The sequence below is a fragment of the Mus musculus genome, chromosome 13 (assembly GCF_000001635.26).
Source record: "Mus musculus strain C57BL/6J chromosome 13, GRCm38.p6 C57BL/6J".
Lineage (NCBI taxonomy): Eukaryota > Metazoa > Chordata > Mammalia > Rodentia > Muridae > Mus > Mus musculus.
In genome coordinates this window covers 31300061-31444239 of record NC_000079.6, presented here as the reverse complement: position 1 = coordinate 31444239, position 144179 = coordinate 31300061, and the positions used below count along the sequence as shown (strand labels likewise).

The 144179-nt window shown below is 44.2% G+C and overlaps 1 long non-coding RNA gene, 1 other non-coding gene and 1 pseudogene across 5 annotated transcripts; 1 reads left to right on the top strand and 2 right to left on the bottom strand.

The window, feature by feature from the left end:
- Positions 1 to 16860: 16860 nt before the first annotated feature.
- On the bottom strand, positions 16861 to 16979 carry Gm23351. Its single transcript, XR_003950765.1, has one exon. It is a non-coding gene; the product is annotated as a small nucleolar RNA SNORA40 (small nucleolar RNA).
- An 18157-nt stretch (positions 16980 to 35136) lies between these two features.
- G630018N14Rik lies at positions 35137 to 120420 on the top strand. Of its 4 annotated transcripts, XR_003950524.1 has the most exons (13): positions 35137 to 35462; positions 36653 to 36885; positions 37265 to 37322; positions 44925 to 45051; positions 72584 to 76770; positions 77105 to 77202; positions 77927 to 78020; positions 83014 to 83086; positions 83342 to 87431; positions 107396 to 107546; positions 115094 to 115658; positions 116848 to 117599; positions 118092 to 119508. It is a non-coding gene; the product is annotated as an RIKEN cDNA G630018N14 gene (long non-coding RNA). The 4 variants fall into 4 exon arrangements; XR_003950526.1 differs by lacking the exons at positions 77105 to 77202; positions 115094 to 115658; positions 116848 to 117599; positions 118092 to 119508 and adding an exon at positions 120221 to 120420; XR_003950525.1 differs by lacking the exons at positions 77105 to 77202; positions 107396 to 107546; positions 115094 to 115658; positions 116848 to 117599; positions 118092 to 119508 and adding an exon at positions 94092 to 94575.
- On the bottom strand, positions 91146 to 91260 carry Gm22330 (annotated as a pseudogene).
- Positions 120421 to 144179: the final 23759 nt, after the last annotated feature.

Below are 144179 nucleotides of genomic sequence, written 5' to 3'. Positions count from 1 at the left end.
CTCCTTCAGAGGAGTCAGGTCGACTCACTGCCCAAGGGCTGGATGTGCACAGCCCCTGAATTGCATTCTTTGATAGGTGGAGCATATTATTTGTTTTTTTCCTTTATTTATTTATTTATTTATTTATTTTTTTGAGATGGGTTTTGATATGTAGCCTCAAACTCCTGGCAATTCTTCTGTACCAGCCTTCTGTATGGTGGAATTACAGGTATGCAGTACCACCATGCTCAGACTGAAAAAAAAAAAGAAAAAAAAACCAACAATGATTTTACCCTAAGCGTTTACCCATCCGTTCCCACTTTACATCTGCCTTTGCTACCTGTGTCCAGGAGTAATATTTCTGAAGGTTTTTTCTAATTTCCTTTGGGCTTCAAAAACTTTTTGGTCTGTGGCAAGGGTGCTTTCCTATTAGGCATTGTCATTTGGAACACTCTGTTCAGGATGTGGCTAGGCAAAAAACCAAAATCCAAAACCAAACCAAAGCAAAACAAAAACCAACTAACTTAGGAAATTACGTTTGGCAAAGACTTGGCAAGAATAACCCCTTTGTTGCCAGAACCCTTGTTCACTGTGTGGGTGGCTCAGATGGTACTCAATTAAATGCATTTTCCTATAAATTCTCGGCATTATGCTTATTTTTTTTTAATATGGAACACTAACACCTACCTCATTTCTAAGGCAACTGAACTTCACAGCTCATAGAATAGGGAAGACAGCATATGTACATACGTGTTACTTCTGTTAGTTATCCTCAGAGCATCAATGGGTTTCCCTGATAGTGTTTGTTGCCCAAGCCACAGGTTATACATTGACATTCATTATCTTCCTCCTAACTGATGTGTCTATGCAAGACAAAAAAGGGCCACTCCTGTCAGTGCTGACTTAGAGTCAGTCTCTACACATTCATGATCTCCTTACATCTTCACCGTTCTTAGAAATGGGTACCAGACTAGCATTAGTATTTAAAAGATGGAGCACTCTTAGTTCCAGCATTTGGAGGCAGAGACAGATGGATCTCTAGGAGTTTGAGGTGAGCTTTATCTGCTTTATCTACATAGTAAGACCCTGTCTCAATAGATAAGTCAGCTAATTAATTCAGGACAAGTCCTTGTCAGGGTTGGACAGTTACATGTGATAGCTGTGTAAGGTGGTCTGGAGGGTGTGTCTAGTGCCAAAGCCACTCTTGTCCTAAGCACAGTGGCAACTTCTGTAAGACCAGGTGCTTATGTTTCCAGACACTCCAGGCTTTAGTTGCTGTATGCTCAGAAAAATCCTTCCATATCTGCTTGCCTCTCTGTGTGCATCTTCTGCCCAGCATTGGAACATTAGAAATACAGCACCAAGACAGAAGGCATCTCCTTCTCTGTCCCAGTTTTGGGCGATGCTATGTCAAATTAAAGAAGTTAATTTTTGTATGTTTCAAATTGAACAGTTTACTTACATACAGCATTTTGTAGATTTGAAGACAAAGGTTCCTTCCAAATATGAATAGGGATGAGAAACATGTAATGCCTTTCAAAACCATGTGGCATTGGCACACACTCTCATCTGAAAGTTCACACGTTGAGAGTCATGCAGTCCCATTACCAATTGCAGAAGAATCTCAAAATATTTAAAGTAAGTTTGTGAATTTTCACTGGACCACATTCATGGCTACTCTTGAACATATGCAGCCTATGGACTTGCACGTTGGTTACCCCTGTATGATTGCTCTTCAGAATAACGTCTTATTTCTAACTTTGATTACTCTTATATATCCTTCGGGAAGGGGTATACACACAAGGATAGAGATATGTAATATAAATCATTTGTTTTTTATATAAATAACCTTATCATCTCTGCTATTTCTCAGTAGAGGTAACTACAATGATTTGACTGGTCTACATTTTATAATATATTTTTTTATAAATCTAGGGTTTTTTAATATTTTATTTTTAGATGTGTGTGTGTGTGTGTGTGTGTTCACATGAATTTAAGTGACTGTAGTGGTTTGAATATGCTTGACCCAGGGAGTGTGGCACTATTAGGAGGTGTGGCTTTGTTGCAGGAGGTGTGGCCATATTGGAGTAAGTGTGTCATTGTGGGCATGGATTTAAGACACTTATCCTAGCTGCCTGGAAGTGAGTATTATGCTACCAGCCTTCAGGTGAAGATGTAGAATTCTCAGCTCTTCCTGCACCATGCCTGCCTAGATGCTGACATGCTCCCTTCTTGATGGTAATGGACTGAACCCCTAAACCTGTAAGTCAGCCCCAAGTAAATGTTGTCCTTATAAGACTTACCTTGATCATGGTGTCTCTTCACAGCAACAGCAAAACCCAAACTAAGACAGTGACCACAGAGACCAGAGAAGGGCATCAGATCCGTAGTTGCAAGTGGCTGTGAGTTACCCTGTGTGGCGCTGGAAACCAAACTCATGTCTTCTGCAAGAGCAGCAAGTACTTTCAGCTGCTGAGTCATCTCCCCAGCCTTACATCTAGAATTTTGCAGCAATTTTATTTCAGCTTTTTCAAGGTGTTACTTGTCAGGTTGGAGTGGTGTCTCGGTTGGTAAAATGCTCACCTTGCAAGCACGAAGGCCTGAATCTGATCTCTAGAACTTAGGAAAACACTCTGGGCTTGCTGTTCCATGCTGTGTGCTGTGTCTTGGAATCCCAGTGCTGGGGAGATGGAGACAGGAAGATTCCCAGTGCTTACCTGCCAGCCACCCTAACCTACTGGTAATCTTCAGGCCGAAGAGAGATGCTGTCTCAAGAAGCAAGGAGGATAAAGTAAGAAAGCCATCTCAGGTTTTCCTGTGACACCCTCCACATGCACACATCATCTTCTTGATTCAACTGTTTCTTCCAGGAAGTCCGCAGTCAGCTTTCTGGGTAATTGTTGCTTCTTTGAATCTGATCAGTTCCTGTCTCCACCTTCAGATCTCATCTTTGATAATTTTTAACATTTCTCTCCGTATTTTGATGTTCAGAATATCAAACCTCTGATGATATAATTCTAACGAATCTACTGTGTTTTTGGCTTGTTATAGTCATGCCGTTCCAGTTTTGTGTAGTTCCATGGGCTGGGTGTATCAGTGATTTGTTTTGGAAAACTCTGGGTCAGTTCTTCAAATACAGCCCTGACTTGCGCACGCACGCACGCACGCACGTGTGTGTGTGTGTGTGTGTGTGTGTGTGTTTGCACATGCACATGTGCAAAATAGCAAATGCTTAAAGGAGAAAGGCAAAGACGAGTGATGACCTTGGAAGTCTTCATTTATGTTGGGGTTTTGCTCTGGAATACTGATCCTGAAGTACTGACTGGTTTGATCATAGTCTGGAGCAGAGTGGTTGGACTGAGCCAGCAATGAAAGTTCCTTATCAGTAACCTATACCAGAGTTGCAACTGCTTGTTTTTCTTTGGCTTCATTTAATTGATTCAGATAATGAAATAGATATGACTGGAGTCACAGTACTGGCATTAAAATGAGAAAAATTGGACTTTCATTCCAGGATCAATATGAAATTGTCTGTGAGGATGGCCTGCCTGAGTTCAACTCACATCTGTTAAGTGGGCTCATTGCTGTCTACTTAGTTGTCGGAGCTACTGAAGATACTTAGAGCAAGGAGGAGGGAGTTTTCCAATAAAATTAGCCTATTCCTTATTCTTCAATTTCCCCCCATAGATTAGCCCCATGTGGGAATTGAGAAACAACGACCTCTTAATTAAAATCTTACTCTGGCACCCAGCAGCGCTGTCGCTCTTACACTGTGTCATCTTGTCTGCGTTTGTCATCTTCCACTGTCAGAGAGAGCTGAAGGAGGGAAGCAGATGCCCGCTCAGTGGGAAGCCCACTCTGAGAGTGTGGAGTGTACCGAGCCTGGGCCTGGCTCCGGGCAGCAGTCAGAAGCAACTTCAAGATGTTTTCTACAAGGGAAGAAAAGCTTCTTGCTTGCAGAGGTGACTCTTAGGTACTGTGGTCACATGTGCCCATTTTGAAATGCCACAGTTAGAGTAGACTCACACACGTTAAGCTGAGCCCTGATAACCTGCCAAACACACAAACAGGTGAGCTGTTAATAGACATATCTTGGTCATCTCAGCAAGCCAAAAATGAGTCAAGTTTTTTTTTTCTAGGTTAACCTAATCTAAAAATAACACTTTCATCTCTCATTAATAGGCTGGTTGTTATCTAATGTTTTGCTGTGGGTTCAGGGACCCAGAATAAATCATTCTTTGATTATAGGGTGGGCCCAGCTGTGCTGACTCACACAGAATGGGCCTGGACACAGAGGCTGATCTGTCCCAGGTCTTAGGGGAAGCAGTACACTGGGTTCTAAGCCCTTTTTCTTTCCTACAGGGAAGTACAATAAGCCCTAAGTTGTTCCAGCAAGAGGCAGGGTGTAATCGAGAGCAAAGGGGAAAGTCCAGCATCTTCAGAATAATTCTTCTTTGCTTTTAGGCCTACCAAGAACTTTTGGCCTCATTATGAACAAAGTTCTGAACTAGAGGAGGGAGTGAAGGTGCCTGGGGGATTTGTACCTGTAAGAAATCTACATTCCTGCTCCCCAACCTCACAGGGCTTCCACCTGTCTTCAGCTCTCACCACGTTCAGGATCTTCCCACTTTGATGAGCTGTCGTGGGCTTTTGGAGGGTCTCAGGAGACACATCAGAATGTCCATATCACTTTACTTTGGAATTATACAGGTAAGAATGAAAGGTCAAGAGGTAGCCTTTACAGTGACCCAACTCAGCCTTGGGAAAACAGGGGAAGTTGATGTTACTAGGATACAGGCCTTTTATGGACCAAGTGGTCTTGTTGTCCTTCAGCAGCAGGGACACTGCTTCTGACATTGTGCCTCAAAAAATGATGGCTGAAAGTTCCTAGGGATTGTTGTGGCTGCTGCTATTGTTTTGTTTTTAGCTATACTGGGGGTTGAGGTTAGGGCCCAGTACATGCTTGGTAAATACTCTACCACTGAAATATATCCTCAGCCACTTGTTGGTTGGTTTGTTTTTTTAAGTTTTGACAAAGGGTCTTACTGACTTGATCAGGTTTCTCTGTAGCTCAGGCTGGCCTTGACATTGCTCTGTGGCTCAGGTTGGCCTTGCATTTCTGATCTTTCTGCTTTAGCCTCTGAAGTATTTGGGATTATAGGACTGCACTATTATGCCCAGTTGGCCATATTTGTAAGTCATTCCTTAAACATCTACATGTAAGACAGTGATTGTTCTCAGTATGAAGGATTCACAAGCTTATGGAATAGATTCTCCCTCTGTCTACCTTACCCTTCTGCTTGCTGATATCCTGTGCCATGTAGATTCTCCTCGCTGTTTTCTTTCAACTGTACATCCTTGTCAATGTACATAACACATATACTCCAACTGTTGGGTTGTGGCCAGGTCACCAAAGCCTTGATGTGCTCATGGTAACCTTTACCTGAAGACATTCATTAGAAGGATCTGAAGGTGACAGGTAACTGTTGTTCTTCATAAAGGGACATGTAATTCCTTTATTATATACAGCAATGTAATGTGTATCACATTAATATATCACATGTAATGTGTCCAGTGTGGTTAACTCTTCAACCCAGGCAGTCAGTCTACTTATTGATCTGAACTAAGCAAATAAAAATAAAAAATTCCCACCCAACTCTGGCTTAGGTGCCTTCTGACAACTTCAAGGGCTTAGACTGTTCTGATGTTTGAGGGATCTGCCTGCCATCTCCTCTCTCTTTTTGCCATGCCGAGATATGTTTCCCATAGAATAGAAAACTGGCCAGCGTCTGGTCATGGTTTAGAGCACCAGCATGGTCTTTGGACAGATAATTCCATATCGAATACTGAACAGCCTCATCAAGGTACCTGGAGGAGATGAGGTCATGGGCAAACTTGGACAAGGGTGAGGGCAACGTGCTGCTGTACACGCCCAGGGATTCTTCAGAACTGGCTGGTTGTTGTGGTCAAGTCGGCAGGATCTGGATCTGGAGAAACTTGCCAGCCTAACCTCTGGGTACACCTGCAAGGTAGTTTTGAGATTTGGTTGATGTGTGAAGCCCCTCCCCCTTAAAGGATCGGCACCCCAAACTGAATGAAAAGTAAGAAGAGTGCCAACATTGATTGCTCTTTGAAGATTCAATGTGAGCTACTTCACATTCCTGCCATTGTGCCTATGCTACCATGATGGACTGCACCATCTTTAATCTGTGAGCCAAAATAATTCCTGCCTCCCAACCTCGCTCCCTCCCTCCCTCCCTCCCTCCATTTCTTCATTTTCTTCTCTCTCTCTCCCTCCCTCCCTTCCTCCCTCCTCCCTCCTTCCGTCCCCTAACTTCTTTAAGTTGCTCTTGTCAGGTATTTTGCTCTAGTGATGATAAACATTCCCAGCAGAGTCATGCATCTTTGGCACTGTAGATTCTGTCATCTGGGTAAAATTTGTTGAGGTTATCTGCCTTGGACCTGGTAGAATGTTGAGATGGCCTCTCTGACCTCCCTAGATGCCAGTAACATCCTTCCCCAACCTCAGATCCATCAACCAAAGTGCATTCAGTCAGGCATTTGAGGACCACTGTTTTAGATGGAAATAATTCGTGAATGAAGAGTAGAATCTTTATAAATATTTACATTAATGCATCAGGCTGTTGCAAGTTATCTTCCAGCTCATCAATAACAAACAGTAAGAACACCAGGCAGGAATGAATGGTCCAAATTCCCCCTTAGGAGCAAGGACTTTACTTTTTAATCTGTGTTTGGTCTGCTGTCAGTGCAGAGGCAATTATGTGTCTTGAGTAGGGTGTCTGTTTCGGTGGCGCTGGGGTTGTGCTACTCTCTCTGGATTCCTCAGTCACTGTTTAAATTTATTTGACTTCACCCACTCCCAACTGTGTACTTAAAAGTAAACGGTTGCTGTTTAATTAATTCAGGTATTTTGCTGGCATCAAACTGTAAGACTTTGGCTTAATATTATCTAATGTGTGTTGGAGGTCAAGCTGTGGGCTCAAACCTCTGACTAGGGTGATATTGGAAATCAGATAATTTTGTTGTCTAGATTGGAACACAATGAGTTGAAGAAAATCTCTTTAGCTTCATTAAGGAAGCTGCCCAAGTCTGGTTCTGCAGAAATGCCTTATTCAACCGGGAGTCACACCCTGGGAAGACAGATCTTGTTTTCTCAGGGAATGGGACAGAAGCAGGACGAAGACTTCTACCAACTCCAGAGAGAAGTACAAGCTTGCCGAACTGTGCTCTGTGCTGGGCTGTGGTTGGCTGTGGGCGCTTGAAGCTAGGGATAAAGAGCCCCGTAAAGATCTGGTTGGGAGGCCTGGGTTGATTTTCTCTGAACTTCTTTCAACTCTTATATCCATGTAGCTGTTAGATTCATCTAGACTAAAGTTCCCGGAGATCGGCATGGGGGTAGAGGTGCATGTGTGTGTGGTGGTGGTGGTGGTATATGGTGGTGTGTGTCCTGGCTGTTTTATCCACTGAATCAAGTACAGTGTCTAACATGGAGGAGCTTCACCCGAGGCTAAACCCAAGGGACCCTGACTAGGTCCCAGCAGAAGGCAAAGTGACTTGGTTCAAAGATACCTGGACCGGTGCCTCCTGAGCCCTTCCTCTGGAGCTCCTCCCCAGGCACAAAGTCTTTTATTTATTGCCTCGCTCTGATCACTCAGCTAATGCAATCACAGGACTGAGTGCTTCTGCATTAGAGGGTAATTTATTGCCATCAGCGTTGCCCTTGATCTTACTAAGATACAAGAGGAGAGGAGCGGAACAAGATGGACAGTGTAGACGTGAGTTGGAGCAGCTGCCTAGGACTCGGGCTTTCAAGATGCTGAGAGCAAGCGATGGGCAGGGAAACAGGAAGAGGGAGGCAGAAGTGGGAGCCTTCTGCAGGTTGCAGTTTGTACTCTACAGCTCCGGGCTAGTAAGCACATGCCAGCAGGAGACCCTGTCTTGTAGTCCAGTCCATGGTTTATTATTGTCTGCTTCATCTGTTGAGGACACAGAACTTCCCATTGGCTCTTTGAGGAATGTGTTTGAACTCTTCTAAATCTAGGTGCTTTGGAGTCCCAAGTCCTACTCAAGCCTGGACATTTCTCCAGCTTACCTTTAGATGGTGTCCAATGAGGGCCTACACTTAGTGGGTCTGCTTTTCTGCCCATGTGCTCCGAGGGCCTACACTTAGTGGGTCTGCTTTTCTGCCCATGTGCCCCAAGTGATGACTGTTCTGTTCAGAATTTGTTTTGTTTGATGAATGAAGATTTGGACCGTGTTGTTCTTCCCTGTCACTACCTCAAAGACTTTAATCAAAGGCTATTTGGAAATAATGCCAGCTAATTAGTGTTTATGATGCAACACGAGTGACTCTCCCTTAGTGCTTTAAACCTTTCCCCTGAAACCCAAACACGCCACACTCAGGCATTAATTGTTAAGAAAGATGAAAAGTCTACCAGCCGTTTGCTGGGTGGAGGCCTCTTGTAGATAGAGCAGCAGGACCCCACAGGCTGGTGCAAGGCAGGCTTGTAGCTGCAGATCTATTGCTCCCAAGCATGCTGTGCATTGAGGGTTGGCGGGTGACGTGTCTGATCTCCAGCAAGCTCATTAGACAGAACACTAAACCCTCTGCTGAGTTGCATGATCTCTTTGTCATAGTCATAGAAACCACTAACTACAATCTGGCAAAATCAAAGTTCCTTTTATGAACCACAGTTTTGAAGACAAAGGATATTTCCAAGTCATGTTTTTTTTTTTTTTTCCTACTTTTTTGGATTTGTTCATGTTTTTAGAAAGGACCCTTTCTCTTTTATCCAGACCACATATTTATTCAGTATCTACTGTGGCTAAAGATAATAGATACAAAGATATGAAGAATATGTTCCTCCTATCAAGAGGGGATGAACAGTCCAGAGTTAGAAATACAGACGACAATGACAATAGCATTAACTGTTTTGAGAGTTGTTTATATCAGTATCATAGAGAGAGACAAGGAGGAGGAATCAGGGAGGACTCTGTACAAATAACTTCAGGGAAGACCAGGAGGTACATGGGCACTGGGAAACATTCCAGTGTAGACAGGTCAAAACCTGGCTTGTACCCATATCAAAATTAGTGGGTAACGTGGCATTCTTGCTAGCCACAAAGAATATGTGGCCACCCTGTTCAGTGGATCTCTATGGTGCAAATAGATGGTATTAAACCCTGCATTTGTTATGTTTTTGCTTCATACACACAACTATGACAAAGTTTACTTTATAATTAGACACATAAAGGTTAGCAAGGATCTAAAATAATCAAAATAATATGCTAGAATACAAGTTCTTTTTTAAAAAAACCTCATAATTCTTTTTTTAGAGTTTTATATTTCATATTTTGGACTGCATATAGTAGCAAGTAATTAGAACCTCTGAATTGAAGCCATAGCCTGGGGAAGACCCCTGTACAAGACAATCTACATATATGTAGCTGTGGTGAGCCTGCCTCTCCTTGGTTCCTGGCTAACAAACACCATCTGCCCGGTTTTCGGTATGATGTCTTTCACTTATCGTTTCTCCTAACATGAGTCCATCTAGTGCTGACATGAACTTGTCTCAACAGGACCTGTTTTCTACTTGATGCATAAGAATATTGTCGCCTGTCCTGAGTGCAACATAAATCAAGTGATTTTGATGTTGTCATGTGTGGTAATTTAGATGGAAGTCAAACTGATTTTCCCTTAATTATCAGCAAAAGCCAGGATTTGTATGCAAATTAATAATAAATAATTTAAAATAAAATAACCTAAAACCTTTAAAGAGAACAAATTGTTTTAAGGTCCCATTAAGCTTGAAAGTACTTACTTTCAATTGAACACCATGTTATTTATTTTTTTTCCTCAAGACATACATACAGTATATAAACATCAATGTCCGGTTCTAATATTTGAACTTCTTGAATATGTTAAACTAGTCTCTATTTACTAAACAAGTATATGGTCAAAATGTTTTAAGCCATGTTGGAGAGTTGTACAGTGGTTTAGAGCACACGCTGCTCTCGCAGCGGACCCAGGTTTGATTCCCAGTGTCCACATGACTGCTTATATTTAATTCCAGATGCAGGGAATCTGATGAGCTCTTTTGGCCTCTTTGAGCACCAGTCGTGCATGTGGTACATATACATACATTCAGGCAGAACACTGTATATATAAAATAATAAGATAAATAAATCTTTAAAAGAAAAGATGTTTTAAGCCAGGTGTGGTGGCACATGCCTGATCATCCAAACAGCCAGGAGGCAGATACAGGAGGTTCATAAGTTTAATGCTATAACTGGACTACATAACCAATTCCAGGAAAGTCTCAGATGTACAATACATTTAAGAACAGCCTGTGATACGTAGAAAGATTCTGTTTTGGGAAAATAAATTGTACCCAATTATATCAAGCAGCACAAGGTGAGCGCATGTTAGACTTTGTACTGAGAGGTGCTTCATGAATAACAATAGAAGGGATCAAGGGAAGGGTTTTGGTTGATAGAATCACTCATAGAGTTTTCTAAGACCTCAAGCCCTCTGTGACTCTAATGGCAGGTATGTATGGATGTGCGATCTGCTGTGTGAACACAGGACTCACATTGCTGCATTAAAGAGTTTTGGAAATCCCAGGAGCCCAACACAGTGCTGGAGTCAGTTCTTGGACCTAAGTTCTCGCTTCTTTCAGGCAGAGCCATGAAGCTGGAAGAACTCTCCACATGTCACTCAAGTGAGGGGCCAGATCATGGCAAACCAGTGCACCTGAAAACTTCATAAAATATGTTAAGTAGATTCAATTAGTGATCTCAAAAGAAGTTTTAATGGCCAGCCATTACACACACACACACACACACACACACAGGGGACACATCTAAGTAAGATATATATGAGATACATATGTGGAATATAGGAAAATACATAAAATTATATATGCACATTTTTTCCAAAGTGCTTTTTAGGTTTCCCCTGTGCTCTCATAATCAAAATCAAAAGTATTTTTGAAAAGCTACATGCTTTATCCCATATACACAGAGCAGTCCGCAGTACATGTCTTTGTCATATCATAAAACCTAACCACTTGGGTTTGGATGAGCCGGTCTTCTAGGCATTTTCCAGTTCATCTCTGAGTAGTTTCTGTGCACAGGAAAGACCTTAATTCTCACTTGGAGGTTTGACATTTGTAAAGTTCAAATACACATGGGGAAAGACCAAAGGATATGCCAAAGTATGACGGGTTACTTGGCAGGGTGAAGGATGGGACCTTTCCTTCTGGGAGAGTTCTGTTATCCGGTGATCTGGAATTTGTGCTTGTCTTCCCTTGGAGAGCCATGGTGATTGGGACTGGGCTGTGAGTCCAGAATGTTGCCTCTTTATCTTCCAGTCACTGCACCCTGGTCTTATCTACACTTTAGGTATAACTATCAGAGAAGAGGGGAATAGTCAGTGAAAAAAAAAGAGAGAGAGAGAAAACTTCCTAGAAAGAGTGTTGGAAATGTCATCCCTTCCATGGAGCTGGGGGTGCTGTTACCATCCCATTGTGAGCCATCTTGACATGCCTGAAGAGACATGTAGACTACCTGGCCCGTGGTAGTGCTGCTTCATGAGAATCCATGCCGTCTTGCTTCTTCTGGTACTCCTGGCGCCTATGTCATTGAACACAATGAAAGTGATGGGTCTGGGGTCGTACTTGGTTGAATACTCATCCTGATGCAGATGTATCATTGTCATTTATTATTAAGGCTAAGATACAACCAAATATGAGGAGGGATTTTTCTAGACAGACAGACAGATGTATATTACAGCGAGAAAGAAAGCAACCTCACCTACACAAGAAGTTCTTCCTTTTTCCTTCCTGTCCACATTCCCTCCTTGTTCTCTGTCATTTTGTTCCCAAGACTTTAGAATACTTGCATTGTCATTGGGAGATGTGAAGGGATGGTCTTATCTGATTACTGAGTTTGACAAATAAGACCTGGTAGAGGCAACTGACTGTTCTTGAGAACTCTGGTCCTTTGGTAATGTCTAAACTTGGGAGAAAATTGGACAGGACTGAAGGTTGTTGCTTAGCCAGTAGCAGTAAACTTTCCCTCTCCTTATACCTCAGAAGACATCCAAGGATGTTAGAGGCCATCAGGTCATTGGCTCAGTTCCATATTCAGACCACACTTAGAACTGACCCACCCTACCTATCCACACTGCATCTGCAGTTGTGAGGACATAGGCTTGCTGTGCAGGGAGAGTCAGGCCCCCAGGTGTTGTTTGCTTCAGGAAGGGCTTGGACAGGCCAAGATAGAGTGGTTGAAAACTGCAGGTTACAAAGTGACCTTATGGATTAGGTTCCATCTTCTTGCTAGTATCTGAGTGGCCCTTGTTCCCTGCATCCAGTTGCACATCTAGGCTTCTAGGTCAGACAACCCTCCCCTGCTGATTCATTCCTAGGGCTCTCTGTGCAGCAGGTCTGGGTAGGAAACTGCGTCTGCTTCCCTGCAAGGTGACCTGGGGCTAATTTCCTCATCTGTGGTATTCACCCATCCATGAAGTGAGGTAGTACTACAGCCATCCCTCGGTATGCATGAGTGACCAGTCCCAGAATCACGCAGATACCAAACTTCAAGGACACAAAAATGACATTGTTTTCATAGACTTCCTTCTGCATGCATTTTAAATAATCTCTGGATAACTTATAATGACTAATACAACATAAATACTGCATAAGTTATGTTATTAAACAGATAATTACAAGAAAAAAGTCTGAACATGTTCTTACAGATGCTATAGGTTTCAAAAATATTTTAATGATATTTTTATGTTGTTGAGGAAAAGAAAATGTAATTTCAAAGATTGTTTTGTTTTTGTTTTTGTTTTTGTTTTTACTTAGTAGATTGATTGGAGTGTAATAAAATTCTGCTTCATTTCATGCCTTAGTGTGCAAACAGCACTTACCCCTTAGTCAATGCTGTGAGGTGGATGAGACCCCGAGGCCACAGAGTTCTTTGCAGTATCTCTGGAAACCCAAGAAACAGGGGAAACTTTAGGCTTGAGAGAAAACCCAGACCCTTCAGACCCTAAAGGGTGAAATATCAGTGTGTGTTCCTTCCTAGTCTTCAGCCCCAGAGGCCGGCTTCCTTAGCCCCTCCCTCTAGCCACAGGCTAGACTCTTAGTTGCCTGGGGCCTCTCTCTTAGTCTCTTCCTACTCTTCAATGCTACACTGCAGCGGCACAGTTGTGTGCACAGCCCAGCCTGTCAGCCTGGGCCATGTGTGTCTTTCCCACTAGAATTGGCACAGTCCTCTAACACTACATCAGGAAGAATGCCCTGATCTGCCGACGTGGAGTTGGAATTGTGCACAGTCGTCCAGACAAGTGAAAGGTTTTGTTGCTGTTGTTGTTATTGCTTTTTTCTTTCTTTTTCCTTTCTTTTCCTTTGCTTTCCTTTCCTTTGCTTTCCTTTCCTTTGCTTTCCTTTCCTTTCCTTTCCTTTCCTTTCCTTTCCTTTCCTTTCCTTTCCTTTCCTTTCCTTTCCTTTCCTTTGCTCTCCTCTCCTCTCCTCTCCTCTCCTCTCCTCTCCTCTCCTCTCCTCTCCTCTCCTCTCCTCTCCTCTCCTCTCCTCTCCTCCTCTCCTTCTCCTCTGCTCTCCCCTCCCCTCCTCTCCCCTCCCCCTCCCTCTTTCTTTCTTTCTTTCTTTCTTTCTTTCTTTCTTTCTTTCTTTCTTTCTTTCTTTCTCTCTCTCTCTCTTTTTCCCTCCCTCCCTCCCTTTCCTCCTCCTCCTCCTCCTCCTCCTCCTCCTTCTCTCTCTCTCTCTCTCTCTCTCTCTCTCTCTCTCTCTCTCTCTCTCAATAAATGTTTCTTGTCAGCAAGGCCTGTTTTAAGTCTTGGGAAAAGTGGCCCTTTCTCAAGAAGAGTCTATTCAAATCAGAGACATATGGTAGACCACATCATGGCTTTGGTTTTCAAGGGAAAAGGAGGGAAGTATGTGGAGTGATGTCTAGGATTGCAGAAACTGAGAATTAACATACCCAGCGTGGGATTGTACATCCTTAAGCACCATATGCTACAGCTAGACTCTAAGTGAGACCCCTCTCAGAAATGTTAGAGCCAGAGCAAGAGGCAGTGTCTCTAAGGGTTACACCAAAGCCTTCCTCCTTGCACACTCCCTGACTAGGAATGACAGTCTTGATTCCCCTCCTGCTGCCAGACATGTGCAGTTCTCCTGGTGAATAGAAAGCAGTAGTCCATCTGGTGAGTTGAAGGAGACAGTCTAGTTCTTCCTGACCCCCTTGGAATGCTTTGTTTGGGGGCCTCTGCCTGAGAACTCAGCTGCTCACAGGTGCAAACTGACTGGTCCACAGCTCTGGCTGAGCAGCCAGTCCCAACCAGCATCAACCTCCAACCATGTAAAGGGGCCACCTTGGCTGTCTGGTGCAGCTGAAACGCTAAGTGACTAGAGCCCAGCTGACATTGAATTACCTCAGTGGAGTCATGTCTTACTGACCTCAGTCTGCCTACCCCCAGAGGCCTCAGCACCCCACCCTGGTTTGCTATACAGTAGAAGAATACCAAGGTAGTCCGGTATGGTGTCTGGCAGATTTTCTATAAGTTTACAGAACTGACCACAGTTCTGCTGTGTCAGTGGTTCCATTTCCAGACATGACACAGTCAGGAGGAGGGGTGACCAGGCTCTCAGTGGTCTCAAACAACTTCAGAAACCTCCGGTTGTATGAAACCACAAGGTCAAATGCCTGAGGGCTGACATGGCCTCTTACCTCAGCCTTGTTGGCTCTCCTGATCTTTGAGGCTTTTTTTGAGCCTCTTGTCAGACCACTGAATAGTGTTTGACTCAGGAAGATTGGCCATCCTATGACCAGAGTTGCTGAGAGACTTAACTTCCTACTGTGTGCACTAGCATCACAGTTGCATACAACCTTAGAGGAAGGAGGTAGCATCTAAGAAAGGGCCTGTATTGACCCCAGTCTCAGAGGGCACGTGTAGAAGGTAGAAGGAGAGACATGGCCAAGAACATTCATAATTCAGAGAAATGGGATGTAAAAGGGCTGCCAGCACAAGATGAGCCAAGGGTCATGGCAGTGTTAAGTAAGTATGCCACCAAAGGTTTTAAAAAAGTAGTTTTAAGTAAGCCCCACAGGGTATATGCAGTGTTTGTGCCAAGGCAAGCCTGTAATGTTAAGAGAGGATAAGGTCAATGCAGAACTACTCTGTACTGATGTACACCTGTCTCTCCCTTGATAGAAACCGACATTGAACCAAGTGTCGCCACCATGCATACACATATAACTGTGGGTGATATTAGCATGTTCATTCATTGTGCTGTGTTAAAAATTTCATAATGAGTATGGTTCTAAAACCATCATTTTTACACATCCCATGTACAGAATCTTTGCTATTTGCACTACAGAAAAGCTGTGGAGGAAACAGCTCAAACAAATTAAACAGATCACCAAGGGTACATCCAAATCCTCAGATAATTGGAGAGCAGGTTGATTAACCACATTAAATGAAATTTGGTGTTAGAGGGACCTGTGAGCTTCATTATAGAACACAGAGTGGGGTTTATGTTTGATGAAATAATAAGTTTTGGTCAGCTTTCTGTTGCTATCACTGAATAACTGAGGCTAGTGGTGTGTAAAGAATGGAAGTTTATATTTGCTCAGAGTTCTAGAAGAGGGAGTTGGAAAGTATGTCCCTGGTAAGGGCGTTGAGTTCCCTGAACTCATAATGGGAGGCAGAAGGGCAAAGGACATGTGTTGAAAGACAAAATAGAGAGCTATTCTAAGACCAAGACAGTGAGAACTCCCAGGAAAAAGGCAGCAATATCTTTTAATGACCTAGTTGTCTCTTAAAGACTTCACTTCCCAACACCACAATGGAATAAACTGAATTAACAAAGATATATGAAGCTGAAGGAGGTCCCTACTGACATACTGGGGTTCCAGATGCTGGAGGTGGCAGAAACTAGAGGACTCCAACATCTAGATGTCCTTGTTGAAGGGACTCATGTCTGTGGGGTGCTCTCCTCTGGACCCCATATTAAACACAGACCACACAAAAACACCAATTTCTAAGCACAAGCCAAATCCAAAGAGATTCTTCCTTAAGCAAGGCAAAGAGACAAACAAGGTGGCTGAATCTGAACTGGGCAGGAACAGCCACAAACAGCTTTGCAAGTATTAATTTTAAGGGGGAAAAAGACAGAAGGTCTTTGTTAGAATGTGTTAGAGCTAGGATGTGTTGGTAAGTTATGATTGTATATTTTAGTTAAAATAATGAATTTTGAATGCTAGGTTTGATATTTTGATAGTTGGACCTTGGTGATCAGTCTCAGGAATGAGTTAGGCATAATGAAGTAGACAAATAAGGGAATAGACCTTGGTGGTTTTTAGGAATATAATCTAATGGTTTAGGAAGAGAAAGAGAAGGGTAAAAGCCAAAATATGCCAGCACAATGTTTGCCAAGCTCGGGCCTTCTAGAGCCTTCTACTTACTCTGCAGCAGCCAGGCTCTCAATAGTTTTGGACTTCTGTAGTTACACTAGACAACCGGAGACAGTGATGGAGACCTTGTATGAAGTTTCCAGGACCTGGGTGAATGTTGGTGTTGGATTTTCTCCTTTTTCTACTGCTGGCTAAGACGTTTGCTGTCCTGGGTTTGTTCATTGTATGTGTTCACTTCACTGTGTGTACCTCAGCTTCTAATAGTCAGTGCAACTTCCAAAAAAAAAAAAAATCAAATACCTTTATTGGCTTGGAATCTAGCATTTATTTTTTTGGATATAATATAGAAATATTGTATGCATGGCCAGGGTTTCAGAGTGTGGGGGATACTGTGGTGTGTGTGTGTGTGTGTGTGTGTGTCGTAGTCCTTACATATATATCAAAACTCATATTGAACAATGAGTTTTGGGTTATAGAAGAGGATTAATTTTGCATCTCTGTTTCCTGCCTTTTTCTATCACTTGGACAGAAAACACATGTGCCATCCTGCCTGGTCTTTGTGGATGGAAACTCTTATACTCTTAGCTGCACTGAAGATTTTCTGGAGAAAGCTAAGGCCTGCAGACCATCTCCAACCAGAAGTGTTGGTGATACGCTTGTGAACGTTCAGGAGTTGCACAGGACTGCTTAACTTAACACTACTGTGTCGAACACTTGTGGCGCATCAACTTAAGAAGGATCCCAGCAGTAATCTCAGCAGTAGAGATTTCTATCCTTGACTGACTATTTTGGGTAGATGGCAGCACAGAACAGCACGCTGGGAGCATATGGAGAGGATCTCTCTTTACCTTGTGGTCAAGTGGTAAAGAGAAAGAGACCCGTGTCCACATTCTCCTTTGAAGTCACACCCTTAGTAACCTGAGGCGCCATCTCTTAAAAGTCCTAACATCTCCCATTAGCACCAAGCTGAGACCAAGTCTTGACTTGGAGGACATTCCCAGTCTAAACTAGAGTAGATGCTAAAGATCTCATGACTAACAACTTCCCAAAAAGCCCCTGGAAAATGGAGCAGCAGTGTGATGCCAGGTGTTCAGTCATGTGACCACGGCTCTCCACCCATTACTGTTTTATCTTAGATGGTACTATGTGCTCTAAGGCCGACTCCCCACCCCAAGAGCTTTACGTATTAATAAACATTTCATAAACATCCCTTGTGGTAATTAAATAATTATGAGAATCCAAGCATTATAATGATAGCCTTTGTACACATATTTGTGTACACTATTATGACATTTTAAGGGGAGAAAATGAATCTGTTAGGTATAAGCATTTAACAAATTACACGATGTATAGGTTTGAAGACACGGCAGCTTGAGTTGGAGGAAGAACAGAGAATAAAATAATGATAGGGCTATCTGAGTGTTCTTGCTTGCTGTGAGCCAACTTGTGCTGTACTTCTGCCTTGTCTGTCATGTCTGTCATGCTGATTCCTCTCCGTAGGAGACTAGTCGTAACTGTACTCAGACAGCTACTTCCTGCTAGGTTTTGGGACTCTGTGGTCCGTGCTAAAGGGATCTCCTTGCTCATGGGAGCCACTTCAGACTTTAAGATCTGGCTCCTCTTTCTGCTGTGCTTTGTCTGGGGGCAGAATGTGAACTCTTGTGAACAAAGCATTGTGCTTTGTTCAGCGATAATACCCATGTGAGAGTCATTGTCACAGGCTAGCAAAGGGGCCAAGAGCCAATACCCACCCCTCTGGCAGACTCTGGTCTGCGTGGGAAGTTGGGGTCCTACACAATGGCTGCTAATTGAATCTAGACACATTCCCCCCTTACATGTGGGAGTGAGAAATGACTAGGTGTCAGTGGCTAGTGATACAGGCCATAGTCACTCATTCTCCAGGCTGGATCATCAGTCAGTTCAAAATTCCAGTTTATTGGTGGTGATTCCAACACATTAGTGATTCAGGACTTTACAAGAGGGAAGAATGTGTGTCCCCTCTGCACTCAGCCTCTGAGATTTCCTTGTATTAAAAAAAAAAACCTTATTATTTTATATGTATGGGTATTTTACCTACATGTATGTCTGCATGCCAAGTGCCTGAAACGTTTAAATAAGGGCACCAAACTTCCTGGGACTTGAGTTAGAGAAGGCTGTAAGCTACCATGTGGGTCTGGGAACAGAGCATGGATCCTCTGTAAGAGCAGCCAGTCCTCTTAACATCTTAACCCTCCCCTACCTCCCTCCCTCCCTCTCCTCAGAATCAGTTCCTGCACGCACTCCTCCACCCTTTGGAGCATCTCAGAGTCTGAGGTTTTTTTCCTTGGCTCTGACACCATTCCAATTCCATGATTTTAGTACAATCTTAAGAACTCAGTCTGCTACAGTGTAACATGTACGAACTCACAGTTTATAGTTCTGTGTGTCCATGTATACTAGAAATACTTTCCTATTTGTTTCGCCACAAGTTTAGTTTCACCAAAACGTGTCCTTATCTGAGGAAGAACTTTCAGCCTCTCCTCAACAGATCAGGGGAAACAATTGCAGATGCAGAAATGACCCTTGCAGCGCCCCCTTCTTAAACGTTCACTGTGTTTAGTTCTCACTCCGAGGCTCAGCATTTCATGGCAGCAGGCAGTGTCAGGGGAGCACACCTGTGACATCAGCGCTTAGGGAGACGAAGGCAGGAGAATCATGAGTTAACTTGTCTTTATTATCATCTGTTCCTTGTTAATGAACATGAACCTGTGATAGCAAGAGCCCTCCCAAGAACTAAACTAGCCTTGGTGCCTGGGGAATAAGGTTGTCCTTAGTGACTTTACAAGAGTTACTGTTCAAGTTCCCTTCTCCATCAGTTTTGATGATGGTGTGTGATGAATATCTATTCTGTGACTGATGTTTTCTTGAACTCTGTCACTGTCACTGTCTGCCTAGGGCCCCCAATTCTGACAGCATGTTCACACATGTGTACACACAGACACACACAGACACACACACACAGACACACACAGACACACACACAGACATACACAGACACACACACACACACAGACACACACACACACACAGACACACACACAGACACACACACAGATACACACACAGACACACACAGACAGACACACACACACCTAGCTTCCATTATGACTAGGACAGACATGGGACACAGTGACAAGCATTCCATGGTTCAAGCGGATCAGAGAAAAGCATAAGCCCGTCTATAGATCCCTGGTGATACTTCTTTTCCTGAAGAAAGAGCAGACAAGGCTGGTGGAGCCTTTCCTTCCTTAGCCTGCTTGAATTTTTGGTGGAGTGTTTGGAGGTATGTTAATGTCTTACAACCAGAAGAGGAAAGCTGAAGGGAATTCAGAGATGTCAGCATAGCCTGTGAATTACTAAGCCATTGCAACACTAGCAACTATTACATTAAACCTACCTTGCCACAAATAAACCTCCCCTTTTGTTTGGAGATAGGGCCCTGCTATGTAGCCCAGGCTGGCCTGGAAACTTCTGCCCTTCCTGCATTACCCCCCAAGCACTGAGACTTCAGGTCCACCTAAGCTTTTGAGGCCACATAGGTAGCTTTTGCTGTTCTTTGTAGCTAACTGCCTCGCTAAGAGATGCACTCTCTCAGATTATTAAAAGTGAGCCAATCACTACCATCAACGTATGTGAGGCCTGTTGCTGACTTTGACACGTGCTCCTCTTTTTGTGCTAGGAATACGTGTTCTGCAAACATGCGTGTCTGCCCAGAGCCTGCCCAGGTACACACACAAGTTAGTCAGAAGGTCTAAGGAGTCCCTTCCAGGAAAACCTCCTGCTCAAGAGCAGGCTGGAGACCAGGTTAATTCTCTGTGCAGGAAAGTGCTCTGCTCCCACTGTGAGCTTCGCCTTTCCTCCTTACTGCTTGACACTGGGAAATATTTAGGCTGGCCCACTTACCAGCCTTAGCTTGGCAAGGTAGGACATGAAAATCATGACTTGTTCCCTGTTCCAGACATGCACCAACCATCCAGGCCCTTCATCTGCCGCTCCCTCTGATAAACCCGTGGCTTTCATAACCCTGCCTGGTGATTTATGCTGGGTCATTAAGCACTCAGGTACTTCTGTTTCTTGGCATTTGGACACATATTTCCAGGTGGAATTTTCCTTCTGTTGGTTAGTATATGAAAGCAGAAAAAAATGTGAAGTTCTTTCCTGTATGGCATTAAAAAATAGAAGATGTTAGTAAAAGTTGCTTCGACATATGCCTAATAGAAACTGGCGCTGGAGGTGCTTGTTCTGCAAGCACTGTGTGAAGCACCTGAAAGCTGGATCATGAGTTGTGTCAGCGTTCCTCAACACAGACACCATTGCTCCCCACTTGACATAGGGAAAAGGGTCATAATGTCCTGGGCCTAGGGGCCCCATATGGATCTAGGGGTCTTTGCTATGTCTTTGTCTGCGGGGCAAATTGTCCAGAGAGCTGTGGTGTGGGTTCATGTTAAGCTTTCTTCAATTTCTCTGAGTTCTTATGTTTAAAATAACCAAGCAGGACAGCAACACACAACCAAGTTAAGTGGCTCTTCCATCATTAAATGGTGAATTCTCAACATGAAGCTTAGAGGTCCTCAATCTGTGAGATCAGTTTGTTTCAAGGTCCTTATTCCCTAAAGCTGTATGAGTCTTGCTCCCACATATAAAGGAGGGTGTATCTAGGTTAAATTAGCAGCCACTGTGGAGGACCCTGACTTCTCATGCAGCCTGGGTCTGCCAGAGGGGCCACCACTGCTAGCCTGAAACAGTAAGACTTGAGTGTATTCTGCAAGAGATGGGAATCTAGATGTCCTTTCCTGTCCACTGTGCACTGAGGTGACAGAATGGCAGACAGTCAGCAGCAGGCAGGCCATCCCAAGACACCTGTCTCTGTGCCCTTGTAATGAGAAGCAGACCAGAAGACACACATCAGTTTCACTTAAAGTTGCATTAGTCCAGCCACCGCATTGCTCAGCATACACTTAGAGGAAGTAGAATCGGTGTATTGAGTAGACACCAACTGCCTTGGGCTGCTTTCTATTGCTGTGTTAAAGACAATGACCACAAGCAACCTAGGAGGAAAGAGCTTATTGAACCTTATAACTTGCAGTTATTCATGGAGGGATGTTGGGGTAAGAACTTGGGTCAGGAACCTGGGGGCCAGAACTAAACTAGAGACCATGGAGGAATGTTGTTTACTGGCTTGCTCCCCATGATTTACTCAATCTGTTTTCTTACACCATCTAAGACCACCTGCCCAGGGGTAGTACCGTCCCTGTGATCTGGGCCCTCCCACATCACCACAGAAAAAGAAAATGCCCCCTTAGACTTGCCCGCTGCCAATCTGATAGAAGCATTCTCTCACCTGAGGTTCTATTTTCATATATATATATATATATATATATATATATATATATATATATATATATATATATATATATATATATACACACACACACACACACACATATATATACACACACACACACACATACACACACACACACACATATATCTTGTATTAAGTTGACAAAAAATTAATGAGACCCAGCTCTCTTGTGTTCACGTGGCATTATTCACAGTTGTCAGCATGTTGATTCTTTACTAGGTGATCTGAGAGAATGACATTCCTATAGATTGGAACATTACTCAGCAATAAAAAGTATAAATTATTACTGCTTATCACAACATGAATGGATTTCGGGACAGTATGTTAGTCAAATGAGTTAGACACAGGACAAGCATACAGTGTCTCCCATCCTGGATATTGAGAGCAGAATAGTGTTTAGACTCAGTCAGAAACACTGGGAGAGCAAGTGAGTGTGAGTCCCCACATTGTTTGACAGGAAAAATTCTGTGGTACAGAGAATGAATACAATGAGCAATGCCTCTTTACGCATCTCAGAAGTCTGAATGTTCGGGGTAAAGATAGAAACAACTGTTATGGTGACAGGTGTGCCCACCTCATCCCCTGAGGGCCATGGTGATACCCAGGGAAAGCATCTCTGGGGCATTTCTCAAGATGCTGGGTGATTTTTTTTTGTGGCACAGCGTGGTCATTTGTGTATGAGTATATGCGATATTTTCTCAATAATGACGAGAAATCTGTTTTTAAAGAAATATTATTTGCATGTGTTGACAGTGGTCAACTTTGAGTTTGGGAAGAAAATGAGACCTTCTAATCTAACTCCTCTGCCCTAGCCCAGGTCATTGGAGCCTCTGAGATGATCGGTTGGAATGAAAGTGTGGTTCTCAGTCTACCTGAAGGATCCTCAAGGTAGAGGGCAGTACAGTCCTGAAACAGAGATAATGAATTATCTCCTGTCTGCTCTTGCTGTTTGAAAGTTATGTTCCAATGTTATTCTTTTACACTGGAATACAGAGCAATGGCTTTTACATCCTTACATGCTCTCTGCTGTGGTCAATCTTCTTCCTCCTCTTTCTCCCCATCTGCGCCCCACTGGTCCCTTACCCCAATATCCATCTTCAAGATTTCATGTCTTATGTATTCTATTATTCGAGTTTTGCAAAGCTTTTCATCCCTAACTAAGCTTTACAGCTTCCGAACATGCAAGGTTTTTCTGAAGAAAGCATTGAATGCAATGAGAAAAGCTAGTGTTTATGCCTCTAATGGAACTGTTTCATCACTGCCTAGATCAGTGGAGATCTCTCTCTCTCTCTCTCTCTCTCTCTCTCTCTCTCTCTCTCTCTCTCTCTCTCTCTCTTTCCCTTTCCCTCTCTCCTCAACCCTTCCCCTGGAGCATTGTACATTCCATACAGGAGAATCCATGTTTGGCAGATGACTAGTGTTACAAAAACAGTAGCAGACGGTGGGAAGCTCTGAGATATTCTCAGAAAGCTCCTTGGAGCTGATCTTAAAGGAGCTACTGGAATAGTGTAATATGGTATCATGAAGTCTCACAGTCACCTGGTCATGTGAAAGAGATTTCAAAATAATTACCTTTCGCCAACCACATATTTATCTGTGTGTATGCTCAAGAGTTTTTGATTAAGCTTGAACGAAAATAACATTGCAAAAAATTGGATGCAAAGCTTAAGTGGGCATTCCATCATTTTCCACTAAGTCAGGCATGGAACAGTCTTGCAGCTGTGTAAAGCAAGGCAACTTTTATCATGAATTTTCTCCTTTGTAAATGTATATTTTATTTGTATATAGACAAACAAGAAAAAATTCTTGGCGGTGCTTAATCCGAAGTCCAATAGGCTTGAGAATGCCTAGGGAATTGAGGGCCCCCAAGAATGCATTCAGTTTCCTTTCCACATCCAGTGGCAGAGGCCTACTGGTACAGTTTCATTGTATCACTCACGTGAAGTGCTGGTATTCGACCCCTCCTACCCCAGTGTTCATTTCATCCTAATCTCATAGCCTACTTCTAGCCAGCAGAGAACCCTGACTTACACCAGTAGATTTGTTCTCCATGTCCTATGGTTGAACATTGGGAGCATTGAGGAGTCTTTAGGTTAAGAAATGTCAGACCCCACCCACTAATTGAGTCATCTCATGCCTAGCTTTTTCTACTAGTGAACTCTGACTAACAAGCTCTAGAATTTTTTTAGAGCCTCTGTTTCTTCATTGCAAAAGGGCTAAGAGAGCCAGCAGTGGGCATGCCCTCCGTCTACTTCATCAGGGCTATCACACTGGTCTTTCAAGATCTGCCATGGTGAACATTCATACACAGACATAGGCAGAAACTCAGAATTGGACATGTGTTTGTTGAGAGTCGATCACTAAGCATTTCCCAGCACCCTAGTTCTTAGCTCTCCTTATATTATAGAGGAATGAAACCCATTTGCTTCAAACCGTGTCTGGCAGTAGACTGACTACATGTACACTAAAACTTAGCATTTGTTGCTTTTATTACAATTTCACATATACATAAGTAGTTTTGTTGCTCAACAAAGTTTGAGAAGCACTGATTTTGTAGAAAATGACCTATTAGATTTTATCCAAAACATTTACTACACAGAAGACATCATCAGCTGCCCTCTTCTTGGCTCTGGATCTTAGAAGGTAGGAATCACATGTCCAAAGTATTGGGCTCTGGATTCTAGAAGCCAGGAATCATGTGTTCATAGTATTGGTACATTTAAACTTAATGCACTTTCCTATGGACAGAGGGTCGCTTGTCCCATCCAGACAAGGTCACAGCCTGTAGACACTCTGATGTCACAGATCTTGTCAGAGTGCAAGGTCCAGAGTAGTTCTACTTCTATGTTATATACACATGGTCAAATGAATATTTTTCGGCTAGGGGGCAGGTTTGATCAACCAGAGCCACTTTTGGGCACAGCTGAGTGGACAAGGATTGTTGAAAGAAAAGAAAAGATTTGAAGTGAGAGAGGAAACTTCTTCCAAAAGAGACATGTGATCCTGAATGTGAATCAGGAAGCAAACCCACTGGCTGAGTTCCCCATTCATCCTTTTCCTTTACTGAATTAGAAGGAAAAAAAATCTAAAATTCCAACGAACACTGTCAAAGCTGTCTTATCACTGGGAGTATATCCCTGCCCAAAGGGGCATTTAAACTGTGTTCTGCCTCTGGGTTGCTCCAACCATAAGCTCATAAGGAAGACCTAGGAGCCTTCACGTTGGTCCTCAACTATGAGCCAAGACCGATTTCCCGACTATGACTCAATTGTGTCTGCAGCGTTTCACTTTGGATGCTAACATCCTCAGAGCTTTAAGCTTTAGGGATCATGGCTTGACATCAGCTTAGACTGTTTTCTTTCCCTTTTGATTCTTGAGTTAAAAGAATTGTTTTTGGTTTTCAAATACTTAAATAGCTGAATTTTGTGACCACTAATAGGATTCTGGGTTGTGTTGACACTAAACTTCCTGTGGATAGCTCAAAAACCTGATGATATTCTTGGTGTAGAGTCTAGGAGTCGTGGTACCCCCAGGAAGATATCACGTTCATTTGGGTCAGCCCTTTTCCAAGCACAGTCAGCTTCTGAGACAAATGACTGTCTCCTGTAGCAGTCCTTTTTGGGACCAGGGCCAACATCCTCTGGCATGTTTAAGGCATCTCTTGACAAGCCTTAAAGGGTTGAGATTTACTCATGATTGGTTTTAAGTCGATTTGATTGAAATCTATGCAGTCCAATCAGTGATAATTCAGGATGGAGGGAAAGAGTGGAAAGGAGGAGGAAAGGGGAAAAGGCCATGGGGAGGAAGCAAAAGGTAGGGGAGGAAGAGGAAGGATAGAGGAAGATGGAAAGAATGGCAGAAGAGTAGAGGGGAAGAAGAGGATGAGGAAGAGAAGGATAAGGCACATTTTGTCACCTTCAGATAAGCTTTGCAGCTAAATGAGTGAACAGGATCTTAATTGGGTCTGTGTGGGTGTGGAGACTAATTGTGGCACATACTTGGTGAGTCGGTATGAGGTGAAATTCTCTAATTAAATATATTGATCATGGATTTGGGAGGATGCTTCTGCATGCTGCACGATGGTCGCGTAAAGACACCAGTGTGGAAGTTAAACAGCACATGTTTAAATTACTTCAGCACAAAATAGTAGGCTTACTCGATCTGTTTATATCACCTGGGTTTATTGGCTTTTGTAAAGAGAGGACATGGACTTTTAATCTGTTTCATATTTCTAAAAGTTAAACGTGATCTTTTAAAATAAAACCCAAGTGGGTTTTCTTCCAGGCCATTATAAAAACCATATAACAATGAGCTATGAATCAAATTTTATCTTTTCCTTTTCCTTCTTTCTTGGCATTGAACCAGACAAGAAATACAATTGTGCCTATTTTCAGATAATTAAATGTTTATCTTTTTTTCCTAGACAATTTTACCTAGATTAATTCAAAAGTAGAGGATCCCTCTACTGCCATAGGAGATTCTGACGTCAAAATTCTCTTCATGAATTCAATGAAGAGAGGAGTGTATGCGTTTTTAGCAATTTGCTTGGTTTTTTTGTTTGTTTGTTTATTTGGTTGGTTGGATTTTTTTTTGTTGTTGTTTTGTTTTTTTTCTTGTTTTGTAAGGAATAATTTTCTCTTGGCTCTGACCCTTTTTAAACCAGAACACCAACTATGTGAGCTAATGAAGCAGTTGAGGAAACTGACAGTGAAACTAAATATCTGAATGATGCGTAAAGTCTGCGCAGTCTATAAAGAAGATGCACAGGCCCATGTTAGTTCAGTGGGAAATGTGCTTTAAACAACCTCCCCATTGTGCCACGTTTATTACAAAATGGAAGTCCCTGAGTCACAAAGACCAATGTCAGTCTTTAACACATCCTGAGCAAAACATGGTTTTGAACACACTTGGTCAAACAAAACTTCCAAGTCTTGTTTTACAAATTATTTTGAAGAGTGGGATGCAGATCATTATCAGCAATTGTCCAGTGTGTGTGTGCCCTAAGTTTCATCACCAGCCCCTTGAAACAGACTAGTTTTGTATGTCTCCTTTGACACTGTAAGATTCAGCTCATTTAGTCCTGCAGTGCCACAACAGGAAGTCCCTACTGGGCCATATTCAGGCCAACAGGAAGTACTGTTCAGGTTTTGCCTGATAGAAAGTCTTCCCAGAGTCTCTTTGAGTGAGTATCTTCCCTCAGTGAAATATCAGCATGCATTTCTTCTGTTCAAAAGCGGTCAGTGGGCCATCCTCCTCTCACAAGGCATGTGACATCCTTAGGCTTCCACAAAGCCTAAATTCTTGTTTTGGGGGTCCTCCACTGGCTCTGCCACTTCCGGACAATCACCCACACTGAGGCCAGCCACTCTCCTTGCTTTCTCTGGCGTGTTTGATTTTCCTTCTTTGCCAATGGCTGCAGCTCCAGGATTGCTTCTCTGATGCATAGGCCTGCCCTCCCTCCTCATCTATGCTTAGAGCATGGGCAGATTTTTGGGATTTGTGCATGTACTTATGTGAATAGAGGGATAAACATGCATGTGGGAAACTAATGGATATTGGACAATGTGGGCTCAAGTGCCAAGGCAAATATATTCAAATGCTGAGCACTCATACACTCCAACCTTAACACAGTACAGGAAGTGCAGTTGAATATTTATCCATTAGGACCCTATGGAATGCTAAAGCAGATCATTCTGGGCTGCTAAAGACATGACTTTTAGGTTCCAAAGAACACAGCTCCAGATGAAGACTGAGACCCACATCTGTGCCCTGCCCTGTAGCTTCAGTGGGAGGAAGAAGTGGTTTGAATCCTCTGTACACCATTCACCACGACACGCTGCTTGGTGTGGCTTCCTGTTCCATCAAGACTAGGGAACAATGATAGAAGGACAGCTCATGGTACAAGAGAAAACACAGAATACAGAAGGGGCCATAGGGGGAAAGGAAGAGAATAAAGGAGAGGATGAAGCAGGCAGGGAGAGCAGAGTGATGGATGAGCAGGAGATGGGATACAGGAGAAAGAGAGGACACATAGTGCCATGCTAAACAGGTTCCATTCAGCCTTATAGTCTAGCATTACATCAAGGTCCAAACGATACCTGCTTATATCTCACTTTCCTACTCAGTCATGGACTGAAACTACCCTCATTACTTGTTTCTAATAATTATCTCCTTTTGCGAATCACAATGATCTCATTTTTGCTAGCATGTTCAAAAGAGACTCTTCCTTCAAAAAGTTATCTGATAAATTTTCAAAGGTCAGAGGATGAAAAAATACCTTGACATTTGATGAATATTTGCATGTGCATTTAATTTACTTGGGGAAGATAAATATGGCTATTACCAAGGCAGATGCAGTAATCACCCTAATTAGGCCACAGCCGTGGAAGGGGGTGCTTCAAGAGCTAGCATCAGCTGAGTGATAAATGCTTGCTGTAGGGTCTCTATCATCTTGGCTTTAGTTATGTCCGTGTCTGCTTTCCTTCTGAGTGTGCTATACTGGAAGGTACACACGGACAGTGGCCTCTTTAGTAAACATCTGGAGGGAGAGAAGACCAATAGCTATCTTCTAGAACACTGACCCTCGAGGTCTGCTACCAAGGATAGCATCTAAGGCAGGAGTTGGCAAATCTTTTTGCTGAAAGGCAAAAAGCAAATATCTCTAGCTTTATTCTGGTCATTCAACTCTACCTTTGCCAAGCGGTCACATTCAATACACCAACACAAGGCCATAGCTATGTCCCAAGAGATGTTTATTTACAAAACCAGGCAGACTAACAAGAAACTTACCTGTAACATTTAAAAATACAAGGCTAGGGGTACCAGCTGTTACATATACTCTGTCTATATAGAGAGTATAAACTTTGGGATTCAAAAATTGGTTGCCTCTCTCTTGATGGCTTAGGGCTTCTTACCTCCCTTACTCTTGTTTCCACATCGAAGGATGCACAGTGAGGGTGGTTGACAATATGATGTTTCCTCAGATCAGCAGTCTGAAAAACCTCATTGACTGGGTCCATCTGCTTCTTTGTGTGAAAAGCTTTTCATGACTGCCCATTGGCTCTATGGGCAGCATCTAGTGGTCATAACTAAGACTCTATGGCCCAAAAGTCTAAAATATTTACTTTTTTGTGGGAAATGTCTCATGACTTGGATATACAGTGACTGATCTCAGTCTTAATCTGCAGCTAAAATAAACTAAGGGAGAAGTTTACATGTTCTACACACACACACACACACACACACACACGAGCATCAGAGTACTGAATGTGGTAAGCATGTTCATCTAATCACTCTACAATATCCACCTGTGTGGGAACCCCACCCTGTTGATAGCTATAATTATGTGTCAATTTGAAAAAATGTAAAAATTCAACAAGGGAGTCAGCTGAATGGACAGATAGTACTCAAATGCTCATCTCCCGAGTTTCTTCTTTGCAGTCAAGCCCGGTAGGCATGTGAACACTAGTAATTATGTGTTCCACACCAGTTGGTGCCACCTTTCTAGGCTGTGCTGTCTCAGTTCTGCCTCCTGTCAGTGGAGTGAGTTGTGTTAGGTTTGCCCAGGACAATATCAGAACTGGTCAGGAGAAGGTGAAGATCAGACAAGGGGGGGAGGGGTCCATGCAGCTACAGATTCTGCGCATGCTTTATAACATTAACTAGTTTTACAAGTTGAAGAAACTTTTTTGTTCAGCTTGTGAATGTTTTCAAAGTGAACTCCAATTGCTTTTTTGCCGGGGAGGTGTGGCTTACTCTGTCTCTATAGCAGCCACACTAAGGCCCAGATTCCCATTGTTGATGTCTTCTGTCCTTTCCCCTGGCCTTTTAGGTTTCACTGAGTCGAGAGTTTTCTAATGGCTCCTGTGTTGGAAGTTCAGTCTCCAATGTGCAGATCAGGTTGAGGTTGGGGGAGAGGAGCATGGTCCTTTAAGAGTTGGAGCTTAGAATGACTTCAGTAGGTCATTGAGGAAAATATTTCTTCAAGACATGAAGGTAACTGTCATGGGACCTCTAAAAATTCACGAGGCTAAGTGTTCAAAGGTCTAAGGCTGACCTCTGATCCTGATGTAGCTTCCTATCTTACCATGCAAGTGCCTCACGCAAATATCCACCACCATGATACCTTAGTCACTATGAAATCCTTACAAGAGTGGGTTCATGCACTTGAACCTTCAAAACTGTGAACGGAACAAACCTCTTTCAAAAGCTAGTCTGCCTCATATGTTTTGTTACAGTAATGGAAAACTGGATCATGTAGCTGATCCATTATTATATTAATGCTAAATCTTCTGCCCGAGGGAAAGCTTCATGGACTTAGCAGAGACAAGAAACATAGGGTAAGTGTTTTAGAGGGGCTGCTGATTGTTGTTCCTTCAAATGAAGGAACAAATTTGTTCTCAAAAGAGCAGGTTCTCAAAATAGCAAGATTGGTCTCTAAGCTTTCTGTCTTCCTGGTTTGCCATATGAATGAGACCCTCTGCACAGCTGAGCAGAAGCTAAGATCATGCTTTTGGACCTCCAGAACTGGTAGCCAAATAAACCTTTTTCTAAAAGCAAGTTATTTAGCCTCTGGTATTTTGTTAGCAACAGAAACAAAGGCTATAGAAAGGCCATCCACCAACCCCCCCTGTCTTGAACCTGAGGCTTTAAAGCAAATATGCAGTGAGAGATAGGTAAGAACAGTGGCTAATGTCTACTTGTTCTTCATCTCACCTTTAAAAAGAACATTTTTTGTGTGATTTTTTATTGTAGTTTATTGGTATACTAGAACAAATGCACATATGTCACTTACGAATAAACCAACAATCTCTTTGATGTATATTGTTACAACTTTTCCTGGAATGACATGCAATTAAAAATTTTGGACACCCATGTGCTAATGGCTATAGCTTGAACAACACTATTCTAATGTATTTCTGGTCTAATATAGCCATTGTCTTTCTTCAGAAAGCGAGATGAGTGAGCGTAAAAGGGCGTAAGTACAGGCGGGCAGCTACCGTCGAAGGCCAGACAGGAGCCCAGGTAACTAACTCACACACTAGGGGTCTTGATATCTTCATGGCCTTAGGTTCTGCAAACAGGAAGATAAAATGACCAGGGCCCTTGGATAGGGAAGATCTCCTCTGGATTAACCCTCCCTCCCCAAGCCTCTCCAATGTAGGATTCTACTTTCTTTCCTCAGAGAATTGAAATACCTCCTACAAGCAGGGTTTTGTTTTGTTTTGTTTTTTCCCTTCTCCACTTTACAGTGTCACAGAAAGTAAAATTTTGGAAGGAGTGATCACCCACATGCCCATGAAGGAAGACGGAGTGCAGGAGCAGGTGTCCACATCTGTGGGTATCCCAGCTGTGCTGCTGGCAATGTTGACAGAGGCCCGCACACTTGCAGGGTGTATGTATGTCGGCGGCTGAGTTCTCTCCACTGATTTGATCTTGTAGCTTTACAACACATCTTAGAAACAGGAGCTTTAGCCCAATTTTGTTCTCTTTCAGAACTGTTTGGGCAGTTGTAGGCTTTTCACATTTCAATATGATGTTCAGGATCCAAGGAGCTTATTCCTACGTAAAAGTGCCTGCTGTGCTATAACTGGAATTGCTGTGTGTGGGGATCAGATGTGTGAAATACAGATGCCTAGCTCGTGAGCAGTGTGTCTGCAGCAGCTTTGGGCTCCTCACTTTCTCTCAGCCCAGTGTTACAGGCCCTTCACACCTCGTGTCAGACTGAGCCACGTGGATGCCTATAAATGATGTGGACTGCATTTCAACTGTCATGTTCCTGTCCAGTTATATATTTGGTTATTTTTACATTCCTCCTGTGCTCTTGATAACTTTACTTATTCGTTGTAGTATATATATTTTAAATCTTATACTTCAGTAGATTTTCTGCAATAGGCGAATATTGGTTACTCTTGTATTGTTTTGATAAAACGCTATGGTCAGGCCCTGTGGTGGGTTTTGTTATCTTACCCTTGGAATTGCTTTTCCTCAGAGCCCATATTTGTTGGTCTGTGTCACATATATTTTGAAGCCACCTCCTACATGTCACATTCAATTGTCAGATGAGGTGATCACTTAAGCTCTGCAGTAGGGTTGGTCAGAACGCCTGGTGATGGTTCCTGGTGATGGTCTTCCTATGTGCCCGGCCCAACCCAAAAGGCAGTATGGTGAACTCAAAGACAGGAACTAAAATCAGCCATTGTCTGGAGAGTGAAAACAGTGGGTGTTTACTTTCGGGATTTTCATTTCAGGAACTCCCCAATGAAGGCTAGGGACTCTCTCTTATATCATTTTCTTTGGAGGGCTACTCTGGTTAGTCTTGTCATATACAAGCTACAGTCATTTGGAACTCCTATCACAATGACCTGTAAGCAAGCCCAGGGGGCATTTTCTTGGTTAATGACTGGTGTAAAAATGACTGGGCCAGCTGACTGTGGGTGGTGCCACTCCTGGGCAGGTTATCCTTAGTCCTAAAAGGAAGTAGACTGAGCAAGCCACAGGGAAAGCAGAGTTCCCCTTCAATTCCCACCTCCAGGTTCTTGTCCTGCCTGAATGCTTGCCTCGGCTTCCCTTGGTGATAACTGTGTAAGCCAAATAAACCGTTTCCTACCAAGCTGTTTTTTGGTCAGTGTTTTCACAGTAACAGAAAGAAAACCAAGCCAAAGGCAGCAGTCATAGATATTCTGACATTTGTCCACTCATCTTTTCAGTTATGAGTGCTGCCTGTAAAACTGTAGTCAAGATGCTCTCTTAGCTTTTAACTTGTGCAATTCTGACTTCTTGGATTTGAATTCCTTCCCATTTCAGAGTCTGGTGCTTTCTTTGCATTGAGTCGGATCTCAGGAGAAAGCCAAGAAGACAGCTAAGATCCTAAGAGGCTACAGTGCATGCTTAGCTTTGCTGAGTAGCCTTTGCCTAGGGGTGCCAGGAGGGATCCATTCTCAGCATGCCCTCTGGGAGGGGCAAGGGCAACCCGACAAGGCTCTAGATGGCTGTAGTTTTCAGCTATGCATCAAACTGTGACAAAATACCAGATACATATTACTCATGAAAACAAGCTTTATTTAGCTCCCAGCTTTAAAGACTCAAGTTCCAAACAGTGTAGTATAGGTTCTGGCTCAAGATAGGAGTCCATCAGGAATAGTAAATGGTGACACTCATGGTGGAATAAGTGGCCGCAGTTTGGGTCATGGAGCAAGAAGATCATTCGGAGGATGGCATAACTCCTGTGATCATAGTAACTCCCAATAAACCTCACCCATTGGTGCTACACTAAAGACTAAATCTAGTGGCTCCTGAGGAAAACTTGAACTGCACTCAAATCATAGCTCATGGTAGGGCGTCCCTGGGTAAGGAGGCTCCCCAAAGAAGCACAGCTGGGAGACTTGTGACTGCAAAGATATATATATTTTTTAGTGGCTTAAACATTGTCAGAATGAGGTTGTGTATGGCATGCAAGCAGGCAGACTCTGACTGGTGAAAAAATATGCTTGCTTTGGGCTAATTTAAAAATAATCAGATATGTAAAAATTTGAATTTGGCACTATCAAATTTTGAGCTAATGAGTGAAGAGATACAGCCTCTGGGCCACGACAGAGTCCATCTTTGGTATGTTGATAGACAGCTATGTGAGCCTGTCAAGGAAGTGAAACTATCCTCTGTGCAGAAACCTTAAGCTTAGGAAAATGTATAAGGATTCAATGTTGATTATCTTAAATGTCAAAAAGGAATTTAGTTTATCTATGTCACAAAGATTTCATTCCTGGTAGAAATCATGTAATTATACAATAGGATGGAATTTGGGTAGGAAAACAAGAAACTCAGGAACTGCAAATAGGATCTCTCTACAATCTTCATGATTTGAACTGAACCATCAGCTATAGACCTTTTTCAGCATAAGTAACAGGCAGCTAGGTTTGGGCAGTCACTGTGCATTGGTGTTCTGTCTCTCTAAGGCAAATTCTTTCACGAATTTTTTAGGGTACTGGATAGGATGTGGGATAAATAAAATCACTGCGGCTCCAGGGTTGCTGGGCTTGGATCATCACATTGAAACAGTGGATGCTGAGAAGAAAGATGATGGAAACAGAAGCCAAGAGGACACTGCCCAGGAGGGCATTCAGTTTAGGGACAAAGGCAGGGAGATACCTTCCCTGTAGAAAAGACTCAATCCTATCTTTATTTGGGGGCCACCATGATAATAGGTATGGGGCAACAGATTTTAACAATGTAGGTGTAAGAGAAATACACCAGCTATGTTGTGTTCTCAAAGATGTCTCTATTGATGGCAGATATGTTCTTTTGAATTGAGTCATTCTTAGCTCTTTCAAACAATAATATGCATCATATTTCTGCAGAACCAGCACCTATGAAGTCCATGACGATCTGTATCCTATCATCTTCTTTTGTTAGGAATGCTCACTGTGGAGCAGAGCTGTGCTGCAGCACATTTGACTAGTAGAGCTGAAGTTTCTCCTTAGTTCTGTGGTTCATACCACAAGTTTCTAGGACTGTAATCTCTCACTATGAATGACACTTCTGTCTTACAAACTCCAAACTTTCAAATATCTGACTATCCTGAGAGTGAATACTGCTCGAATTGAAGATATGAAATTTGCGGTGGAGCATTAAAATGAAAGATGCTATGACTGGTTAACTCCACTCTGAGGGAATTTTGCGTTTTGCCTGATTGGACATACCAGAAAACTATTTAAAAGTTTGATTTACTCCCTGTAAAGAAGGCTGTGTTGTTTAAGATGGTTATAGCATATTACACTGCACTTATGGACAGAAGCTGTATATAGCTGCCAGGCTTCAAGCTCCTTCATGTTTATCAGGATGCTTTCAAATTGTCCGCATGTCCTTATGGAAGCATCTCTCTGTCCCAGTCCACACCCTATCTCGGGGTTCATTTGTGTGCTCTTTAAGAGTTCCCCTTGGCTTCTCTAAGTATATGCATATGGCTTGAAATATATTAATCACTTTTCAAAGTCTTCAAGTGCTTGCAATAATTTCCATAAACCAAATTTAATTCAGGTGGGCCTGCTGCCAACAGACGGACCAACCCCAGGGTGGGTCTCTGGCATTTCTTCTTGAATGCTTCATGCCATTAAGGAGAAGTGTTTCAAGCAAAAAGGGAGAGTCCAATTATGCCAAGTTGTGAAGGTTTTTTTTTTTTTTAATGTCCTGTTTTTACAGTAATCTAAGGTTTTGTGCCAAGCCATAAGTATGCCTAATTTTAGCTCAGCTCCTCAGTCAGAAGCAAGCATGTCTGTCTGTCTGTTCTCTTTCAGTTCTTTACATTAGCTCCCTTAAGGCTCTATCTGCCTTTGAGCTTGCTTACCGGCAGTGCTTCTGACCACTCATGGGTTAATTTGAGGCAGCACAGCCAGGCGCCTGTCAGCTCTAATGGATTCATCACTATTAATAAGTTTGGCGCCTAATTTACTACGAGCTGGCACTGGCAATGACGCTGAGAGATCACATGTCCCAGCTGATGCGCAGATTCTTCCCCACTGAAATGGACGTTTCTGCCAAAGTCAATGAGTAAAACTGACAGTGCGGATGACTAACCTCCAGCCCAGAGCCTTTGGCAGCTCACACCTTTGTGCAAAGCACGGTACGTTGTTTAAATTCTTTCAGATTATGATGATGGCAATAGTAGAGATATTTAGTAAATGAGGGAAGTGTGGCCTCCCTACTATCTGCAATGAAGCCTGCAAAAAGGGGATCATTGTTGGCAGGGGGACCTAGTATCATTTGTGAGAGGAGAGAAATGATCAGACCCTTTGCCACACCCTGCTGCCTGTGCTATAGGCCAAACAAATGCCTATCATTGGCCTCAGTTGAAAAGCTAATTTGCAGCTTGTTGAAAAGATGAGGCTCTTTGATACAGAGAAATATCTGGAAAGCAACAGAGTGCACAATACCCACATTTGCTCAGGAGCTGGATATGCCAAAGTGATGATAGTCGAAGAACTTTGGTGATTTTGCAATTTTACAGTCTCCAGATGCCCTGAACATCTAATGTTGATTCACAGCTCTCTGTAAAGCAAGAAGAGTCATGCTAAGATCAGAGAGGTCATTCCTGGTATCCAAGACCAGGCAGTTGGCATAGATAAACAGGAGACAAATGTCCAATGGCACAGCCTCGCCTGATACAAACTTAAGATCTCCATTTGGAAGAGGGAAGCTACTGAGTTTCAGAGGGTCTCTACTTACTATATTAAACTTGGTTTCTCTTTGAGGCCATCTTAAATTCATGACTTACAACCTCAGCCCATGGTCTGGGGTATAAGGACAGTTCAATATCAGTGCTTGCTTTGTAGTTCAAAATTATCTTAAAATTCTTATACGTGGAATTAAAACATTTTAGGAGTTGTGATGTCCTAAAACAAAATGTTCTGATCATGCCCAGTGAGGACAAAAAGGATGGACCTGTGTTTTCTAACCTCAGCCGTATCAAAGCAATGCAGTTGAGAGCATTGGAAGGAGGGTGTTCTATGCACTCACGGTCTGGATTCTTTGACTCTACATCTTCAAGAAGATGTAAAGTACAAGTCTTTACCTTACTGGAGGAACTAATAGCATTCATTACTCAGATGTTGTTCTGGTTTTTGGTTGTTTTGTTTGTTTTCCTACACAGCATCTACCGGACCAGTTTTGATTTTGTCATAGCTTCTTAGCTTGCTTATTCTCCATGTTGCTCCCTCTGGTTTTCAGCTTTGTGAAACCCTATTGTACACTCAAGTTTACCAGCATCTTTTGTCCTCTCCATTATAAGATTAATTTTGGTTTTATATTTTTCAGATCCAGTAGTTCCCTTTGGTTCTTTATCAGCATCTATTTCTCTGATGAGCTTGAGGAACTGTTATTATTAGCTATAGGTACACGCCTTTATATCCTAGAACAACACCAAAATATCATTTTAAGTTGATTCTTCTCAAACAATGACCATCTGTATAAAATACGAATGTCTGACCAAGGAAATATGTGTGTTTTTTGGATAATACATGCATGTTTTGGAGACACAATTTTAAAAGGTAAGGTTTAATTGGACAATCTTAAAATCCTGACAGAGTATAACCTGTTGTTATATATCAGTGATCCACCTAGAAGAAACTGTTAGTTATATGACCCAATTTTAATATCATCTATTCTTTGTCTGATTATAGGAAGTGCCTTCTTAATTGAGTGAAAATATGCATCTTAAATGGGGCTTGAGTTTTGCAAAGATTTATTTTTTTCCTTCTTGTTAAAACAAACCATTTTGTCTGCTAATTATGAATCTTAGTCATTGTGGGTCAGACTACATTGAGGCGCCTCTTGAGTTTCTTGTGGATGTTATAAATGGTTTGATGTAGAAACTCTGAATTATGGTATGCTCTTCTGGGAAACATTGTGTTTTTTGTTTAATCTCAGTTACACAGATTGGTCCCGAGGATTCACAGACTGGTCTAAGGCTCTGGACTCCACCTTGGTAGGTATTCCTACCCTTCAGCCCACTTTGGGGTTCTCTTCTGTGTTTCCCTTGTTCTCCATGTTGAATCCAGTTGTTGCAGCAGTGTTAAGTAAAAGAAGATCTTCTTCCTCTCTTAGAACTTGAAAAGCCATTGTATTTCCATGTGCTGTCTAATGGTAGGGATTTTTATAGCCTCAGGAAATTATTTCTAAGCATCACTGTTTACAAATTATATTTTTTCAGTATGCTTTGATCAAGGTAAGAACTTTTGTGATAGGTTTAACTCTTGTACTAGAACCTTTGATACTAAGCATCACTCATAATTTATATTTTATTCTCATTCAAAAACAAATGTTTTCTGAAGGCTCAACATGTGGTGGGATGAAATACAGAGTAAGACATCCTGACAGCCCATTATAGCACTCCCAGTTGGTAATTGTTTCAGCTTAAATGTACAAGAGGGAAGGAGAGGTGGGAACAAAGGTTTTCCATGTCAGTTCTGTTGGGATAAAAGTTTGTGGCTTTAAAGCAACATCTTCTCATAGGCCTGATGGGTCTCATTCTGTTTTCCTTACAAGATGGCTATGATCCTGTTTAGTACAGTACTTGATATGTTCCTTTCTAACATGCAAAGCTATTGGTGTGGGAAGATTTTTGTCTGTGTCTTAAACACCATTGTATGTAGACCATGTCTCTTTGAATCCATTTGTTGTATCTTGCTTTTCTGAAGTATTTTCAGAAATTTCTAGAACCTAAAAATGAGGCTGGCAGGGCTGATGGAATTTGACACTGTATTCAGGAAGCTAGATGGATTTCTAAAGCTCTAGGTATGATACGCAAGGACAGAGAAGACCCGCTGGCCACGGGCTGATCATCTCTCCCTGACAGAACTCAGCACCCAACCTGTGAAGTGTATATGCTGGACAGTTGATATCCTTGGTTTCAAAAAGCAATTTCAGGAAAGATCAGTGGACAGTTTGATTTGATGAGAGAACTCTGTGATTTATTTTAGGCCCCCTTTTCTCCCAATGCTTATTTCTTTAACCCCGAGTAACTATAGGTACAGATGGGTGTTTTCAGAGGAGGTGAGCATATTTTAGGGGCCAGGTAGATCTCCAAGTCCCTTGAGTATCAAATGCAAAGTGGTGTGCACTCACACAGATTCCCCTTGGAAGTCTGAGTTAAATATCACAGTTGAAAGCTGACCTTCTTAAATCAAGAAGTTAGTCTGCTCTAAATTTTGAATGTAAACTAGACTAAAAGTCAGTGTGCAATTATCCTGGCCTGGAGGCTGCAATGCCATTCACTCAGGCTTTGGTGAACACTTCCCTAGTTTATTTAGTGCTGAGCGCTGTGTTTTGCATGTCAGAGCTGGGAGTAATCTTGTCTGTGGTCTCCATTCCTCTGGGGCATTCTTGGTGTTTTGTGACTAACATACAGGACCTGTCATGTGAGCCCCACAAAGGACTGTTGAATCATGTTGATCTGAGAGGCTCGCAAACTGATTAGCTAGAATCATGAAGGAGGAACAGGTTGGGGGAGGGAGGAGGCATGATGGGGAGGGGAGAGGAAGAGGGAGACAGAGAGACAGAGATAGAGAATGTACATCCAAAGAAGAAAAGATCAGAGGAGAGAAGGAATTATGCAGAAGGACAGAGAGACAGGGCAGGTATAGGGACAAAAGAATCAGAAGACAATGGGGAAGAGACATAGTGGCATAGGAGAGACTCCCAGAGTCAGAAGAAAGGACCGTTGAAGGTGGGAGTTAAGTCAAGGTCAGACTAAAGGTTGGTTGTCATCTAGAAGGTTAATATACTTTTCCTTCCAGGAAGCAAAGAGCTCACGTGTGGGGAGCTGGGGTGCACCTATTTGTTTCCCCAGATTCAAATTAAAATTTCTCAAGCTGTGATACACTTATTTGTCTCTAAATTCCTCTTAGATTTCACACTGTCCTTACAAAGTCTGTGCCAATGACATCAGTCAGGCCAACTGCTTCTTGTAAGGATCCAAGGCAAGATGTCTAAGTCAGGGTCATGTGCTGCCTCCAGAAGCTCCTGAGGGAAGGACATGACTTCCCAGTAAATTGTAGCAAGTGCTTTACTGCTTATCTATCACTGTACCTGATGTTTTCTACAAATTTTCCTGTGGTCAATTCCCTCCAATTGTCTTGACTTCTATTTGGTGATATGTTATCCAGGTTTTCTGAATTTCAAATGTTAAGTGTAAACACACCAGCCTAACCTACAATTGTGTCTTCAGTCCCAGCCTCACAGTCCTTACCTGGACCCTGCTTTGCTAAAGAGACTTTTTATTTAGTCTCTGGGCTTGTGGGAAGCTCCACCTAGAGCCACTCAGAGCAGAATGCAAGAATTTCCTTGGGTGGGCCTGTGGAATTCAAATATGGCTGCTAATGATGGGGAAGGACATATTCCCACATTTTGACTTCTTAATACAGCCTTGCCTAACAGAAACTCCTTCCCGAATAAAAATAACAATCCTGTCAGCCTGATTAATCCAGGATGACTTGAGAAGGCACATGAAGAGTAAAGGTTAGCCTTGTTTCAAATAGCAGGATAGGCAGCATCTCCTTCTGGAAGAAGATTGAATTTGCGAAAGAAAAGAGTTCTGAATGGAATGTCATCAAACATGGCTGCCTCCTGGCTGAAGTACAAGAGTAGATCTCTATACTGAATTTCTCTAGGTCTGCAGGGAGACAGCTCCAAGATGCTTGTTTCTGTAAAAGCTGATGCGGTGATTCGGTGATTCCCATCCTGCAACAGGAAACCTCACCCCACAGTCCGTTTCACACAAGTCAAAGGTGGCTCGTTCCAGCTTGGATATCAGCTGAGTAATGTTGGCCATGAGACTTGCTGCCACAAAACAGCCCAGGAGGCCATCGGCCTCAGCAATGGCTTGGTTTTCTGGAGAGTAGAAAATGACCATGCCACAAAGAGGAGGTGTCCAACTTTACTAAAGACTCACAGAGCCAAGCTGACATCTCTGTGGTTCATGTTGCTGGATTCATTGGAGGGGTGGGCATGCCAAACCCCTGGCTCATTCATTCTTCCACACTCACAATGTGGTGACTTCCTGTAGACTAGCTGTTAGTCCTAGAGGCAGGCTCCATGTGCTATTCTCTTAGCTTCTTGAAGCATCAGAGAAATAGAGGCCATGGTACACATTGTCAGGAAAAGTTAGTGAGAATAGATGGTCTTTGGCATTTGGGAGTGGGGGAGTCATGAGTTTTAGTGGTGAATTATATTTGGAAATTAAGAACTAGAAAACAAGGATTCCTTGGCACCTTGTTCTGAGTGGCAAAGTCCATTGGAGCCCCTCCAAGTCTTCCCCCAAGGTCTGAGCTCCAGGACTTCAAGGTGTCATTCTAAGATTTCTATAACACTTCAGTTATCTCCTGTCCCCATCTGGAATCCAACTGCAAATGTTCGGTGCTATGTCAGTGACACATTCAGTGCCACTAGTAGGCACTGCCCAAGCACTGCCCTAGCTGTCTGTGGACATTGATGACAGTTTCTGCTTTGAAGCCTCAGTTGTAGCTCTTCTACCACCCAGCGACATGGCTGTGTGATGTTGCTCATTAGACTTTCCAGCCAGCCCCTTTAATGGAAGGACATGGTGTCCAGCAAGCTGTGACATTGGCATAGACATACACATTGTCTGAAACTCCCAGAAGGTATCAAAGAACTCCAAAAGATTGCCTACCTCACGTGTTCCCTCAGCTCCCATGGTCTGTGGTACCTGAATGGCAGGGCTGCATTCTTAGCTGTGAGAATATCACGTGACAGTGTCATTATATCACTCTGCAGTTAATTCTTAATACTATAGTATTTCATTTGATTGCAGTGCCACAGGTCCACTTGGAGAATACACTTTCCTGATATGTGTAGGAGTCTAAGAAGGATGCAGTTGAGGCAAGTGCCTATGGAATGAAGGGTAACCCTGGGCTACTTAAACCAGGTCCCTAAGGACCAAGGCTATGGAGAAGGTGTTAGTAGCTGTTATCTCGAATTTGTCACCCAGTTCCCAAGTGTTGGGCATTTGGAATACCTGGATGAATATTTATAAAATGTCTTTGCACTTGGATCTCCTCGTCTGAATTCTAAAACCTAAAGATTCAACCAGCTGTAGGTTGAAAATATTTGAAAAAAGAGTTGTGTCCCTGCAGAAAGTACACAGACTTTTCTGTGTTACTTTTCCCACACTACAGTGCAGCTCTAGTTACGTGACACTGACCCAGTGCTAGGTGCCATGCGCCATCCAAGTTGATGTGCAAGACACAGGAGCACATGCAAGGATCATGGGGAAACAGCTCATTGTTTTCCAAGACGGATGTGAGAAACCTGGAATTTGCTGTCAGACCATGTTTCTGGACCCAGCTTCTTCTAGGGACCCAGGGACAACTGTAGCTGTGTGATGGTGGAGACCATACAATGACTGTTGTTGTGAGAGCTGCCATAGCATCACCTGAACACAGCTCCCAGTCCATCCTGCTTGTCTTTCCGGTGAAGTTTAGCAAACTACAGAATGATCCAAACTTTAGTTTTCCTTAAATTGTTATTAAGGACCATGTAACATGTCCTTAATTTCTGATTCACACACTTGGAAGAGAACCTAGGATTAATTATGCATCTTGATTCTTGTTTAGTTCTAACTGTTTGACACAAATTGGGCAAAATTTCTTCAGAAAATGGATCATTACTGGATAGCTTTCAAAAATACATGTCGTAAAAAGATGTGTAAAAGCCAAACGAGATTAAAGAGCTTTGAGGCTGTAACAAATGAAATATGTTAGGGCAACCTCTGACTCCATCGATGAAACTTTCTATTGCAATGGCCTTTAAAGTGGAGAAGATGTGACAAACTTTAATGACATCCAGGTGACACGGTGTGCATGCTGACTTTAATAATATTCACAGTCATTCCCTGACACTTGTGCATGGTCTACAACAGATACAATGACAGGGTCCAAATCTGTAAGGATCCTGGTCCTTCGTATTTTAAACATTAAGAGCATCATGGGGTAATAGACATTTGGGGGCACTGCCATTGTCCTGGCAAGGAGCAGGAGCAGTACTACAGTTACTACTACAGTCACAGCTGTCACCAGCATCCCAGCACATCCCTTACTTTGTAGAGGGTCTTCTCTTACCAGGCTTTCCCTGCTGACCCTAGTGCACTGAACTCTTCAGTACAGGCTTAGGCTTTGAAAAACCAGCAGCATCACACTGCCATTATTCATGTAGTCACAGGCGAGACCTATGGGTTTATCTGGGAAGTGGCTCAGGTTTTTCCCCTCCTTCCTGTATGACAGTGATTTCCATTTCAGGCTCAGATGACAAGCTCTAGAATCTGGTAAAATCCCTCCTACCAGAAGGTGCAGGGTGTGTGCTGCCTGAGTCTGTTGGGCCCCAGCACTTCACTTGAACGGCTACTTCACTTGCCCCGCTGGACCTGCACGCTCCACAAGGACCCGACAGCCACCAGAAGTGCTGCTGGCTAATCCACAGAGCCAGAGGAGGAAAATCTGTTTGCTTTTCTGTCTGGGAATTTGCCTCTAAGATCGATCTGAGAGTAGAATGGGGGTTGTTTGCAAAAAAAAAAAAAAAAAAAAAACGATCAGTCTGCTTAAGTCTATGCAAAACAGGAACAATAAATAGGGTAAATTCCTTTCAACAAATTTCTGAAGTATTCGCTCCTAAAAACTTTATAACACTGAATATTTTTAAAGGGAGAGATTACAAAATTCCATCAGTGTCAAATTATACCCCAAATTGATCCATTTTGAACTAAGGGAGTTAGTCCCCCTGGCTACCATTCTTTAACAGGTCTCTCTGTATCAGCCACAACCCTCCCTTAGCCTGGCCTGTGGCTTTCCGCAGAAAAGAAATCCCAGAATGCCACTTCCTGGACAAGCAGAAGCTAGCCAGCCTTTTCCATTCAGTAGGCTGGGAAAGAAGGAAAGGAAATGGAAGGCTTTAGTTCTTGTTACAAGTCGCAAGCCCCTTGCTCCAGAAAGGATAATGGGCCAGGAGGTGAGTCTAGGAGTCACATACTTCTGAGTCATGTAGTACTAAGAACATGAAACAGGATGGTTTAAAAATCATCCTTGAAAAACACCATCCAAGGCTCACCCAAGACATGGAACACAAGACACAATGTGTCCAGCCTTCCAGGTCAATTCCGATAGATTCTGGACAAGGTAGAAAACTCTTGGAAGGAGTTGTTCTAGGGATAGAGGAGGGTATTTTAAGAGTCAAGGTCCAACCTGAGGAGTGAAACCAGCCTCTCATTATGGTTTTCCTAGAAATCCATGCCTGGTGTCCCAGGTAATTATTAATAGTACCTGAGTGTGCCCATCCCGATGGCAAATTCCTGGTGACTTCTCATACCATACCAATAGACTACAAAAGTTTTTGCTTTAACTTTTTTTTTTTAAACATGATTCAATACTGGTTAAAGTTCAGAGTCCCCTCTGCCAATGTGTTTTTCTTGACTATACCAGGTCACCAGCTGCATTGGCTTGAAAGTGGGATGAAACTCATCTCCTGCCAGAGCTGGAAGGAAGAGACGATGCAATGACTTTGCCCTCTACATGTGACCTTCTCAATGATGGCACTGAGGGACATCCTAACCTACCAAAGGGGCCAATAGAGAATCCAAAAGAGGCTTTATTCTCTGAGAGATGGATGGCCTTTCACATTTCACTCCTGGGCATGATCTGGGGCCTGTAACTTAGTTACATAGTCAATATCTACTCTCAAAGGAGGTTGACAAATATATGTGCCTGTGTGTGTGTGTGTGTGTGTGTGTGTGTGTGTATGTGTGTGTCCAGTGTTATATGAAAAATTTTCAATAGGCCAGTGCCAGGCTAAAATCAAAATGAGAATCTCACACCAATGTCCTGCTCACTAAGCTGACATTCTGTATCTGAACATTCCAGAAATTAGAATTAGAGAGACAACCACTAGATTCCCAATAGGTCATTTGGACTCTTAATATTAATCCTTACCCAAAAGGATAATCTGAACGTTCGATGCTGATTCTGAAGTAGCTTGTTAATTAGTCACTTTCCCATTGCCCCACCTCCCTGTCCTGACAAAGTTCTTAGAAATGATCGGTCTGGTTTGGTAAGTTTTGTTGATTTCTGCTTACTTCATTACTTCTCAATGAAGCCACTGTCTTCTGTACAGAGCCTTGACTAAGTTGTTGTATTTTTGTTCTTTCTTACGAGTGAAATCTCAGGAAATTCTGCAGGTGAGAGAAATGCAGGGAAAATCTTTTATTTTTCATAGAAAGGTATTTTCACGTATAGGTTGTGCTTCATAAAATGTCCCATCTATGGATAGTGCTTCTAATGTATTTTCACATCTAAAACAAGAACAGACACTTCATTTGCACTTGAACTTGAGATAATGCTGTTAAATGATTGCTCCATCAAGGTCTCTAATACAGTGCACTAGGATCTGAGTGTAAGCCCAGAACCTGTTTTGGTTTTCTTCCTGCTTAAATATGGGGGATGGCCTTAACCTTGCTTGAAACTCGAATTTGGCGTATTTGTCTTCAACACTGCTGGTCTTTTCCTTTTTGTTCCCTATTTTCCAGATTCACCAATTTGCCTAAAATATGCTACAAAAGAAACTTCTGTGTTGCAGAAGGCTTCAAGGTGCTGTTCATGTTTTCAGAATGATCTGCGACAATATCAGGTTTGATTGTGACCATCCTATATCAGGTATGGCTTACACTGGGGGAGCTTTATCCCCCAGGACACAAAGAGTACAATGTTAGGAGCCTGGCTTTGATGTGATACTCATTTTTATTTGCCTGGGGAGAGTGCAGCATACAGATCAGAGGATGATATTGTATTTAGATCAGACTCAAGGCAGTGATCCATCCATCCATCCGTCCATCCATCCATCCATCCATCCATCCATCCATCCATCCATCCATCCAGAGAATTTGGCAGAACATAGGAGAACAGGAGAAGAGCTAAGTGTCCCTTTGAGCAGTGAGGTGAGCACTTTTAAGAGTGAGTCCATTTTCCTTCATCCAGCTGGCTGTAGGGGTGGAGATTAGCACAAGGACAGAATACATGGAAAAGATGGTACCCCACCACCACCTGCCTTACATCTCTTCATCTAGTAGGTGCCCAGATTTTCACAGTGATGACCTCTCAACTATCTACAGAGTAGTGTTTGGCTAGCTTATTGGGCCAGCAGAAACCTAGAGACCCAGAGGCTTTAGCTATTTTAGGATTAATAGCAATTTAACCTGAGTTGTGTGTTTCCAGTCTGTGTTGGTGTGCATGTATATGTAGTGGGATGTGTGAAGTCCCTGCCTGTGGAGACAGGAGTAGCTTTGGCTTCTCTTTTTCTGGAGATTTCTTGTCTGCCACTAAGGGCAAGCTTCAACATGGAAGCCTGGTCAGGTCTGGGGAACTTCTTTCCATATTCCAGCTTTCTAACCCTTGTGGATTTTGGGGTGTGTGTGTGTGTGTGTGTGTGTGTGTGTGTGTGTGTGTGTGTTGATCAGAGGTTGACTTGGTGACTTGCGGGAAGGTCTTTCACTGAGCCCGACGCTCACTCTTCTGCTAGGCTGCCTGTCTATCCAGCCTCTGTGATCTGCTTGTCTCTGCCCCCGACCCCCATAGTACCAAGGTTTTCAGGCATGTGCCTGACTTTTCCATGGGTTCTGGAGATCTGAACTCAGGTCCTCTTGACTTTACCTCCTGAATCACCTCTTCAGTCTACAGCAGCTAGTAATCCAAAGTACCACTGTCTTCCCTAGAAGCTGATTAAATTCATATCTTACTTTTCGTTCCCCTTGTAAAGATCACGCATCTGACTAAGTTTTCTAGTTATGTACTATTAATACTGTTATGTACTGTTGCCACATAGGGAAGCACTAAGAACAGATCTCCACTTACACTCTACTCAGGAGACTTTGATCACAAGCAAAGAATTGCCTTTGGGAGCCTAAGAGTTCCCGTTCATACAGTAGGGTAACCTAAGGGTCCAATGACCGACTGCTGTCTCACAGTCTGTCAGGACCTAGGACCCCTGTCGTTTGTCTTTTAGTTCCCAGGGTCAAGTTTGGCTGTCTGGCTCATCCTTGGTGGCCTGCGCTTCCACTCCTTTTGCTCACACTTGCTAGCTTTTTCTTTTTTGTTTTTTCTTTTCTTGCCATTCATTCATAATGTTTGTATTTTTGTAAATAATCACCTGCAGCTCCATCCACATAATAGTGGCTTGACCTGCCATGAGTAAGAGCAGGTTGGGTGTACATTTTATCCCCAAGAGGACGCTGTGAGATTTTCGTGGGACAGCGCTTTTCATGTGTGAGGACAGAGTGAGTCCACATCTGTTTCTGATTCCCACAGGTCTTGAGGCCAGGCAGGGCCCATCTGTAAAAATGGATCCCTGTGAAAATGCCTGGAGCACTGGCTTTTAAGGTATCTCTGGGAGGTCTCAGCTGTTGGTGATCCAATCAAAGTCACGGCATCAGCCTGGACATCTGGTTGTCCTCAGGAGGACTTATTCAGGCTGTCCTGACTCCGGTCGCTGGGAAGCCAGCTGACCCCGCTGCAGCCAGGGAAGCTGGAGGGTCTCGGTCAAAGGACAGGGGCTCCTTTAGGACAGTTTGCGTTGTCCTTTCTCATTATGTTCTGACGGGTGGCTTTCTCTACCTCTTATGAATGAGGATGCCAGGAGGAAAAATAACTAGGTTACTGTCCCCATGCTTAAACAAAGGCTTAAAAACAAAACTTTTTACCCACAGTTTAAAAGTATGTAGTACTTTTACCGTAAAAAAAAAAAAAAAAAAAAAAAAAAGAAAAAAATGTAAGGAAGAAAACAGCCAAGTAATGTTAATCTTATCAGCCTAGATAGAATCAGTCTGTGGTAATCTGCATTCAGTCACAGATATCATTTCTTACAATGAAGCTCAGCAGAAAGATAGGCAGTAGATTGAAAGCAGAGGTAAGGAGAAGTGTCAGAGGGCACAAGCTGAGCATGTGGGTAGAAAGACTGCAGCCAGGAGAGCAAGGTTCTAATCTCTTTCCTTGTTGGAGAATTAGGTGATTTCCAGGGTTGTGCTGCCCACCTTGGGCGCTGGAGGAACTGTGCTGTTGTTTACATACAGGATTATATTTTAAGCCTGGGCTCTTAAGAACCAGGTTTCTGAGGTTAAAGGTCAGTTCAGGCTTCACAGTGGTGAAATCTTTCAAAAATAACCTTGCCTGGTGATGGTTTATTTGTTCATTTATCAATGCAGGACTCAAAACATCTTTGTCTGGAGAGGGAAACTCTCAGGGATGCAGTACTGTAGTCATAGCAACACAAGGCAAGCAGGGCAGAGCCAGATACCAGAAGCTGACAGCCTTGGGTGAGTTCACATCAGTGACATGCTGCGACCCTCCATCTTGGTCCTCACTCAGCAGATGACCAGAGGGTAGAGCTTACCCAGGGATTCCAAACAGCTGATCCTCTAAGCAGAGGAAACTATGTTGGGGCAGGCTGTAAGCTTCGTACTTGAAGTACTATTTGATTAATTGATTTGCGAACATATGAGTGTATCCTTAAAGGAGGCTACAGGTGGCAGCGGGGACTGACTTGGGGGTAGAAGTAAATAGGAGACAACAGGAGTACCTGTCAGTAAAGCAGAGAGGGAAATTAAAGTGGTGTAGAAACTCAGGACATGAAGATCTCCAGCTGATTAGGCTGCATGGGATGGGGAAGGCAGGCTGTTCTGGAATGTTTGTTTCAAGAGCTGTGTTTGGGCTGTTGGGTCCCGCATGTACAAACCATGCTCTTCTTTACTGTTTATTTTCTTGTGGCCAGGGGCTTAGCTGATCCAATGGAATGGGAATAGAAATAAGGTCACGTTCGCTGTCTCCTGTTCTTTTCCGGTTAGTCGGACTGCAGTGACAACCGAAACCAACTTGTGGACCATGTGCTATGAGGCTCTCCCAGGGCAGATTGTTTATTACCAGACGGTTTCCGTGTGTCTTCACTGACTGTTCCGTGATGCTACATCAGAATACGGCAAACTAAGTCTTCCATGAAGGACAGAAATTTATTTGGATCGAAATTCTGGTGGCTAGGAAGGGTAGGACAGAGGGGTTCACATCTGGCAGGGACCTTTGTCATCCAGCAAAAGTCAAAAGGGCAAGAGAGGGTAAGAGAAAAGAGTAAAGACCTTTACATAACTCATGTGGCCAACACAGTCCAACAGTCATGACCCATGCCAATCAAAAGGGCATCAATGAGAGTTGCTCCATAAGCCATTCATCTTGTTAGGTCCTACTTCCTAACACAGTCACATTTTAGATCAAAGGCCAACAGATGACAGTGGCCATACACCAAGAGAGAAGCAAACTGTATTTTTTATTAGATATTTTCTTCATTTACATTTAAAATTATATCCCAGAGGTCCCCTATACCCTCCCCCCACCCCGCCCTGCTCCCCTACCCACTCACTCCAACTTCTTGGCCCTATACTGGGGCATATAAAGTTTGCAATACCAAGGTCCCTCTCTTCCTAATGATGGCCAAGTAGGCCATCTTCTGCCTCATATGCAGCTATAGACACGAGCTCTGGGGGTACTGATTATTTCATATTGTTGTTCCACCTATAGGGTTGCAGACCCCTTCAGCTCTTGGGTACTTTCTCTAGCTCCTCCATTGGGAGCCCTGCGTTCCATCCTATAGATGACTGTGAGCATCCACTTCTGTATTTGCCAGGCACTGGCAAAGCCTCACAGGAGATAGCTATATCAGGGTCCTTTTAGCAAAATCTTGCTGGCATATGCAATAGTGTCTACGGTTGGTGGCTGATTATGGGATGGACCCCTGGGTGGAGCAGTCTCTGGATGGTCTATCCTTTCGTCTTAGCTCCAATCTTTGTCTCTGCAACTCCTTTCATGGATATTTTATTCCCTATTCTAGGGAGGAATGAAGTATCCACACATTGGTCTTCCTTCTTGATTTTCTTGTGTTTTGGAAGTTGTATCTTGGGTATTCTAGGTTTCTGGGCTAATATCCACTTATCAGAGGTGAGTGCATATCAAGTGACTTCTTTTGTGATTGGGTTACCTCACTCAGGATGATATCCTTCAGATTCATCCATTTGTCCAAGAATTTCATAAATTCATTCTTTTTAATAGCTGAGTAGTACTCCATTGTGTAAATGTACCACATTTTCTGTATCCATTCCTCTGTTGAGGGACATCTGGGTTCTTTCCAGCTTCTGGAATTATAAGTAGGGCTTTATATGGCTTATAAATAGGGCTGCTAAGAACATAGTGGAACATGTGTTCTTATTACCAGTTGGAATATCTGGGTATATGCCCAGGAGAGGTGTTGCTGGATCTACTGGTAGTACTATGTCCAGTTTTCTGAGGAACCACCAGACTGATTTCCAGAGTGGTTGTACCAACTTGCAATCCCACCAGCAATGAAGGAGTGTTCCTCTTTCTTCACATCCTCTCGCCAGTATCTGGGGACTTGGGTGTAAATTTTAATGAATACGTTAAAGCTCTCAAGACCCTTGACCTCCAGAATAACTACCTCTGGACCACATAATGCCAATTTCATCTCAATAATCGACATGCCGGATCCTCTATTCATACTTACCTGGGCTCCTTGACCACAGTCTTTCTTCTAACCATAACCATGAATCTCTCATGTACTGGGGTTCATTCATACGATGTACTACACAGTTACAAACACTAAAAGTGAATGCTGACGATTCCAACCTCTGAACAGAAAGCCATAAACAGAGGCATATTAGGCACCTTCTTCTGTCTCTGACTCTCCTTTGGACTGCCTCCCCTGCCTCCTTCTCCTGGTCTCTTACTGTTGGAGATGCTGAACTGTGTTGAAAACCTTCCTCCTTTGGCCTTGCTCCAGACTCAGCTTTCCAAGTATGCTCAGCACCAGTCCAGGGTGAACTGTGGTCCAGTCAGAGGAGTTCAGGATAAAATCATCAGGACAAACTCCAAGTCTGGAAAGGACTCACATCTAATGTTGCCTGGTCTACTGCTGTTCCACTGTGATCCTCATCAGCACCTAGTGAGACAGCAACAGTGGCATTTGTGTCTCTGAAATTCTGGGGATAACAGGAGTCTAAGAACAGACAGTTGCCTTCATGGTTGAGTCTGCCTTCCCCCAAGGGCTGGACCAGCAAGACTCACTACCCTGGAATCCAAGAGAAGCTTTTTCTCTATGGCTGAATTCCTCTTAGAACTACACACATAGCATATTTTAACGTCAGATTTTTTTTTTTATCCAATTCATTGTTTCAGACCAGTCATTGGGGGAAAAAAAAGCAAATTTTCTGCCCCAAATGTCTTCATTTACCACATTTTTAATTCGTTTTTCAGAGAAATGACAGACTTGTGCAGACAAAGGAATTCCTCTGAAACTATGTTCTTTCGTGGAAAAAAAAAACACCCACATCTATTTACATTAGTAAAGTAAATAGATAGTCCAGACAGAAACATTTTCCTCTGATGCCCTCCCCTCTCTGTCTAGGAAGGATCTTCCCACAGGAAGCAGTGACGAAGATTGTGACAGCTGCTTAGACAGACACAGGTGGCCATTTCCCACGACACTCATTTGCATAAGCAGATAGCCTGTGCCTTTAGTGAAAGTCCTCCCTCACAGTCTCACAACCTGAATCCATCCTGCCCAGGGAGCTTGAATCGTCCATCCATCCATCTACCTATCTATCCACCCATCTATTTTTGTTTGAGACAAGGTCTTTCTATATCGCCCAAGCTGTCTGTGACCTAAGCTGTCCGAGAACTTGCAGTTTTCTTAGTTCTAAGTTCTAGAGTTATTGATGCATACCACCATGCTCAACTATGATTCCTTATTCTTTCTATAGTTCAACCATATGGCCCTACCTTTGAGTCTCTTAATTCTATGTAGCTCCTATGTCAATACACAAAATATATTTGGCTATTTTTCTACCATTAACATAGATTTTCCACTCATCTCATAGACTAAAATCTTCAGTAAGCAGAGATCATTTACAACTTCCCTGTAACTTAACATATAAAGTAGGAGGTATTGGAAGGTCTCTGACTTAAGGGGTGCCCCCCAAACTATGTCTCTCATTGGTCTATTAGGTTAGGATCAATAAAGAAATTTGACATGCCATTCCATCCCAGATTCCCACAGGAATGTTGATGCTTTGACTCCACACCAGTTCTGGTGGCGGGAAGGAGAACAGGGGAAGAAGCTTAGCTGGGGAGCAGGAAGAGGAGAGATGAAGACACTATTGACTCTGTCCTGACCTGAAACAGTTCCTTCTGCTACTGCTGAGTCAGTGGGTACAAATCTTGATTGACTTGGGTTTTTGTATGAGGTCAGAAAAGCCTTTCTAACAGAGAGGACGTCAGCTACAGAGAGGGGCAGTCAGGGAGCTGGCGGTAACTGCTAGGCAAATACCAACAGTCTTTGCTCAGTACAGGGAAGAAGTTGCCTTTTCAACCAAAAGTAGAGAAATCAATAGGTCAGAGACTGTCTTCAGGATGGTGTGGGGGAAACTCGGCAGCACATGGAGGAGCAAAGCTGTCTTCTTCCTTTGTCTATTGCAGAAACAGAATATGTGCATTAGTGTTTTGGCCATTTAACAAGAATAGAACTTTCTGGACTTACAAATCTGAGTCTGAGGAGAGCACAGTGCTGACACTATCTACATTATAACATAGCAGAGCATAGCACATGGCCAGGAGGCAGAGATGTGCTACCTGGGTCTCTTTCTCTTAAGATAAAGCCACTGACAGCATCATGATGCCCTACCTTCATGATTTTATCAAATTATGTTGATTCCCAAAACCTCACCTCCAATATTGTCACCATGTGACTGTGGGGATAGAGTCTGCAATGTGTGCACTTTGGGAGGGATAACTATGGGATAAATGAACAGGATAGTCTTGTGAAGGCAAATGAGACTTAAAATATAAAGTCAAGCTAAAAAATGCAGCCAATGGTGTAAAAAAGATCCTTTTCTTCAGTCTCTTAGTCATACTCTTCTTTCTTTCTTTCTCTCTTCCTTCCTTCCTTCTTTCCTCCCTCCCTCCTCTCTCTCTCTCTCTCTCTCTCTCTCTCTCTCTCTCTCTCTCTCTCTCTCTCTCTCTCTCTCTCTCCCCCTCTCTCTCTCTTTCTTCTTTTTGCATACTATTCAAAGGGTAAGTCTGGTTAGCTTAGGGCTGTTTTCTTCTGTACTTGAGTCAGATTCTCTTCCAAGAACTATTCCCAGAGACACTGGTGCAGATTCATCAGATGTGGTGATGTTTGTTGGAAGAGAGGTCTCACGTCTCACTTTTCTGTTTAATACACACTCTCTCTCTAATACTTGTCTCCTCTTTTCTCGACCCATACTTGACCTTCTTCAGACCCTTAGGACTTCACGTTTCGCAAGGAATTGTTTTAAGATTCTTCTCTTGACTTGTGGCATCCAGGATTTTCATCACTTCACTGATTATCAGTGGTCAAAGAGCTGCACGTTTTTCGAGATCAATCTATGCACTGAGTTAACAAACCTACTTCATTTCTCCATGTTGGCTTTTCAATGTGAATGTAACCAAACCAGAATTCATCATCTGAACAGGATTTCTCTAGCAGATTTCCCTGTATGATGGGCTGCATGGTTAAGCACAAAATAACATTTCAAACAATCATTGATTGAAACTTTAAAAATAATGAGCCAAAATTTTCTTTTTAGTAAGTTGTTTGCTTCTGGTAGTTTGTCACAGTGCCATCAAGTTGACTGACATTCTAGATTTCCAGTATAAAGTGTGTAGGTGAATCCACTATGTACAAGCCCTAACTTATTTCCTTGACTAATCAGAATCTTCACTGCAAATTAGGAATTCAGTTTTCCCTTAGTTTAGATCTTGTTCTCAACTCAATTGACCACTCCACTTCCCAAGTAAGTCTTCAACCTTTCCATCAGCACCACACTCTTTACTCCTGGAGACAAGGGTACCTGGAAGGCTGAGCATGGCATGATAAAAAAATCCCCATCAGAAACATGAAGATTCCAGGAGCATGTTTGGAGTGATGTAGGTCCTTATAGTAAGAGATATCGATGGCATAGTGTTGAAAGTTAGCAGTACTGTGTTGAGCACTTAACATCTGCAAAGAGGGTAGACTTCATATGAAGTATGTTTGAAAAGAAAACAGTAGAGCAAAGTGAAAGTTCTAGAGTTGATTGATATGGAAATAGCCTTTACTGTGGGGATGATTTTATAATTATAAGCTCCTTTCAGACTTAACAAATGGTACATGTTAAATGTGAGTACCTTGGCATATATCAGCTGTTATCTTCTAAATTTTTTGAAATTTAATTACTTCATTTTCTTTTTCCCTTTCCCCCCCTCACCCACTTCCATGTACCCTCTACCACTCTTGCTAATTTATGGCCTTTCTCTCTCTCTCTCTCTCTCTCTCTCTCTCTCTCTCTCTCTCTCTCTTTTAAAATATCTAGATACAGTCAGCTTGGTCTGTATACTGTTACTGTATACATATGATTTTATGGTTAACCACTTAGTATTGGATAACTAATTGAGGGACCCTTACCCTGGGGAATACTATTTTTCCCACTCTCAGTATTTCTTAGTTGCTTATAGTTCTTTGTCTAGAGTTGACGACTGCAGTAGAATTCCCCCCTCTGTGTTGGTGCCATCCTAAGTCAGGGCTTGTTTACATAGCCATGTTATTGAGATTTCATGGGTGTAACTTCCCTGACATTTTTAAGACATGCATCTCACAGCAAATAACCAGTTCCTCTGGCTCTAATAATCTTTCCACTCCCAATTCTGTTATGGTTCCTGAACTTTATGTGCAAGAGTTATGTTGTAGATGGACCAATTGAAGAGTTCTCAAAAGGAGAAATAAAAACACCCCAGAAATGTCTCCAAAATTATTCTTTGTTCCTATCAATTAGGGAAGTATGGTCAAAACAATTTTGAGATTTCTTCTTGCTCTATCTAGAATGGCAAAGTACCTGACAACATATGCTAGAGAAGAAGTTGGGAAAGGGGTTCCTCACTCACTGTTGGTGTCAGAGTGGTCCAGCCACTCTGGTCATCAGTGTGGCGAACCCTCAAAAAGCTAAAAATAAAACTACCACATAACCTAGCTATACTACTCCTTGGCATTTGCTCAAAGAACTTGACATTTTACTCCGCAGATAATTGCTTGGCAATGTTCATCAATCATCTTTTTTTTTTTTTTTTTTTTTTTTTTTTTTTTTTTTATGCTGAGGTTCACTCTTTTTTTTTTTTTTTTCCATTTTTTATTAGGTATTTAACTCATTTACATTTCCAATGCTATACCAAAAGTCCCCCATATCCACCCACCCCCACTCCCCTGCCCACCCACTCCCCCTTTTTGGCCCTGGTATTCCCCTGTACTGGGGCATATAAAGTTTGCAAGTCCAATGGGCCTCTCTTTCCAGTGATGGCCGACTAGGCCATCTTTTGATATATATGCAGCTAGAGTCAAGAGCTCCGGGGTACTGGTTAGCTCATAATGTTGTTCCACCTATAGGGTTGCAGATCCCTTTAGCTCCTTGGCTACTTTCTCTAGCTCCTCCATTGGGAGCCCTATGATCCATCCATTAGCTGACTGTGAGCATCCACTTCTGTGTTTGCTGGGCCCCGGCATAGTCTCACAAGAGACAGCTACATCTGCGTCCTTTCAATAAAATCTTGCTAGTGTATGCAATGGTGTCAGCGTTTGGATGCTGATTATGGGGTGGATCCCTGGCTATGGCAGTCTCTACATGGTCCATCCTTTCATCTCAGCTCCAAACTCCGTCTCTGTAACTCCTTCCATGGGTGTTTTGTTCCCAAATCTAAGGAGGGGCATAGTGTCCACACTTCAGTCTTCATTCTCCTTGAGTTTCATGTGTTTAGCAAATTATATCTTATATCTTGGGTATCCTAGGTTTGGGGCTAATATCCACTTATCAGTGAATACATATTGTGTGAGTTTCTTTGTGAATGTGTTACCTCACTCAGGATGATGCCCTCCAGGTCCATCCATTTGGCTAGGAATTTCATAAATTCATTCTTTTTAATAGCTGAGTAGTACTCCATTGTGTAGATGTACCACATTTTCTGTATCCATTCCTCTGTTGAGGGGCATCTAGGTTCTTTCCAGCTTCTGGCTATTATAAATAAGGCTGCTATGAACATAGTGGAGCATGTGTCCTTCTTACCTGTTGGGGCATCTTCTGGATATATGCCCAGGAGAGGTATTGCTGGATCCTCCGGTAGTACTATGTCCAGTTTTCTGAGGAACCGCCAGACTGATTTCCAGAGTGGTTGTACAAGCCTGCACTCCCACCAACAATGGAGGAGTGTTCCTCTTTCTCCACATCCTCGCCAGCATCTGCTGTCACCTGAATTTTTGATCTTAGCCATTCTGACTGGTGTGAGGTGGAATCTCAGGGTTGTTTTGATTTGCATTTCCCTGATGATTAAGGATGTTGAACATTTTTTCAAGTGCTTCTCTGCCATTCGGTATTCCTCAGGTGAGAATTCTTTGTTCAGTTCTGAGCCCCATTTTTTAATGGGGTTATTTGATTTTCTGAAGTCCACCTTCTTGAGTTCTTTATATATGTTGGATATTAGTCCCCTATCTGATTTAGGATAGGTAAAGATCCTTTCCCAATCTGTTGGTGGTCTTTTTGTCTTATTGACGGTGTCTTTTGCCTTGCAGAAACTTTGGAGTTTCATTAGGTCCCATTTGTCGATTCTCGATCTTACAGCACAAGCCATTGCTGTTCTGTTCAGGAATTTTTCCCCTGTGCCCATATCTTCAAGGCTTTTCCCCACTTTCTCCTCTATAAGTTTCAGTGTCTCTGGTTTTATGTGAAGTTCCTTGATCCACTTAGATTTGACCTTAGTACAAGGAGATAAGTATGGATCGATTCGCATTCTTCTACACGATAACAACCAGTTGTGCCAGCACCAATTGTTGAAAATGCTGTCTTTCTTCCACTGGATGGTTTTAGCTCCCTTGTCGAAGATCAAGTGACCATAGGTGTGTGGGTTCATTTCTGGATCTTCAATTCTATTCCATTGGTCTACTTGTCTGTCTCTATACCAGTACCATGCAGTTTTTATCACAATTGCTCTGTAGTAAAGCTTTAGGTCTGGCATGGTGATTCCGCCAGAAGTTCTTTTATCCTTGAGAAGACTTTTTGCTATCCTAGGTTTTTTGTTATTCCAGACAAATTTGCAAATTGCTCCTTCCAATTCGTTGAAGAATTGAGTTGGAATTTTGATGGGGATTGCATTGAATCTGTAGATTGCTTTTGGCAAGATAGCCATTTTTACAATGTTGATCCTGCCAATCCATGAGCATGGGAGATCTTTCCATCTTCTGAGATCTTCTTTAATTTCTTTCTTCAGAGATTTGAAGTTTTTATCATACAGATCTTTCACCTCCTTAGTTAGAGTCACGCCAAGATATTTTATATTATTTGTGACTATTGAGAAGGGTGTTGTTTCCCTAATTTCTTTCTCAGCCTGTTTATTCTTTGTATAGAGAAAGGCCATTGACTTGTTTGAGTTTATTTTATATCCAGCTACTTCACCGAAGCTGTTTATCAGGTTTAGGAGTTCTCTGGTAGAATTTTTAGGGTCACTTATATATACTATCATATCATCTGCAAAAAGTGATATTTTGACTTCCTCTTTTCCAATTTGTATCCCCTTGATCTCCTTTTGTTGTCGAATTGCTCTGGCTAATACTTCAAGTACTATGTTGAAAAGGTAGGGAGAAAGTGGGCAGCCTTGTCTAGTCCCTGATTTTAGTGGGATTGCTTCCAGCTTCTCTCCATTTACTTTGATGTTGGCTACTGATTTGCTGTAGATTGCTTTTATCATGTTTAGGTATGGGCCTTGAATTCCTGATCTTTCCAAAACTTTTATCATGAATGGGTGTTGGATCTTGTCAAATGCTTTTTCTGCATCTAACGAGATGATCATGTGGTTTTTGTCTTTGAGTTTGTTTATATAATGGATTACATTGATGGATTTTCGTATATTAAACCATCCCTGCATCCCTGGAATAAAACCTACTTGGTCAGGATGGATGATTGCTTTAATGTGTTCTTGGATTCGGTTAGCGAGAATTTTATTGAGGATTTTTGCATCGATATTCATAAGAGAAATTGGTCTGAAGTTCTCTATCTTTGTTGGGTCTTTCTGTGGTTTAGGTATCAGAGTAATAGTGGCTTCATAAAATGAGTTGGGTAGAGTACCTTCTACTTCTATTTTGTGAAATAGTTTGTGCAGAATTGGAATTAGATCTTCTTTGAAGGTCTGATAGAACTCTGCACTAAACCCATCTGGTCCTGGGCTTTTTTTGGTTGGGAGACTATTAATAACTGCTTCTATTTCTTTAGGTGATATGGGACTGTTTAGATGGTCAACTTGATCCTGATTCAACTTTGGTACCTGGTATCTGTCCAGAAATTTGTCCATTTCGTCCAGGTTTTCCAGTTTTGTTGAGTATAGCCTTTTGTAGAAGGATCTGATGGTGTTTTGGATTTCTTCAGGATCTGTTGTTATGTCTCCCTTTTCATTTCTGATTTTGTTAATTAGGATTTTGTCCCTGTGCCCTTTAGTGACTCTAGCTAAGGGTTTATCTATCTTGTTGATTTTCTCAAAGAACCAACTCCTCGTTTGGTTAATTCTTTGAATAGTTCTTCTTGTTTCCACTTGGTTGATTTCACCCCTGAGTTTGATTATTTCCTGCCGTCTACTCCTCTTGGGTGAATTTGCTTCCTTTTTTTCTAGGGCTTTTAGATGTGTTGTCAAGCTGCTAGTATGTGCTGTCTCCCGTTTCTTCTTGGAGGCACTCAGAGCTATGAGTTTCCCTCTTAGAAATGCTTTCATTGTGTCCCATAGGTTTGGGTACGTTGTGGCTTCATTTTCATTAAACTCTAAAAAGTCTTTAATTTCTTTCTTTATTCCTTCCTTGACCAAGGTATCATTGAGAAGAGTGTTATTCAGTTTCCACGTGAATGTTGGCTTTCCATTATTTATGTTGTTATTGAAGATCAGTCTTAGGCCATGGTGGTCTGATAGGATACATGGGACAATTTCAATATTTTTGTATCTATTGAGGCCTGTTTTGTGACCAATTATATGGTCAATTTTGGAGAAGGTCCCGTGAGGTGCTGAGAAGAAGGTATATCCTTTTGTTTTAGGATAAAATGTTCTGTAGATATCTGTCAGGTCCATTTGTTTCATAACTTCTGTTAGTTTCACTGTGTCCCTGTTTAGTTTCTGTTTCCACGATCTGTCTTTTGAAGAAAGTGGTGTGTTGAAGTCTCCCACTATTATTGTGTGAGGTGCAATGTATGCTTTGAGCTTTACTAAAGTGTCTCTAATGAATGTGGCTGCCCTTGCATTTGGTGCATAGATATTCAGAATTGAGAGTTCCTCTTGGAGGATTTTACCTTTGATGAGTATGAAGTGTCCCTCCTTGTCTTTTTTGATAACTTTGGGTTGGAAGTCGATTTTATCCGATATTAAAATGGCTACTCCAGCTTGTTTCTTCAGTCCATTTGCTTGGAAAATTGTTTTCCAGCCTTTCACTCTGAGGTAGTGTCTGTCTTTTTCCCTGAGATGGGTTTCCTGTAAGCAGCAGAATGTTGGGTCCTGTTTGTGTAGCCAGTCTGTTAGTCTATGTCTTTTTATTGGGGAATTGAGTCCATTGATATTAAGAGATATTAAGGAAAAGTAATTGTTGCTCCCTTTTATTTTTGTTGTTAGAGTTGGCATTCTGTTCTTGTGGCTGTCTTCTTTTTGGTTTGTTGAATGATTACTTTCTTGGTTGTTCTAGGGCGTGATTTCCGTCCTTGTATTGCTTCTTTTCTGTTATTATCCTTTGAAGGGCTGGATTCGTGGAAAGATATTGTGTGAACTTGGTTTTGTCGTGGAATACTTTGGTTTCTCCATCTATGGTAATTGAGAGTTTGGCCGGGTATAGTAGCCTGGGCTGGCATTTGTGTTCTCTTAGTGTCTGTATAACATCTGTCCAGGCTCTTCTGGCTTTCATAGTCTCTGGTGAAAAGTCTGGTGTAATTCTGATAGGCCTTCCTTTATATGTTACTTGACCTTTCTCCCTTACTGCTTTTAATATTCTATCTTTATTTAGTGCATTTGTTGTTCTGATTATTATGTGTCGGGAGGAATTTCTTTTCTGGTCCAGTCTATTTGGAGTTCTGTATGCTTCTTGTATGATCATGGGCATCTCTTTTTTTATGTTTGGGAAGTTTTCTTCTATTATTTTGTTGAAGATATTAGCTGTCCCTTTAAGTTGAAAATCTTCATTCTCATCAATTCCTATTATCCGTAGGTTTGGTCTTCTCATTGTGTCCTGGATTACCTGGATGTTTTGAGTTAGGATCCTTTTGCATTTTGTATTTTCTTTGACTGTTGTGTCGATGTTCTCTATGGAATCTTCTGCACCTGAGATTCTCTCTTCCATTTCTTGTATTCTGTTGCTGATGCTCGCATCTATGGTTCCAGATCTCTTTCCTAGGGTTTCTATCTCCAGCGTTGCCTCGCTTTGGGTTTTCTTTATTGTGTCTACTTCCCCTTTTAGTTCTAGTATGGTTTTGTTCATTTCCATCACCTGTTTGGCTGTGTTTTCCTGCTTTTCTTTAAGAGCCTGTAACTCTTTAGCAGTGCTCTCCTGTAAATCTTTAAGTGACTTATGAAAGTCCTTCTTGATGTCCTCTATCATCATCATGAGAAATGTTTTTAAATCTGGGTCTAGATTTTCGGTTGTGTTGGGGTGCCCAGGACTAGGTGGGGTGGGAGTGCTGCGTTCTGATGATGGTGAGTGGTCTTGATTTCTGTTAGTAGGATTCTTACGTTTGCCTTTCGCCATCTGGTAATCTCTGAAGCTAGCTGTTTTAGTTGTCACTGTTAAGAGCTTGTTCTTCAGGTGACTCTGTTAGCCTCTATGAGCAGACCTGGAGGGTAGCACTCTCCTTAGTTTCAGTGGGCAGAGTATTCTCTGCAGGCAAGCTCTCTTCTTGCAAGGCAGGTACCCAGATATCTGGTGTTCGAACCAGACTCCTGGCAGAAGTTGTGTTCCACTCACTAGAGGTCTTAGGATCACGTGTGGAATCCTGTGTGGGCCCTTGCGGGTGTCAGGCGACTCAGCTGGCAAGGTAGCCGGGGCTCGAGTGGAGTGGAAGGGGTTTGTGCCCCAGATCAAGCCCGGGTAGCCTGCTTCCCTATGTACCGCAGTCTCAAGTTCCACGCGATTGGATTGGGGTAGGCGCTGTGTTCCACTCACCAGAGGTCTTAGGGTCCCGTGGGGAGTCCCGTGTGGGCCCTTGCGGGTGTTGGGCAAGACTCTGCTGGCGAGGTAGCCCGGGGCTCGAGTCTCGAGTCGAGCGGAAGGGACTTGTGCCCCAGATCAGGCCCGGGTAGCCTGCTTCCCTATGTACCGCAGTCTCAAGTTTCGCGCGATTGGATTGGGGCAGGCACTGTGGTCCACTCACCAGAGGTCTTAGGGTCCCGTGGGGAGTCCCGTGTGGACCCTTGCGGGTGTTGGGCAAGACTCTGCTGGCGAGGTAGCCCGGGGCTCGAGTCTCGAGTCGAGCGGAAGGGACTTGTGCCCCAGATCAGGCCCGGGTAGCCTGCTTCCCTATGTACCGCAGTCTCAAGTTTCGCGCGATTGGATTGGGGCAGGCACTGTGGTCCACTCACCAGAGGTCTTAGGGTCCCGTGGGGAGTCCCGTGTGGACCCTTGCGGGTGTTGGGCAAGACTCTGCTGGCAAGGTAGCCCGGGGCTCGAGTCTCGAGTCGAGCGGAAGGGGTTCATCAATCATCTTATTAAAATTTGTTTTTTAAGGGAAAATTTGGGGCTAGAGTGATGACTTGGTGGTTAAAACCACTTTGGCAGAGGACCCAGATTTGGTCCCCACCACTGACATGTCAGCTCACTGTGGACTATAAACTCCAGCTTCCGAGGATCTGATGCCCTCTTCTAGCTTCCACAAGCACTGCATACACATGATGCACATATGCATACATGTAAGCCAAATACTCAAATATATTTAAAACATTTTAAAGCAAACTGCAAAGCTCCATTCTTTATGTGGAAAGCAGTTTAAACTAGCTTGAGAGTTCCTTAAAATATTGCTTATGGAATTAGCAGATGACCTAAGAATTTTACTTTTTGGTGAAATCTACACAAGAAAAAATGAGAATGTGTGCAACATATGCTCACTCAGGGACTGTAATACAAACATTCACAGCAGCATTAGGCAAAAGGGCTAACCTGAGTGCTGGAGCAGGTATCTACCATCCCAGTTATTTATGAGTCTGAGGCAGGAGGACCCCTTAAGTACAAACAATATAGCTCAACTGAGTCTCAGTAATAATAGTAGCATCAGCAATAACAACTAAAGAGTCTGTGTTTATAAGACCACAAAAGTAGAAACAGCACAAATACCTACTTGGGACATGAGTAAAGAAACTGCTGTGTCACTACAAAGGAAGAATACAACTGGCCCTCATGTCTGCAGGATTCATGCTTATGGATTCAACCATTGTGAATCAAAACCATCTTTCCTGAACCCCAACTCCCTTTGCCATTGTTCTCTGATTAGCACAATGTGACAACTATCTCCCCAGCATTCATGCTGTATGGGTACATAGGCATTACAAGCCACCCAAGGTGGAGGAGGAGGTTGGGTTATATGCAGACACTATGCTGTTTTATGTAAGGGTTTTGAACATCTGTACATCTCTCATCCTCTGGCATCTGACAACCAATCTCCATGGATATACGGAATAGCTGTACTTCACCATAAAGAGGAACCAGTTAATTATAAGTGCATATTCAACATGAATAAACCACTAGTGTACTATGCTAAGTGAAAGAAGTCATTTCCCAAAGACTGTCTATTGCATGACTCCACTTTATATAATTTCCAGGAAAAGCAACTTTTCGGAGACAGAAAGCAGATGCGTGGTTACTCGATTCAGGGTTGGAATATGAACTCAGATTGTTGTGATGGGTCGCAGCTCCATAACCCCCTGTTAGCCATCCAACTGCACATTTCAAAGGGATGAGTACTCTGGGACATAAATTACACCTCAACCAAGTTGGGGTTCCTAAAGCCACATGCTTTGCTTCCACCTATACCACCTGTACCTGTGTGCTTCCACCTTTTCTTCTTAGTCAGAGTTTGTCCTACACTTCTGGTTGGTAAGGAACATCCTTTGGTTGTGTTCACTGGACATGTTAAAACATTGCTGACCCCGAAGGAATCCTAAGGCAAGCTTCCCTGTATAACATCCAGACAGCACACTGATAGTCTGGCTCATTTCAAGATACATTTAAGCAACATTAAAACCAAAAGAATGCCCTGCAGAGCAACCTTCAGCACCAGATCCCTTCCACTTGGCTTTTAGGAATTTGCCTTGTTGGGAAATGACAGCATCCATGATGGGGGCAGGGCCAGACTATGAACAATATACCACAGAAGTCATAAAGAATCAGTAAACTGTGGGAGATGGCTCAGCAAGTAGAGGCCCTTGCCATCAAACCCAATGACCCAAGTTCAATCCTGGGGACTCCCCTAGTGGAAGGAGAGAACTCACTCCATAAAGTTGTCCTTTGGCTTCCATACCCAGGCTGTTGCATGCATATACCCCTCTCCTCTCAAAAATAAGTAAGTAAATAGTTTGTATGGTTTTTATGTATAAGAGTTCTGTCTGCACGTATGCCTATATGCCAGAAGAGACCATCAAATCCCATTGTAGGTGGTTGTGAGCCTCCATGTGGTTGTTGAGAATTAAACTCAGGACCTCTGGAAGAGCAGCTAGTGCTCTTAACCACTAAGATTAACTACTAAGGTACCTCTCCAGCCTTGTAAGTATATTTTTAAATTAAATAAAATAAGTTATCTAGTTACTGTTTCTGCTGGAAAAACAGTACCAAAAGAAATCATCTTGCTCAACTGGTCAAATGTCCAGAAATCATGCCTCACAGATGACTGTATAGCTCTCAGTAAGGGTGCAGGATTCTTCATATTGCACACAGTTGAGAGCCTCACCAAGTAAAATAATAAAAGTGTTTGGAAACAGTCAAAATTGACTAACATGACACATGTTTGTATGGACACAGGATGGAGCAGATGGAGCAGGATCCTAGACTGGCTGATGCTGTTGACTTGACATAAGCTAGAGTTACCTAGGAGATAAGCACCTGAGTGTGCCTATAGGGATTGCCTAAATTAAATGAACTGAGCTGGGAAGAGCCGCCTTAACTGTTGGTGGCCACAATCTGTGGACTGGGGTCTTAGACTTTTAAAAAGAAGAAAGTGAGCTGACACCCACATTCATCTCTCTCCACTTCCTAGCTGTAAACAACTGCCTCAAGATCCTGCCATCCTGATTTCTTCTTCATGAGACCCTGCACCCTTGAAAGTTGGGCCAAAATAAGCCCGTCATTGCTTAAGTTGTTTTTTGACAAGAATTGTGTTACAGAAGAATTCACTAGTACAAGTTGTCAATGATGATTTGGGAAGGAGAACAGGCTTATTTTATAAATGTCATAGACACTTTCTGGACTGGATTTTAAATAAATATATATTAATTTCGCATATATTAAAAGTAAAGACAGCCTGAGTAAGATGTGTTGTGACAGTGTCACAATCCTTTGCAGGTTGTGTGTCCCTGGTGAGGACAAAGCCTAATCTGATGTTCCCCAGGGAATCAGTACCCGTGAAACTCTGGCCATGTAGAAATGCCTGCCTGCAGCTGCCATTGGGCACTGAAGATCAATCAGGACCCAGACCTGCTAATGAAACACTTCATTGAGTGTGCTGCTTAGTGGATTATAATGTTTTTCATCATGGCTCATGCTGGACTAATGCACTGTGGAGCAAGGTGGTAGTTTATCCTGGACATGCAATAGAAAAATCTACACAGTGGGCTGAGCCTGCTGATGGCTTTTTAAGGTGGGTTTATTTGCTTAATCCCAAGTGGAGCTGTGCCCACCAGAAGTGAGACTTTCCTGCCAGCTCCTCCATTTAAAAGTTCCCCCTCTTTCCCAGAATGTTACAGTTGCCTCAGGCAGAAGCACTTTAGAAGCAATACTTTCTATTCTCCACAGGAGCCTTCTGCAGTGCATACATCAAGAGAGGGCCACGAAACCATCTTCAGGGTCTCTGTTCCAGACCTGAGGTGGACAGTCACTACTGCTGGTGGAGACAGAATATTTCCATCCTGAGAAAGCCTGTTGATTGGAAGCAGAGGTCAGGAGGCTCTGAACTAATATCCAGCTCCTGGCTGCTGTGTGGCCTCGAAGCGAGGCACGGATCTTTCATTCTTAAAACTGTGAAACAAAAGTAAAACCACTAACAACAAAAAAACAACAAACCCGGAAGCTGAATTATAGCTTATGTCACAGGGACCTATTATGAACAAAGTTCCTATCACTGCACTCTGTGGGATCACAGCCATGAATAGTGTTCACATGTTGGTGTTACTCTGAAAAACTTCTCGTTTGCTGTCAAGTCTTGATGCCATGAGAAGCCTGCCTAAGTACTAACTGGCTGGTCCATAGACATCTTGTCTGCCCTGGCTTGGTGGAGCAGTGCTGGCAAAGGGGGCTTTAACAGCAACAGCTTGGGAACTGAAGATGTCCTTTCAGAGTCTAGTACAGAGTGTGGTCCAATGGCAAAGTGCTTCCTTAGACTCCTGGGGCCTTGAGTTCCATCCTCAGCACCGACAACAAAACCGAAACAACAACAGCAGCAACGGCATGCATTCTCCTTGTACAGGGAGTCATTCTCAACTCCCCCTATGGGTACACATTATTTGTCGAGCAGACAGCCGAGGTGTCCCTTGTGGAATAATCAGAGAAAGGGCTGAAACTAGGCAGGGCCCATTATGTGGCAACCACTGTCCCTGAAGCAGGACAACACACCTCATCTTCTCATTTTACCTTGGTGCCATGGTAAAATAATCACTGATTTAATTACAGCTTGTCTAAGGGGGGAAAAAAGACATATCAGTTTTATAATATGGCATTTATGTTGAAAAAAACTAATGAGAGCACATGTTTTAATTTTTAATATGACCGTTTCACTATCTCTGACCCCAGACCACAAGGTGGCTCCTTGAGAGCTGAGATGGCTCTAAGTTTATTTGGGAAACTCAGTGTTCTCTGTGGAGCATCCCACCAGAAACACTCAGGGCAAGGTCTTTTGGTTCCTGCTGATCATAATGTGAATTTAATGGACACTTCTGGCATTTAAAGAAAAACAGGACAGATTAGGATTAGACATATTAGAATAGAAGGATCAGGTTAGACCAGAGATTTTAGATTCCCCTAGAGAGAACAGAGAGGGCTACAATGCAATACACATGGGGAGAAGTTTTGTCACGTGTCACGAGACTCATTCTTTGCTGCTATTTCAGTTATCCAGGCTTGTGATGGAAATATTTCTCAGTGAGAGTTGTAGTAAGACAAGCTCCTTTGTACTCCACCGTTGCACAAATCAGATGTGTCACAGAAGTTCAGGGCAGGGAGTCCCAGTGTGTGGCTTTTGGTCACTATCCCAGATGTTGGAGATGTCCAGTTCACTGGCTAGCACTTGCTTCTCCAGCATCTAGTTTAATTAAATTGGGAATGAGACTCTGGTCTTTAGGGAGACACTGAGGTAGCTATGGCCAATAAACACCCTGGGTCTTTTGGAAGCTTGAAGTTGAGCAAGGAGCGAGCTGGGCCCCTTAAGTGAAGGAAATGAGACGGAGTATTCTGGTGCAGAGGCTGCAGACTCTCCAGAGGGTGAGCAACCCGGACAGGGTTTAGTGAGGTGCAGCATGCTGGAGATAGGAACAGCATATTGCATCTGGGCCAAGAGGGGACAACTGAATCTATATAGTGATAAGGCAGGATGAAACTTCCTCTGGCTCATCTCAGGTAGAAGCTCTCCCACTGGGGAAGCCTTCTCTTCCCTCTTCTCCCAGGCCACTCCATCTGTAGTTGAGATTATTTATATCTTGCTACTTACTAGCAACCTCCATTCAGGCTGGAACAGGTCTCTCCCAATTACCACCTGCTCAGAGCTTCCACCTGAGCTGCTGGTATAATGTAACAGTCCTGCAAGCAATTTTGGTGACTAAATGAAAGAAACAAGAAATGTTGAAAGTAATGTTTCAGTCAGTCGACTATAACTAGAATGTTCTTGTCTCTACAAAATCTTTTGTCTTGGCTGTGATATTAGAAGATGGGACCTAGAGAAGTAATTGTGACAAGAGGGTGGAATATTCACAAATAAGATTAATGCCTTTACTAAAAGGACTCCAGATAGTCTCCCCATCTGCTCAGGGTTTTGCATTGGATGACATAGGTAGAAACTGTCATAACTGTCCAGGAACTGAGTCATCACCAGACCCTTGCTTGATCTACCTGCACCTAAATTTCGGGCTTCCAGCTTTCAGAATGGCAAGTAATACATTTCTTTTGTTGATAAGTCATGCAATGTGTGCTATTTTGTTACAGTTCTTTCCAGTCAGGCATCTTCCATCCACTGTATGGGTAGTGAGATTTAAGAGTCCATCTGAGGAGAGGAATTGGCATGATCTGAATCTTGAGACTGGGCATGGCTGTTGAGAGAGAGCTTGTTGCTCAGAGTTCTTTAGGAAGTAAAGGGGTTTCCTTCAAGATTTCCACATCTCAATCAATTCCTTACCTGGTCCCACTCCTTCGGCATATGAGAGAGCCCAGGACCCTCTCAGAGACTTGGCTTGTGGCCACAGTTGTTCTAGCTTTGTGAAGTAACAAGCCAGACTGTAAGAATAACAGCAGCAGGCATTGAGTCGGAAGGGAAATCAAGACTGTCTCCCAAGGAGCCGCTGACTATGTGGAGGTCTGCTGTCTAAGCTTCTGCCTGGTGTTTACAAACATACAGGGGACTCCATGTACACTGTGCTTTCTACTCCATTTTCATGTCATTTATATGCACATTCTCTGTTTGTTAGGATGTTTGAGGCTGCTAGTAAAACAAAACCCAGACTGAATGACTCTTAAACAGTCAGGAAGATGTATCATTCTGCATCACACAAACGGGAAGCTGTGTTCATGCCCAAGAAGTGAATTCTTTGTTCTGTAATATTATTTGGGATGCTGATCTCGTCTACATTCCTGTGGCAGTCTTATTCTTGTGTAGGACAGTTTCATGTTTGGCTCGACTATCATAGGCCAGCCTCGTGCAGAGCTAGCCAGAGTCACAGAGCTGATATTTAGTGGAAGTAAAGAGTCAGGACTCCTTTAGTCTGTCTTTTCTTTTCAATGCCACAGACTGGGTAGTTACAAAAGAAGGGGTGCTTGGGTCATAGTTATGACCCCAGATCAAGGGTTTCCCATCCAGTGATGGCTTCTTTTCTTGCTGTCAGGGTCCCAAGTTGGCACTAGATATCATGGGGTGAGAGACAGAGAACTAGTGTGGGACACAGTCAATTGTTCTTATAACAATCCAGAATTAGCCCAGACCCATCTGAAGCTGAACTGAGCCATTCATGAGGGCAGAGCTCCAATCATCACTTAAGGATTCTGTCCAGTTTTACCTTTGGATATCATAATCACAATGGAGATTGAATGCTAATATGTACTTCAGATGGATATCTCATATTCAAATAAATCCTAACCAATTCTTTCTAGTTCTTTAAATCAGAAAGAAAAGCAAAAAACACTTCTTAGGAACTTCCTAGCAGACTTCTCATGTTTCAACGGAGTGAATTTGGTCCCCACTGGGATTTTATTCCAGACACTGATACCACCAATCAGCTGGCCGGAGTCTTTTTGATCCCCGCCACTCAGGAAGTAGCTTAGCAAGTGGCTGTCTTTTCAGCAATGGTGTCCCCTGAGTTTCATCATAGAGACAGCCGCAGCCAGGTAGGAGCGACAGGAGGTGACACCCTCTGGTGCCACAGCTCTCATGCCGGACTCTAGTAGAGGGACCCTCAGCCCTGCATGTGTTACAGCTTGGTGTAGGCCTAGGGAGTTGGGACTCCTTAGTCCTTGGCAGCAGCTCACCAACTTGTAGCTTCTAGGCAGGGCTATCAAGATTCCCCAACCTTTGAGAACAACTAGCATTAGATCCTTCAGGAACTGAACGTTAGAGATTCTTGACTCTGAAGGATAGACATTTAGAGCCTACAACCTCTCTTCTCTAGCTCTTAGAGTCTTCTATCCTACAGCCTCTGCTTTCTGTTTTTTTTCTGCTTCCACTGCCCTTCCTCTTCCCTGCTCTGGCCATTCTATTGAATCGATCATCATCTTCCTCTTCTTCCGCCATCACAGAGCCCAATACTTTTGCCACTTCTGAGTTCTGGCCGATGATTGATCAGCAGTCAGTGCCACTGTGCTGCCTCCACAGCCTCTCTCTTCACGCTGTCAGCTCAGAAGGCTTCAAGAGAAGCCTTTCCTTGAGTTGAATGGTAAAATACCAGAGCAGCCTGCTCCTACAGCTTAAGAAAGGAGATTTCTACCAGTTGCTACAAACTTGCTTGCATCAGCTGAAGTACTGTTGCTTTTGCAACAATCGCTGCAACCTCTCTGTTAGGGCACTAGAGGAGACCACCTCCACTCTAGAGGGTGATGGTTTGCAGAGACCCTTTAAGAGCAAAGGGTCTGGATACAAGGTGAAACAGTTCTAGTTGAGGCTGTACCTTCTGGAGTCAGAACGAGCATGTGTGATCATCGCATGGTTGCCTCAAGGCATTGTAGAGTACTCAAAATAGCTGGTGTTGGCTAAAAGCTCATCTGACTGGTTGTTTGATTGACAGTCCATCTGCTCAAAATCAAGGGAGAGCCCAATAGCTGGGAATCAAATGGAACTATTCACCACCATCTTTGCCCTCCTCTTAACCATTAGGAAATTAACCATCAGGAAATGGACTTCACTAAGGATGCTTTAGCTACTCTGGAACAATGTTTTCCAACTGACTGTGGACCACTGAGGATGGATCCCCTGATTTGTCTCAGTACCAGTGTGGTTGTCATGGTTTAGCTGGGCCTATCCCTGAGCGCATGGGAGTCACAGCACTGAAGAGGGGCTGAGGAGAGAAGTAGCTGCTTGCAATAGATTCAGATTTTTTAAATAAAATGAAAAAGAAACAACAAAAAGATTGCAGACATCACACACATCATCTGCTGCTTCTTTTTTTAAAAAATGCAACCAGGATTTATTTCTTTCATGTCACCACAAATAACCTAAGTTTCCTAGACTATGCAGCTTGGTTCATTTAAGATTTCCTCTAGTGGTGAAGAGCAACACTGCTCTAGTTTTTCTCTGTCAAACTCCTTGACTTTGTGGATCTAAAGTTTCTATTATGAAAAGTGGCTAGATTGAACAAATCTCCATGCCTAGATCTGCAGCCTCTTGACCCTTGGATTTCAAGTTGCTGAAGCTAAGGGGCTCCTGGCCTATCTTGGGTATGGCTGTATTTATTGTCCTCCCTGTGTGTGGCGGTGCAATGGATATTTCTACTAAAGTATATGTGAGTAACTCTGTCCTCCAACTGCAGGGCTCAGCCAGCGTTTGGTTCTAACCACTCAGTTTTAGTTTCCAAAGAACTGAAACTAGTAATCACTTCCGCTTTGATGCTAAGGTGATGCAGATGCTGCTTAGTGTAGAGAGGGATGTGAGGAGGCTCTCCCAGGGAACATCTCCCAGCAAAGCTTCCCATTGGTCAAACTACAAGACCGTGGGAAGCAGAGGAGCATGGGAAATGTAGTCCAGTGGTAATTCTACAAGTCAGCAAAATGTGGGCCTGGCAAGCCGCAAAATTTGGAAGTGTGACAAAAGGATGGGCCATCTAGTGATTGCCATATCCAGAGATCATCCCATGATCAGCTTCCAAACGCTGACACCATTGCATACACTAGCAAGATTTTGCTGAAAGGACCCAGATATAGCTGTCTCTTGTGAGATTATGCCAGGGCCTAGCAAACACAGAAGTGGATGCTCACAGTCAGCTATTGAATGGATCACAGGGCCCCCAATGGAGGAGCTACAGAAAGCACCCAAGGAACTAAAGAGAACTGCAACCCTATAGGTGTAACAACAATATGAACTAACCAGTACCCCGGAGCTCTTGTCTCTAGCTGCATATGTATCAAAAGATTGCCTAATAGGCCATCACTTGAAAGAGAGGCCCATTGGACTTGCAAACTTTATATGCCCCAGTACAGGGGAATGCCAGGGCCAAAAAGGGGGAGTGGGTGGGTAGAGGAATGGTGGGGGTATGGGGGACTTTTGGTATAGCATTGGAAATGTAAATGAGCTAAATACCTAATAAAAAATAGAAAAAAAAAGAAAAGCAAATAAGAAACACAGCTGTGTCACCAGCATCAGACGGACCTTCTGTGACAGAGGCTCTCTTCTCATAAATTGTGTTGAGTTTGTCTATTATTCAAACCTGTCCGCAGCCCCACACTTTCCAGCATTCACTTCATTTTAACTGAATCTGGACGGCCACCTAGTACTGGGATGGCTCTAAGGGACTCTTCAGCAGGGCTTCAGCGCCATCCTTGCAGATCACCACTGCTGCCATGGTTTAACTAGTCCCATGGTTCATAGAGGGATTCTATATCTTTCCTACTACAACTTACCGCTGCATCTGATTATAATTTATTCAGTGTGATGGTTTGAGTGTGTTCCTTCAAAGTTTGTATATTTGAACCCTAATTTCCCAGTGCAACAGAAACTGGGAAGGCATTTGAGTTGGGGGAAGGAGCCTCAGAATAATAAGTTATGAAAATTAGGCTTTTTCTCAATACATATGTATTTGTCCTTATTCATCCAGTCATGAAGCAGCCAACATCCTTGACAGAAGCTCATCGGATGCAAGCTCCATCCTTTTGGACTTTTCAACCTCCTGTGCCTTTGCCAGCATAATATTTTTCCTTTTTTTTTGTTTTTGTTTTTGTTTGTTGTTGTTTTGTTTTTTGTTTTTTGTTGTTTTTCGAGACAGGGTTTCTCTGTATAGCCTTGGCTGGCCTCGAACTCAGAAATCTGCCTGCCTCTGCCTCCCTAGTGCTGGGATTAAAGGCATGTGCCACCACGCCCGGCAATGTTTTTCCTTTATAAACTATTGCATTCTGTCATAGCAGCGTGACAAGTGGAAGAGGACACTTAGTTTGATCACAATGTACCCTTCCTCTATACTCTGGACTGCTCATGGACTGACCTGTATATGGCTTTTCCCTATCATTTTTTGCATCAATCTCATTGTTGGCTACTTACCATCTTTCAGTTCAGGTTCTTGAGAATACATTTGGATATGCCTCATTCAACTACCCAGAATTTGGATATGCCCCATTCTACTACCCAGACAGGCATTCAGCGGCCTTCCCTTCTTTAGTACAGTGAGCCTGTCTTACAGGATGCTGTTACTCCATTAGACAGAGCCGTGATGCCTGGGGCTGGACCCTGTACAGGCATGTATTGTGATCAGGCTTCCTGAGAAAGACTTGGTATGTAGGTCAAGGAAGACACCTCCATTCCTTGTATCCTCTGAGCCTTGTGCTACCTTGTTCTTCATCATGGTTATAGCCACTATGCTGAGCAGAACTTCCTTATTCCTCAGGGTACCCATCGTGCCTTGCTCACTTGCATTCCCATCCACTTATTCATAGTTAACTAGATCATTTCATGTTTCAGACATGGCACAAAGCTCTGTGGTGCAAGAGAGAAGGGCCACATTTCCCCACCAGGGTCTCCTCATAACTGGGGTATCCATTTACATAAGGCTCCCTTCCTTTGCTCGAGGGAAGGGTGGGCTGCATTGCCCAGGCCGGGAACCTGAAAGCCACAGCGTCTCCTTCCTCATTCTTGTCTCAGTCTCCTCCATCCTCCTGGCAAGTATGGCTTGCATGTATTTCAGAGGTGACAACCTGCCACTTGCTTCTCATTTCTGCCTCAGAGAATGCTCTCTCTTGTTCTTGGCTACTTCATAATTTAAGCATATTCTGTCTTTAAAAGAGACATGAGTGTAGACAATGCCTATAGACACCTTGCTGTGATTATCCCACAACATGGCAGAAACTCCGCAGGTTTCTGAGACTCCCTGGAAGCACATTCAATGAATGTGTTATGGTTTTGCATTTGAGATGCAATTCCTGCCCACCTCCTCCATACCCTGCTCATGTTTTGAACCCTTGTTCCCTACATGTGATTCTGTTTTCCAGATCTCTGAAACCTTCAGGAGTTGAGGCCTGGCTAGTGCTTGGCTAGGGATGGGCCTGTGAGGATGACAGCGTCCCTGTTCCTGCTGTGTTCTCTGCTTCCCGTCGGCTGGGATGTGAACAACCTCTGCTATCCCTCTCCACCATAAACTGTGCTACCACAGTCGCTTCCCTTCAGCGATGGGCTCTGAAACAGTGAGGAGAAATAAGCCTTTTCTTGGGTAACTTGTTTTCGTCTGGTGTTTGGTCACGGTCCACACAAATTACTGATAGACCAGCTGAGTCAAAGCCAAAGTACATCTTAAGTAATCCAATCTCAGTGTGGCATTTACTTCACAATCTACATTTGTTGTTAAGTTCTTCTCCATGGTTCATTTGAAAACTGACTCTCTCCCCCCTGCCCCCCACCATTATTATACCTTTGAGGCAAGAGAAAAAGGAATTTTCCAGTGCTGGGCCTGTGACTAGAGTCTGCAAGTGTGGGTCTCACCTCGACATCCTCCGTAACTATCCAGTACCCTTGGTGCCCTGGGAGGTGCGGTTTTGTTCACTGTTTATTTTTCCTCTCGAGTGTGTAATCACCTCAGGTAGTTATGTTATGGTGACAACAGAGACATTTGTAGCTGAGCTCCTACAAGTTCCCACAGGCAGCTCTGGTGGTCATAAATCTTGATGCCATGTGACGTCTCTTTTGCATCCAGGGACAGGATAATTCCACTTACCCCACCTCTGGTAAAAGGACATTCCTGGAAGCAGCCAGCACACAGGCATGGTCGCCAGCTTTCCTGCCCCTTCAAGGAAGAAATTGGCTTTAAATTAACCCCAAATTCGTTTGTTGTAGAAAAATCCATTGGGCTTAGAAATGATCTCTTGTTTCCAAATATAAATAGCATCTATTTAACAGATGACTTTATTTATTTATTTTAATATTTAATGCCTAATGAGCACCAAATTGGTTAAGTTAAAAGCAACTGAGTCCTGAGAAATGAACTCTGCCAGGCTGTGTTCTGGAGTGAGAAGCCATTGTTCATTGGGTGTTGTGGGTTTGTTGTTGTTGTTGTTGTTGTTGTTGTTGTTGTTATTTACTGTGTGTTTATCTCTGCCAATCACAGACTGATCTCCTCTTCCTGCCTTCCCTGCTTTTTTTCCCCTCAAATTTGGCTTCACCCACTTTCTCTTTTAAAAAAACATTTTTCCTAGCGACTACATTCCAGTATGTCACCTCATAAAGTTCCTCTGGGTGTGCCCTTTTAAAAAATGAATGCTCAAATAAGCAAACCTCTGAAGGTCACACGTACGCAGACACGTGGACACAGCATGCACACACCCAGAAACACAGACACCCAGAGTCAGGACACTCCAAGAACCCTCAAACTAGGAAATTTAAGAGTTCTGAGTTCTGCTCCAGTTTTGAACCATGGTTTCCAGAGAGGTTAAAATACCACTCTGTCCCCGCATAAAGTAAATGCTAATGCTAATATTGCTTCAAAGGAAAGACTGTTTCTTCTTAAGTGGCTGTGCACATTGTAACTCCGGGAGCTCTATTCTTAGAAGATCTAGGTGGTGTTGGGCATATTCTTTTATAGAATAATGGGGTGTTTATGTTACACAGTCCCATTGTGAGATCAATCAGTCCCTGCCAGGGTTTATAAACATTGTCTGCAGGTGGTCCTGGCAGAGCATCCCAGAAGACAACACTTTATTGTCTGGAAACAGGCCTGCATAGCCCAGAGCAACAGGCCCAGTGCTGTGGACAAAGCTTTGAGCTGGCCAGAAGGTAACTGATGGAGTCACAACAAGCAATTCTTAGCTCCTTCCCCAGGGCCTCCTGAGCAATGGACTTCTGAGAACCAAGAACTTGAGGCCTACCAGAGAGGGAGAACTGGCCCAGCCACTCACACTCTGACAGCCTTTCTCTTTGCTTTGTAGCTCCTCCCTCCTCCCCTAATTTTTCTTTCAGGAAGAAGGTGAATTTTGCAGGGTTCTCTTCAGCTGTATTTTTTCCAGTTGCATTGGTTTGTTTGTTTGTTTTTTAAAATATCAAAAGTGAATAGGGAAGTGTAGTTGTGATGGCTTCATATTCTTTTTAGATTTCCCAGAAAACACACAAGAGGTTATTCCTTCACACTTAACCTCCAGCACCACCTGGTGAAAATTTAAACCAGGCTACTACGTGCTATTCAAGAATAAAGGCAAAGCAAATGGGGTCACAAAAAGCATGCATACTTAGGAGGACAGCCATCTCTGTACCTTGCCCTCTCCTTTCCGTTTGCTCAGCACTAGCTTCAGGCCTCTTGATCATGTGACCTGAGAAGCAAAAGTCCTCTGAGGTTGGGACTCAGGAGATAATAGCGTCGAGGGCCACCTTTCCTTAAACCTCCCAGCTTACCTTCAGCTTCTCTGGTCAAGGGAGTCCTTTGTCCACCAAAGAGGTCTGTCTAGATAGGCTCTCAATGTCTTTCCACTTCCCATGGTCTATGATTCCGTACTTCATACCTTAGGCTACTGCATGCCTCTGGTTTAGAATTGGCTTCTACCCAAGACTATGCTATTGGCCCAGGGAAAATAAATATGGCTGGGGCCTATGCAGTCAGGACTTTGCTTTGCATAGTTTTAGGGCTATGCGTGCTGTCTTTGTATCTCACAGTTAAGACCCCACCAGCAGAAATTCATTTTCAAAGAGGGGTGTTAAAAGATGTGGTATTATTCAGAAAAGAATGATCTGCTGAGGGAGACTGTTGTTTTGATTCCTCTATAATTTATCTTTCAACAGATGGCAGCCTGGAGAAGAAGCAATAAACTATGGCTTGCAAATGTCAGGGCGTTGATTCCCAAGGGTGGTGTCCAGACCGTCCTTGATGAGGAACTATTGTCAAACATGAATACTTTAGAGCCTGACTGATTGTTTCTTACCTCTGAACACCCAGTCTACAGAAACTAAATAAGTGCTGTTAGTTTGGGTCTCAGCTGTTCCCCAGGGACTGACATCCCCAACCTGAGGTGCTCTTGTAATGGGATAGAACCTTTAGTGTGCAGAGCTGAGGTGTAGGAAGTCATGTCACTGGAGAGACCCTGCCATCTCCTCAATCCTTCCTTGCTCATTGCCCACCATGAAGTGAGTGGCTTCCTTCCCTACCTACTCCCGCCATGACATTCTGGCCTGTTGCAGGCCTAAAGCAAAAGTCTAAGCAGCAAGTACATGGAATGACACCCTAAAAAACAGCATGCTGGTTGGCTTGTGTCAATTAGACACAAACCTAGACATTTTGGGGGGAATAGACTCTTAATTGAGGAAATGCCTTCATACAAGTGGCCTGTAGGCAAGTTTGTAAGACATTTTCTTGAGATTCACATACCCATTGTGGGTACTACCATTCCTGAAATGGTAGCCCTGATCGTATAAGAAAGCAGGCAGAGGAAGCTGGGATAAGCAAGTCAGTAAGGCAGTGTTCCTTCATGGGTTATGCTTCAGAGCCTGCCTTGCGTTCCTGCCCTAACTCCCTTTGATGATCGACTGTGATACAAAAGTGTAAGTGAAATAAACATTTTCCTCCATAAGTTGATTTTGGCCCTGGTGCTTTATCACAGCAGTAGAAAGCTTAACTAAACAATGGTAAGTGGATCACCTCAGGTATTTCTGTTACCACTTGGAAAACAACAAGCAGAAGTACTCGGACCTTCTCTTGAATATCTGAATTAAACTGGGGAGGAGAAACCTACCTTATTTAAACCAACCATACTAGACACGGAGGTCAGTAATTAACCTGAAGGGTGTTTAAGGCTGGCTAGTGGTGTTCTGAGATCTTCTCCTTGGGTCACCTTATGTAGAGTCAAGAAGTACCTTTGAGTAATCCTTTCCTGTATGGGCATTGTGCTAGGAGAATAGGTAAAGGCCCTCCTGGGTTTTGACTGGTTAAATTCTGGTGTTTGAGTACTTGTGCTGAAGGCCTGAGACCTAAACTTTCATCTTGTGTCTTATTGTCACCAAGTTTTATTGAACCTTCTCCATAGTTTTCGATAGATCTTTGGACCATTTATGCCAGGGGTTGAATGGGAGTCCTTAACATGGCTTGTGTCTTCTTTCTATGAACTTTTGGCTTTGGCTTACCTCTGACTTGTCTTCCAAGGTTCATGTGCTGGTGGCTTAGTCTCCACTGGAACACTGCAGAAAGCTGGAAGGACGTTAACAGGTACTGTCACGTTGTGGTTAGTAGAGGGCGAGGGTCACCATGCTCAGAGAGCATTCATGCCAACTGATGTCTTGGTAGTGGATTATGTACCTCAGAAGCAAAAAAAAATTTGTACACACACCCACTTGTCTGCCACATGCTGCTGAGTGGATCTTTGCCAATGTGCCTCTTTGGACTTTCCAGGTCCTAGGATCATGAGCCATACAACCCAACTTTGTTATTTACACCTTCTGGGGTATTGTGCTGTTAGACACTTTGTTATTGCTGTTTTTTTTTTTTGTTGTTGTTGTTTTATTGTTTTGTTGTTGTTGTTGTTGTTGTTGTTGTTGTACAGGTATTTAGGCTCATTTTTATTGCTGCTCATCTGACAGGAGAGATGATGCATCAGCTTTGCTGACTCATCCCCCAGGAAATAATCCTCTATATACTTAAGTAAGAGCTCTTGCACTCATGTCTTCCTGTCTTTGCCCTGGACTGACTGACCTGGACATTTGCTGGCCTTTAGACTATCATTTTTCATTTTTTCTATTTTGTCTTTTATGGTGGCAATCCCTCTCTGGTCTGCTGGCTGAAAGACAGTGGGCTCATGGGCTCTAGGGAGCTAGAAATACAGTCTAAGTAGACCTTTCCACATATCTTTTCTGGAGAGAATTCAGAGGACAACGAGAGTAAAATGTGTGCTTGGGAGGTCTGTCACATAGTGGCACAAATGCGGTCAGATGTTGGGGGATGGGAGACTTGACGCGTGCCCCATTTGTGTGGGGTCAACTTTGTGGGCCTTTGAGTTCCTCCCTTGTGAAACAAATAGGAGCCACTGAATGATCTCTGAGGTCACTCTCAGTATAAATATGTCAATGTGATGTAGACTGAGAAAAGATGGGTGTGATAGGTGAATAGGCATTTGAGTCTTATACCATTGGACCATGGCCATATGGAAGTCTGTTAGAAACAAAGATAGGTAGGGCAGCAGGGCTAGAGGAGAGGCTCAGTGATAGAAGAATTGCCTAGTGTGCACATAGCTCTGAGTTTAAACCCTCAAACCACAAAACGAAAGTGGAGATGGGCTAGGGAAGAGGTGAAGGGGCAGAAGCTAAAGATGAAGATACCAACCTAGGCTGCTTAATTAATAAAAATTTCACTTTCCCTTGTACTTCAGTATGAGGCAAGAAGTGGGTCTGGCTTGTTCACATCTGTCGAGACACTGGTATACAAGAATGCCCTCGGTGTTTAATTGCAGAATAAGTCAAAGGGTAAGTGAAACCACAGTGGTTGCCATTGTGTCAGCTATTCAGTCCCCATGAGTCTCCTGGGTGATTTGTCTGCTTGTTTAAGTCCTCCTTGTACAGCTGGTAAGTTTTCTAGCCAGGATATGTGTGTGTGGCAGAATCAGTTGTGTTCTCTTCAAAGCTTGGCTTCTGTCTTAGGGCTTCCATTGCTGTGATAAAGCACCATGACCACAAGCAACTTGGGGAGTAAAGGGTTAATTTCCCTTCTTCTACATCCCAGTCTATCACCCATGGATGTTCAATCATGAATTCAGGACAGGAACCTAAGGGCAGAAGCTGGTGCAGAGGCTGTGGAAAGATAAGGCTTACCCATTTGCTTTCCATGGCCTGTCTTTCTTATACCACCCAAGACAAATATGCCTAGAGGTGGCACCAGCCACAGTAGATTGGGACCTGCTATCTTAGTCATCAAACAAGAAAATGCCCTACAGACTTTCCAACAGGCCAATCATATGGAGGCATCATCTCAGTTAAAATTTCCTCTCCTCACATGACTCTAAAGTTGACATAAAAACTAGCCATCACAGTCAGAATCAGGCAGACACGAAATGTCCCCAGAATGTTACTTGAGGAAACTGGCTCTGGGTTTTACCTTCAGGACTTGTTAATGGGGCTAAAGGAGTGATCACCTGGTGCCTTTGTGAGTGGCTTTCAGAAGCAATCCATGAAAAATGAGTGTCATAGTGAGAGCTCGTGGCAGAATATGTACTGTGAATATGCCCTAGTTCATAGCTGTGCACCACCACTGCTGTAGTTTTGTGACTCTGTACCTCATCTAACAAAGGATGCTGTCTTAGTCAGTGTCCTATTGCTGTGAAGAAATACCATGACCAAGGCAACTCTTAGGAAGGAATGCATTTAGTTGGGGCTGGCTTTCAGTATTGGAGGTTTAGTCCATTGTTGACATGTCAGAATACATAGCATCACACAGACAGACAGTGCTGGAGAGGTAGCTGAGAGTTCTACATCTGGATGTGCAGGCAGCAGGAAAAAAGAGTCACTAGGCCTGGCTTGGGCTTTGAGGTTTCAAAGCCTTAGTGACACACTTTCTTCAATAAGGCCACAACTACTCCAACAAGTAGTGCTATTCCCTAAGCATTCAAATACATGAATCTATAGGGGCCATTCTTATTCAAACCACCACAGGCATCATCTCAGCAAAACAGATTTACAGCATCAGATGAGTGTCCAGCAGGTACAGGGCAATTTGTTTATCAGTGAAGCAGGAGAAAGGGGGAGGCAGACAGGAGAGAGAGTGGAGACTGACTTCTGTTCCTAGGATAATGACACCCCTTGCCAGTCCAGAATTTTCAAAGGCTCTTCTGTGAAATCCTAAAAAAAGAAGCCTCTACAATACCCCCCATTTTCACACATATAAGCTTAAAATGTAGGTGGAGGCTTACTATCTTAGTGGGAGTCACAGTGCTCACTCTTCAGAGCTCTGGAGTCCAGGCATACCAGGGCAGGCATACCAGGGCAGGCATACTAGGCCTGAGGTCAGAGCTTAAAGATCTTGTGTCTCAACGATGCTCACAAACTGCTGCCTCCAGTCTCTGGAGAAACCAAGAAGGATGTGGAAGACACAGTACAGGCCCAGCCACATGCCAGCGCCTCACTACAGTGGTTACCATAGTAACCATATATGGCGCCTCCTGTGTGGGGTAGATTTCCTGGAAGGAATCTCTACTGAGCTTGCCTTTCTCCTTGAGTAATCAGCTCCAAAAGAGATGAGAGTTTGAGCCATCTTCTCTCTTCGAGATGTTAAGGTGTTCCTCACACACTTCTTGCTCTCCCCTGCCTCCCTTCCACTGTTGTGTTCTGCTTCCTTTTCTAGAATGTTCTTTCCAACTTTCACCATTTATGAAGTAAAAATAAGACACAAGGGAGTGTTGAAATGGTTTCTTGGCTTTCTCTCTTTCTCTTCAGCTTACTGAAGAATTACTGTGATATGATAAAGCCACACACAGGAAACCTTAGTGCTGAACCCTGCCCACCACTCCTGTGCTCTGGGTACCCTTGCCTCCATAAGCTCTGCACCCCAAAGTCCTTAGGAAATCCTCAGAGGTGGGGAAAAGCTGATCACTGGTCACTGTTTTCACAAAGGAGGAAATTTATGTTCCTGTGTGCTATAGAAGAAGAAGACAACACAAGGCACTCTCACCCTCGTGGGAACCACCCAGCACCCCTTCTCTTCCTGCCCTCTCCTCCCTTCAGCCTCGGGACTGACTGAGCCGCCCCCGAGATCCCCATTTTGTTCTCAGCTCTTCCACAGTGGCCAGCGGTGTGTTTCTACTATACATGACATAACCAATGTTTGAGGATTCAGACATACACTGTATGTATATTCCAAAATATGACATGATAACCTGCTGGGCAGCGGGTGTGGGAGAATAAAGGGAGTGGGAGAAAGCCCGCATCCCTTTAGAGTTCCGGTGCTCTGGGTGAGCAGATGCGGAGGACTGCCGCGTGCTTTCTATGCAGCCCCTGGTGGGTGTCTGGCTGTGGGAAGCTACGGACCCAGCCCTCAGGGGATGGACAAGGTGCAGTCCTAGGTCTCTGGGCCTCACAGAGGCCAGAGATAACAGGTTCTCAGTCTCCGGCATCTCAGACACTGCTGGCCACTGTAGAAGAGCTGAGAACAAAATGGGGTCCCGGGGGTGGCTCGGTCAGTCCCGGGGCTGAAGGAAGAACAGGGTAGGGAGAGAAGGGGTGCTGGGTGGTTCCCATGAGAGTGAGAGTCCTTGGTCTGGTCTGTGGCTGGAGCGCAGAAGGCCTTCCGGCAGGAGGTTAGATGTGGCTCTTTAGGGGAAAGCCTAACCCATCATTCAAGTATGGTGGGCATTGATGAGCAGAGTCTATGGTTTTAGAGCTTCACTATAGAAAGGCAGGGAGAAAGAGAGAAGGTAGAAAGAGAGAGAGGCTGGCCATGACCATGTGGAGAGAGGGGGTAAAGGGGAGAGAGAGGAGGGCTAGAGATGAGAGTAAGAAAGGTGAGAACTTAAAGAGGAGGGGCCAAGCAGCCCCTTTTATAGTGGGCTGGGCTACCTTGCTGTTGCCAGGTAACTGTGGGGAGGAGCATACCTGGCTATAGTCAGGTAACTGTGGCGGGTGGAGTCTAGCCAGAATGCCAGAAGCTTGGGGCTTTATCTATGTGACTGATAGACACAGAATTATGGAGTTGGGGGCTCTGTGGTGTCAGGCACCTGTCTCTGGGAATGTGGTTCACTGTTCCATCCCTTGTGGAGTTTTCTACTGGGTCTCTACTGGGTTACCGGAGCAAGCCTCATTCAACCAAAACAGGCTGCCTTTCACGGCCCCACAATACCCCACAAGTATGAGCAATTCTATGTGCAGTTAAATACTGGCTACTTTGATTAATTTCTAAAGAAGTTGTCATCAGAAAAGGGAGGGAAGGAAGATAAAAGGATGAGTGTTGTGAATGTTTACTTGATCTCTGACTTGATCACTAGTGTGGGGGATAAATTCTTCTGCCTCTGAAACACTCAGTGGCTTGGTGGCTTCTATATAAAGTAGCCAATGGTGCTCAGACTGCAAGTCTCAGCGTGTTTCCTGCTGTGTTTCCTGCTGCAAAACAGCCAGCTGGCATTGCTCTTAGCAACTGCTGTTAGGTTGCATCCATTAGAGAGGGTTTCTGAGCAGAGAGAGGCGTGTTGTGTGGCTTTGACATGAGAATCTCAAGCACTCAGCTGAGATCGGGTTGCTGCTTTACTGTAACTGGCCCCAGGAAGTTGAGGCATCCTTTTCAAATGAGAAAAGAAGAAAAGGAAAGCCAAAACTCGAGAACTAAAATCAAAAATCAAAACCAAACCAAACCTGAAGCCCCCAAACCTCCAAACCAAACAACAACAACAACAAAAACCAAATAACAAACCCCACTTCTGCTGGTGTCCCCTGCACTGACTCCAGCCCCAAAGTTCTCCTCTGCACTCCTAAGACTCATAGGCCTGCAAGCTCTTCTTGGGTTTGTTCTCTATCACTCCTCCCTTCTCGTTTACTGTGCCAAGCCTTGGGGCAGAGCTTTGATGAGCTTTTTTTTACTACCATCAAGTTTTAGTGTAATTGAGATGCACTTTAATGCCAGTTGTTGTTGTTTTCCAGTTTTCAGTTTGGCCAGCTATTCAAATGCCTGCATGTGGAGGAGGGGTGGCTAGTTTTAGGTCAGCTTGGCACAAGGTAGAGTCATCTGAGAGGAAGGAGCCTTAATTGAGAAAATGCCTCCATAAGATCAGGCTGTAGGCAAGCCTGTGGGGTATTTTTCTAATTAGTGATTGCTTGTACGAGGGCTCGTCCCTAGGGCAGAAGACTCTGGCTTCAGTAAGAAAGCAGGCTAAGCAAGCCATGGGGCAAACATCTGGGCATCACTCCTCCATGACCTTCTCATCAGCTCCTGCCTCCATGTTCCGGCCATATTTGAGTTCTTATTCTGACTGCCTTCAATGATGAACAGTGACATAGAAGAATAAGACAGATAAACCCTATCTTCCCAAGTTGCTTTGGTCATGCTGTTTTATCAGAGCAATAGTAACCTTAACTAAGACAGTATCTATTTAGCTATTAATTTTTAACTTATTTATGTTCTTTCATATTACCTAGCTATGCACAGCATGGTATTCACTTACTAACAATGTAGCAATTTGGAAGAGAGAATTTATTCATTTTGTATCAAATCAACATAAATGAAAAGTATGTTAATATACTATAATTAATGGAGGCGAACATCAGAATTAAAAGGAAAATGTCACAACCCAACTTAAATGAGGAGATGCTATGTTTACTTCTGAAGATGACTTTAAGAAGTAGGTGTCAATTAGTAACTTCACAGACACTGTTGATGACAACTGATATCTAAAATAAGTATTTACAGCAGTATTATACATACGTGGGGACAGACATCTAAAATAAATATTTAGTAATTTTTGTTTTATGATCCTTCAAGGTGCCAGTTCAGTGGAGTAAAGAGAAAAAGATTGGCTGAAGTCATAAGCAACACAGCTGTGCTGGAGAAAAGTGTAAGCTTCGAGACTGATCTTCAAGATGCTTTCAATTAAATATTAAGTAATAGTGTGGCTTGAACAATTGTATGTAAAAAAATTAGGATAACTTTAGTTAATTGAATAGTATTAAAAATTATAGGTATATTTTCCATGGCCCACTGGAGTGTAAACCATTCTGTTTGTGGTACAACTTACCTCGGAGACTGAGTGTACAAAGGCAAGGTAATTCTCTGACTATGTTGGAAATACTGTGACTGTTTTTCCTCTTAGGGAAAATAGAAAACAGGGACTCCCTTGTGCTGTGATTAGAGGTAAGACTGACCCCATTGTCCTGTGGGTGGAGCATCTTTTATCTGGAAGTCTAAAATCTAAATTATCTTCACTTTGAAACTCTTTGATCTAGATATAACATCACACATGGAAAGTTATACTCCTGACTTCTTGTGATAGATCATGTAGGTACATTAAAAGTATTGTATGGGATTCACATTAGGTTATGTGTGTAAGGTAGAGATGAAATAAGTGAATTTCATGCTATGATATGTAAACTTAGTGATAGTCAACAAAATGGTAAGAATATAAAGGAGGAGTCAACCAAGACCCATAGGTAGAAAAAGGCAAACTACTGACTTCACCTATGTTCATTAATGTATAACCCTTGAAATTTTAGATTTTCTTGATTCTCTAGTCCTTCAGAAATGACCAGTGAAAGTCTAGTAGGACATATGCCCTTCTCGGGATCTGCCTCTACCTCCCTTCAGGGTAACTAGACAAATAACTGGGAATGAGGTGCACAATAGCTCGAGCTGCTGATGGGAAAGGACCAGTCAATTACCACAGCTGATGGAAGCTGCACAAGGTAATGGCCTGCACTGACTCAGTGGAAGAGCCAGACTAGACTTCAAGATGGCGGAGGACAGCTGGCTTTCATCCATATCGCTGGAAACCATGGTGGCAATGTTGCATAGCTCCCTGTGTGAAACTTCATGCATCATAGAAGAAAGAAACATCCCAGAGGGAACGCATCACCCTTACTAGGAAACTTCATCTACCTTCCTGCTCCCTATACCTCCCCCGAAGTGAATTTATGGCCATTTACTTAATAACCACCTCAGCAGAAAAGCAAATCCTACTCACTTTTGGGGAGTGTTGGGCCCAGGTCTTGAGGTGATGAAGGTAAGGCTGTACTAGGAAAGTCATCACAACTTTTGTGTTAGAGTGGAACCCTATGGGAAAGGAAGGAAATAAAATCTTGGCCCAGGTCTGGTCTGACTCCCAGTGGGATGACAGGGTCCAGAGAGCATAGTAATTATTACACACTTGTTTCAAGTGTATAAAAAGTGGTAGCAATGCTTGTTCAGGTAACCTTGCACTTTTTCCCTCTGCTTCTGGTCTAAGATACAATGGAAATCCACCCGAGAGTTTCTGGAATGGCCACTAGGAAAGGAACCACTATATAACATCGCCTCCCTGAAGGTTTAGATTAGTGCCACAGGAATTGTGCAAGGTAGTGATTGCCATCATCGGCCCCACTTAATTCACAGTTTGGCACTCACAAATGAGCTAAATCTTGGCAGACATTGGGAGACCACTTCAGACTCAATTAAGTAATAACTGCAACTGAATTCCTACATCTTGGCCAAAGCCCATGGCCTCCGGCTTATTGCATGTAGTCAATGTTCTGGACAATGCTACATTTACATGCAGCAAACAGCAGTCTCATTCATAGTTATGCTAATTCCCTTAGTGTGGCCATGACCCAGCTCAAAAAGGCATGAAACTTCTAGATGTCCACTGTATGCCCCACTAGTCCACTTCACTGACAATAGCATATTCCTAACACCAGGTTATCAGGAAGAGCCAAGGGTGCCAAGGGTCATAGCCTCATCACATGCTCCAGAAGGTGAGAGCTAAACCCTACAAGGATTTGGGAGCACACCAGCTTGGCTTCAGTCAGAGAAGCAGAAACACTATGAATGGCATACAGCAAGAGTGAGGATTCCTGTGGCAGAGGAAATATATCAGTAGTCTGGGTCAGGCTATTCTATACCTGATGCAGGTCTGAATCCAGCAGAAAAGACTAGTATGAAGTGAAGGAGAAGAAGGACAGAGAAGAAGTGAGGACATGGAGCATGGATATGGGAAGCTTGGCTGAGGCCCCACTCTGCAAGCTGAGCCCTCTGGTTGGTGCAGGGTTCGAAGAACCATGACTGCTTTGTACAGCCATGTTCAGGGTGCAATGTAAATGTAGCTACTTGGGCCTGGAAGAACCCACAGAACCAAAAGGAAATGTCAGAGGCAAAGCATGCTGTTGGGCCCCAGGGCCCTAGGATAGTGGTGAGGTCCAGGTTGTCTCTAACAGGGAGCTCATGTCCTCTGAAAAACAGCCCCTAGAATTGTCTGGGTAAAAACTGAAAGTCTGTCCTCATGATGCCAAGGATTATGTGGCCCAATGCCCACAAAATAGAAAAGAATCTCTGTACCAAATCCCTTGAAAGATTGTGGTTGTGACCAATTGATAAGTCTGGGTAACTACACATTGTCCAAAAGTTAATATGCAGAATATACTGCCATTAGCATACTAAGTGGCCATGCTTAATGCTGCAACCCTCCTTGCTGAGTTGAGAGGATGGTCCATACTGGGTGAGCCAAAGTTCCTTCCTTGCTCCGACCCCCTCCTGACCGTACACATCTGGACAGTGGTTGATCAGCATGATTTCTAAAACTAGAGGGTGTAGAGAACTAGGTTAAGACAAGCATGGAGTCTGCTGGAAGCTACCACAGCCAGATCCGCTGAGCCACCATGTAAGTTTGGACATGTCCTTTGCTTACTAGACACACAGGAACAGCAGTGGCAACTCAGAGAGACAGAGACTGAACTGTCACTGATGGTACTCAGGCACCCAAAGCTTTCTGAACACCAGCCCTGTTCCCAGGTAGTAGAAACTAGCAATGAGCAAACAGACAAACCCTTTGCTCTGGTTAGAGACTAGAAAAAACGAGGGAAAGAAGTCTAGAGTCAGCTCTGGGTATTCTCAGTGATCTGGTGCTAGGACACTGTATACCCAACTCCAAGTGCTCAGGCCCTTCATGTCAAAGGGTATGATGTTTCCACGAGCCTGATCCATCTTCCATACACACCAGATTACCTCCACATGACCTACAGTTTCTGGTGCAGCATCAGTGCCTGCCAATTGGCATGAGCAGGCTGGTATAGATTGTGCGAGCTATGGAGACCACTGTGCAAGGGGTGGGGTAATTTTAGATACAGTGGCCTGAGATAGTGCCTGAAAGTAAAGACTTAAATAGGAAACAAACAAACAAGCAAGCAAAACCAAAACAAAACAAAAACAATTCATCAAAATGACAAAGGAATCAGTATACAGGAAACTCAAAGGTACAGAGCAGGCCACAGGCATGCAAGAAGGAGTCAGGAGGCAGCAGCCTGAAAGGAGAGGAAGAGGGAGAGAAGGGGTGGGTTAGGGAGATGGAGACTGGGATTGATGGAGACTGTCTTAGTCAGGGTTTCTATTCTTGCACAAACATCATGACCAAGAAGCAAATTGGAGAGGAAAGGGTTTATTCATCTTACACTTTCCACATTGCTGTTAATCACCAAAGGATGTCAGGACTGTAACTCAAGCAGGTCAGGAAGCAGGAGCTGATGCAGAGGCCATGGAGGGATGTTACTTACTGGTTTGCTTCTCCTGGCTTGCACAGTTTGCTTTCTTATAGAACCCAAGTAGTAGCCCAGAGATAGCACCACCCACAAGAGGCCTTTCCCCCTTGATCACTAATTGAGAAAATGCCCCACAGCTGGATCTCATGAAGGCACTTCCCCAACTGAAGCTCCTTTCTCTGTGATAACTCCAGCCTGTATCAAGTTGGCACACAAAACCAGCCAGTACAGAGACTATCATAAGAAGTGCCTAGTGCAACCCAGCACACAGCACACAACAGACTCCAGTCTGTGACTGTTACAGTTGCCCTTTCATCTTTGGGGGATAGGGCCTTAGACTCTAGTGGGTACCCAAACTCCCAGGGAGTACTGAACCCTTGGCATTCTATATACATTCCCTGTGCCTGCATGGCTACAGTATCATTTAACTTCTAACTCAGAAGAGATGAACAAAACCCATTAAAGTAAGATTATACTGTGGTAAGTCTTAAGCTTCATGACTTGTTTATTTCTATAATTTGTTATCTCACAGTGGTGGCAACCTGAGTGATGGACACTGTGGGTGACAGAAGATTGCTTTTGAGGGAGTAAGCTGTATGAAGTGAGAATAAACCTGCGGAGTTCCTCCCATTGACTTAATCCACTGGACTTCCTGTTTTCTGTGACGCACACCGTACAGAGGTGTGTGGCTCATGACAGACAGACTCCTTGGGTCCGACACAGCTCAATGAGTCAGATCCATTGATTGGCCTTGGACCTGGGGTTCCCACCCAACCTCCTTTACACACTCCCTTCTCCTGACCTCCTCTTCCCACCAAGAGAATGAACAAAGGCTAGAGGCTTATAGCTCTGTGTCCCTAAGCACCTACAGGAAAAGATGATCTGAAACAACATTTGTAGAAGGTCTGTGGGGATGCATACTTCCATGGCCACCTTAAACACCCCCCCCCAAACACGCACACATCTGGTGGCACCCAGCCATGCATGGTGCAGAAGCAGGGTCTTGGAAATGTATTCACATGCTGGTGGCTGGTCTTTGGCCTCTTCAGTAATGTTTTGTGGGACCTGGTATCTCTGTCCCTTAGGCCTATCACATTGCAGTGACTGTGATTATAAAGGGCTGATGAGCCTCTACATATGTGGCTATGGTGGTAGGTGCTTTGTAAAAGTGAGGCTTCCGGGAGTTGCCCCCCAGTTTGCAGAATCACTAGTGTGTTGGGCTGTGGCAGCTTTAGCTCTCTGATCACTAGGTGGCTTGCACTGTGTGAACCAGAGGTCCTGCTCTGAAATTCCCCGTGTGCACAGCCATGCTTTGGGTCTCTCCCATGAAGCATGCCCAGGGGATGGATGGCCTGTGGACCACTCTACTCCATGCTCAGGAGCTGATGACCAACACAAAGTGGACTCTGTGTTTGTCTATATTTTTGCTTGTTGCTTATTTTGTTTGTTTTGTTGTTGTTGTTCTTGTTTTTGTTCATTTGTTTTGTTTTGTGTATTTTGACATTTGGTTTGGTGTGTATGTGTGTGTTTAAATCTTACTGAGTGTTTTGTTTTTGTTGGTTGGTTGGTTTTGATTTTTGTTTTGAGACACAGAGAGAACATTGTTGGGTAGATAAAGAAGTGGGAAGGATCTGGGAGGAGTTGGGCATGGAAGAATATTATCGAAATATATTGTATGGAAAAATAAATTAAAATACATTCTTCAAAGGAAAAATATAACACTCTGGGAAATTCTGAGAGGGCTCGTGATTGTTGATAATGATTGTTTTGACTTGACAGAATACAATCAGCTGAGACAAGGCTTTGGGCATGCCTTTGAGGAGTTATCTAGACTCAGCTGGTGGACCTGCCTGTGAGGAGTTGTCTAGATTGGGTTAATTAAAATGTGAAGACTCATCTTAACTCTGAGTGACTCCATTCTATGGGCTAGGGTCTTAGGTTGGATAAAAAGGAAAGAGTGAACCAAACCTGAACATTCATTTTTATTTTTATTTACGTTTTGGTTGGTTCTTTGTGCATTTCACATTACATAACCCAATCCCCCACTCATCTCTACTGCCCCTCACACCCTTTCAACCTCCACCTGAACAGAGAAAAAAAATCTCATTGTGGATGCTGTAGTAGGTCACAGTGTATTCTACAGTATCCACAGTGTTGTTATCTTTTATTCACACTTCTTTGCTGGCAAAGGTTCATTGCAGTGGCTCCTTGGTCTCCACCTTCTGCTACTGTATCAATACTGAATCCTCACTGGGACTCCTCTCAGCTATGCTGTTGTTGCCCTGTGTCCTGGAGATCCTGTAGTTTTGTATCTGTAGGAATAGCCCCTTCATGCACTCCAGCAGTTCATCAATAGGGTCGATGTTGGGATGGGTCAATTCAAAACCCTGGATCTGGGCCTGAGAGGTATCTAAGATGATCACTCTGCCAAAGCTCCCACCATCATGCCTTTGGAGCCAGCTCACCCCCCCACAACCAGGGCCAGCTCTACCCAGTGAGGTGCATGGCCTGTTTTCCTGAGTATTGAAGCCGGTGAGAGACATGGCCAGTTCTCCCACTCTTATGACTCTGGGGCCAGTCTCCAGTCTTCCCTGGATGGCAAGGTAGGAGGTGCATGAGAGTGTGCCACCATCCAGCAGACAAGAGGCATGGCCACCTCTCCTGTGCTCATGCCCCCAGGGCTAGCTCACCTGCAAGCCCTGCATGCAGGTCCAGCTCTACTACGCTACCCAGGTGAGGAGCAGGACCCACTCTCCCAAGTGCTACAGCAGGTAGGGGCCAAGGCCAGCTCTACTGCTCTCATGATCCCAGGGCCAGCTCTCCTGCTTGCCATAGGTGGCAAGGGGCAAGAGCTGGGGAGAGCATCTCTCCCTCCCTCACACTGCCACATGACAGTCAAGAGGCAGGGCTAGCTCTCCAGTGCTCAAACCCTCTGCACTGCCTCACCCATATCCCTGCCACTGGGTCAGCTCTACTATGCTGCTTGGGTGAGGTGCAGGGCCTGCTCTCCTGAGTGCTGCACTTTGTGAGGGGCAGGGACAGCTTTCCTGCTCTTAGGACCCCATTGGGCCAGCTTTCCAGCCTACCACCAGAGGTGAGGGCAAAAGGGAGATGAAGAGATCTCTCCCACACCAATGCCACCACACAGTAGACAAGAGGCAGGGCTAGCTCTTCCATTCTCATGCCCAGGGCTGGCTTACCTGTAACCCCCACATCCCAGATCAGATCTACTGTGCTATTGTCTTACTCAGGGTTTGTATTCCTGCACAAAACATCATGACCAAAAAGCAAGTTGGGGAGGAAAGGGTTTAATCAGTTTACACTTCCATATTGCTAGTCATCACCAAAGACAGTCAGGACAGGAATTCACACAGGGCAGGAACTTGAAAGGCAGGAGCTGATGTAGAAGCCATGGAGGGGTGTTGCTTACTGGATTGCTTCCTCTGGCTTGTTCAGCCTGCTTTCTTATAGAACCCAGGTCTACAAGACCAGGGATGGCACTACCCACAATGGGCCACACACACACCCCCATCACTAATTGAGAAAATGCCTTACAGCTGGATCTCATGGAGGCATTTTCTCAAGGGAAGCTCCTTTCTCTGTGATAACTCCTGCTTGTGTCAAGTTGACACATAAAATCAGCCAGTACAGTTGCCCAGGTAAGGTGCAGGGCCCTAATGTTGCAGCTGGTGAGGGACAGAGTCGGCTCTCCTTATGAAGCCTTGAGGGCCAGCTCTCCAAGATGCCCAGGTAAAAAGTGGGGCCAGGTTTCCACAGCCCTCAGTTATCATTGTCCCAAGTGTCAGCCCAAACCAAGGAAGTCCTCCTGGCCTTTGGTGGTAACAGACCTCAGCTACTGCAGGGCCTTAGACTCAGAGGAACGCCACCCCCACCCACATGGTCTCAGCTGACATCACCAGCTACTTACCACAGGCAGTTCCTCACTACCCTGGAGTCTCCAGATCTGCCTCTCTTCATTGTTCACACATCCTTCTCTTTCTTTTTCTCTTCAATTTCTCTACCACTTACTTGCTCCTCTTCGTGGTGGCAGGGTCCAAGTGTCTGGGGTCATCTCAGGAGTGGTCTCGGGAGTGCTATGCCCTGCTTGAGTGGTGTAGTGTTGGGCAGAGATCATCTCAAGCCTGCCCCCACCAAGACCTGTGTGCTGACAGATTGGTGTTTATCTCAGGCTACCTCTCTGGCTACAACTCCCAACCCCACAGTGCCAGTCTGGTGGTTGTCTCAGGCTCACCATGAGAGGGTCATCTGTCTTAGGCTCACTCCCAGCCAGAGCCCGTAGTTTCAGCTGGAGTTTTTCCAAGCCTCTTGCTTGCTTCTGATCCTGGGCCTGATGTGCTAGACTGGTGGTCATCTCAGACTCAGCTTTTTTCAGGGAATGTCGGGGTACTAATCATTGAGTTACAGTGAGCTTAGACAGATTCTCTCTGCTCTGCCACCTACTGACACACATGTGACACAGCAGCCACGTCTGCAATGCTCTAGGGGCAGGGAACACTCATTTCTCCATTCCTTCTGCTACCTGACTGCAGACACAATGAAACAAGTCTTCTCAGGCTCCTGCTCCCGTGACCTCTCTGCAGTGACAAGGCCGTACCCTTGAACTCTGAGCCAAGACAAACCCTTCCAGTTGCTTTTGCCAGGTGCTTTCTCATAGCAGTAAGACACATAACTGATACGGACACACTGGTCTGTCAGTGACTGGTCTCTGTAACAGGAGAACCCTATAGGGCAACCCTCCCATTTGATGAATAAGACAGGATAGGGGTGGGGCTCGCAGGATGTCTGTTAGAGCAGACCTGCTTAAGGCCTAGAGTGCCTTCCATCTGTAGCCCCAGAGAGAAGCCAAGAGGCAGTGACCCGGGTCAAAGCATACCCGTATACTCACTTTCCCTGGAACTCGTTCTAGGAACTGACATGACTTTTGAATTCTTCTTGTTCAAAAATAAAATAACTTTAGCTCAGGGTAAATAGCTTCAAGTTGGACTGGACTCATTGATGGAGCCTGGGTAGAGAAGGGGGTGGGGCTTGCTTCAAAGTAAGAACCTCAATAAAGCCCTCTGAAGGGTGAGTGAGGCGCAGGCACAGTTATGTGTAGAGTGGGGATGTGCATGTATGTTGGTATCTCCAAGCCTGTGTGGAGGTGGGAATTTGTTGGTTTATGTGTGCACGTAGTATATGAACTTATCTGGGTGTTATGAGACTTATGATGACCACGTATGAGATTATGTTGAATGGGGTAGATTCTTTGAGATGCTGTGTGTAAGTGGTGTGTAGGTGGTGTGTGTGTGTGTGTGTGTGTGTGTGTGTGTGTTTCTCATTACTATTTTTCAGCTTAACCTCTGGACCGTGAGGGTTTTGCTTGCAGTTCCTATATTACCATGGCTATAAGCAGTAACGGATTAAAACAACAACAACAAAGAGGAGCCACATCATGAAATCATTTGAACTGAAATCCAGGACAGGGAGTCTATCAGTCTTTAGGATACAATGGGAAACAGTTCATTTCTCTATTTGTCTTAAGCTATAAACCAAACAGCTGTGTGTGTGTGTGTGTGAGAGAGAGAGAGAGAGGGGGGGGGAAGAGGGAGAGGGAGAGGGAGAGGGGGAGGGGGAGGGAGAGGGAGAGGGAGAGGGGGAGGGAGAGGGGGAGGAAGAGGGGGAGGGGGAGGGGGAGGGAGAGAGAAATACAGATGTTTAGAAGTGGTTGTGCCAGATAGGGCCATATGAGCATGAGCAGTGCTGAGATCTTAGAGTCATGAGTCACTCAGCTGAAGCAGCCCACTTCTGGGGAAATCACACTGCCCAGTGTGTATTCCCAGATAGATTTTGTAGACTTGGCAACTCATCAGGCTGAAACTGTGCTTTTCCCCCAGTAGAATTTCTAAGAAACTGTGTGAGTGTGTGTGTGTGTGTGTGTGTGTGTGTGTGTGTGTACTTGTCTGTCTGTCATATCTCTCCCTGTTTCTGTTTCTCTGTCTCTGTCTCTGTGTGTGTGTGTGCCCCTCTGTCTGTCTCTCCTATCTCTCTGTCTCTCTCTGTCTCTGTCTCTCTGTATGTGTGTGTGTGCCTCTCTGTCATCTCTGTCTGTCTCTGTCTCTCTGTCTGTCTCTGTCTGTCTCTATCTTTCTCTCTCTGTGTGTGAAATATCCTGAATGTAATTTCAGTGATGATAAGATTACACCTATGCTTCTGTATTTTAATGCTATATTTTGTGAACATTTTAATAACTCCTTCGTTGATTCATCCCCCATTCTCCCAGCAAGCAGTTATTTGACATTTGCATTATGTAGGCCATAGAGATACTCATGAATAAGACATGGCCCAGGCCAGAGTGGTCCTCACAGCTTCATCCTTTCTGCCCTGTGGCAGCTGCAGGGCATGTGGAAGGAAGAAGGCAGCTGAAATCTTCCCTCATAGACCTCACAGTATGGTAGGGAATCCCAAACACCAAAGACCAAATGAAGTGCTTGCTACAAGGAGAAATCCTACTTAAGGGAGGAGTCTTGGGAGAGAGTGACTGGTACCAGAGGAAGAGCTTAATCCGCACACAGTTAGACCCTGTGAAGGCACCGAGAGGTTCTCTCAGGGAGAAGAGTGGAGTATGCAGAAAAGAAGCTTATCCTGAGTGGCTGGAATACAGAAAGGAGAAGGGGCAGGGTGGGCACCTGGTGGGGGCACTCGAGTATTGGAGACCAGATTTTGACATCTGTGACAGGCCTGATGTCATGGGCCTGTGATCCTGACTACTTGAGGACGCTAAGGCCAGAACAGGAGGATCGAAGGTTTAAGGCCTTGAACTTGAGATACAGAGTAAGGTGAATACCAGCCAGGCAATGTAGTAAGACCCTGTCTCCAAAGGAAACCATAGAACAATGAAGAGGCTTAGTGTGTGACTAGCTGTTTCAGTGGTTGCTTAGACCCCTGGCTTCTCTCCCCAGTTGTGGTAGGGAGATGTTGAATGGCTGGGATTTGGTGATGCTTATGTCTTGAGACCTTTGGGATAAAGCCCAAGGAAGGACATCCCTGAGTCTGTTCCCCCCAGAGCATGGTTTGGTTGGGTTTCAGGCTAGAACTTGATGTGGAATCAAGTCTCGGGAAAGGAACCTCCTTGTCTGGAATCAGTGAGTTCTTCAAGTTCTGTCAAGCCGTGGATATGGGGAATGCAGGAGGAAGGAATACTGTCCTGTGTTTGCTGTGGTTTGCTGGCTGCAGTGGTGTTTGCTAGTGGACGGTATCAGTTTCTACGTTGTCTACTAAGTTCTAAAATTCCCCTTTGCTGCCATTTTCTCTTAGCCGATATGTTATCCCCATCTCACACAGAGTGAAGCCGGCTGCCGGCCTGTGAGTCATGCAGGAGCTACATCTTCAGACACTAAATGGACCCAGCCCTGCATTCTGTGGAAACAGAGGTGGTCTACGTGGGCTTGTGAGTGTGCCTCCAAGAACAGCCACAGGATAACTTGCATCAAATACAGCTGTAATAGAATTACAGGCATGCACTGAGCCTCTCTTTTAATCTGGCAACTGAACCTTATTATCCAATAAGCTTAAAGGACAATAAATTCCAGACGCAAATAAGGAAGTGTCATACCACTTAGAGTACTCACAGCACTAGAAGGGGAAGCTGGTGAAATCCAGATCTGACTGCATTTGCCAGAGGCCCCAGGCACATTGGAGATTTTGATTGCAACCCATGGGTGGGCTTTGTGAGTCTCAGGGATGTGTGTGGGTCCCCATAAGCAGTAGATATGACCTTCACAGGTGAGCCTGGCTGGAGTCTTTTCAGAATATCTCTTGACTCTGTCAGCTGCTTGTCACTCACTAACCACAGCAGCTACAGAGACCCAGACCTGGTGAAGGTATCATGTGATTATCCATGGAGCAGAATTGAAGAGGCCTTGGCCACGGTCATTGCTGTCGAGGCTCCCCAATAGCCTCTTCCACAGACTATATCACTTAGATCAAATGCTTTACAGATTCCAGTCGGCCCTTGCAAATAGAAAATAGACTAGAATCTGTGGAACAGGGCAAGGGAGAAGGCCTAGATATTGAATCTGGTATTTAACACAGACCAGAGAATCGAAGTCAAATGACTCTTCTGAACTCTGAGGATGGGCAGAGTGTCAGAACAGGGGTGGGTGACAGTCTAATGTGTGTCACAGGCAGTGTCAGAACAGGTATGGGAGGCAGCCTAATGTGTGTTTCTAAGATGATCTGTGGGATGCTGGATATTTTAGCACTTTTTAAAAAATGCAGTTTTTGAGCTATCTAGGCACTAAAGAAACAGAAAATATCTGCATAGCAGCAAATAGGACAGAAAAAAAATGCTGTGGTTTGGATGTGCCTGTCTCTCACAAGCCCATGTGTTAATGGTATTGTCCCCAAGTCAGTACGGTTGGTAGTGATGCAGCAGTTATGACGTGGGTCTATGGGTCAAGCCCAAGAGCATTCCTGAGGGGCTTTTGGGACTGTAGTGCCTTCCTCTCTCTCCTCTTGCTAGTGAGGTGAGTGACATTGCTCTAGCACCTGCTCCCTCTATAATAGGCTTGCACATAAACCCAAATCAGTGGGGCCAGATGATCCTGGACAGGAACCACTGTCAGCCAAGACAAACCTTTCATCTTTATAAGTTAATTATCTCGGGCATTTTGAAATATTGACGGAAAGCTAACACTAATAAGCTTTTGATTTTCTCTTTCTCTCTCTCGTGATTAAAAAGACCACTTATTAGTTCAGTGCAGATGAGAGGCTGGAAGAATAGGTCCTGTACCTGCATTTTTTTTTCTTTTTTTCTTTTTTTGGGAAACTCAGTCATGGTGTCCAGAGCTTAATGAAGAAAAACACTCTCAACCTCATTCAAATAATGATAGTGAATTCAATGAGAACGTTGCATTGGTCAGGGTTCTCTAGAGGAATAAAATCTAATAAATACACACACATGCACACACATATAAAATATAATACATATACACATAAGTGGATATACACACATGTATATGCATATATATACACATATATATACACACATATGTAAATTAACAAATAAGCTCATGTTGAAATAGCAATAATTATCTCCTACCAGAAAGGCTCAGAACCTAGCAATTACTTAGTCTATGGGACTGGGAGCCTCAGCAACTGCAATATCTCCACAGTGGCTGGGGAGGCCCCTGTTGCTAAGTCCACTGTGCTGGGCACCTCAGAAGCCTTAATCTTGGTTCATAAACTAGAAGGATTCCTGGAGAGCCACCAGTCCTTAGTCCATGCTGGAATTCTGGAAATGCTGGTTCTGATATCAGAGAAGAAACAGCAGCAGCAGCAGCAACAATAGGTTACAAATAGAAACAACCTGATCTCCAGTAAACACGAAAATAGTTCAATTATGTCAGGCACAAGACAAAAGAATATAAAAGATTCAACTTGGAAGGAGCATAAAATTCAGTTTTTGAGTTAGCTTCATGTAGCCCAGGTTTGCCTTGATCTCACTGTGTAGGGGAATAGAATGACCTGGAGCTTCCAAGCTTCCTGCTTCTACCTCTTAATTGCTGGAATTCTGGGTTATGTGCCTCCATGCCTGGTTTATGTGGAACTAGATGTCAAATCCATGTCCGTCTATGTGGTAGGCAAATGCTCTCAGCCAAGCCATAGCCTCAGCCTTCCCCAAATGCATCCTTTCCCCCTTCTTTTTTTAATTTTATTTTATTGTTTTAAGATTTCATACTTGAGTACAATGAATTTTATCATACCTATCCCTCCCTCCTCAGCCTGAGTCTCCCCATCTACCTCTCAAATTCACGTCTTCTTCCATAACTACTATATGATACATTATAGGATTTTATAGTATTATAGACAGTATGTATTATAGCCTCTGTATATAATCTGAATCTAGCTAGTGTTGTTTTTATTCACATGGGTGTAGGGCTGACTAACCACTTGAGCATGAGCAACCTAAGAGGGAGCTCATTCATGAGGGACACTGACTCTGCCTTTGAGCTTTGGGTGCAGGGTTGTGCTATAGATTTCCCTCTTGGGGGCAGGGTATACCAGTCTCTTATTCTCTGTACCTTGATCAGTTGTGGTTCTCTACAATAACTTCTGTGTCTTTAAAAAGGAAGTTCCTCTGATGAGGGGAAGTGCTGAGTTGATTGCAGGGCTTACAGACGGGTATGACTGCTGATGGCCTTTCTGGCCAAGAGGCTTGCACAACACCTATGACAGTGACACTAGGATGGATAGCCATTGACTTCTAGGTCAACATCAACTTGATTTGTCCAAGTCCTGTGACTGAAGTGTGTGGTCTTACCCTCATGTTCTGGCAGTCAACCAAAAGCAATGACAGAGGCTTGGGTTGTCAACAGTGAAAAGAAAAGTGTGTCAGCACTGGGCAGGATGGAGTGCAAGTTTACATGTGTTTTCATTTATGTTAAAACTCAGAGTGTGCGAGAGATGATGGGAGTTGTCACTGGTGCCTGTAGAGCCGTGGTCAGGAGTGAGTAGAAGAGAAAACAAGCAGAGGAGGAACATGAATCTCACAGTTCGAATTCTTAGATAAAGATGTGGGCTCCAGGTTGAGCTTTCTAGTTTCGAGTCCAGCATATATCATGTTCCAGATGTGAGTCCTAGGGTGACCTTTGCTTCCTGTGATGTATCCCCTCATTTATAGAAGGGAATGGGGTTTTTCATTAATTATTTTATTTGTTCACTTTACAGCCTGGTCACAGGTTCCCCTCTTTCCTCTCCTCCAAGTCCCAGCCTTACAAGTCCCTCCCCCCATTATCTCCTCCCTTCTCCTCAGAGAAAGATAAGCCCCCTCCTTGAGTACCACTCCACTTTGGAACATCAAGTTAAAACAAGACTAAGTGCATCCTCTCCCACTGAGACCCAACCAAGCCACTAGGGAGGCTGCTGACCTGAATCTTGTCTCTGACTTTACAGTGCTGGTGAAGCACTTCATGAGTTCAGATGGGAAAATAGCTCTGAGTTCACTCTTGAATAAACTTCAGAGAAAAGAGAGGCCAAAGGTCAAAAAAGTTGTCACTCTGGCTTTCAAAACAATGCTTTCCAGGAAAGCTCTGTGGTTCTAGGAATCTGCAGATAACAACAAACACCTTCCCATGCCAACTCTGCTAAGCACTGAGGAAAAGGCTACAAGGGTTCTTCTGTATGTAGATTTGGGATTGCAAGGAAAAGATGCTGCAAGAGGTGAAGATGGATAAGGGAGTGAGGGGCTTCTGGTCGACCTCTGTATGTGGGCTATGGATGGAAGCTTACTGAGAGAGGTAAGCACTGAGATCTGTGCATCCCACATCATAGCAAAGGACAGACATCTCAGTGACCAAGCCAGAGAAGGGCTGTTGTCCTCCAGCAGAGAAGCTTCCTACCAACACACGGATGACACACTCTGGATTTGCAGCTTCCCGACAACAGTGTAGCCATCATTGTGGAGGTAGACTATTCAAACCCAGAAGAGCTAGAATCACCCACTGTAACAAAGTCATGGTGGTCTGAATGAAAATGGCTCCCATAGGCTCACAGAAGGTGGTACTATTGAAAAGATCAGGACAGGAGACCTTGTTGAAATATGTGTGGCCTTGTTGGAGGGAGTGAGTCACACAGAGTGGGGTTTGAGGTTTTAAAAGCCCAAGTCTGGATCAGAGGCTTCTCTCTTCCTGCTGCCTGCAAATTCAGATGTAGAACTCTTAGCTCCTTCCCAGCACCGTGTCTTCCTCTATGCCATTATACTTTCTGCCATGACAATAATGGACGGAACCTCTGACACTGTAAGCCAGCCCCTATTAAATGCTTTCCTTTTTAAGAGTTGTCATGGTCACAGTGTCTCTTCCCAGCAATAAAACACTGACTAAGACAAAGGTTAACTGTAGACCAAAGTATTTGTCAGAATAAAGTAATATTCCCATGCTCGCTCACAGGTTCCAGGACTATTATTATTCTGCTAAATAAACGTAGTATCAAACTGCCTTCTAGATTTGTGTTTCTATACCCACAGATTAGTGCAGCTCTTGACGGATAAATGTATCTGGGCCGTGGACTGCTCAGCCACAAACGAGTAATGTATAATCCTCTGGTCAAGGCTCAGATCCCATTTGTGATTAACATGGACACTCACAACCCGTGAGAATACAGAGATTAAGTGTCTGTGGAATGGGACATCTGTGTCACACCCTTTCCCCAAGCCCCAGAGATGGTTGTGCAAGGGGAGTGAGGGCAGTTACAAGAGCCAGAGGTTAGGGAGGAGTGAGTGGAATCATGATCTGGGCACGACAGAACCACGACACTCATGGACTCACAGTGGCTGTGCTGGCCTGCACAAGACCTGCACAAGATCAAGCCAGTCAACATTCCAGCATGGCGTGGGAAGAGGTTCATGAGCTCTGACCCCTGAGGAGCTGTGAACAGTCGATGGCTTCTTGGGGCTGGGGTGGGGTCAGTTTTCTGGGTGTGGTCCTGGTAGGCAACACACCAGTGGATGGTCCCACATTAAGGAGTATATGAACACCATAAATTTGGAGTCCATGGATTGTTTATAAAAACAAACAAACAAACCAAAGTTGGGGTGGGGTACGGTGGGGTGGGGGAGAGGAGTAAGCCTGGATCTCAGAGGAGTAAGGGTAAAAAGTGAACATGATTAAAATGCATCAAAATTATCAAGGAATCAATAAACATAAAAAGAATGCTCTCCTATGCACATGCACACACAAAATAAACATTTTAAAAGAAAAATCAGATTTCAAATAATAAGGAAACACAAAACTCTGAATAAATATCCCCATGACATCATCTGTGTAACCTAAGGCTAGAGCTGGCAGGTTTACAGGAGAAACTGAAATGAGCAAGTCCTTGTTAGTTCTAGTACACGCCCTGAGGACTGGAGGATGGAGGGGTTGTTCAACTGTGCACTCCACAAAGGATGGGGACAGCAGGTACTAGAGAGATGGTTTTTAAAGAAACTTGTACCCGAGGGCCAGGCTGCTCTCCTTTGTAGCCACTGCCTATCGTTTGGGAGATTGCCGTGTGAAAAATCTTAATGGCTCCCACTTCTACAAGACACATCACTAGAAGACAAGTGCCACAGTGCTGGAAGGTGTGTCAGTCAAGGCTACACACTCCAGCCCAGCCCCGCAAAGTTTTGTGTACTCAGTGGATCTCTATAGAGAAAACTCAAATGCCTAAGGGAAAACAAATTCTATGCCCACACTGGTTAGAGTGCATTTCACATAACTCTTCCATGGTGTTGTGTGACAGTATGGGACGAGGACATACAGGGACAGTTCTGTGGCAGTTTGGGTTTTCTTGGCTTTGTATAGTCTAGCATGGAGTGTAGTCTTAAGAAGTAGGGCTGAAAGTTTCAAATCACAATGAAGCCACTTCTAAGCTATTACATGCCTGGTTAATGAGTTGACTCCGGTGAACTGTATCCACGTGTTCTGGGTCTCTGTTAGTACATACACACTTTAGAAACACACCCACACCATCAGCAGCCCAATCACCAATCTTACACAAAGCAAAGCATGGCTACCGCTGTTGGAAACTAGCCCAAGAAGCTGGAATAAATCCCAGTAGCAAAGCCCACCACGGCCCCACTACATGACGACTGTAGCCTTACAGAGCCCCTAGGATCTTTCTTTACTTCAGTTCACTGTCATCTTAGGCAGGTGTGGGAGGTCCAGGGGACTCAGGAGGCTTGTTCTGTTTTATTTGTTTGTTTCTTCGTTTTCACTTTAAAGGACGCGCCCATGGAGTGTTCAAAGCAATGGTTTTTAGACCAAGGACTTCCCCCTTTAGATCAAATGAGACAGCTGAGTAGTGGGAATGGGTGAATGCATTATTTAATTCTAGACCCTTCCCCCAGGTACTAAAATTATGCACACACACACACACACACACACACACACACACGAATAAACATACTTTCAATAGTAAAACATCAGGTCAAATGTCCGTTTTAAAGATGTGTTTTATTCTCTTTCTTTCTCTCTCTCTCAATTGTGTGTGTGTGTGTGTGTGTATGCACACGTGTGCATATGTGGGCACAATTACCTTTGGAGGCCTGAAAAGGGCATTGGATTCCCCCAAGCTGGAGTCAAGCAGTTGTAAGTCAATGAGAACTAAACTAGGGTCCTTGGCAAGATCAACAGATGCTTTTTATCTTTGAGCCATTTCTCCAACTCCTCAACTTTCCTACTTGATGGCAGTGGCAGGTCAGAGCCTCCAGGCTCCTGTAGGCTTGGGTTCCTGTCCTGACTTCCTCGGATGAACTATGACGTGGAAGCATAATCCAGGCAAACCCTTCCCTCCCGAAGGTGCTTTGTTCATGATGCCTCCTCACACCAACAGTAACTCTAACCAAGACAGCCATCAACTTCACAGTACACTTTGATTCAAAAAAAGAAATCATGAAAAAATAATGTGCTGAATATTTCTTGGCTGTAATCTTCTGATGCCATGGGCTCTGTGTTGAGTAAAATGCCTGTAAGTTGCACCTGCCTCCTGGGGACCAGTTTAGGCCTGTTTTCATGACGAGCTGGCTTTTTAAAATGGGGTTCACTTGCTTTATAGTGAAGCAAAGCCTTGCATGATATACACGCACTGGGCTTGCTATGACACAAACATTGCTCATGTGTTTAGATGAAATAAATGAAGCTGCTGATATTAATTCCTGGCACTGTGGCTTGCAGGCTAGGAGTAAGGAGACACCCAGAAGTCAGAGTGCCTGGGTACAAATGCCAACTTGGATGGTGGCTCACCGATTATACAGCCTTCAGTGAGGGTACCTCTGAGTGTCTGTTGTTTTTTTTTTTTTTCCACCTCTTATTTAATTTAAAATCTTTTGTGTATATGTGTATGTGGAGGGGGTGTAGTTGCATATGAGTACAGGTATCTGTGTAGACCAGAAGAGGGCACTGTGCCCTTGGAGCTGGAATGACTGGTTGTCAGCTACCTGTAACTGGTTCTGGGAACCAAAGTTGGGTCCTCTGCAAAGGCAAAACAGGCTCTTTGCCACCGAGCCATCTCTCCAGCTCCTCTGCTGTCTCATTTTAAAACTGGAATAATAGTTGCCCCCACCTTCAGACACTCCTCTTGGGCCAAGAGATACGAGGATCGCTTCTCTGTAGGATGCTTCTCATGAGAGCTATGAGCACTTACTAAATGCAAGGCCTGCTGCACTCTACTCAACCTGTCCCCCTAATCCTTCCATACGACCAGAGAGGTCTCCACTACTATACCTTCTCTACAGATGAGGTCATGCATGTTTGTGGTTGTTTAATCCTGGCCTTCATGACTGTTCTTGTTTGATTATGTGACCAGCTTGGTGCTCTGTGCTTGTATCTCCTGATTTTTATCATTTCTTTTCCCACGAGAGAGTTTCACCCACTTTCCAGCAGTTTTTCTGGAGGAGGGTTTAGGGACTTCATCAGAGCAAAGTCCAAAATAAAACAAAATGAAAATCTCACAAAAGAATCTAAAAGCAGAAGAATTGTGAAGCCAGCTTGTACAGCAGGAGGAGGGGCTCCCTGGGCACTGGGATGTCTGGCACTGACTTTCGACCCCGTTCTCCCATGGCTCTGTACAGAGTTCAAGCCTTGAGGCACTTAGCATGCTGCCTTCTGTGTAGCAGACCAAGTGCTTACTGCTCGTTCCTGATGCTTCCTCTGGCTTCAGATATCTTACGTGCTATTTTACTGGCTCAGAGGGGACCCTGCAGGTTTTTTCCCTGACTAAAAACCCTTGAAAGACTTGCCACCTCTGCCAGGGTTTTGGAGAAATTCCCCAGTCAGCACAAAAGACATAGTGAGGTTACAGATTTACAACAGCCGGAGTTCTCTTTCTAGATTTCCTAGGCAGTTAATAACTCGGCACAGCGCATTGCTCGTGGGAGCTGCGGCATTCTGATCTTGCCCAGTGGTGCCATCACCAGCTGCTCACTCTGTAGAGTAGAGCCGTGGGAAGTTTTCCCATTCTAGGGCAGGATCCAGTGTGGCACTTTGCTAAGGAGAATGAGGCGTGTGTGCGGTGAAACCATCCTGTGCACTGCACAGTTTTGAAAGCATTCTGCACAGATGCAGAGAGGTCCAGATGAAACCAGCTGACTCAGTTACACTCCTTAGCTGATAACCCTGCCTCTCCAGCTTTCCAGTGAGTCACAACTTTAGGCAGCATCTCGTAACGTTTGTCAGAAACAGCCATGTGGAGGAATGAGAGTCCAAGTCTTTGAAATTCTAAGTAAAAACCTGTCCACCAATCTCTGGAAGAAAATAGTATCCAAGAAGAAGTGAGCATGCATTGAGCATGGAGTAGAAAAGTCTGCCTTTATCCTTGCTATACCCCGATTTCATCTGGGGCCAGGAAGATGCCTCATCTACCCAACTGTAAGGAGGAAGATAATAGCTGTTTATGTACCTGAAGGGGGAATGGTGGGGATTAATTAGTTAATGGTTCCATGGGCTTTGAAGTGCTAAGTGCTATTAGGCTTCATTTAATCTACCCTAATAGTTCCACAAACTCTGGCTCTCCTCGCCAGCCAGGACTTGGCATCTCTTGATCAGAGTTTTCAAATGGCGGAACAGTTTTAATGCAAGTGTGTTCAAAACTGGTTTGTGCTGGCATTTGCAATTAAAAAAAAAAAGTTAAACACTTGAGCAGTCACCAATCACCATCGCCTTGTTCAAGTGTACCAGAAGGCAGACTAATCTCTTCATGATAATGGAGGTAAATATTAGCACCCCCCACACACACACACACACACTTTTTTTTACCTGCTTCCCTCTGCCCTCATATCTTAGATCTCCGAATCTTTTAGTTTCACAGGCTGAAAGTTTGAAATAGAAACTCAAGGGAACGACCTTTAAGACTTGAGTATCAGTTCACATGTGCAGCCTGGCTGGAGCCAGCTACCTGTTCCTGAGGGCTTGGGACTAATCTTTAGGGTAAACTACTGCTTATGGTCACCATTGCCGTGGAGCATGGTCCTGAGTTCCCTGCCTTAGCCTTGGTGAACAAACAGGGCCTTTTAACAGCCCTGTTAAATAGATGACGAACTCCATGGTAGTTTAAAATGGCATATTTAAGTTGAGAGTTCAGAGTTGTATCTATCAGGGTGCATACATGCTGTCTTTGAGGTACTTCGCAGAAGCGGGGTGGGAGGGACATGTGGAGAGACTTTGCTTGGGTTCTAGGGGAGAGCCAAGCACATTTCATGCCAGCTTAGCTTAGGGCACGCACAGTGCAAGCTGCACTCTGCTCTTGCCTCCAAGGTAAACCTCCTTAGGGGTGGTCAGGCAAGGTCAGGGAAAAGACAGCCATTGAGTTGGCCATTTGGCTCAGTGGATTGGGGTCAGTGTTCTTTACCCTCAGTGGCTGACCCTCCTCTTACATAAGCAGTAGGCTGGAGGTGGCATTTCCAAGGCCGTCAATACTGTGTGGAATGTCAGTCAGTGGATTTCACCCTGAGCAAGCTCTAGTTTTACAGGGGACCTTTAGCAATCTGCCTAAGGCAGTGATGCCAGCCAGGTCACTGCTGGGAGTAGTTATAGTAGCAAAGACTAGTTCCATCATTACCTTCCCCCTCTTCCTTGCACTTGATTCTTTTGCACATCTCCCATCTGGGTCTCCTACCTGGCAGCTTCGTGACATGAACTGCTTATCTTTTTCTTTGATTATACTTTATCAGGACACGGGAAAATATTTTCTATGTTTTTCTTCAGCAGGCTAGCATGATATAAGATAAGACATTCTTGATTGGTAGTTGGTTTTGCATTCCCTGCTAGGCAAACATTTCTGGTATATGTAATGAATGTACCGTGTAAGTAGCGCAGGGCGTGTAACTGTGACAAAGTTCTGGGCCTTTTCCGGTATGCTGGTCCTTTTCAGGTCTGCTCAGTGGTCATGAGCTACATTTTGGTGTGATCTGATTGGCCAGCCTGGCTTCTGACAGTAGCTAGCCTCAGTGTTCCCAGACGTACTGGGTGTTTGTGAGAGAGTGCTAGAACATAATGAGGGAGCTAGGATGTAACAGACTAGCAAGAGGTAGCTGACGAACAGACATCTCTTAGAACACTCTACAAGTGTGTTCTTGTGAAGGAACAAATTGCTACAATTGATGTGTGTATGTGTAAGTGTGTGTGTGTGTATCTGAGTGTGAGAGTGTGTGTATCTTTGTGTGTGTGTGAGTGTAAATGTGTATGTGTGAGTGTGTATCTTTGTGTATGTGTATATGAGTGCGTGAATGTGTGTGTGTAAATGTGTATAAGTGTGTAAGTGTGTGTGTGTACATAACTATTAGTAGTTACATGTAAAACTGTACATAATTTTATGGAAAGGTTGGAACGGAGTCATTGATTTGGGAAAATGAGTTGGTGAGCCTCATTTTATGTAGTTGCTCTCTTACAGGGGACTGGGTAAAATGGTCATATTTTCTTTCACATTTTGAATACTTTTAGTCCCCAAATCACTAAATATATACTTTTGATTTGCTGTATCCCATAGTATTTATCCAAATTCAATCATCTTGGTAAATTCTCAGTGGGCTCAGCCTTCTCAGAAATTCTTTCTCTGAGGCCTGGGACAGGCTGGCTCTCCAGCTCTGTCCACTTGGGGAGTGTTTTCAAGAGCGTAAAACAGGAGAAGCAGAATTTGCAGAGATCCACACCCTGGGCACCAGGCTGGAGCAGAACAGAACCTTAAGCACTTTAGTATGTGACAAGGAGGCCTTGGAGGCTGAAGTGAGAACTTTCCATACAGTCACCTGTGCCCCACCCCCCGGATCTGTAGCTCATGAGCAAGTCTTCTATTTTAAAAAAGACTATATCTTTATGATCAAAGATCAGTGCACTTCACTAGTTAGAATTAAAGAATTATAAGCAATAGCTCACAACCAAATCTTTACATTTCTTCCTCCTAAGGGAAGGGGAGCAGCACATGGCTGCCAGGGGATCCTCTGTTGTGTGCAGAAGGCCTTTGCAATAACCAGGGTATGCAATCAGCCTTGTTGTGCACAGATGGAGTAATGAAAATAAAAACTGTAATATAAAGATAGAGGTGATGGCTCAGTTACCAAGGTACTTGCCCTGTAAGCATGAAAAGCTGGAGTGGATCCTCAGAACCCAAGTCGGCACGTCTGGTATGGTGTTTGTGATCACAGCACTGGGGACAGGGAGACAGAGTCGCTCTGGAGTACACTGTCTAGCCAAGCAGGCTTAATTAGTGAACTCCAGACCAATAAGGGACCCTGGACAACACAAAGAAACAGGACAACATTCCTGAGGATGGCAACAGAGGTTGTCCTCTAGCCTACACACACACACACACACACACACACACACACACACACACACACACAAGCTCTCCTGCACACACACATGCATAAAAAAAGAAATTATCATGTGTTTACACACACACTAGAATGATACTCAGTAACAAAAAGGGAATCCTGTTGTTTGCACTAATGTGGATGAACCCAGAAGATACGACACAAAGTGGAAACCAAATGGTCAAACCCATATAGCAGAACTGGGAGTACAAGGGCTGGAGATGGAGCAGAGGGGAGACGCTGGTCAAAAGGCACAGATGCATGGCTCTCAGCTAAGGAAGTACAGGAGAGCAGATGCAGCGCACGGCAGCCAGTTAATTACACTGAATTATGTGCTTGACATCTGCTTAAGTGTTCTCCCTGTAAACAAACGGACAGAAGAGTAACGAGATGGTGAATGAGATTGCCTGTGGTGATGCCATCAGAAGATGTGTTGTAGCAAACAACCACACTGTATACCTAACTCCAGGTAGTCTTATTTGTCAGTGACTCCAGATTTTGTCTGCAAGGCTCTGTGTTGTATACCAGCCTTCTCCACTCCAGTGTGGCAGTCCTCCTGTCGGTGGAATACTCAGTACTTAGTTCTTGCCATCTCTGGTTGCAAGGGATAGACTCATTTTTTTTTCAATATCACAGCTGAAACTTGTAATTACGTCCTATCCAGATTCTAAAGGGCCAGCTTTCTGCCTTCAAATATCACTCCAAGAACAAAGTCCACCTAGCCTGACTCTGAACAGTGCTCCTGTTTTCAAGACAGGATGGATTTCCAGCATCCGGCCATGAGTGTGTCACTGCAGCAAGGCCTGTGTTTGCCATGCAAAAGGAACAGAGTTCCAGATCTGGTCCACATCCAGTACTGCTCTTATATAAATGCTATGGAGTGCAGGATCTTAGGGTAAATCTGTGCACATCTGGGGAACCCCAGTGAATCTGCTGGCAGCATTTTAGCCCTCATCATGCTGGAGTGCATTTAATGAAATGCTTTTCTGCCTTACATGGGTACCCTGTTTTTCATTGTCACCCCTGTAAAGTGAATCCCAATTACTTAGAGAAGTAGTCTATGGTTCACAGTACATGTATGGAAAGCCAGCGTTCTTCCTGCCTCTTATCTGGTTGCTTCATTGTACGTCCTCGCTACAGACAAGCTAATAATCTACTTCTTGATTGAGCTTCTTCTCCTTTGAAGGCAAGGGGGACACGAATGGCTTTTCCCTTCTAGAGTTCTCAGTAATATCGGAATGAAGTGTGCACCTAGGGCTAAGAGGTGTTTGTGACTTGTTATTGTTTACTTTCTATATAGGTACTTCTGCGGTGTTGATCAACCTGCAGCTATGCTTGCCTGTAAACACAGGATCTCCGAGGAATGGGAAATTGGAGGAAGAGTCAACTGTCTGAGAAGCTGGAAGTTGGTCAAGGGCATAGTTCTTGTTGAAACATTCATCAGACTCCAGGTAGGCTGGCCTATCCTACCACTCCTGTGAACTCAACTCAAATACAGGTGTAGTCTCAAAGAAGAAAGTACTAGAAAACAGAGTTCAGTGTACTCTCACATGCTTTGATGTGAGCCTTTCTGGATCAGGCTTGACCAGTGCAATGGGTACACAGCTCCGAGGAAGCCTGTAATTCAGTTTTCCCCATGTACCCAGTAGCTCTGAGAGCAAGGGTGACAGGGATAGCCGGAGCCCTGTCCTATACCAGGTGGCTGAGCCCTTCATCATAACTTCCTCCCCACTGCCTCTAAGTCTATTGCCTTAGGACTCTCTGGACCATGTAGTACATTCTCCACAAATCCAAACTCCAGCCTTCTCAACTATAGAAGAACAAGAGAAAACAGAATCTTTTCATCTGTGGAGAATCCACCCAAGCTCACAAGTATATCTTTAAAGTGTTTCACAAATTGACAAATAGATTACCTTTACCTGAATCAGAGATGATGGAAAAAGGAGAGAGCTGATGAATCCTAACTCCCAGTGGTTATCTGACCAGATGCTGCCTTTGGCAGAGAAGGAATTTGATAGCCACACCATGTTTACATCACCTTTGCCATTTTATATCATCATGAGTCTGGGAGCTGAATGGTCCTGAAGGCTCACATCATCTTTCTCCATGCTCTGGGCACACACCTTTTCTTCCTAGTGTTGACAGGAGTGCACCAGGAAGGCACTCAGTTGCACAGCTGCCTTGGGAAAGTGCTAAAGAGGGGACTCACAGGCTTTGGGAACAGAAGGGTGGATTTAAACAAATTAACCAACATTCACACGCCTCATCTATAGGGTACCTGCCAAGACAAATTCAATGCTTGTCTTGGACAGAGTTTGTTTGGTTTTCAGGGTTAAACTCCACCAGCCCACAGTAAAAGGAAGTGTTCCTAGAGATACTCAGGGAAGCTGTGGTCCAGGGGCTGGGACAAGAGCAGGAGGAAGGAGACATGCTGGAAGTAGCTGATTCCCTCCACCCCAAATCCAAGTCCCTCATCTCTGGCTTCACACTGGCCGCGGTCCATTTTGTGGCATTCCTTTGTAGACCGTATTCTTAGTCCTTTGGTTCCTATAATGGAGCACCTGAGAGACTGAGTAATTCTCAAGAAAAATGAGTTGGTTTTGGCTTTAGGTTCTGGAAGTTGGAAGGTCCAAGAACAGCCAAAATGTGCTAGCGTCTGCTTGGTCTCTGGTAAGGGTTTCATTCTACATCCATTGAGGCAGAAGAACAGAGAAAACAAAAAGGCACAGAAATCACAAAATATAGAGGTGAACTTGCTTCAACACACACACACACCTGGTGCGGGGAGAGGGATGGGGAGAGGGAGGGGGAGGGAAGGAAGGAAGGAAGGAAGGAAGGAAGGAAGGAAGGAAGGAGCAAAGAGGAGAGGGGAGACCTAAATGCAGTTCTTGGATGTTCAGCTCTTATGGCCCACTCTAATAGCAGCCAGAGGTCAGAGGTCAGCATGCGAGTCATATTTACTCACAGCTCCTTGCTTATGTAGTGACTTGCCCCAATCTATGCATTCTCAGCAAAGCGTCTCATTTCTACACCCTCTGTATGTTTGCTATCTATTCTGTTGAGTCATCCTGAATTGCAGAGCTGAGGACACTCCTTCTGTCCAGGGTTCTTCATAGACATCTCATCTTGTGCCTATTGATGTGTGTGCACCAGGAAGCCAGTTGGTCAGATATCAGTCTTAGGAAATGGCTAAAAAAGATATTCTTATTATTTCTTTGTGAATCAAAGGGTATATTTAAGTAAATTAACCAACGTTCATGTTCTTTATCTTGAGGTCACATACACTGAAGATCTTTCATAAGTGTTAGCTAGCTGGCCCCTTGACAGGACTGAAAAAGTGAATATTTGTTTGTAGTGACCAAGAAATTCCAAGCTTCAGGTTCCTAGAATGGAGCATGTTCTCTTGAGCCACGGTCCAGTATTGACTACAGTCATGCAGTCAGGTAGGAGGCTGTGGTTAACTAGATCGTGAGGACCATACCCGACATTATCAAAATCTCAGAAGAGGGGTGTGTCCCTTAAAGATCCTGTGCTGTGATTTTATTTAGTCTAGAAGTCTGGGGTTCCCGGAGTCCATGAGGTGAATTTAAATGACTTCAATCACCCCAGACTCAGTTCATGTGTGGCTCTATTTGCAGAAAGAGATCTTACTGTAAACAGGTATGTAACAAGGGTGTCATGTTATGTTTCTGTGAGCACATATACAGGCTCATTTATGTGTATGTAACACAAGATCAGGAATTCTAAGAAGCAGGTAACCAGCCTCATCAAACACCAGTGGGAGAACCTAGAGAATGAGAACTGAGCACCGACTAACATACCTGGTCAGCCACTGCCACTGTACCAGCAACTTAAGACCAGTTCAATGTAGCAGATGGCAAGGGTACCAGGCAACATCGTTGCCAAAAGACAAGGGAGGATAAAGGGTGGGCCGTTGGGGCAGGTACCTTTTTGAAAAAATAATTTTTATAGTTTTCACTATTACATGCCAACAGAAAAAAAAATGTTGCCAAAGTGAGAGAAATTAACATGTTGCCTAAGAACACCTAAACTCATATACAATATGATCTTTTTAGGGGAAAATGGTGGGTTCTTGAGACAATGGCTCTATGGGGCATGGTTCTTGACTTACGACCACAACAGTCATGTGGAGTATTCATACCTATGCCCAGAGGGATGTGCTGAGACGTTTATGTGAAAAGGGACAAGTTCATAGGCATTGCTTGTTAGTGGATAACAGCTAAGTTGGGCACGGCATAGGTGGAGTGAGCCCACCTGAGCATGGGCATAGGCTTGGAGGTAAAGGAAGACATATAAGAAGTGACACAGTGGGGGCTTCAGATTGACTTTTGAAAGGATGTAGAGGAGCCTGAGTGGGGCATGGTATTGGATAAAGGAGCAGAGACGGTACCAGGAACCTTACCCTAGATGGAGGAGCCACATGTCTCTGTCTCAGGAAGATGTCAAGTGAGAAGCTAGCAGTATGAAAATACTAAATGAAAAACTCCAGAAATAAACTGTAGGGTGGAGGGTGGGGGATGGGGGTGGTACGGTCCTCACCAGACATACACACACCCATAGCATGGAGGACAAAAGCCAGTTTGCTGGAGCAAATTCTGTCCTTCCTCCACGGGGACTCAAGGGATTGAATTCAGCTTCTCAAACTTGGAGACAAGCATCTGTACCCACTGAGCCATCCTACCAGCCCTCCTTCCAAGGTCTTTTCATTCATAGACCTCTGACTGTGGACCAGCTTTGGTTTTGCATGAGGATGCTGTGCCATGGAGTGGTTGTTTCTTTAGGTTAAGGAGGCCCAAGAAAACAGAAATCTCCTCTTACAATCAACCTCCTAATTGGATAGTTATGGCCTAGCTTTATTTAAGTATTTCCTCCTGTCTAGTGTGAGCACACCATTGGTGGCTTCAGCAAGGAAAGTTGTGGTGTGTGTGTATGTGTGTGTATGTGTGTGTGTGTTGGGGAGATGGGGCTGCACTGATATGGACAACAAGTTCCGTTCTGTGATATGGAGCCTCATAAGTCAGGATGGGAAATGCCTGAAGACCCTCCCACACCCCCACTGAACACCTCAGGAATTTCCATCCAGGTTTGACAGAGATGAGGCACAGATACCCTCCGCCCCCAGCCAGAATTGGACTGAGTATAGTAGCAGACCCTGGGGGTTAGTTGAGCTAAGCCTTTGGGGAGTTGGAGCTCTTTTTAGTGGATCAGACCAAGGGAAAGGCCCTCTTGCCCTCATAGTCCCAACAGGAAAAATTATCATTGAAATTCCTGAAGCTGGTTAAATCTGACTTTAGAAATTAATACAATTTACCAAGCGGCTGGCTAGGGGGGATACAGTAAGCATCCTGGTGCATCTCTGAAGAATCTGCGCAGGCCAGAGGAAGAGCATGAGAGACTAGAAAGCATTTGCTCAGTGTGAAGAGGGAGGAGACTGGTTCCGACTGGAATACCTCCCAGGGGACTTTCTGAGGAGTTGCCTGCTGCAATTCCTGCAGTCTGCTTCGGTCCTATCTCCACTAATGTCCAGCCTTACAATAAATCCCCTCCACTATAAGATGTGGTTACCCTTCTATGCTAGGCTTCCTCCATGTCTTTCACAACCACCTCCCTCCCCAGACCTCTCTGCAGAAACACTGACACCACCGCCTCCGTGCTGAGCTCACAGGGGACCTGCCCTGACCTGTTCCAAAGGAAAGGAAGGGAACCAGCCACGGGTAGACCTTGAACCCAAAGCTGGGTGGGCTGGATACCTGGTGGGGCCTCTGTCACAGCTGATAGAGCACCCTTCAGAATCGTGTGCATAGCAGCCATTGCTAAAATTAAAGGAAAGTAAAAGAATTCAGAAATGAGGCTATCACTCTCAGCTTGCATTGTTTACTTTTTCAAGGACGTTGTCTTTGGAGCCAGCCTTTGTCACCAGTAAGTCAACCTGTGCTTGCTCTCTCTGGTTTGTTTCACCTCCTATTGTCTTCTCCTCTCAGCTCACCCTGGCTGTCAGCATCTACTGAACTCTGACCCAAAAGAGAGGTCTGCTTGCTGATGAACTGAAAACTGATGAGTCATTCCTCTAATAGGCCATTACACACGTATCGCATGCATGCTAAAACGTGCCCCCCCCCCCCACTGCACATCCATGGTTCACACACCACACATAGCATTCACACTGCACAGATACCACAAACACTGCTGTATGCTACACATATCCCACATATGCTATGCAGACAGAAATGGCCCCACATATGGGGAACACTCACCAGAAACGTATCATACCCATATCTACACAGAGCACTGACCACATATGTAACACACATGCCCAAGAGTCATGTGGATCCTAAACTACATTCATACCTTACTCACTCTCACCCAGTACATGATATATGACCACATAATCCCCATACAGCACACACATACATCACATAGTACGCATCTAAAACACCTGTACAATAAGATACACACATTCATATTTTACTCTATACACATGAGCACTCCATACACTCCTGAGATTCACTCATGCAAAGTGCTAACGCATATTTTTTCTCCAAGTTGATGGCCAATGACCATGCTGGCTCTGTCCCTCTCATTATAATAAACGAGCTAAACACTACACTACGAGACATTCAACCTTTGAGAGAAGGTTCCTCTCTTCCTCACTGCTCACACTAGATATTTCCTTCAGGGAGATAAGATACTTCGCAGTTTGGTTCTTAGCTAGAAAGTGGCATGCTGTCTGGGTAGGAACTCTGGAATCAGTGGCCCCAGCCTCGGCTTCCAGCAAATAAAACTTAGTACCTGAGATGATTCCAGCTAAGGACAGGGAACCACTGGTGAGCTGTGTGTGCTCTATCTAATGTCCTGCCAGCCTCTCTAGTTCTTTATAGCTCTGCAAAATGTCAAGGTACTCCCATATACCCTGTCTCCCAAGTAGCCATGACAACATCAGTGTGCAGTAGTCTTTGTCATTCTCACTGAATTGATATCACAGAGGAAACAAAAAGTTTTGGAAGTCAGGCTGATTTGTGACCAGCCCCTGTCTTCAGAACACACCAAGCTGGGCCTCCTAAGCCTATGAGTTCTTAGGTCTAGGAAACTCTCAACTCCAGGGCTCTGACATTTCAGGACACTCTGATTTCCCCCATGGTCCTGAGCCACTAGGCCTCCTACTTTGCCTCTACAGAAAACCTCCTGAGAACCAACTGCCTACACTGTCCTGTTTCTAGCCGGCACATCAGAAGATGGCAGGGCTGCTGTGCAATTAGATTTCTAAGGGCAGCCATGTAAATTAAATGTATAAATCATTATAAATTGTTATTTAATAACGCCAGAGTGAATAGAGTGTCTGCTGCCGCTGGCACGCCCGGGCCTGTTCCTTTTGAACTGACTGCTGGCCAGGAAACATCAGGCAAGCTTTATCCATGTGTTCCTAGTTCATGATAATGGAAGTAAAGTATGTGCCTTTGTGGAATATTATGGGTTTTTATTTTAACTCCCTGCCGAGCTCTTTTTTTTTTTTTTTAATTTATTCCACCTGAAGTGTGCACTGCAAAGCTGGTGGGGAGGTGTGGGTATGTGAGCTTTGATTCTGCAAACCTGCTACATCCTAGACTGACTTTGATCAGAGGGTCAGAGAAGTTTATAAGGGCAGAGGCCCTGGGGATGTGAGTGGAGGTCAGGAGCATCCACGCCCTAACCCCACTGTCCTCTCTAGTGTGTTCTGTCACTCAGCTCTTGAGAGCAGTGAGGAGATTCTCCTTTGGAAATTATAGGTGCTTCTGGCTGTTTTGAGGAGGGAAAGGGGCTGGTGGTTTCCTGAATCTCATTGTCTGGCATGAACAACCCAAGTTCCCACGTAGCTTATCTCTGTCCATTCTCGATAGGACTAGAGTCAAGATATTTTTCTTTCTTTTCTTTTCCATCTTGTTTATTTGGGTTTCTTGAGACAGCCTCTCACTATGTCCCCCAGACTGGCTTGGAACTTACCATCTTTCTGCCTCTTCTTCTAGGGTGAGACATGGGCCCCTGGTCTTTTCCCTTTCACCTGAATGGTATGCCCTCTATTTACTGGTGGGTAAGAACCGTGGCTTAGACTTGTTATACTTCATTAAGCAAGGTCTGAGAGGGCACTCCTGGGGAATGGGACATTGATACAGTGTGGGCCCCTGCTTTTTCTGGTCAGGATTGGTTTACCCAGCTCAGGTAACAGGATGGAGCTAAGCAGACTCTCTCCTCATTTAAGTCTCCTGGGAAGCAGGCATTGATGAGCCAAGGTGAGTCCATCTTATGTGCTCTCACTTCTGGTTTTAGGACCCAGCATGGAAATAGAGAACAAATCTGGAATCCACTGTGAGCCGTGATCTTAGGCAGTGAGTGATCCTAGGTAGCTGTGGACAGTTTCTTCATCTCTGATGTGAGAGGAGCCGAGATGAGCACCTGCTGGCATCGTGAGGGTTAAATGGCTTTACCTACCTCTCAGGTTTTATATACTGCTCTTTATACGGCACGTGGTCCCAATGCCTGGGTGGGGTTTGCATTCACTTCCATTTTGTCTTTGCTTTGTTGTTTTGGTTGGTTGGTGTGATTCTTATTTTCATTGAATATCCAGATAGTTTAGGTTATATAGTCCGTCATACCCAGTCATTTCTTCTCAGTTTATTACCCCCTTTTAATTTTGCTTTCTTGTTATGTTTTGCTTTGAGACAAGGTCTCATTATGTATCCCTGTCTGGCTTGGGACTTGTTATATGGATCAGTCTGGCCTCGAACTCACAGTGATCTGCCTTGCCTCTGCCCCCTGAGTGCTATAACTAAAGGCAGGTACCACACACTTGGCGATATCCCCTTCACCTCAGCACATGCCTTCCTTCAGATCCCTCTAGAGGGCTAACCATTTCAACTTTATTCAGGTCTTACTTTTTCCAGGGCTTGTCCCTGCTTTAGCACTGTCTGAGGCCCCCTTTTGCCTTCTACTCCTCCACCCTCAGACTCTGTTCCTGGAATTGTTCCAGAGATGCCACACGGTGAAGGTCACGGCCTGTGAACCAAATGCTGTTCACAGGTACATGACTGAAATGCAAGCTAAAATCTGCTGCCAACGCAAACACAGTTAGAAAACTTCCAGCATTCAGTGCTCCTGGCTTCTCCGAAAGGTAATAAAACCTGACCATCCTGGGTCTGTGCCGTGCAAGATGCCAATACGTGGGAGCTCAAAGTTTACCCTGCCTCTTCACAACCCGGGAGCCTCCACCCTACTTCCTGGTGGCCTTTCTGTTGCCTCTGACCTGGATCCAAGAGTCACTGCATCTTGTGGTGTCTACTTTAGAGCAAGTCAACCCAGGAGTCGCAGAGGAAACAGAGCAGCATCTTGTAGTGTGAAGAACCAGCTCCCATTCTGTATTTAACCATCTGTCTTGTCTTTTATCCGGTGGTGCTGAGACGGGGATCCTTGGAGCGAAGTGCAGTGCAGACACTTGATGAGCTTCCGGTCGTCCCTGTTCAATCACGTGGGGCTTTCCAGGATCACTGTGTTGCCGAATGGCATAAGATGAGGTGCCAGATCTCTCTATGAGAGCTTTTTTTTTTTTTTTTTGGTTTTTCAAGACAGGGTTTCTCTGTGTAGCCGTGGCTGTCCTGGAACTCACTCTGTAGACCAGTCTGGCCTCGAACTCAGAAATCTGCCTGCCTCTGCCTCTGCCTCTGCCTCTGCCTCTGCCTCTGCCTCTGCCTCTGCCTCTGCCTCTGCCTCTCTGCCTCTCTGCCTTTCTGCCTCTGCCTCTGCCTCTCTGCCCCTCTGCCTCTCTGCCTCTGCCTCTGCCTCTGCCTCTGCCTCTGCCTCTGCCTCTGCCTCTGCCTCTGCCTCTGCCTCTGCCTCTGCCTCTGCCTCTGCCTCTGCCTCTGCCTCTCTGCCTCTGCCTCTCTGCCTCTGCCTCTCTGCCTCTGCCTCTCTGCCTCTGCCTCTCTGCCTCTGCCTCTCTGCCTCTGCCTCTCTGCCTCTGCCTCTCTGCCTCTCTGCCTCTGCCTCTCTCTGCCTCTGCCTCTGCCTCCCAAGTGCTGGGATTAAAGGCGTGCGCCACCACCGCCCGGCTTCTATGAGAGTTTTTGCTGGTGGTGTTGGCAGTTAGGACACTAACAAGCCAGGACTCTGGGCAAACCTTGCTGCTTTCACCCCAGGAGGAAATGCAAAACAGCACAAAGCACTGACTTTCTCTCTCCCTCTTGCTGCCTTCCCAGCCAATGGAAGAAGGTTCTTCCTACATACTTACTGCCATGCTGGCTTCCACAACAAAGGGCCTCACACACCTATCTGTGGCCCACAGGCTGGCACGGCGCCAGGATAAATAAAGGCCGTGATTTTTCTTATTAATCATAAACACACCGTCTCTCTTTCTATTGTTCTGTAGCCTGGTTCACACCCTATAGAATTGTATTCCGTTCCTACAGCCCTGACATGCCCTAAGCTACAGTTGACATTGATTCAATGGCTCCTAAAAGGTGCTATCTGTTCCCTTGTGTCTACAAGGAGCCCTCTGACTCCTTTGCCACAGTGGTGACTCAGACCTTCGGAGAGCAGGGCACAGCAAGGTCACACGCCACCAGGGAAGGGATTCTGAACTCAGCAAATACACCGTGGTTCGGGGGTGGGGTGGGGTGGGGTGGGGAGGGTGGTTTGGGGTGGGGGGTAGTGGAGTGGTGGGGTGGGCCTGAGTGTCTTCTCTCTTTCTTTGGTGACTAAACTCAGGATACATCTTAGTGGAGAGTCACTCTCGTGTATGAACCCTGCTAGCTTCATCTTGTGTCTACTCCAAGAGGCCCTTTGAAGGGCCCCTTTTGATACAACAGGCTTGAGGCACTCCTGGACTAGCCTACGGTCAGCAAAGCAAAGAATTTTGATGACCGGGTTAAAGAGATCTCACCGGCATAACTCACCAGAAGCACACTACAGGAATGTCCAGTCCAGGCTTGTGTGTGTGTCCCAGGATAGCCCAACACAGATGGGGATGACAGTGCCATGTGTATTATCAAAAGGGTGGACAGCAGCCACCATTTAAGAAAGAAGTCCCGCTGAATGTAGCTTTGTTCAACTAGCCACAAATGTGGGTAGGGAAGAAAATTACAATAACGTAGACGTGTCCAAAGTAAACCCAAAAGGTTGTAAAGTTTTAAAAGTCCACCGAATTGTGCTCACATCTTAATTAGAAAGCAAATGCTGGCACATCTCTTCCGAGGAGTTAAACGGTTTGAATTATGGATGAGACGGATTCCTTCAAGCTGAGCCTCTCATTTGGACACTCATGGAACCGGGCAATGACACAGCCATAAGAAGCTGCAGCTGATCACCAGACACCCCTGTGCTTCTCCCACTTCTGAAACTCGAGTGGGCCCCTGAGATAAGAATGAGAATGTCTGTCTCCTGTCACTTTCATCTGGAGGCCCTGTGATGACGCCTGCATCTTGTTTCTTCCCCCAACAGTGGAGGCCACGTGCCAAGCTGTAAGTACGATGGCCACTCACCCTACATTCAGCTGGGGCAATAAAAGCAATGAGAGTTAATTATGTCAAAATTCGCAGGGTTTATTTGTCAATGGAGTGGGGCCTCCTCCGTTCTGCTCGGCCCTGTCACACACTGAAAGCAGAAAAAACTTTCCCCCTGATAAGTTAGTAATAAATCTTTGACCGATTTTATGGTTACTGCCAAACAGTTCCAAAACCGGAAAATTCTGTTTATTTTAGTTTCAGTAGTCGATGTGGAAAATTACTGGAAGCAATAACTTAATCTAACGAAGTGTTGTCTGTGAGAGGGGGCATGGCTTGTAGATGCTTCCCTGAAGAATCTTCTCTCCCTCTGACTCCTCCCATTTAGGTCTATGCTTTCCCTGCTTTTCATGTCCGCAGAGTGAGAAAAAAATAGATATTTTGGAAACATAGTCATTGTGCTCCCATTTCTTTCTTTTACTTTGTTTAAAAATGCATATCAATGACCAGCAAGATGCGTCAGCAGATCAAAGCGCTGCTCCAACCCCGATCATCTGAGCTTGATGGAAGGATGAGGCCTGAATCCAGAAACTTGCTCTCCTCCCTCCATACTCAGGCTATGGCACCTGCGTGTACCCCCTGACTCCAAATCACAAACACACACACCATACATATACAGACTCAGTGTTAATAATAAATTAAATTAAAATTAAAATATGTGTTTGAAGAGTTCAATGTGGCAATCCAGGCGAGGGAAGTCACAGACCCTGAGACTCACTGGTTGGGCGGCTCAGAAGGGTGAGCAGGAGAGCAGCGTGGGATGCTGAGAAACTGGTAGCACTGGTTGCACACAGGAGCCTGAGAAAATAAGGACATACACTGAATACAGTGGGTCTGGAGGTTTTCTGGACATTGATATGCACCGTGGAGGTCCTCTAAGTTGATGATGAAAGTGGAAACTCATCACCTAGTCTTGGAACCACATCTTTCACTGCTGAGATATACAAATATCAATTGTCTCAGCCCTCAGCAACATGCTGTCCAAGTCTATGGCCTGGAGAGTGGTCTATGGCACCAAGAAGAGGATTCTCGGAGGTTCAGGCAATCATGAAGTTGCCTGAGGACCCTGGAGAGATGGCTGCTTCCAGATGGGGATTAGAATATTCCAAGTCCGGATGGGCATGTTTTTAGCAGAATTTGATGTATTCCAGGAGGGAACACATGGAAAGGACATAGGTACCAAATGAATGGCTTCCGGTGGCCAATGCAGATTGTAGCACATTGACTAAATAACAACCCACATGGCTTGCTGAAGCACCTGAATAAATGAGTATCTATATTACATATACATATACATACATACATACGTGTGGGTATCTATATTATATCTCTATATACATATGTGTGTGTGTGAAGGCCAAAGTTCTCTATAGAAGAATGGCAATGTCAAAAGTTGAAGGAAGTAGAAAATCTCTACTGGGCATCCTGATTATTAATATGTAATTCATTTAGGACCCATTAGCAGGCACTAAAACTAATGTTTGAACAATAGACAAAGGTCGGGGAATTTGCCATTCTTGAAGCATTTCACAAGAGGCTTATCAGAAGCGCAAAAGGGTGTTTACAGTGAAGGGAGACTCCTCAACTCTGGAGTCATGTCACAGCATCACAGGATGGGCACAGAAAGGGCTGCTCCATTTCATCCCTGTGGGACTTCTGCCAAGCATGAATAACCTCAATTCAGTCATGAGAAAGTACCAGGTAAACCCAAATTGCAGGATCCATCATCAGCCATTCTCTTAAAGATGGTAAGGTTGTGAGAGCTAATGAAAGACTGGGGAAGACAGGGATGTGGTGACTGAGGGCAGTGTGTGTGTGTGTGTGTGTGTGTGTGTGTGTGTGTGTGTGTACATGTGCATGTGTGTGTGTGTGTTCAGGTGCACTCATGTGTGTTTGTGTGTATGTGTATGTAAATGTTTATGTGTGTGTGCAAGTGTGTGTATATGTGTTTGTTAGGGTACATGTGTATAAGTGTATGTGTGTATGTGTGTGTGTACACATGTGTGTGTTCAGGTACATGCATGTGTGTTTGTGAATATATATGTATACATACATGTTTGTGTTTATGCACATTTATGTGCAAGTGTGTGTACGTGTGTGTGTCCAGGTGCATGTGTGTGTTTGTGTATGTAGTCAATGCTCTATACTTTCAGTTTCTATATGTTTAGATTCTATAAACCTTATATCAAAAACACACCTTTTATCTGTTTTGAATAAATAGAGTTTAGTTTTGTTGGCATTATTCTCTAAACAATAGGCCGAACAATTGCATGGCATTTACATTTTGTTAGGTATTATATGAGATTCACAGCATTTTATTTAAGGGTCTTGACTGCCTGTGGATTTTGGTATCCTCAGGGATCCTGATACCCATTTTCTACAGACACCAAGGGCTGTCAATAGATACAAGATTAAGTAATGACAGGAAATGTGATAGAGCACCCATTAGGGATCCATAAAGAATGTGTGGAGGTCTGTGTAAAATACTTATTATTTGAAACTTAATGTGTGTTGCACTCAGAAAGCAGCTATTCAGATCCTGAAATAAATGATTCTTCATATTCTGCCCCCTCTCCCAGGTGCCTAAGTAGACACTTGTAAGCCCAGCTTCGGGGAAGGGGGAGAGAAACAAATATGTCTCCATGCTGGGAAGATCTGAGAGACAGAGAAGGCAGAGTATCAGACACTCATTCCTCAAGAAATCTTGGAGAAGGAGCTAAAGGGAACTGCAACCCTATAGGTGGAACAACAATATGAACTAACCAGTACCTGGGAGCTCTTGTCTTTAGCTGCATATGTATCAGAAGATGACCTAGTCGGCCATCACTGCAAAGAGAGGCCCATTGGACTTGCAAACTTTATATGCCCCAGTACAGGGGAACGCCAGGGCCAAAAAGGGGGAGTGGGTGGGTAGGGGATTGGGGGGGTGGGTATGGGGGACCTTTGGGATAGCATTGAAAATGTAAACGAGGAAAATACCTAATTAAAAAAAAAGAAAAAAAATCTTGGAGAAAGTCAGATTCTCATTGTCACCATGTGTGCTGTTCTTTCTGGCTCAGAAACACATTCGACAGTGCTTGACTCTCTTCTCATCTACCTCAGGGCCTACCTGCATGGTGTCCCCTCCAGTGCTTACAATGGATGCTTTCCACGCTATCATGGTGGATTTTACACTGGGCAGAGCTGTGTGGGATCTGTGATCACAGGCCTAATGTTTTAAGTTTTAAACTGTGGTTCAGTACACAGTCACCTCATGGGAGCAGTACTGAGCGCAAGGATGGTGGTGAGCACCCATCACTACCATCTCCAGAAAAATTTCATCCTTCCAAACTGAAACTCTGAACTTATTAAACACTGGCTCCCCATTCCTCCTTCCCAGCTCACTGAATCCCTAACTCCATGAATTAGACCTTTTTAGGTGCCTCACATGAATGGAACATTAGTACTTAAACATCAGAGTTCATCCACGATACAGCATTTGTCACAATTGTCTTCCTTTTCCGGGTTAAGTAATGCTTCCCTGCATGGGCGTACCACATTGGGCTCATCACTCAATAGTGACGAGCACTCTGCTTCCACCTATCGCCTATTGGTATTAATGCCTCTGTGAACAGGGTAACAACTTTCACCTGGAGACTTGTAGGGTTTACATTTCCATAGACAGAAAGCAAAGGCTTTAACCTATATCTCTTTCTGGATCTCTTGTCCCTGTGGGCTCACTCATACTGGAAGAGAGACTTTAGATTTCGTGAAGCAATATACCTTGAGGATATATTGCTTTGTACCCTCCTTCTTGAGAATCCCCAGCAACCTTGGAGAAGCTGACTGCAATGTCTCGGTTCTCAGAGAGCTGTTGGAGGGAAACGCAGTGAAAGTTTTGAAAGGCAGCCAGGGCCCCTTCAGACCAATTCTACTTACATACCCGAATTTGCATAGAAAGGGCTTATGGATATGTGGAGGGTACAGAAAATGACATTTTTAAATTGCACATATTCTGAAGCATATGTGGACTCTTTGAAGGAATCCATAGGTCTCAGAAAAGCAGGCAAGGTAAGAATGGGCACTGAGAACTCTCCAGCTTATTTGAAGAAGTGTACACATACACACACACACACACACACACACACATACACGTACACACACAGGCACACACACAGCAGCAGTAGCAGCAGCAGCAGAAGAGGAGGAGGAGGAGGAGGAGGAGGAGGAGGAGGAGGAGGAGGAGGAGGAGAAGGAAGAGACTTTTAATGTTCTAGCTATCACAATCGGTATTTTCTGATTGCAATGGCCAATGACTCTCCCCTACACTCTGAACAGTCTAAAGGTTCAGACACTTTTTCTCCATGCTGGGAAGTTAGCTCTGGCAGAACTGTGAGCTGTGACTGCTGGGTTTTCAGCTACCCGTGGGCTTGAATTGGTGAGTTGGGATTTAGATGATGTGTTGACTCCCCTTGACTCTTAGATGTTTCACCTGTGTCTGGGGACCATAGGGAAGTTTGGTGGCAGCCTATGCTGTAATTCTTTAACTGCTGACCTGTATGTCACACATTATGTGTAAGGCCAATCACCTACTTCTGGCATGCTTCTTCATTCTACATCCTGGCTCAGCTCCTGTCTGATCAATCCCCATGGTAGCATGAGCCTTGAATCCCTAACCTTCACCTCCTCTATGGGGGTGGCCTAGTCTGCTGTCCCCTTGGCGTTTTTTCCACACAAGAAGACCCTGAAGCCATATTTCTTTCCTCTTTACCCTTTGCCAGTTGCCACCATTGGGTTGTGGAAGAGAGACTGGAAGAATGAGGAGGAGAAGAGAGAGGTGAAGAGAGTCCAGAGGAGATTCCATTCTTTCCTTGCCCACTTCAAAGGCCTTGCTAATGAGCCTGCCTATTGTCTCAGCTCTGTCTACTCCTGTGTTTTGCAATCCACACACCAGGGAGATCACAGAGAACCAAGGAGCCTTTCAGACAGGACAAGACAGCCCACCCTCCCCCTCAGAGGAATCAAAGGGGCAATTGTCAAGGGCAGATGACTCTGTGATCTGGCACATAGCTACTGGAACAGGTTCAGCAAAAGAAAGGAAGATGGGAGGAGGCTGGAAGGAGAAGGGTCTGTGGAATGGCATGCTGCAAGAAACTGTCGAGACAGCCTCACACTGATGACACGGCAGGAAATGGTTGGTATGTATTCCCAGGGCTATCCCTACTCCCACCTCAGCCTGTAGGCCAATAGTTGCCTGTTGCTGGTGTGGAGCAGGAGGAGTGATTGACATTTGGAAATCTCTAGGGATATTTTGGGCAGTCATAATCATGGTGGGGTGTTCTTGGCTTATAATAGCTAGGGACCAGAGATCTTTCTAAATATTCTATAATGCACAGGACAGACAGACTTCTGTAGGAGAAAGCACCCTGGTTCAATGTGTCACTTGTTTGTACTATGAAAGGAACCAGAAAAAAGTTCAGCTCCTCATGCGGCATCATATTGCTGTTATAATCTTTGGGGCATTTTACCTCATACCCATTCTTTTCATCCTCACCCCAGGTGTCTCACATCCTACTAAAAGCTCATATGTCCCCTTTGCAAGGAAGGTTTCCTCTTCCATCTGATACCACATTTACTTTTATCAGATTCCTCTGACAGAGAGCAAAATCATACTTGCAGGTTTTGTGCTTATGTTGAGGAGCATGTTAGATCAAAGCAGAGGACTTGAATGCAGTATGATGAATGCTGGACCATAGCATACAGTGGGAGCTTCTGTGTCAAGCACACAGTGGAAGTTTCTGTGGCCCTCTCTACAGCCAGGTATCCTTTGCATTTCTAATGCTAATGTGAGATAATGATACAATCTCTCTTCGTGGAAGGCCACCATAGGCAGGGAGCTGATTTACTCTAATTAGGATGGACTCTGGAGAAGAATAGGGAGGAGTTGGTGATCACAATCATTGCCTGCAAACAATGATCTAAATTGAAGTCAAGAGCATAAACTATGAAGGAGATGTATTGTGAAACTCTGTGTCAGGCTGTAGAATTGTGGTAGTTTGAATGAGAATGTACCCTGCAGGTTCATCTGTTTGAATACCTGATCCTCAGTTGTTGGAACTGTTTGGGAAGGACTGGAAGGTATGGATTTGATGGAAGAGGTGTGTCACTGGGAATGGGCTTTGATGTTTCAAAGACACCATTGCAAGTACATTCCTTCTCCACCTCTTGCTTGTGGATCAAGGTGTGATAGCTGCTATATCATGGTGTTTTATAGTAGTAAAAACTCTAATAGAGAAGTTGGTACCTGAGACTGGCATATTACTTCAACAGGCCTGACCATGTGCTTTTTGGACGAATGAAGAAGAACTTTGGAACTTTCAACTGGAAATGCGGTTAAAAGCTGTAAGCAGAGCTTAATGGGTCATCCTAGCAGAAGCCTGGAAGACAATAGTGTGGATATTGTGGATTGTGGAGACTCAGGAGGCTTCAGAGGGAAGCAAGGACTTTAAAACAGCTGGACTAGAGGTCATTCCTTTACCATTTGGCAAAGAATCTGGTTACCTTCTGCCTTTGTCTTAAGAATTGTCCTGAGCCTGAACTGAAAAGTAATGGACTAATTTCTTTGGTCGAGGAGATTTTAAAACAGCCCAACATTGACTCTGAAAAAAAAAAAGCAAGTAGGACAAAAGACATACAAAATGTACACTTTGAAAAGAAAATGAGTATTAGAAAATTTAATGTTAGAGCCAAGGCCTGTCCTGAAATAGAGAGAGAGGTGGAAGTGGGGCTCTAATATGAAATGGAATGGGGCAAGAAGCTCTCAGGACAAGACTACATCCAGCTAAGCTTCTGAAAGAGAATGGTTTAAAGTTTTCCTACTTCTAAAACACAACAATAAAGGAAAGATTGCTATGAGTGTAATTCAAGGAAGCAGACTCCATCCCAAGAAGGCAGCTGAGCTTGGCAGCATTGGCCATGTGTTTCTGACTTTAGAGTCACGAAGGATATAGGAGTAAAGGAGTTGTAGGATCTTGTTCTGGGGTTGCAGGGCACCTCTGAGGTATGTGCTTGGCAAGAGAGTCCCTGCATGATTGCTGGGAGGGGCTGTTGTATGAAGCTGTGAAAGTGAAGCCTGGAGACCCCAAGATGTTGGAGATGTCAGAGCCATGGGATGCTGGCTGAGGACAGCCACGTACAGGTGGTGGAAGCAGGCCAAGAGAGACTATCTGTGTGCACATGAGGGTGCCCACCACTTTCTAGCCAGCACCAGAGTGCTATGGTATGACGTACACATAGCCTGGAGCAGATATGAGAGATGCTGGGAACATGAGAAGTTACCTCTAGTGAGTAGAAGGCCTCGTTTCTGCATGTCTTTTACTTGATTGGTGCGTGAAACATTTTTCTATGTTAAGGGAATTTATTGTAATGATTTACCATCTGCAGTCCAACTAACCCAACAACAAGCAGCTGTGAATGGGAAGGCCAAGACTCTAGTAGTAGCTTAGTCCCATGAAGCTAGTTGTTTCAGCTGGTCTTCTGTATAAGCTGGAATCCTGAAGAAGTAGGTTCCAACAGATGTGCTGGCAAGTAAGTGCAAGCAGGCAAAGAAGAAGGAAGCCTTCTTTTTTCTATTGCCCAGCAGAAGGTATGGCCCAGATTGTGTACCACTATGCCTGGACTTAAACTGTTCTTTACTTGGAAGTTGTTCTGTCCCAGCCTGGCTTTGAACTCAGAGATCTGCTTGCCTCCATCTTCTGGGATTAAAGGCCTGTACCACCTTGCCTGGGCCTAAACTTTTCATGGATCACAGGTGTGCCCTCCATTTCTGGATTGTAATTCATTCCAGCTGTAGTCAAGTTGTGAACCAGAATCACAAATGGGTTCTGTGGAGACAGTGGACCACTGCTGAATATGTTGTATTGGTATCTGTGTCTGTCAACAGCTGTGTTTTTATATCAATGGCAATGGCTATGATGATGGCTGTATCTATGTCTATACCCGTGTTTATGTCTATGTCTATGGTGTATCTTCTGGTTACTTCTGTGCTTATGGCTACTGTGGTGACTATGTTCATGTCTATGGCTGTGGGGAATTCATACCTATGGTAGTGACTGCATCAGTGGCTATTGCTATGTTGATGGTTGTGTTTATAGACAATACATGGCTAGACAGAGGCTACATCAATGCTAAGGGCTCGCTCTATTTACCTCCATCTTCCTGTAAAACTTCAGTAGAATTCCAGCAGCTATGAAAGTAAGTTAGAAAGCAGAAGTAGCAAAGGCACTGTGAAAGAAGTCTAGAGGAAACCTTGATGTTATGTCATAGACTTCAAAAATCTTAGAACCCAAGAAGATACATTTCACAGTAGCATGAAGAAAGAAGCCGGATTCAGCCTGAGCAGTAGCACTTACCACCACTGAGCGCTTGCACCATCTCATCAGCTGCACAGGGAGGATGCAGGCTGGAGGGTTTCTGGAAATAACTTCACCCTTAGGGAGGACAGGCAGTGAAGCCCATTGGGCTTCAATGTCCAGCCTTGTAGAAAGGGGGGCTGGAGACTGAAGATGAGTTAACTGTTTATGACTTGAAATCCAAAGCTCAGTGGCCAAGGGTGTATGGGAGAAGAGGGTGTGGCTGACATAAAGGACCAGTGAGTGCACAGGTCCTTCTACTCAGGAGGCCTGGTAGCTACTGAACTATTGGTGTAAACACTACTGGCTCACCTGTCAGTGTTGCCTCCCCACCCCCACCCCCACCCCCACTCCCACCCCCATAGTGGACTCTGCTGAAGTGTTGCTTTCCAAAACTCTTATAACCCAGGCCTTGTTATGGCTGAATTGTGTCCCTACCAAAAAATTCATGTTGAATGCATTACCTTCGGTACCTAAGAATGTGACTATGTTAGATATTGTTGTCCTCAAGGGGTTATTACACTAAAGTGGGTTCACTTAGGTATGTGTTCATCTAATATCAATGATATCCTTGGAAGATGATGTTAGGATATGGCACAGGACTGACATAAGGCCGGGTGGGAACCAGGGAGATGCCACTTGCAAGGCAAGGAGAGAGACTCCATGTCTTAGCCTCTGACTTCCACCCTCCAGCACTGAGGAAAGACATGCTTGTTGTTTAAGCCACCCTTTCTTAAGCCTGAGCCAGATGTGGGTAAGAAGAGGGAGGATGTCAGGGACCTCTTCCACAACAGCTAGGAACGGTCAAGAGATACTAAGAGCAGACATTCTGCAGAGAGAGTAAAGTCCATAGAGCTCAGTTATCAGTCAAGGAGTCACTTATCAAGAGACACGGTCTAGGAAAGCAATCATTAGCTCTGAGCATCACGAGGAACACAAGCACACACCCAGGAGGCTTAGCCTACCACGTACCTAAGCCGTTTAGCACAGCTGTGGTCATGTGAGGCTCTGTGTGTAACTATGGTCAGTGTGAGCCCCGGAGAGCCCACGGAATGCAAAAACCCTGAAAATGCAAACAACGGAGGCATCCTCCCCTTGGAACAGCATTCCTGCAGGCCAAGCCTTGCACACATTTCATTTTCTCCTTCCCGTCCTCTAAATTTATGCAGTTATAGAGTTCCAGCTTGGCTTCTTTACAGTTCCCTGCATGCTTGTTCCTTCCTCTGCCCGCCCGTGTCCACCTTGCCTGTTTAGCCCAAAGAGATGCTTCCCTGTGCCTTTCTGGATCCTTCTCTTAGGTTCTACTCCTAGAATCCCTCCTCTATGATGCCTCTAAGAGCCAACACACCTCATCTGTCTTGTTCCTATGAAGAATCTTCCATAGTCTCTCCATATTTTGGCTCTGGCATCTTAGTTCTCTCTGTCACTCAGGACTAGCATGGCAAACCAATGGATATCAGGGTCACTTGTAAGAGCATGGGTAAAGCACAGGAGAACCTTGAGCAGCTTTATCACCAAAAGGTCTCCCCAGCACGAGTGGTTACTTGTGAAACTCTGGAGCTCCTTGTACAACTTGTAGGCAGTTACATCGAAGAGACCTCCTTCTCCTAGAAAGTACTCACTAATCATGTAACCTGGGAACATGGTCTGATGAGTCCTGTAATTTTCATGAGCTTCCTGAGTCTCAGGAGTGCCCTTGGTCCCTCCAGAAGGGAATGAAGAACTAGAAAGACAACCTCCTTTATTGGTGATTTTTACTCAATCCTGGCTGCATATAATGCTTACATGAAGAACATTAAAACAGATAGAGCCATTGCCTCTGCAGTCTGCACAGCCTTATTTATAATAACCAGAAGCTAGAAAGAACCCAGATGTCCCTCAACAGAGGAATGGATACAGAAAATGTGGTACATTTACACAATGGAGTACTACTCAGCTATTAAAAACAATGAATTTCTGAAATCTTGGACAAATGTATGTATCTGGAGGATATCATCCTTAGTGAGGTAACCCAATCACAAAAGAAGTCATTAGATATGTACTCACTGATAAGTGGATATTGGCCCAGAAATTTAGACTACCCAAGATACAATTTGCAAAACACAAGAAAATCAAGAAGAGGAAAGACCAACAGGTGGATACTTCATTCCTCCTTAGAATAGGGAACAAAATACCCATGAAAGAAGTTACAGAGACAAAGTTTGGAGCTAAGATGAAAGGATGGACTATCCAGAGACTACCTGGGGATCCATCCCATAATCAGCCACCAAACCCAGACACTATTGCATATGCCAGCAAGATTTTGCTAAAAGGACCCTGGTATAGCTGTCTCATTTGAGGTTATGCCAGTGCCTGACAAATACAGAAGTGGATGCTCACAGTCATCTATAAGATGGAACACAGGGCCCCCAATGGAGAAGCTAGAGAAAGCACCCAAGGAGCTGAAGGGGTCTGCAACCCTATAGGTGGAACAGCAACATGAACTAACCAGTACCCCCAGAGCTCGTGTCTCTAGCTGCATATATAGCAGAAGATGGCCTAGTCGGCCATAATTGGGAAGAGAGGCCCCTTGGTATTGCAAACTTTATATGCCCCAGTACAGGGGAATGCCAGGGCCAAGAAGTGGGTGTGGGTGGGTAGGGGAGCAGGGCGGGGGGAGGGTATAGGGAATTTTCGGGATAGCATTTGAAATGTATATAAAGAAAATTTCTAATAAAAAATATAGATAGAGCCTTGGCCTGAGCTATAACTCCTAAATACAAATTTCTGGAAACTGAGTCCCAGAGTTGTCATTTAATTTAAATCGGGGAGTTGGCCTTTAGCAGTGTGGAAGCTGTGTGCAATCTGGTTTGCTCTTTGTTGAATCTTCAGAATTAAAGGCGGGGCTCCACACAGAGATCAATACAAATGTGTGACTAAATTTTAAATGCAATTACACATGTCCTGGTGATGGAGAACATAAGCAAATCTAAGTTTTCATCTAGTACCAAACACTGGATATTATTAAAAATCCTCATGTGTTTTCTTTCTTCTGTATGTTTGGATGTTACTTTAGTCTTTGACTTCAAAAGAAGTTCAATCTACTTCCGTGTCTGGCACCCAATATGAATCTATAGTCCTTCCAAGCACCAACATTCTCTTTTATAGTCTTTCAGCTTTAATATTAATACACAGAAGTGTATTTTTCAATGGTTTTGAAACAGGAAGATCAATCCTTCTTTCTTACCCTGTCGCTCACCTTTTGTGAACTCTTGCCTGCAAAGATCCAAAGAGCATCAAAACCATCCACTATTGCTACAGTTTCTCCATTGCTGTAACAAAACCGCATGGCGGGGAACCTTACAAAGAAAAGCAGTTTGTTTAGCTCATACTTACCAAGATCGTTTCATCCAATGTCAAGAGTGGGTTCATCCTCTGATAGGAGCTTATGGGAATCATAGTAAGATGGATTGTGAAGGAGGAGGCACATGGGGAGGGAGTCAGGGCCCAGTTCAGAGTCAGGCTCATTCTTTTGAGCCAACTTGTCTCATGGGTGGTAACTAGGGTCTCCTGAGAACTACTTGATCATTCTTGGTGTCCAAAGCATTCCCATCAGGTCCCACTTCTTAAAGGCTCCCCCAGACCCAACACTGCCAGAATAGGGACCAAGCCACCATCACATGAACATACCAGGGACATGCTCAAAGCACATCCAACCACAATGCCCACTTTAGGAACAGTAACAGTAGCGATGCACTGAGGTCTATTTCTATAGCAAACATGACCTCAGAAGATGCTGCGTGAGTCATTTTAGATATTAAAATGCCTGAGGTGGGAATTGGTGTCCCTGTTTTACGGTGGATAACTGAGGTTCTGTGGCACAGTGAAAGTGCAGCTAAATGGCAGACTAGACTTACCCTCAGCTAAGAAGGAGCCCCACAGAGGACATTACAGTGCTTACTAACAAGTAATGCTGATCATTATGTAGGAGATCCTAGGATGAGACTCCTGGAGGGAGTGGTGGGGAGAAGGGCCAAGAGAAGGCTGGCATTCTCCATCAGATTCCAAACTGCCCTTGACAGGTCCTAACAAAGATGCTTGCTGTGGAAATGCATGTAGCACTTCCTTCTGGTGGCATCCTGAACACGAATCTGAATCTATATCAGACCTTAGCAGAGGTCGCTCCAACCACACCTCCATGCTGCCCAAGCTGCCGGGACAACAGGAAGCAGATGACAAAACACTTGTGCCTTGGTCCATGAGGTTGCCTGCTGTGACATCTCTAGATCTCCAGAAAAGGTCAAACAAAGCTTAAGAAGCCCCTGGAGTTGAACATCTGAGCTCCCGAAGTCACAGGGAACTAGTCTCTTTGAAAGCGAGGGAAGTTTAGTTATTTTGGAAACTTGGGCCAAGTACAGGAAGTGAGTGTGTTTTCTTTCTTTTGAGCTAATGAAGCAAGCAAGGGGGGTGGGAAGCATGGGTTTGAAGGAAGGACAGAGGAAGAGCGAGAGCCGGTGCTATTCTGGTACATGACAGTGAACAACGTGGAGATGCCAAAGAGTTGGTCCTCAAAGTGCTCAGGAAAGGGTAGAGCAGCGGCAGAGGCCATGGGATGTGGCTGGTGCAGGCAGGGGGAGTGATAACTGTTTTTCCTCTTACCTGCTTTATGGATCCGGGGCAATAGAGAGATTAGGAGGAGCTAGACGAAAACATCAGTGTAACCGAAAACATCAGTGTAATCAGGAAGTGGCTCCGGAGTACTGGCATGAATGTTCATAAGTCCAGCTGTGCTGGCTCACAGAGGCAGAAGGGAAAATATATTGCAGTGACTTATGAGATTATCAAACTTGTAACCAGAGTTAACAAGTTGAGTTTCCCCCTTCCGAGAGGAAATGATAACAGGTTGAAAGGAAATTTGAATGTGCTCAGTGAGGTACAGAAGACATCCATGACCCTTACAGAGTCGCACTCTCCACCCACACCAGAAACCTGGCAGCTGCAGATCTGCCTGAAAGAGCATCTGGCCCCACCGACCAATGAAAACCCACCTGGTCCCACAGACCAATGAAAACCTGAGAACAGAAGACCCTAGTGTTTTTTTTTTTCAAGTTTAATCCCTTCAATATTCCTTCAGTTCTCTACAGATGGCATAGCTCCAAGGAAGAGAAAGTTAAAGATTTCAGAAAGAGTTCCAGTTCCCCAAGAGTGGGACGGTTTGTGGCCGGATACGTCACGAGTGCCACACCACACTGTATGCAGCTCAAACAGGAAAGGAAGGCACACTTGGAATTCATTCGTGGAGATCAAAGGCATCCTTACTTCCCATTGATTCAGAAGAGAGTGTGCTAGCTAAAGAATCCGATGGGAATCTGTAATTGGCAAGGCTTCCCAGGGAATCCCGTGAGAGCAACTGGCAGAAGACAGTGTGAGCTGACCAGAAAGGGGCAGAGTTCTGGGGGAACAGCATGAGATCTTGTGACTCAAGTGCAGGCAGCTCTGTAGAGGACATGTCACATGTTCACAGATGGATGACACGATTAATGAGGACAGTGGTAAGACACCCAGAGGGACATGCCAGCAAAGCATCACACAGCTACCCACAAATCCTAAGTCTTCACTGTGTACCTTGTATGTTCAGAATTAAAGCAGAGAACGTTATCGGAGCAGTAGTTCTCAACCTTCCTAATGCTGTGAACTTTAATGCAGTCCCTTATGTTATAGTGACCCCCCCAACCATAAAATTATATGAATCCCAACTATAAAATTATTTTGTTGCTATTTTATAACTGTCATTTTGCCACTGTTATGAATAATGTAAATGTTATCATAATGTAAATATGTGACCCCTGTAAAAGTGTCACTGGCCTATCAAAAGCCACCTGTTGAGAACCCCTGTCCTAGAAGTACTGAGGCTTGTATTATGGATTATAGAAAAGGCAGACACCTACTTCTAGAAGTATTCTCCAGAGAGTGCCCTCCTACCCAGAAACAACAGACAGGAAGGCCCTGCAATGGCATTAGTAGAGACCAGCTATCCTGTGCCTGTATCCTGAAGGTTTTGGTCAAGGAAATTCTTTGGACAGTGAACCTACCAGAAATTTGTCCAGGCACTAGATGGGAGAATAGTAGGCACCTCTCTCTGTCTGAGCAAGCCATTGTCCTGTTTCCCAACCCAGATGAAGCTTGGATACATTGTGTCCTGGTGCACTCTAAGGGCTCTGCAGAAGTCAGTCTCACCCAACGTCCTTTGAGTATGCCTTATCCGGAGACCTAGCAGACAGATGGCAAACTCCAGGAGTCTGATCTGGAGAACTGGCAGACAGCTGAGAGTAGTGAATCTACTTTAAATCAGTGTCAGTTATTCCCTTGAGTTTTACTGTGAGAAATTTGGCAAAGTCCAGTAACAGAGAAGTCAAAACAACCAATTAAAATTAGGTGGAACAACAGTATGAACTAACCAGTACCCCCAGAGCTCGTGTCTCTAGCTGCATATGTAGCAGAAGATGGCCTAGTCAGCCATCATTGGGAAGAGAGGCCCCTTGGTCTTGCAAACTTTATATGACTCAGTACAGGGGAAAGCCAGGGCCAAGAAGTGGGAGTGGGTGGGTAGGGGAGTGGTGGTGGGGTATGGGGGACTTTTGGGATAGCATTTGAAATGTAAATGAAGAAAATACCTAATAAAAAAATTCCTAGAATTTTATCATGACAACTCTTCTCCACCCCACTTTAAGATTTGTTTATATATGTGTGTGTCACATGGATGATTGTACTTTTATGCACATGCTCCTAGAAGCCAGGAGAAGCCAGGAGATGACATCAGACCTTAGTCCCAGGTGGTAGCAAGCTGCCTGCCATGGACGCTAGGAACTGAACACTGGTCTTCTGTAAGAGCATCAAGTCTCCTTAACTGCTGAGTCATCTCTCCAACCCCGCTATTGTAGCGAATTCACTAGAAACAGTTACTCAGAACCTTTGACACATTGTTCTTAAAAAACAAAACAAAAAAGCTGCAGACTGATTAAGCTTCAGACACTGTCTTAGTCGGGGTTTCTATTACTGAGAAGGAGAGACACTGCACCATGGCAACTCATATAAAGGAAAACACTCAACTAGGGCTGCCTTACACTTTCAGAGGTTTAGTCCATTATCATCACGGCAGGAAGCACTGGTACATAGGCAGACATGGTACTAGAGAAGTAGCTGAGGGTTCTACATCCTGGCCCTTGGCAAGCAGGAAGAAGGAGTTACTGGGCCTAGCTTGGATTTTTGAAAGCCCAACGCTCACCTACAATGACATTCTTCCTCTAATAAGGGCACACCTATTTCAACAAGGCCACAACTCCTAATCCTTTTCAAGTGGGGACTAAGCAGTCACATATATGAGTCTATGGGGGCCTTCTTATTCAAACCTGATTAGATCCTGCCTGTTGCAGCAAGTAAATGACAATGAGAACCCTAGCATAGTTTACCCCACACAGGGGTTGGTACAAATGGATGCTTATAAGTACCCAGCCCTTTTCTCTTTCCTCAGTCAGAAACAGTCTCCTTGAATTCATTCTTGTTGACTCTGACTATGTGACACGTACTTCGAGGAGTCTCCTAATTTCCCTCAAATCTTGTAATATTCTTCCATTTTCATAGTTGGGCTGATTTTCCCCCCTGGCATAAAAGAACTTGTGCTCTAGGGTGTGACACTGAGGGAGACGCCTTTCCTTTGGGAGAAATGAGGATGTTACCAGTTGCTTTGGGTTTGATCTTCTCCACCCATGAAGGAAGGAGGTGAGGCTCACTCTCTCCATGAGGCCCAGGCTCAGAGGCCTGAGGAGCCAGCACCCACAGAGAGAGAAGCAAAAGTAACCATGAGGTGAAGAAGAGCAGGGCTGGTACACACCACAGAGGTGGAGCACAAACTCTGTTTTGTTCTTCCTCCATGTAACGCTGTGGCATGCTTGTTACCTACTGACTAGTTTTTCTGCTGTAAGAGCCATCCAAATTATTAAAGATTGGAATTATTCTGAGAAAAATGTGCTATTTTCATTTTGGGAATTACAAGCAAACCTTCATGGCCTTCAAACTGTTATTTTCACTCCCATTAAATGCATGAAAATGCCCACAGAAGAATCAACTCCATCAGGTCTGTGGTCCCTGGAATTGTTTTATGACAGCACCAGGCAGGTATCAGTCACTCTTTCCTTACATCTCTTCCTTCCTGCTGTCCCTGGAACGAAGCAAAACCTAGAGCCTGACAAACAGAACAGAGAGCTAGAAAAGAAACAAGACACAGGTCTTGCTATCATGGGACACTGCCAAAGGCCAAGCTGGGTCATGAGGGATACACTATTCTGGTGCCATCTGCCCTGTGCACACTATCCTGCTTGGGCATTGCTTTTGTATCTTAAGGCATTGGTGGGATTTTCTGTTATCAATGACCAACAAACAGGGAGACAGCCCTAGTTTTCATCTGGGAGCAAGAGAGGGCTGCTTGTAATTTTCATTAAACAGGCTTCAAATGATACTAATTTATCTAAGCTTAGTTTTCCATGATCAATTGCACAGTTAGAAAAGCGCTTCTGTTTGTTTCTCAGGTTCACAGATAATCACTTCACGCAGGAGATGGGACCCATTTGAAACAGACCATTCAAGGTCCAAGTGTGTTCCTGGGCAGTGGGCCAACCCTTTCTCTGAGTATCTTTCTCCCTGGCTTGAGTTCCCCCTAGGTGAGGCAGATGGGGCCCACTCCTTCCTGGTTACAAAGGGGCATCTTGTCAGAAAGCAAAGCCTGACTTTTGCTTCATATATTTAAAACCCAACCCTTTGCTCCACTGGACTTCAACTGCCCTGCTCCGTGTGGGTGGAGGGAAATCACAGATTCCGCTGTCCTGTGTGTCAAGGGAGGTTTGTTTATCTTACTTGTAAAATCAACAGACCTGTGACTTCCTGCCAAGGACTGCATTCTGTGACAAGAAAGCCAGGCTGATAAAAGTAATTGTTCTGGAAAATATGCTAACAATGCACCTGTACCTCCTCTTCGCTGTCACGAGGCCACCTGGCACTCGTGGTAGGGAGGTTTGGGGTGCAGGTGACTGTACTGCTCAGGAGCCAGGCATGGGAACTGCAGAGCGAACAGACATATTGTGTATTCTAGAGAAGTGTCACAGGCTGGCCCAGGACCTAAGACCCAACAATGGCAGGGTCATCCAACTGCAGTTCTAAGCAAGGCAGCAAATCACTTGTCTCCTGGGAACACTCAGCATTTAGCTCAGAGCAGCAGAGGACTTTACTTTCACAGGATTCCAAGGCAGCCAAGGAAACACCTGGAGCTGCTAAGGCTGGAGTCTCCTCATTCCTGCAGAGCATGGCTTGTCCCTTTGGGAATCACCCTTGGAAACAGTTGCTGTTTCATCCCAGGATGGCATCAGTAGAGGGAGGGAAACTCACTGCTGATTTATCCATGGCATTCTCTATGTCTGCTGCTTGATAGTTCTCAATAGGGGTTAATACGTTCACTAAGGTTCTAGTCACATTCAAGGCAAGCGATAGGAGGTAGTTCTGTATGACATTAGGAATGGGAGTCGTGGTGTTCAGAGAACAAACAGCGCACTCAGCGGCTCTCTGTTGTTTAGCAAGCAGGTTAGTGTAAACTTTGTAATGATTTAGGTTAGGACTTTCTGTCTGCCACTTCCATGTTCCCAGTATTCTTCCCTATACAAGTTGCATGCCACAACTCATCACTGGAACACACATGACATGTCTCCAGGTAATTATATGGAGAAAAAAAAAAAGAGACAGGAACTAACCAAAGTCTGAGCGATGGAAACTCTTTCCCTCCTTGCACACCACAGAGGCTGCAGAGAAGGCAGCAGGCTAGTCACAGCTGGGACCACTGATTACAGGGTGGCATGGGTAAGAAAATGCCGCAGAGATAAATGCTTCCTGGTAAGAGACCAAATGCCAAGGATCCAGAGGAAAGAACTGATCAGAGTGTGATGTCATCACCTAGCCTGTGGACTGGCCCGAGAACAAGACTATGAAACCAAACCAAAGGCCAACCTGCCAAGGTCCATTTTCTCACGTGGGAACAAGGAAAACTCCACTAATTCAAAATCATCATGGGTATGTATACTCAACATAATTCATATTTCTCAAACAACCAAGTTTTCAGAAAAAAAAAAACATGAATATCTTTTTGACTGCAGGTCTTGCGGTCATGCATTCTCATTCAATGGAAAAGCTTGAGCCTTTGCAGGCCACATACTAGCCTCTTTTCTGCCAGTGTTGCTCCAGGACTGGGATTATACAGGCTCTGAGACCTATATAGACCCATTAGTTTAAGAATACTCAAGTATGTGGCCAAAGCTCCACCTCCTATTGCTTTCAATTAAGATACCGATCCTTGATAGAATCACAACATGGAGTCCAACTCTTCATAGACTCCAAGAATGCAACTCATAGGTCTGGTCACACCACCTTCTAAGAAGTTGGATGAAATAACCATCACCAGTTTACTGGGGTGACCAATTCTGAGGCCAAAGTCATCTAAGAAAATATGTACTCAAAATCATGATGCCAGGGCCCTTGTAACACAGATCAAAGAGTCACAAAGGGGTATATCTCATAATCTGCCCATGGCCACAACATTCCAGCAGTAAGAGGCTCTGTGGACATCCATGTATATGTGCATGGACATCATCTGCAGTGACTAACTCATGGGTGCAGGCGTCTACCTACAGATAAACAGATGCACAAAATGTGGTGCATGCATGCAATGGAATATTAATCAGCCTTTAAAAAGAAGGATTCTGGCACATACCATGACACAAATGTACCTTGAAGGCATTCCAATCAGAGAAATAAGCCAATCACCAAAGGACAAATACTGTGTGGTCCCACTCATACGAGCCATCCACAGTGACTAAACTCATGGAGGAAGAGGGAAATGGTGATGGCTGGGGCAGAGAAAGGAGAGTGGAGAGTTGGTGTTTAAGGGGAACAGTGTTTCCATTTGGGAAGATGCAAGGTTCTGCAGGTGGGGGTTGCTGATGAATGAGCGACGGCGTGAGCATGCTTCACGCTAGTGAACTCCATATTTGTAAGGACAGGGGCTCTCAGTACAAGCAGATATAACATTTTTAAAGCCCAAGAAGTTCTTCAATGGTTAACCTTATTCATGCCCAGCTATGTTGTCTCAGAAGTAGGGGATGTTGGTAGGTGAAAGACAAACCCGTGTTCAGCCTTTGTTATAACTTAGAATTTGAATGCTTCCAAATAGACCTTTGTTGGTGTCTCAGTCTCCAGCCCACGAGACCTGAGAAGAGATGGTAGAACCTTTAGGAGGTGGACCCTAGTGAAGCTGTTGAGGAATGATGTGATTGAAATGAATATAAATGAATATTTGACACCCAACATCTCTTATATTTCCCTTATCTCTCTGTCTCTCTGTCCCTGTCCCTGTGTCTGTGTCTGTGTCTGTCTATCTGTCTCCTTGTGCTTTCCTGCTTCCCAGAGGATGGCAGAAAGACTACCTTCACCACATGAACCTGCCAGAAATTGATGCCTCACCAGAAATCCAAAGGCAACCAGGCCAACTGACCATAGGCTGAAACCTCAAACCAAAACTCAAATAAAATTTCCTCCTTTTGAAAAATTTTTGGGGAATTTGACACAGTGTTGGAGAGCAGATCGGAAACTGTGCCAATGACATTGTAATCTTGGACTATTTCAACCAGACGGCTTTATTTCTAGGAGCTGCAATGCATTTGATGATATTCTTGACTGTGCTGAATATTTAGCTTGTGAAGAAAATGGTTATGGACTTTAAAAGCGCCACTTTTAGCAAAATGCTTCCACAGTGGTTTTTATCCTGTTTTAAGGATCATCTGCAAAAGATCAACAGCAAATGTCTTCGGTGAGAGTGGTACTGAAATTGTGTGGTCTAGATGAGGAACAGGCTGCAAGGTAGCCCATGGAAGTCCTATTTTTGCCCCAACTCCCCGACTCCCTTCTGTGTGCCAGCATTCCCCATCCCCATTGTCCATTTCCGTTTATCTCAGGGAAAGGGATCATTTTAAAGCTTCACCCACCTCTACCCTAGGGACTGATATGCAGTCTCTCCTGGGGATGCTCCTGATTTGAGAAGGGGATACAGTTCAGTTGTTCACACTACCGAAGCATCCACTGAAAATTGGTTGTGGTGGTAAAGTTTTCTATGTGTCTTCACAGTGGCAAAAGGACAGACTTTTAAAAGAAGCCATAGGAAGAAAGTGATCCAATAATGCCTTGAAAAGCAGAGAGAGATGTCTAGGCATGAAACTGGTCTAGTGGGAGTGATTGTTTCGATGGTGGGTGAAAGGAATGCCTTTAACAGGTCTCCCACACCCAGGAGTGCACCTGCCTGCACAAAAATGTCAGGACCCAGGCCGGGAGAGAGGGTGGCTCCTGACAACCTGACCCTGACACCAGCCACTTCCCCATGGGAAATACTGTTCACTCCCCCATAGCTGTCTGAAAGTGCAGACTGTACTAAAGTCCGGATGCAAAATACTTTTCCCTCTCTTTCCATCACTGTATGCATACCTATCATAAGGTGTATTTAATAATATTTAATATGACAGTAGACAATTAAAACAGTACAGTTTCTCCTTTGTGCTTTAATGGAGAGAAGATTTGCCCTTACCTCGGGTCTTAGCCACCTCTGCATACAAGTCAAGAATTCCTCTCTTTCTCTTACAGGAAACATGTTTTTTAGAGTCTCTTTGACATGTTCCACCTTCCAGCAGCATTACTCTTGCCCTCGGGGCCATCTTGGGGATAATCTGATGACAAGCACTGTGGTGCAATCACAACCTGATGGCCACAATGGCCACTGTGAGATTAAGAGTGAGTAGCATTTATAGTGTGGACCCACTGGACTGAAGATGAGTAACATCCTGGGTGAGGCAGGACACTGGCAACATGGCAGTACTTAGGTGGTACACCGTTTAGAACATGACTGGTTGACTGGGGCTTCTCCAGTTGCTGCTTCAGACTGTGATTGACCCAGAGTGGTGAGACTACGGAAATCAGGAGTGCAAAGCAAAAGGTCTATTCTTCTCAATGGGAGAGGATGAAGACCCTATCCGGTTGGGCAAAAGACTTGCTCACCAATGTCACAGCCACTCTATCAAGCCTACAGGGGGAATAAGTGCACCCCAAGTGGATGTCTCAGTGCCAGAAGTCTACCCAGGCACTCCAGCCTCACAGGGGAAGCCGGGGGGCGGGGGCGGTTGGATCAGTCCTTCCTCTCACATGGAGGAAGAGTAAGGAGCCACAGCAGAGAGATGGGAGAAAAGAAGCTCTTCAGCCTTTCTGGAAACTTGTGTGGGAGGCTGCCACAGCCTATATGGATGCCGGTTTCTAGAAGCCCTAAACCCAAGCAAATTCTGAACGACCTCTTGTGTTATGTGTCTTCTCTTTTTCACGGTCACCCTCTCCATCAGTTCTAGCATCACTGCCAGTCTTGAAAAAGCAAAATAAGATCATAAGAGGACAACATATGGAAGAGGTGACCCTTGACCTGCGTCTGTATCTTGAGTCTGGCTGGTAGCCATGCAGAAGACAAAGTCAGTGACTTTTCAGCTTAACTTCATGATGAGGCAATCTTCAGGAATCCAGAACCCCTTGCTGCAGAGTTCTAAAGAAAATAGTGGCTGCACTTGATGTGTGGGTGGCAATGAATCAATGCAGGCAGGCAATTTCCTTACAGAATCTTTTCTAGTCCTTTGTTCCCTGTTCCCACCCTTTGGCATAGCTCCCCTGGGGATTTTCATTTTCTTCCTGGAGGTAGGATTATGTGTACACACTTGTAGCAGGTGATATGCCAACAGCTTGACTTCAGGACACATCGTCTCTCTTCCCATGGATGATGGGAAACCACAGATATGAGGACCCAAGATTGAGAGCAGCTCAGACATCTGGAAGTTGGACCTGTGCTACTTGACCCTTGACTGGGAAGACGCAGTGGTGTCCACTTTGCCTGATTAGAATATCTCCAGAAAACTTCTTGCACAAATGTTCAGTCTTCTGGGAAGGGGTGGGGACTCTTCATGCTTGTGGCAAAGATTTGAACAGCCACTTCAAATCAGAGGAGGGGGGCAGAGAGAGAGAGAGAGAGAGAGAGAGAGAGAGACAGAGACAGAGACAGAGACAGAGAGACAGAGAGACAGAGACTAAGAGAGACAAAGAAAGACAGAGACAGAAAGAGACACAGAGACATAGACAGAGACAGACAGGTATTAGACAGAGATTTGTATTATTTATGTTTTCTACGACCATTTGGTTAAATATGATTAGGGAGATCTTGTGTTTCAAAATCAAGGGTGAGAAGTACTTAAGTAAATCACATTGGACCAGAAACTCTTTAAACTAGAGAACTGGGATTCCTCTATGCCTGCTGCTGTCTGGTCCTGCTGATTGTCCTGGGTGTGCATTACTTAGCTGGGTTTCCTGTTGTGGCCACAAACCCACATCACTTATTTCAGAACAGCAACAAATAATGGCTCCTGTCCCCGCGGCTTTGTGTCTGTATGTTTATACACAGAGTGATATCAAATACTCCCTCCGAATTTAGGTGATGTTCTGCTGTCCACCACCAGTGTTCAGTTCTGACTTCTCATTAACTACTGGGAACCACACTCCATTATTGCTCAAAGAAAGAGCCCAGGAAGGGAAATGTAAACTGCAGAGCGGGACCTACCTACTTAACCACGAAGCTCTGGATCTTAGCTCTTTATATAAGAGCTATTGTCTGGACCCAGCACAGGCTCTGGCATAAGCCTATGACTCTCCCTGTCCCTCTTCCCTCCCTCTGTGGTGAGAACTGAGGGCAGGGCTGCCCTGCACGTCCACTTCACAAGCTGCGACAAGTGTAATTTGTGTGCCGGAGATTTCATATAGGGCTTGCTGGTGAGCTCATTAATATACTGACTGTATATCCATGCTTGGCATAAATCAGGGAGTATGTTGGATCTGCTTAATGCACACACATGCTTTACTCAGAACTGCTGTCTGTGATGAGAAACCTGAGCTTGTGTCAGGTCATTGCCCCAGGACCCCAGGGCTAGGAGTAAGTACTCCTGCCCACCCCACACAAGGTTTTGTTGTTGCTTCTGATATGCTCTTGATGTCATGAAGATTGAAAGGCTCCTTGGAGTTCACTCTATAACTCTGGGGAGGCGTGATGGATGGCAGGGGGAAGAACAGCAGACAGAACCTGGGCAACCCCACTACCTTCTCTACATCCTCAAGATTTCAGGGCATAGGCTGTTTCAGTAGTAGTCTTCGGACTGTGATGGATTCAGTGGTCCTACTAAAGCCCCTGGTTGAGCAAACTCTTCAGTACATAGCTGTTTCCCAAACCTGACTCATGACATTATGGTATAGGTTGTTTAAATACATTCTTTTTTGGGGGGGGGCTGTGCAACCTAGGGAAGAATTTTGATAAACTTGGAGTTGGAGTGTTGGTTCTTGTCTGACATTTATAAATAGTTGTTTTCATAATTTTCTATTTTCTAATGCTGCCCTAAAATTACAGATAGATCACTAATGAAAGGCTGAACATATTAACAAGGAAAACTGGAAATCAGTGTGGGTGACACATAGGACTGAAGACAGACAGTGACTCAGACTGGACAGAAAGTAGTGTTTTCCTTTGGTCAACCCTGTTAACAGCAAGCCCCGACATGGATGACCTGGGAATAAGGCAAGATGCCCTGCTCTTTGATGAAGGCTCACCTTGAACTCCCACTAACGATGAGTTTTTCAAAAACAGTCTTGTGAGCTCTGATTAGATAAAACCTATAAAACTATCAGGTCAAAACAAGAGCAGATACAATACAGTATACAATTTTGTTTTGACATATATGAAACATTGAATTTTGTTAGTGATTCAGGAAGTGCTTTTATTTACAAACATGTTAACTATGACATTTAATAGACAATGTTGCTTGTATGGTCAATATTTAACAACTACAATAAAATTGTGGTACGTTTATGAGTCATTCAAAATCATGTATTTAAACGTATTTAATGATAAAAATTAAAAGTTATACATAAGAAAATATATACTTTATTAAAACTGTTCAACTATACTTACAGTTTTTGGCATAATTACATACAATGTATTTTGATCATATTCACTGTCCACTCCTCCTTAAGCTCCTCCAGATTCACCCCAACTTTCTACTCCCAACCCCCAACTTCATGTTTTTTGCTTTTTTGCTTTTCTTTCTTCCTTCCTTTCTTTTTTCTTTCTTCCTCTCCTTCCTTCCTCTACTTTCTTTCTTTCTTTCTTTCTTTCTTTCTTTCTTTCTTTCTTTCTTTCTCTCTTTCTTTCTCTCTTTCTTTCTCTCTTTCCTTTTTTTTGGATGTGCTAATTTTTTCTTTGCCTTTTTTTAACAGTACATTTTGTTGAAAATATGTTTCTGTAGAGTATATACTTATCACATTTCTCTCCCTCATTTCCTCCACATCTTCCACACTTCTCATTCACCCATCCCCATGTCTTTTTTTCTTCCTCTTAGCAAACCAACAAGCTAATATAAAAAAAAAAAAAAAACAAGCAAACTAGAATTTCAAAAGCAAACAGACAGCCGGGCATGGTGGTGCACACCTTTAATCCCAGCACTCAGGAGGCAGAGGCAGGAGGATTTCTGAGCTCGAGGCCAGCCTGGTATATAAAGTGAGTTCCAGGACACCCAGGGCTATACAGAGAAACCCTGTCTCAGGAAAAAAAAAAAAAAAGCAAACAGACAAAAAGTTAAAACAACCAAACCAACCAACCAACCAACAAACCAAACAAACAAAAAAGGAAAGGAAAAGAAAAGGGAAGAAAAGAAAAGGGAGGAAAAATCATGAGGAACACATATACACATGAGATACAAAAAGCACAAACCTGGAAGCCATACCAGGTGAGTAAAAGACAGGTAAGGTAAAAATACCCAAGAAGTTAGGAGACAAAACATCTCTAAAAGACCATTGAGTGTGTCCCATGTTGGCTATCTACTGCTGGGTACCAGGACTCTCTTATGTGGTTTCTATACCCAGAGATATTCCATTGGAGAGAACTAATTTTATCTCTATAAGCCATTGTCGATTGGAGATAGCTTCTGGGTTAGGGATGGGTATTCATGTCTACTTCCCCTCTCAGTGCTGGGACCACATCTGGCTTGGACTTGTGCAGGCCCTGTGGATGCTGCTACGGTCTCTGTAAGTTTGGATGTGTGTCAGCACTGTTGAGTCTGGATGGAGCTCTTTCCTTGGTGTCTTATTTCATCACTGGCTCCTCAACCTCCCTGCCTCCTCTTCACCTCCACCTCCCTTTCATGCCTACAACTTCATGTCCTTTATACTTTATCACTGAGTCTAATGTGTGTTGTTCATGTATGTATAATGTATGTGTATGATATATATGTTTCATACACTGTGCATATATATGTATACACACACACACACACACACTCCACTTGGAGCCATCCACTGGAGCATGGCTGACCCATACAAGCTATCAACTGTCCATGGCTCCCCAGTTAGGTTAGGGACACAAGCCCTTTCCTTTGATTTTTTTTTTTAAAGAACAAATCAAATAGGTCAAAGTCATAAACGATGTATAGGTGCATGAAACTCAATGCCAACGGGAAAACTCCATTTAGACCTTTATTCAAAGTCAGGTAACCACATAACACCTGAGAGCAATATGGACCATCAGTCCACATCCAACCACTTGTTCTGGTCTGTCTGGCATTGTCTCACGTCTGTCTGACAAGTTCCTGAAGGAGCCTATCAGCAGTGCGGTCTGTCACCTGGCCTGCTTTGAGGCAAAGCGGCTGGCCATCCTGTGATGCCTTCCTCCTCTCATCCCACGCTGACAATGGTTCTGCTTCCTGATTCCCAGGCAATCCATTTTCTCCTCCACTCCAGCAAAGACCCCAGGGTAGTCTTCAGTGACCTCCAACCCTAGGACAGCAAAATCTCCTGACGGCTGTCACCTGGCTTATTTTGAATCCACTCTCTGTAGAGAAGGCAAGACACTTTGAATCTCCTGATGAAATGCCTTTAGGAGGCCTTGTCTCCTGCTATGCTTGGAGTAAAGCACACATTTGTAAACCCTGGCCCACAGTGCATGCTCTGTTCACCC